This window comes from Dromiciops gliroides, chromosome 5 (assembly GCF_019393635.1).
Source record: "Dromiciops gliroides isolate mDroGli1 chromosome 5, mDroGli1.pri, whole genome shotgun sequence".
Classification (NCBI taxonomy): domain Eukaryota; kingdom Metazoa; phylum Chordata; class Mammalia; order Microbiotheria; family Microbiotheriidae; genus Dromiciops; species Dromiciops gliroides.
The window spans coordinates 184,690,663-184,834,841 of NC_057865.1; the positions used below are offsets into that span (position 1 = coordinate 184,690,663).

General features: G+C 35.2%; 1 pseudogene; it reads right to left on the reverse strand.

Moving 5' to 3' along the window:
• Positions 1–2,843: 2,843 nt before the first annotated feature.
• Positions 2,844–52,055, reverse strand: LOC122728886 (annotated as a pseudogene).
• Between the last annotated feature and the right edge of the window lie 92,124 nt (positions 52,056–144,179).

Below are 144,179 nucleotides of genomic sequence, written 5' to 3' on the forward strand. Positions count from 1 at the left end.
TGAGTCAAGATGTATTCATATTTTTTGCGATCATTTATCATCATCAATTTTTAAATCCATAAGAGACTTGGATTATGGGAACTTATCATTTAAGACATTAATTGCTTTCATTCTGAGTTATCAGATGCCAGTTGGTCAAGATGCCATCCAAACACAAGAGGAATACATGCAAGAGCAGACACTGAACTGTCACATGAGGGGAGACATGCATGAAGTCAAGGTATAACCAGGCTTCTATGCCCCCTCCTACATGCCTGATGCCATGGACATTTTAATCCCATGCATCTGATTAATTCTGACTCAGTTTCCTCCAATATGTTCAGTGGCATGGACATATATTCCATCCACCTATTTTAACCCTGGCATATTGCATGGGCAGTATATATTACTCAAGTGTGGGAATGCTCATATCCCATCATTTCTCTGTTCTTTTATGGTAACCCACATAATTATCTCAGGTGTCATGATAAATATGGTGTTGAATTTGGCCTTGACATCTGTTACCAATTATATTAGATTTTTTTTTACTTTCTCATAATGGCATGAGGATAATTAGGTAGATGATGCAAAAAGTGATGAAAAAAGATAAAAATTATTTTAAAAAATTAATATTGCAGCAATTTTCTTCTCAATTTACCCTCCACAAGGAGGGACTATAGTAATATGAAATTTTTGAGAATGTTTCAATTTTTGTTTTATTATATGTTTCATGTGTAACAACTAAGATTCTGAATTCCTTTAGACATGTTTTTGAGAACTTTCATTGTTTGATTTGATTATTGACAAAGCTATTTTAAAGTTGTGTTAAGCTCAATTTTGTAGGAAATTTTCCTCGCTGATTACCAGCATCCACACATCAACCCCTGAAAAGACATCCATTCCATGACTACACCCAGAAGACATCTGAGAAAAGACTTTCAAAGTCTTTAAAGGACCATGCATCTTTTCTTTGGCATCAGGAAGTAACGTTTGCTTGTGGGAGGAAGAAGGGAAATGCTGGTGTGCTGGCTCGCTCTCTTTCCTTTGGACTCTGGTGGAGAAGGGAGCTAGGAATGTTCTCTCCCTTTAAGAGATAGATGAATCTAGGCCTTTCTCTCTCTCTTTACCAAATTCTTATTCTCCTTAATAAATGCTTAAAAGCCTAACTCTTGCTAAAGCTTATAATTTATTGGCGACCACTTATTATACATTTTAGACAGTACAGCTAGAATTTTAGCTATGTGTGTGCATATATATAATATATGTATATATATATATATATATATATATATATATATATATATATATATAGAGAGAGAGAGAGAGAGAGAGAGAGAGAGAGAGAGAGAGAGAGAGAGAGAGAGAGAGAGCCAAGATATGAGAATTGACTTACAACATCCAACCGGTAGCTATTGATGTGTATCAATGGAGGTGATACAGCACCCTGACACATGACTTTTGTCTTTTTAAGATTAATGGTTAGGCCAAAGTCCATGCAACCTTGGGAGAAGTGATTCATCAAGGTCTGTAATTCACACTCTGAGGGATAGGCAAGTGAGGCATCATTGGAGAAAAGCAGGTCTCTAAGGGTGCTACCTCTCACTCTGGTTTTGGATTTCAGACTTGAAACGTTGAACAGACCTCCGTCCGACCGGGAATGCAGATAGATGCCATCAGTTGACGAACCAAAAGCATGACATTATGGCATGGAGAAGAAAATTCCAAATAGCGTGGGAGTTAGCACGCATCCTTGCTTGGCTCCGCTGTTTATGCTGAATGCTTCAGAGGTGTTACCTTCGAACTGGACAACACCCTGCATGTTGCAATGAAAGGAGCCAACAGGCTACGGAGTTTAGGAGGGCAACCAATTCTCAAGAGAATTTCAAAAAGACCTTCTCTAGGGGGCGGCTAGGTGGCACAGTGGATAAAGCACTGGTCCTGGATTCAGGAGTACCTGAGTTCAAATCCAGTCTCAGACACTTGACACTTACTAGCTGTGTGACCCTGGGCAAGTCACTTAACCCCCATTGCCCAGCAAAAATAAATAAATAAATAAAAAAGACCTTCTCTGTTAACCATATAAAACACTTTGGTCAGGTCTATGAAGGCAATGAAGAGGGGTTTTCTTTGTTCTCTGAACTTTTCTTGCAGTTTGAGAAGTAAGCAAATCATATCAATTGTTGACCTCCCTGCTCAAAAGCCGCATTGGGATTCAGGGTAAACATGGTCGGCAAGTTTACACAGTCTAAGCAAGATGACTTTGGCAAACATCTTCCCAATGACACTGAGAAGTGAAATTCCTATGTAGTTGTTACAGTGACTCCTGTCTCCACTGTTCCTATAAAGAGTAACTATACGGGCATCACATATATCCTGTGTCACTTCACCTTCTTTCCAACACAGGCACAACAATTCATGCAGGGGTTTTAAGAAAACGTTTTTAGAGCATTTGATGAATTCAACTGTGATACCATCTGCATCAGGAGCTTTTCCACATCTTAGGAAGCTAATTACATTCTCAAGATCCTCAACTGTATGTACATTGTCCAACTCCTGTAGTACAGGGAAGGACTCCATGATGTTTAAAGCTGATTCTGTGACAGAATTTCTGATGGTGTACAACTCAGAAAAGTACTCTACTTTTCCATTTGCTTAACTCTGTCCGTAATGTACTCTCCATTGCCAGACTTGAGGGGAGCTGTCTTGCTCTGAGTGGGTCTTCAAGCTTTCTTGATGCCTTTGTATATTCCTCTGATGTTTTCCATGTCAGCAGCAACCTGTATTCCTTCACTGAGCTCAACCCAATATTCATTCGCACACTGCCTCGCGATTCACTGAGCATTTCTTCTCACAGCACATAGTTTCTAAAGAGCACTTTCATTTGGAGAGCGTTTGTATTCAATGAGTGCGCTGCGCTTGGATTCAACGACAGGATTCATTTCACTGCACTTGGCTTCAAACCAGTCATTCATTTTGCTGGTCCTCTTCCCAAAGACATCAAGACAATTTGTCACTTGATTCTGAGATCAATCAGAGGATTGGGAAAGCTTCTTCAAACATGTCTAAGCTTGCCAAGTGTGTCTGGGTAAACAGTAAACTGACAAGACAAACCAAATTTGCCGTCTATAGCGCATGCATCCTGAGTACCTTACTGTATGACAACGAAACATGGACTACATACACTAGACAAGAGAAGAAGCTTAACAGCTTCCACATGCTCTGCCTTCGGCACATCCTTGGCATATCTTGGTCAGATAGGATCAGCAACACAGAAGTGCTCCAACGTACACAATTTCTGAGCATCTACACACTACTGAAGCAAAGACAGCTGCACTGCCTTGATCATGTGTACCACATGCAAGATGGGCACATTCCTAAAGACCTACTCTATGGTGAGTTAGCCTCAGGCCAAAGACCTGCTGGACGCCCCCAGCTTCACTACAGAGATGTATGCAAGAGAGACTTGAGGGCTCTGGGAATAGACACCAGCAGTTGGGAGGAGATGACCAAGGACCGCGCCCAATGGAATTCAGTACTCAGGAGCAGCTTGCACGCAGCTGAGATGAGCCTCCAAGCTCTGGAGGAAGAAAAATGAATGAGACTTAGGAACTGACAGACAACAGAGAGCACAGTTTTCTGATGTGGCTCCTGTATCATACTGCACAGCCACACTGTGGCCTGTGGTTCTTCAAGGCGCTGATGCATGGTCGTCCACAACTGGCAGAAGCATACTACTACTACTACTTCTCTCTCTCTCTCTCTCTCTCTCTCTCTCTCTCTCTCTCTCTCTCTCTCTCTCTCTCTCTATATATATATATATATATATATATATATATATATATACATATAAAACCCCTTAAGTTGGCACTCAAATGAGTCTGTGATAACAATAATGTGGATTTTGCTTCCAACCAAGCAAATAGCAACCCAATAATGGTTGCTTTCTGTGAATTTCTTTAATGTCCTCAAGTCAAGAAGCATTTATTAAGGGGACAGCTAGGTGGCATAGTGGATAAAGCACCATCCCTGTATTCAGGAGGACCAGAGTTCAAATCCAGCCTCAGACACTTGACACTTACTAGCTGTATGACCCTGGGAAAGTCACTTAATCCTCATTGCTCCACCCCCCCAAAAAAGCTTGCTATGTCATCCAATGAATATATTACAGTAACATTACCTAACATGCCTAGATTTTCTTTCTGTTTTTTTGACATTTAATACCAATGTAAAAAGTTTGACTTCCCATCATTCATCCCTCACTCCCTCACATTCATCCCTCTGTGACCAACTCATCTACTTTTTGTATTATGTTTCTTTGATGATATCATTTTAACATATTTTGCTGAACAATTCCTTGTTGTTATTTTGTTGTTGAGAGTGTCAATCATATGCCTCGCCATTATGTTTTAAGTGTTCCTCGACTTCAATTCTTCATAGACTATATGGCTCCATAACTTGAAGCCATATAGTATTGCTGGCAACATACTGATGGTAAAACAATGGACCTTTTTCTTCTAAAAAATATGTTTAGGGACATTGAGATAGAATTATAGTTTCCCCAAAACAATCTAGGAGGTTAGTATTGTTTTCTGTGGTTCAATTCCGGGCTCAATTCATAAGATTTGTTCAAAAGCATCAAGATAAAATAAAAGAATTTTTTTTCAGTGATAGTATATGCTTCTTCAATATTTCTAAATATTCTATCAGAGTCTTCACAGTTTTTATAGGAAACAAGTGTTGTTCATCCTTCATTTTCTAAGACAGCCAGTAACATCACAGGTGATATCTTGACTTGATTGTTTATTGGATTTAAGTGAGGCAGAGTTTTGCAAGTGATCAGGCTCTCACTCATTGAAGTTCAGTGGCAGGGCAAAAGACAAGATAACTGGGAAAAAGTCTTCACATGCTGTAGTGTATGGTGTGTTGAGGGAGTTATAGCAAATCTGGTGTGATGGCTTGCTGAGTCCTTTTCAGGGCTCCTTTTCTATGTTTGGTGTCTACCTGTACCCAACTCTCAGCTGTGTCAAAAATCAAATACATATTAGCAACCAAATATACATTAAAGGGAATCTCACCTTTCCAAACTTGGGACTCTGTTAAGCACAAACACTGAAACATTTGGCCTCAGAGACTTAATAGTTGTATAAGTGGAGGGAATGTTTGTGCATTATTTTATTTATTTTTTTTTTAGTGAGGCAATTGAAATTAAGTGACTTGCCCAGGGTCACACAGCTAATAAGTGTTAAGTGTCTGAACTCAGACACTTTGAACTCAGGTACTCCTGACTTCAGAGCCAGTGCTCTATCCACTGCGCCACCTAGCTGCCCCTGTGCATTATTTTTTGTTTGCAGATGATTGTGCACTCCAAGCAGCTGAGATGCAACAAAGTGTGAACTAATTCTCTGCTATTTGGGATCATTTTGGCCTAACAATTAACACCAAGAAAACATAGATGCTCCATCAGCCAGCACCATGCTATCCATACTTGGAACCATAAGTTACATAAAATGAAGAAATTTTGAATACTGTGGATAAATTCACTTACCTTAGTAGTCTACTTTCCAGGAATGTACACATTGATAATGAGGTTGATGCACACATTGCCAGAGATAGCTCAGCATTTGTGAGGCTATGAAGGAAAGTTTGGGAGAGAAGAGGTATTATTAGACTGATTACCAAAATAAGGGTCTATAAAGCCATTGTGCTGACTTCATTGCTGTATGCCTGTGAAACCTGGACAGTATACCAGCACCATGCTAAGAAACTGAATCGATTCCATTTTAATTGTTTTAACATGATTTTGAAGAACACCTGACAGCATAAGAAGCCAGACACTCAGGTCCTCTTTTTGGCTAAGCTGCCAACATTCAAACTCTACTGCTGGCCACATTGAATGACAAATCTACCTATGCCTAAAAGACTATTTTGTGAAGAACTCACAAAAGGCAAGCACTCACATGATAGTCAGAAAAAGTTATATAAGGACACTTTTGAGGTCTCTCTTAAGAACTTTGGTATTGAATGCATGACATGGGAGACACTAACACAAGACCACCCAGCGTGGCATACCCTCATCAGAGTAAGTGCTGTTCTCTATGAGCAAAGCATATTTGAAATAATTCAAAGAAACATGAGATGTACAAATTTAGAGAATCCAATCGAAATGTTAACATGGTTATCAGTGCCCAACCTGTGGTAGAGCATTCTGAGCTTGGTCTGATCAGCCAGAGTCAACACACTGTAACTTGACTCTAATATAATGATGTCATTTTTGGTCCTCTTTGAGAACAAAGGACAACTAGTGGCACAAACTTAGAAAAGTCATTTAACTTCTGTGTGCTTTAGCTTCATCATCTATGAAATGGGAATTATAATAGCACCTACCCCCTAGGTTTGTTATAAATATTAAATAAGATATTTTCAAAATACTTTGAAAATCTTAATGTACAATATAAATGCTAGTGATAATGATGATGATGATAATGGTGGCGGTGGTGATGATGGTGATGATGTCGTTCTAGGATCCTTCTTCTACCTAGACCAATAGCAGCATTTTATCTGGAATTTCTAGAATTGTTTTCCCACACAGCATCTAAGAATCCCATGAAGTACAAGATCAAATAAGTCTGAAGTTTGTATTCACAATTCTTACATTAGCAAGAATCCATTTTTAAATATTATTCATACCTGATCTGTATGTGGTTTATGGTTTAAATATGCATTTCTCTTGTTAACATCTTGTTTCTTAACAATCTAGCCACAAATTTTGTATAATGTACAAAAGAATGAATTGTAGGTGCCTTAGGAATTCTTAATGTTTACTTCAGAATTGTTATACATTTTAATTTTAAAATTTTAGTTAAAATTATATTTCCTACAAGACAATTCATCATCCTTATGAGCCAAAATAAAGTTACGTGTATGTGCAAAACAGAAAGGAGATAAACATATGCCTTATCGTTATGGAATTGAGCTGAAATCATGATTTTAACTAACACTTTAAAGACAGAGTACAAACTACCATTCATCCTGAAATGATCCATCTTTAGAAACAGGGACTGTAGATTTTCTTTCTTCCTGCCCAGGGTAAATGTATGTGATATGGAGTAATCTTAGAGCACAACGCACATTTGTTTTGTGTCCCATTTTGTACAGCAACTGTTGAATAAAGAGGAATCCAGAAAGAATTACAATAGTGGAGACACTGATGTAGCAGTATTAAGAGGAGATCATATAACTCAGGCTCAGATTGCACCCTTAAGAAATCATGTTGAATTTCACAACAGTTAAGCATCTTGATAAATCCTTCTGAGTGTGATGAAAGCAGTTTACAAAAATAGCATAAGAGTACATACTGGATAACATCTCAGATACATCAATTCCATCCCCAGAACCTTTAGGGTATTGTATTTAACGAGAGGTAGAGCAAGGTTATGTTACAAAAGTATCATCAATCCTGTTGAGCTATAGCAAATGACCTTTCTTTAAAATCACACATGGAACAATTGTCCAAAAAAATATGTGCTTATTTTAATAAACTTAATAAGCTTATTTTAGACATGATGAGGCCATATGTTAATGTTATCTGTATATTGAAAGCTGTATTTCACATTTATTTTATTTGAGTTCAGTAATATGATCTGCTTAGAGAAGAAGATTGATGTTACTTTTGTTTTATGGCTATATGCTTATGCAGTTGGCTCCTGTCAAAATTACAAAGCATATTTTTAAAGAAATAATTAGTTGACTAATAATAGTTAATGTTTTCTTCTCTTTGCATCCCCCATTCTTAGTACAATAGCTGGCAATAGTAAGTAGTTAATAAATCTTTATTGACGGACTCAGTGACATATCTATATACGTTGTTTTCCCCCAGCAAACCACAAGATTTTTAAAGACAGGGATTATTTTCATTTCTTGGTACCCTTAGTCCCTAGCACAGAGCTAGACACATAGTAGCCGCATAAATGCTAGTTAAATGTAAGAATACTTTAAAAGACTTGGTCATTTTATGTACAAAAAATTATGGCAGCTCTTTTCTAGTGCAAAGAATTCAAAATTGAGGTGATGGCCATCAATTGGGGAATGGCTGAACAAATGGTGGGGTGTGTCTCTGATGGAACACTATTGTGCTATAAGAAATGAAGAGCAGGCTGCTCTCAGAAAAACCTGGAAAGACTTACATGAGCTAATGCAAAGTGAAAATTGTACTGTATACAAAGTAACAGCAGCACTGTAAGATGATCAGCTGTGAATGACTTTGCTGTTCTCAGCAATACAATGATTCAAGACAACTCTAAAGGACTTATGATGAAAAATGTGATCCATCTCCAGAGAAAGAACTGATGGTGTCTGAATGCAAATTGAATTATATTTTTTAGTTTATTTTTCTTGAGGATTTTTTCCTGTTTTTTTTCACAACCTAATGTGGAAATGTTTTGCATGACTGCACATGTATAACTTATATTGAATAGCTTGACATCTTGGGGTGGGGAGGGAGGAAGAAAGAATTTGGAGAACAAAGTTTTAAAAATGGATATTAAAATTATTTTCCCATGTAATTGAGAAAAAATAACATTCTAAATAAATGGGGGGAAAAGACTTGGTCTTGTAAAAGACCCAGTATGTATGCTTTCATCAACAATATTCTATGTCAAACTAGCCTCATTTCCGCCTTTAAGATTAATGGATAATGGGAATGCCCAAAATATTATCTGCCTAGATTTTAACAAGTATTTGACAAAATGTCAAGTTATTCTGATAAGGTAGAAAAATCAAGGCTAGGAAATTAATTGTGTTAGGGATATGTAGACATTGATGCTTCATCATGAACATGAAAAAACCCTAATGGGGTGCCCAGATGTTTTTTATACCTCCAATATCTTGGAATAAAATATAGCTAGCATCCTTATCACATTTTCAGATGATATAAGCCATAGAGACACAGCTAACATGTTGGGTGACAGTAAGGATCCAAAAATATATCAACATACTTCAATATGAATACAATAGGAAACTTAATAGTTGTAACTATACTTTAATTTAGATTCAAAAATAAACTTTAAGAGTATAAGATGGGGGATGTATCATTAGCTGATCACACAAGCATCTGACTTTTAGCGGACTTCAAGATCAACGTATATCAACAATATGATGTGGCAGTAAAAAACGTAATACTATATATTTTTATATTTATATATTTTAACCAATTTTGCTGGTCTTAGAATTTATTCAGCAGAAGTACATAATATATATACACATATATACATACATATACATATATACATATATATATATATACAAGAATATAGGGATATTTATGATTGCTTCTTCACTCAACATAAAATATTATGAGAGAAAAGTAATGAGTTCTGTATTCTTGGGGGAAAAAAAAGATTCCAGAAAAAAAAGAAAATGTCATCCATATACATGGATGTTATATATTTTTTCCCCATTATCACAATGGGGGATTACATTCATTATGTATGTGTACTTAGTAAAGCAAAGAGTAAAATGAATGGCAGTGAATTGTTATTAATATGTTGAGCCTATAAGGAGACAAAACGGGGTATTACAAAGGAGATGACAGGAGTACAGATATACATCTAAGGTCAAGCAAGGACTTGGGGGGTTAGGAAAGTGATAGCATTGAGGAAAAGTTCCACAGTCAGCAGACAGGAGTCATTAATATGCTGATGATAAAAGAAACAAGTACACCAATACAAACTAAATTTTTTTTAGGGACAATGAGTAACTAGGACCCAAGTTCTAGGACTATTAACTGACAAGCCATATAAAAGAAGTAAACACAAATTAACAAAATTAAAGAAGAGAATTACAAAATTATAGCAAAAATACATTTAAATAAATAGAAATAGGAGCTATAAAAGGTACATACTTTTAGATAGTTCTAGGGGTTTTTTTTAAGTAAAAGAGGGAAACAAAATTATCAGTGCCAAAAATTAAAAAGGATGATTCATAACAAATAAATTATAAAGGAAATTATTAGAAACTATTTTGTCCAATGAGAGGTCAATGAAAAGGCAATTTAAATGAAATGGGTAAATACTGACAAAGATACAAAATGCCCAGATTAACAGAGTAAGAAATAGGAATCATAAACAGTTCATTCTCAAAAAAAAAAAAGAAAGAAAGAAAGAAAGAAAGGAATTGACAAAGTTACAAATAATATAAAAAAGGAAAAGAAACAAGACTAGATATATTCATAAGTGAATCCTATTAAAGAACACATAATTATAATATTATATAAATTATTTGCAAATAAGGAAAAGAAGGGATTCTACAAAATTATTTGTAAGTATAGATGTGAAATCTAAACTTAGAGAGAAGAGAGAAAAGAGGGAAACAAAAACATATTATGAAGAAAATAGAAAAGCAAGACATGCATCAAAACAGTCAGTCGGAGAAGAGTCCATGATGAAATGATGGAGATAAACATGAGATAAATGAGATAATTTTTACTGCACAAAATTGAAGTTTTATATAAACAAAATTAATGCAATCAAAACTTAGAGGATACCAATTAACTGGAAAAAATACTTGCAGCAAGTTACTCTAAGATCTGATATCTGATAAGATGATTCAAATATATAATACCAAGGACCATTTCACATCAATCATAAAGGGTATATGAACAGGCATTTCTCAAAGAACAATTTCTAAGTTATCAAGAGTCATATGAAAAAGTCCACAAATCACTAATAATTAAGGAAATGCAAATTAAATAACATATTCCACTTCAAGCTCATTAAATTAAAAAAAAAATCACAGGGAGTAGCTAGGTGGTGTAGTGGATAAAGCACTAGCACTGTATTCAGGAAGGCTGGAGTTCAAATCCAGCCTCAGACACTTGACGCTTACTAGCTGTGTGACCCTGGGCAAGTCACTTAACCCGCATTGCCCCCCCCCCAAAAAAAACCATTAAAAAAAACCAATGATCTCAAAAAAAATCACAAAAAGGAGGATGACATTTTTTGGAGGGGCTATGGGAAAATAAGCATATTTATGATATTGTTACAGCTTTGAGTTGGTGTGAACATTGTCAAAAACATTTTGAAACAACCCCTAAATCCTAAACTAGGGATACACATAGCCTTTGAGATATGAAATAATAAGAAAAAAAAATGAGTCCTCAAAACCCAAACAACATCAACTTTTTCATTAGGGTTTGAATCCCCATCTTCTTCTAGTAAATAATAAGGCCAAGCTAGAAAGAATTGGTGGCATAGTGGTAACAGTTCAAAAGAGAAACTGAAAGGAGAAAGTGAAATAATACCTGAGTTGTGGCAGATAATGGGGAGAATAAGGTGAATTATTTGCCTGCAACATGCATCTTGAAACAGATGACTTGGAATGAAGTTGATACCTCTGCAAGGACTGACATGAGTCCCCTCCCCCACCAAAAAAGTGCCTTCCCTTTTCCTAAATTTACCTCCTCACTTTTGTCCCATGGCAGACACGATAATATATGCTGCCTGATATTTTTAATTAAATATTCCCTGCACCCTGTTTTTTGCAACAAAAATGAAGAAACCATGAGCTAAATATGGATAAATATAAATTTATTCCAGACCAGAGAATCAAACCTCCCCTGAATATCTGTATTTTTCCCAACTGGGGGCTCAGAGCTATAATAATTGTCCTAATACATTTTTTGTACTATAAACCCACTAGAACAGCAGAGGAAGGAATAATATCAACTAGAGGAACTTAATCTTTTCTCTAGATCAAAGAAGGTGGCTAATTTTTGCAATAAGAGATAGCTTATTAAAACTCTAGGCAGAGTTTTAAAACAGCAGGGAAAAGAGAACAGTGTCCAATGAACACTCTACCAGGATAGAAATGAGATAATTATAGGAGGGATTCAGATCTGTACCTTTCCAGGAAAGATAATAAAGCAGAACAGATTGAGTGTCTACTGGTCAAATGTATTTAGTTACTTTAAAATATACATCTATACCTAGTAGTATTATCAACTAGAGTCTCTTCTGGTATTTAAATAATGAGCTCTGTGCTATTTTCTTAGGATTTTAAAATTATGTTTTTAAGTGGGAATTCATCCTTTCTTTTCCTAGATGTATTAATTTTGTCTTGTACAGAAACATTTCAATTTCATGCAATCAGAATTATCTATTATATCTTTTGTTATTGTCTCTATTCATTTGATAGTTTGATTTCTATAGCATTAAAATAATAAATTTAAACATTTACATAGGCCAAGATCTAATCAGAAAGTAAAAGAAATTCTAAGTTTGGATTAATGGGTGCATTTCTGTTCATTGTGTTTGCTCAGACATATCTGTGGAAGTTCTGAGTCTCCCTTTAGTCAGACAAGTGATACAGAAATTGATGTCTCTTTGACCAAGATTTGTGTGATCCATATCACATAACCCAAGACCCTCAGTTTAATATAGCCCATCTCCCATTGTGTTAACCAATCAGAGTTAATTGGGACCCCTCAGTTTCACCTATTCTTTGAAGGACATATAAACTGTGAACCCATCACTATAAGGGGTCTTTGGTCTAGGAGAGATGGCCAAATAAACATGCTTTTATTAAGAAATGTGATGGCCTTATTAATAAAATGATTTAATTACCCAGAAAGTATGTATCTTCGAAATTTTTAATCATCACACAGCAGTACCACTACTACATCTTTTTCCCAGAGAGAAAATGAAAAGGTAAATGACTTATATGTACAAAAATATACATAGTACTTCTTTTGTGATGGCAAAGTATTGAAAATCAAGGGGATGCTCGTCAATTGAGAAATGACTGAATAAGTTGAAGCATACGATTATAATGGAGTTTGTGCTTTAAGAAATGATGAAAGAAATGTTTTCAGAAAAACATGGCAAGATCTATACAAATTGATGCAAAATAAAATGAAAAGAACTAAAAGATCATTGTGCACAATTAGCAACAATGTTGCAATGATGATCAACTCTTAAAGACTTGCCTACTCTGATTAATACAATGATCCAAGAAAATTTCAAAGGACTAATTATGAAAAAAATGCTATCTAGCTCCAGAGAGAGAACTGATGAACTCTGAGTGACAATTGACATACTATTTCCTTTCCTTTCCTTTCCTTTCCTTTCCTTTCCTTTCCTTTCCTTTCCTTTCCTTTCCTTTCCTTTCCTTTCCTTTCCTTTCCTTTCCTTTCCTTTCCTTTCCTTTCCTTTCCTTTCCTCTCTTTTCCCTTTTCTTTCTTTCATTTTTTTACTATGTTCTTCAACATGGCTAATATAGAATTATGCTTTATGTGATTCTATCTGCATAACTAAACTAATATCATTTTCCTTCTCATTGTGTGGAGAAGTGAAAGGGAGTTTTAAGGCTAAAATTCTAGCTAGTCTGTCTAAAATATCTAATGAGTGGTCACCAATAAATTATAAGCTTTAGAAAGAGTTAGACTTTTAAGCATTTATTAAGGAGAATAAGAATTTGGTAAAGAGAGAGAGAAAGGCCTACATTCATCTATCTATTAAAGGGAGAGCACATTTCTTGCTCCCTTCTCCACCAGCATCCTCAGGAAAGAGAAAGAGTCAGAGCACCTGGCTCCCCCTTCTTCCTCCCACCAGAAAATGTCACTTCCTGACGCCAAAGAAAAGACGCATGGTCTTGCTCTCAAAGACCTTCACCTCATGGGCGGAGCTCTTCTACAGTAAGTCTCCAGCAGGTGGCATCATTCTACTTGTTACAGTTCCCCACTTTGTTTCTTCAAGAAACTCCCCATTTCCTTGATGAAACAGTCAAAAATGACAGAATAAAATAACCTATGCTAACAATATAATGTTATTAACAATATAGAAAAGGGAGAGAGGAAAGTTTTGTCCAGAGGGGTGGGTTTTTTTGTCCTCCTGAACTGGCACTTTGACATTGGTCTTCCAAAGGGAGGGCCTCTGCAGAGAGTACATGTTACAGATGGTGTATATTATAACAGAAAGAGAAAAACAACAACAACAACAACAACAACAACAACAAAACTGTTCATTTAAAGTCTCTGAAAGTCTTTTCTCAGATGTCCTCTAGGTGTAGTCGTGGAATGGAAGTCTTTTCAAGGGTTGATGTGTGGATGCTGGTAATCAGACCAATTTTAAATCTCACAGGAGGGAGAAAATCTGGAACTAAAAATGTAAAAGGAAAATAATTTTAAAAATAAATAATAAATGAACAATTTTAAAATAATGCATTTAGAAATGATGTAATTACACATTAATTTGCAATATTTATATTCTTCAAAACATTTTTCCTAAATGATCCATGTAGTGATGAGATATGTGCATTTCCTTAGCATTTCCATTCAAAAGAATCCATATATCATTGTCTCCAGTTTTACTAGTAGTTCAATATTATATTTTCCCTTTTATTCATCTTTTTAAAAGATTTATTCTAATGAGAGAGATAGATCATTAAAGTATCTTACCAACATGGTTCTATTATATATATATTTTTAAACTTTAGTTATATTTTTCCATTGAAAATTTAGATATTATGGCAGTGGGGACATCTGAGTTTAAGTCTAATATTAGATTGTGACCTATAGCAACTTTCAGCATAATATGAGTTCCTTGCTGATCTGTATTTATACTTTGGATTTTTGGTGCTATTTTCTCTGATAGCAGGTTTATAACTCCTACTTTTTTGGATTCAACTGATATAATGCTAAATTTTGTTCCAACTCCCCATTTTCATTCTCCTTAAGTCTTTGTTTTTGTTTTGTTTTTTGTGGGGAATGAGGGTTAAGTGACTTGGGCAGGGTCACACAGCTAGTTAGTGTCAAGTGGTGGAGGCTGGATTTGAACTCAGGTACTGCTGAATACAGGGCTGGTGCTTTATCCACTGTGCCACCTAGCTGCTCCCATGTCTTTGGTTTGTAAATGTGCTTCTTATGAACAAAAAAGCAAAAGCTTTTGCTTTCTTATCCAAATTCTCATTTTCATTTCATTGGACTGTATAATCCATTTTCTTCTAATTGTGTTTATGGTATTGGTTTTAAAAATATAGTTTGCTCTCTTCCTCTCAATTTTAAGACAATATTTTATCCCCACAATTGTTTTTGGTTAATGTACTTTAGGTCAACCATATTCTCAAATGTTCTTCTCCTTCAGCCTCAACACTACCTCTTCTCATTTTTAAACACTTTCCTGGTTTAGAAATAATACTCCAGTGATTGATTCCATTTAATTTCTTCCTTTTTATTTGTGTATTTCTTCCTATTCTCCTCCTCTTTTCCATTGACTAATTAATCAATTATAAAAAACCGTTCTCCTCCCCTACTTTATAGTTTTTTCTTAATTTTATGTTCCAATTTAAAATTATTTCTTTACCTTGATTTCTTCATCATGTGTTTTTTTTTCTTTTTCAATATATTGTAAACTTTGACACATGAACTTAATCTTTATTTATTCCTTTTTTAGTTCAGGATCATCATGGGATTAAAGATCCTGAAATATGAGATTTGAATTTTCTCTTCTAAGAAATTATGTTATGAATTATATATTTATACACTTTTATATTTTTTCCTCTCCTCCCTCTTTTTTGTGGTGCTCCACTTTTAGAAGTATCAATTCATATGAGCAATGAAGAAGATAGGTTTATTGTACAACAGTAGAATTTTTCCCTCCATTGGATCATACAACCCAATTCTAACCTCTGCAAGGCCTATGATCATTTTCTTTCTCCTTGGCTATGAGTTTTCTTGTTCAAATTCCCCTTTCCCTCCTTCTGGATTCCAATTTCTGTTATACTAGGGTAAAGTGTTGCCCAATGAGGTATAATACTCTCTCAGAGGAAGCACTTTTCCTGAGCACCAAATCCTCAAAGATCAGGCTAATTGTAAATTGAGCTTCACGTATATAGCTCTACCACAGTGAGAAGTTTCTTCAAATGAACCCCCTATTATAACTGAATAGAGGTTTTTGTCCTTCTCCGCAATAATATCTCTAATGAAATCTTTGTCTTTTCCACCTCACTACTTCAGTTATAGGCATTCTTGCTTAGTATTTTCCCTTTTTTATCATTGATATTATTGGAAAATAATAAAGATTCTCCTACATCTTCTACCTCCCCTCTCTCTTCTTATATGCCTTCCTATTCTTCAGTTTGATATGTAGGAAGCACAATGGATAGAACACCAGACTTGAAGTCAAGAAGACTCATCTTCCTGAGTTCAAATCTGAGCTAAGACACTTGGTAGCTCTGTGATCCTGGGAAAGTCATTTAACCCTGTCTGACACAGTTTCCTCATCTTTAAAATGAGCTGGAGAAAGAAATAGCAAAGTACTCCAATATCTTTGCCAAGAAAACACCAAATGTCATCATAAAGAATGGGACAGCAATATTTTTTTTATTCTTGTTTAGTCCAACCAAATAAGTTGATTCCCACATTGGGCTTTGAGGATTCTGAGGTTTATTCTGTTATTTATACTTCTACAATTATTTTTCCTATCAGTGCCACTAATACCTTAAAAAATTTAGATAGAAATGTCTTAATTGGTCCTCTATTATTACTTTTTTAAAAAATGTCATAAATATTTTTATCTTTCTAGGTTTGTCCCCATATATTATTTTTGGATATGGGATAATCTTTCCACAAATAGTTCTTTTCTTACTAGTTATATTTATTTACCTTTCTTATTTTTCTTTGGTTAAAGGGTATTTTCTTTTTTCTTTTTTTTTCTTTTTTGGTGGGGCAATGAGGGTTAAGTGACTTGCCTAAGGTCACACAGCTAGTAAGTGTCAAGTGTCTGAGGCTGGATTTGAACTCAGTTCTTCCTGAATCCAGGGCTGGTGCTTTTTCCACTGTGCCACCTCACTTCCCCAAAAGGTATTTTCAAGTAAAATAATTAGTACACATCTGTTATTATTATTATTACTGGTAGGAATATTTCTAATATCTTTCTTTTATTGAAAGTCCAGTTTTGTGTGTGATTATGTTCATATTTGCAGGTCATGTCATTTATTTTGGCTGGCTCTTGAGTTCAAAATTAATATTTTTGGCTTTTGTAAAAATCATGTATTCTTTTAACCTTATTGCTTTTTGCTTCTCTTTTTCAGATTATCCCTCACATCCATATATTTTTCCCAATATATTTTTTTATCTTTGGAGAGATTCACCACCATGGGTTCAAGTTTTTTTATGCTGATAATTATTTCTGTTGTATAAGCAATAAACTCTTTCATTTGTTTCTTTTATTTTTTCCTCAAAATTCTGCTTCTTTGGGGTTTTTTTGGAACCATTGGAGAATAGCCTTCTGTGCCTTAAGGGTTTGTTAGGAATCCATATGTTTTGTCTGGTGTTTCCCCATATTCTTTTCACTCATACTATTTATTAGGATATATTTTGCAATTTTTTAAACTTTCTTAGTAACCATCTTCAATTCTGATTTCAGTATCCCAATTATTGATTTATCTGCTTATAGTCTAGGTTGTTAGCTGAATTTTCTTCCACAAGATCTCCAAGGGTTTTAACTTTTTCCCCTTTTATTGCCAGGCCTTTTTTTGATGCTTTAGCTTTTGATGGTTGGTTTATCCCCAGAGGCTGTATTTCAAAGCTGTCTCAGCCTCCTCTTGTGTTGGGGAATTCATTTTTCACTGGCCTCAGTCCATTCCCTAAGTCATTTCTCAGGAGATAGGCCTGGCCTCAGTTGGAAACTAATTCTTTTTTTTTTTCCCTTAGATCCAGTGAAGTCCTACATGTTTCTTTCTGCTTTTAGTTCTCTCACAGAGCATAGGGTCCCAATTGAAGCATAGTCCAATCCTCCTATAACAATCCTTTCCCAAACTTAAGTGGCTGGGCAGAGTTGAGAACCTCCCCACAAAATTGTGGAGTGGAAATGGAAACATTATTTGCTGGCAGACAATGCAGCAGCAGAGAATTTGTGGAATAGGTATCAAAGCACAAGCTGATTATTAGTTAAATGCACCCTTCCTGAGATGTGGAGGCTATGGGGATGTTCATGAATATGCTGAGTGAGCAAATTAGGGATCATGATTTTCCACTGTTAACTCGAAATGGTACTTTATCAAGATTTTTCTTCCCTTGGCCTGTGGAGACAACTGTAGGCAGCTAGGTGGAGCAGTGGATAGAACATTAGGCCTGGAGTCATGAAGACCAGAGTTGAAATTCTGCTTTAGACACTTAATAGTTTTGTGACTAGGAAAATCACTTAACCTGTTATTGCCTCAGCTAACTATAAATGATGATACTGATAGTACCCTCCTCCCTGGGTTGTTGTGAGGATTAATTGAGATATCTTTAAAGTGCTTAGCAAACAATAGGCACTATACAAATGCTAGCTATTATTTGGGGATGTGGGAGCTAATTGCTACAGAGTATGTAGAGCACCAGTCTTAGACACTTACTAAATGAGTGACCCTCAGCAAGTCACTTAACCTCTATTTTCCTCAGCTTCCTTATTAGTAAAATAATAGCACCCACCTCCCAGGGTGGTTGTGAGAATAAAATGAGGTGATATATATAATGTACTTAGTGCAGTGCCTGGTACACAGTAGATGCCATATAAATTTATATTATATTATACATGTTATACTAAGTTATTTTATAGCAATTATACCATATTATATTACACCATACTATGCCATGCTATATTGTATGATATTATGTTGTATTATATTTTGTATAGTCATGTCATGTCCTATTGCATCATATCATGTTGTGCTATGCTCTGTCATGTTATACTGTACTATACTGTCATGTCATGTTATATCATATCAAACTATACTATGTTATGGGCAGCTAGATGGCACAGTGGTTGGAGCACTGGCCCTGAATTCAGGAATATATGAATTCAAATCTCCCCTCAGACACTTACTAGTTGTGTGACCCTGGGCAATTGCTTTAACCCCAATTTGCCTTAAACATCCAGGGCCATATTCAGTTGTCATGATATATATTTTCCCATTGCACCCAGAAGGTTCTGGAGGAGAGAGTGAGGTTGATGATTTTACATAGCCCTCCTTCACTTAAATCCAATTCAGTGCAAACCATGCTATCACCCTGGTGTCATGGTCCTCTTCAAGAATGAAGGACAGTAGGGACAGCTAGGTGGAACAGTGGATAAAGCACTGGCCCTGGATTCAGGAGGACCTAAGTTCAAATGTGGCCTCAAACACTTGACACTTACTAGCTGTGTGACCCTGGGCAAGTCACTTAACCCTTATTGCCCTGCAAAAAATTTTTTAAAATAAAAAATAAAACAAACAAACAAAAATAATGAAGGGCAAACAAAAAGAATACTGTTATGTCATCTCATGTCATGCATATCATGTTGTAACGATTGGAATGACGGCACCTGCTGGATACTTACTGTAGAAGAGTTCTGCCCATGAAGTGAAGGTCTTTGAGGGCAAGACCAGGAGTCTTTTCTTTGGTGGGAGGAAGTGACGCGGACTAGTGGGAGGAGGAAGGAAGAGACTGGCGCTGACTCTGGGGCTCTTTCCTTTGGACTCTGGTGGAGAGCGGAGCTAGAAATGTACTCTCACTTTAATAGATAGGAATCTAGGCCTTTCTCTCTCTTTACCAAAATTCTTATTCTCCTTAATAAATGCTTAAAAGTCTAACTCTTGCTAAAGCTTATAATTTATTGGCGACCACTCATTAGATATTTTAGACAGTTTAACTAGAATTTTAGCCCTTAACAATGTCATATCATATATCATATCATATTGTACTATATTATGATATATTATTCTGTCATACCATATCATATCATATATACCATACTGTATTACATATTAACACTTCTCATGCAAAATTCTTCTTTCAGTTATTATTGGGTTTTTCTTTTTGTTGTTGTTAGTGGGAACTCTATCAAATATCTAGTACTCAATCTTTTGAGGTAATATGACATCAATTTGTTTTTTTTTAATATTTTTTATATCTTCCACTTTTCAGATTTCTTTTCATTTTTGTGATCAATTTTGCTTGAATTATGCTGATGAAAATATTCACACATTCTCTCTCTTGATCCTCTGTTACCATTTGTGTACACCTTCTCTATATCCTTTTGTACCTAATTAGAATTATTGATTGGTATTACTTTGATTATATATTTCTTCTTCTCTTCAAAACATCAAGCATTTATTAAGCATCATGAATTGTTTTAAGTGCTGAGAATACAAATAAAAACACAAAACAGTTCTTGCTCTTAAGGGCTTACAGTCTAATAGGGGAGACTATATACAAGCATCTCTGTACAAAAAAAAGAGCAATCTATTTATCATCCTATATGCTAAGTGGGAGAAAATCTCAGAATAAAAACATTAAAATAAATGAACACTTGGAAAGGCCCTTTATAGAAAGTCCAACTTTACCTAGGACTTGAAGTAAATCAGGGAAGCCAAGAGAGATGAGGAGGGGAAGAATTTCAGGCATGGAAGATAGCCAGTGAAAATGCCTAGAGTTGGGAGATGGATTATCTTTTATGAGGAATAGAAAGGAAATCAGTGTCACTGAATCACATAGTACATAAGTGATGTGAGGCTTAAGATTTCAGAAAACTGGAAAGTGAGGAAAAGCTTTAAAAACCAGAAAGAATTTCATATTTTAACTTAGAGCTACTAGGGAATCACTGGAGTTGATTCAATTGGAAAGGATGATGTTAGGATATGGTAAGACTTGTGCTTTAAGTAGGTGTCATCCTGTGTCACAAATCAGATAATGCATTCCTGCATCAGTCCCTCAGCCTCCTTCCTAATATCCATACCATATTAAAGTCATAAAAGAGGTTGGTATTTTTTCCTTATAAATGAACTTAAAAAATTTGAAATAATATAGATCATTCCTCATTATTTACTTAATATTAATAAGCTTTTCTTTTGCTATTCCTTTGTGCTTATTGTTCTATGTTTTTGTTTAATAATAATTGCAGGAGAAATATTCTATTCATTTCTCTATTTTTTTTTCACAGAAAGGCCTCAATTTTCCCTGCTTGGTTAAACATTCATCTGCTTTATTATTAGATTTAGATTTGTAAGTTGTTATTTTGTGTTATAGTTTGAAACTTATTTTCAAAATATAAGATTCCATTCTCTTCTCTAATTTTTCATCACTCTGGAAAAATTTAGTGGAAATTGAATTTATTTCTATTTATATATGAAGTAATTTTTTCTTCTTTTGAAAGAATATGATATTGAAGAATATTGAAATTGTTAAATTTAATCACCTAATATAGTATAGTTGGAGGTGATATACTTCTTTCCCAAGGTAATATATGGATTCTCTCAATCAATGCTTTACTGATTGTATCCAAAAGGTCAGATTTTTCAATATGGCACATTCTTTTGGGAGCCTATAATTCATAAGTAATATCTGTACATTCTGTGCATTTGTGTATTCTCCAAACAATCATTTTAGCTTATATAAAATTCATGGGTACTTTAAATAGTGTTTTTTCTTTTCTTCAGTCAGATTTTTCTTCATTTTAATATTGTTTCCATATATGTTACTATTTCTTTTATTTCTTCAGAAAGATTATACATATCAGTTTCATTTTCCCATATCTATTGAAATGTCATACTGTATGTTGATAATTCAGTTTTTACCTATATTATTTTTAAATGAATCACATTTCTCTTTTGTAATATTTTAGCATTTGTTGTTATCTTTCCATGCTTTCTGAGAGGTATACAGGATTTTCTATTTTATTCATCATCAGTTCACTTTCCTTTATTTTAAAATATTTACAAAGGGAGCTTTGTATTCTTTTTGAGGATTTATTGCTCATCCTTCCTCTTAGTTTTATTTATTTTATTTATTTTTATTTCTGTTCATTTATCTAATTGTGTTCTGACCTGTCTTTTATGTGTTTTTTTCCATTAGAAATTTTGGTATGTCTGCATTTCTATATTTTTCAATCCTTTATTTTACAGAATTTTCCCTTTTTTTCATCAGTTCCTTTCTAAGCTACTGTACCTGTCAGTACCTTTCTAAGGCTGGACTGCAAAGCTGTCTGCATTTCATAGTACTGAGGGATATAGCTCAAGTTCAGATGAAAATGGTTAAAACAAGTACTGAAAAGAATGATGAGGCAAAAAAAAATATGAAACAGTAAAAGGCATGCTTTATTGCAATGAAGACCAGAATGCTATTAGAGAATATGAAGTTTTAGTAGACAAAGTTAATGTAGCTCAGTTATGTTATTTTCTCCAACTCTGCTTATCAGCCTTTGAGTTGGAAATTAAGAAATAGAAGCTGAAAAAATATATAGGGCTAGTGTTTAGAAAAGTGGTAAAGAAGAAATAAAATGGAGCAAGAGATTTGAAAGTAGGGAAATAGGAAAGGAAGAAAATAAAGACTGAACAGAATTGATCTAACTGAGAAAATATTGAGATCAAGGGTATAGGAAGTTATGGTGAAGGAAAAAAAATAAGCAGAATAAGACAGAGAGAGAATGATTGGGTATCAGATGAAGTCTGTTTTCTTGATAATAGAAAACATTTATAAATGAAGGAATGATGAAGAGTATGGAGCTGAGGTGGAATGGATCATCAGGATTTAATAAATTGAATAACTGGAAATAGTGTTTTTGAGGGAACATAAGCATACATGACAAAGTCCCGTAATATGACAAGATTTAGAGGGCAACAAAAGATTGTCAACCAAAGGCTGAACTCTTTGAGAAATGAAAAAGCATGAGATGGGAGCCAGTAGACAACTGTTAACAGAATGTGGAAGACACATTTAAATAGAATAAATTTCAAAAGAAGGGTAATTCATTGAAGTTTTTCAAAGTTGGTTACCATCAGCTTTCAATGATGTAAGAGAAATAGTCTATGCAGGTGAAATCTCCATTTTATAATTTTGAGGTAAACACCAACATTTTTATGCAAATTTCACTCAATGAGAAACTTATTTTTAGACTGTCCAAAGGGGAACTCATTGAATAATTTATATGGGCTTATAATTAATTAAAGGAAATACTATTTTTTGTATATTGAATGTAATCAATCCATTACTTATTAAGAAGTATTTTGCTGCTAGTAATCATTAATATTTGTTTACTTAAGTAATGGAATAGTTAATTATACTCAACTGATTAATAGGGAGTCATAAAATACAACATTTTTTATATTCAGGAGTGATAATATTTAAAGGAAAAACAATTTTTGTCATTACTTTCATTTATATTCTCAATCTTAACATCATACCAAAATTTCTGGGCTAAAGCTAATGCAGTCATTATGAAGAAAAATTACAATCCTAAAAACATATTAAAAATATAAAAGGAAAGGTTAATTAACTGGATAAGCATTTAAAAATTTAGAAAGTCAATAACATGGGTCTCAGCTTGTTCCACCATCTGTAATATGACTTTGCATGGATTTCCTTTCAACATGTTCAATTATTTTCTATATTCTTCTACATGTCCTCCATCAAGAATTTGCTCACACTTTCTCAACTTAAATTTGAAATAGTAAACATTAAAACTAGAAAAAATAAAACCAACCCAAGTAAATTTTTCAGATGTCTACCACAAAAGAAACACATGTGCAAACATATACACAGATACACTCAAAATAATAGAGGAACTTATAGGGAAAAATGAGATTTTTTGAAAAGCAGTGTTAATATAAGACCTTTCTCTATTTCAAATATCTAACTTTAAATCACTAATTTTTATTTGCTAGGAGAGAGAGAGAGAGAGAGAGAGAGAGAGAGAGAGAGAGAGAGAGAGAGAGAGAGAGAGAGAGAGAGACTTTTTCTTTTATGGGTTCCAGAGATTCACAATATGACTCATAATTTAGTGTTTAACAGAATTCCATTTCTTATGCTATTATTCTATGGTGTTCATTCCAGGGTGTTTTACCTGTTTCTTAATGGCTTAAAAAATAAAATCTCCTTAATAAAGCATAATGGGGAAAGTCTGCTCTGAACATTACATAACATTTTAAATGAAAACAATTTCCTTCATGAACAAACTTAATTCATTGACCCATCTATTATTTGTAAGACAATCAGCTAATTGTTATACTTCATTTTCAATTGATTTTTAGCAATGTAATTTAAATATTCTAATACAAAGTCAAATTTTTTATGTTAAGAGTACCTTATTTGATAAAATAAATAAAACTGGCTAAATGATAGACAAGTATATGCATTTTTGTAGTATATCATAAAAATAGAAGTCCTTTCAAAAATAAAAATAATTTATTGGCACAAGAAGTTTGAATGTTTAAAAGAAACTCTGAAAAAATATTTCTCTTTTTTTGTAGTCATTTTTAAAAGAAAATTAATTAAGAGTAAATTTTATATACTCATTAATTAAGACAATAAACATGTGAGGTTGTTAAATTGTTTTAGAATTTCTACTCGATGAAAAATACTCATGTATACTGTGTATGATGTTTTTCACATTCAAAATTAATGGAAGATCTAACTATATTGCCTTCACTGTGAAATTTAATCATATCCTCTTTCTGAACAGCTACAGCTGACTTATTTGTACTAGAATGGCAGGATCATTAGAAAAGAAATATCATTTTGAAATAACAAATTCCTTGATGACAGAAATTAAACCCTTAGAGAAAACTGGGAAGACCTTTGATTTTTCATGATGGCATCTGGTCAAACACCAGGTCTTTGTGTTTCCTTCATTGTTAGATTTTATTTCCCCATAGAATATTTATCATTTCCGAAGATACAAACATCTCTTTTCTTAAAATGCACCAAGTCTAAACAGTTAGCTAGTGATCCATTTGTGGAAATGGCTTCTTGGAATTGGCAATGCTGTGGACAATTTCCAAACTGACCCCTGTGAACTCTGTTCCTGATTCCATTTTTCTTCATTGCCACGTAACTATTTTAAATAGTTTGGTTGAGAAAAGGGGATAGACATAAACTGATAGCTAGAGAAGATAGAGTGGTATATTGAAGATGTTTTTAGTGATAGAAGTGACTTGAGTGTACTTGTAGAAAACAGAAGATAAGGAGAAATTGAAGATTAAAGAAATCTTATCATAGGGGAAATATGCTGGAGAAGGTAGGAAAATATAGGATCAAGAGCACATGTAGAGGGGTTGGTCTTAATAAGGAAAAGTTTTCTGGATTTGGACTGAAGGTTGTCATAGTGGGAAATAATTTCAAAGTATTTTCAGGTATAGTGAACTAGGAAATGTCTTTAATTATTTTTAGTAAAATATGAACCTAGGGCTTTTGCTGAAATAGCTAGTAGGGAGAAAAGAAGGTATGAAGCTACTACTAGAGTAAGTGAAATAGGGAAACAATTAGGGAGGAGTAAAGGGATTACATTATTTCAGTGAGAGCCCATTGAATTTTTAGTGGACCCATTCAGCATGGTTGTACAACTTTCTCCAAGTCCATTTAGCAGCACTTGAATGAAAACAGAGAAGGTAAATATTAGAAGTGATCCAGATTAGTCATAAATAGTTATAGAATAGAAAGAATTTCAGAATAGAAAGGAGTGTATTGTTTAACTGAGTAATGAAAAAGTCAAAACTCTTAAGAGAATAAAGTTTTGTTGGAGCATGAATGATGAACTTTGAAAATACAGAGGTATAGAAGGATTACAAATCATGGTGAAATTTTCATGGTAAATGAAATGATGAGAAATTATAACCAAATAAAGGAATTATGAATTCTTGAACATGGATGTAGAATATCCATGGATAATGAGAAATTAATGGTGCATCAATCTCTGTGCATGAATGAGGTATAAATAGAAAAGTAAGTCACAAGAATTAAATAGATTGATAAACCAGAAAGTTAGGGTGTTTGAAGGAATATATGTACATAGGCTGGTGTTTAAAGGAAGATTGTGACCCAAGCAATTGAGCAATTAATTGTGAAAGCATGAAGAATGAGTCAGAAGACAGTAGACTACCACCAATCAACATATGGCTAGGGGGATAAAAAGAGATTGCTGGATTATACTGAAAAATCTAAAAGGGGCAGTTAGGGGGATATGCTTTTCCCACACTCTCTCCAGAAACTATCTCCATCAAGCTTAAATTTTCCTCTTTTCCACTTCTGCCAATTCCTTATCCAATTTCTAATCTACTAGACTAAATAGAATAATTGCTTTTTCATTTGATGACCTGTCTCCTTCTATTCTTATCAATTCTCAGTCTCCTTCGATGGATCTTCATCCAGGTTGCTCTCAATAACAGTGAGTCTCACGCAAGGTCCTGTCCTAGATCATCTCTTTACCTTTAATATTATCTTGTCTGATCAACTTAATGACTCATACAAATTCAGTTATCACTTCTATATAGATCATTCTGAGGTCTTTTTATCCATGACCAACCTCACTTCTTACCTAGTCTTGAATTTTCATTTGCTTATTAGACAACTTGGACTAGATGTACCATAGATATCTTAAAGTAAACACATGCAAAATTGAATTTTTTATCCTTTTACTTAAAACCTCTCCACTTCCTACCTGTCATACTAAAATTGAGGGCAACAAAGTTATCTCAGTCTCCTAGGTTCAAAAACAAGTGTCCTTGACTCTTCATTCTTTCACCCTGCATATACAATCAGTTGTTAAATCCTGGTCATTGTATCATTATAACCTCCCATTTGCACCTTTTCTATACTCTCACACTACCATAATGCTTAGTATCCCTCTTTCTAGTGCACACTCCAGTAAACTATCAAGTGATCTCCCTAAGGAATTCATCTATGTCACTTTCCTATTCAATAAACTCCAGTGGCTCCCTATTGCCTCAAGGATTTACCTTTCAGACCCCTTCATTAACAGGTCTCTTCCTACCTTTCTACTTTTCTTACACATAATTTCTCTGCAGCAATTCTGCAATGTAATAGATTGCCTTCTTGCTATTCTTCACACAAGACACTCCATATTGATGCTCTGGGTATTTTTACTGGCTGACCTCCATGCCTGAAATTTTCTACCCATTCATCAGTACTTCACAGCTTCCCATGATTCTTTCAGTCCTCAACTAATATTTCACCTTCTACAAGAAGTATTTTTGAAGCATTTATTAAGTCTTTCATTTGAGATTATTTCCAATTTAGACTGTATCTATCTTGCTTGTGCATAGTTGTTTGTATGTTGTCTCCCCCATTAGATTGTGAGCTTCTTGAAACTAGGAACTGATTTGTTTTTAAATGTCTTTGTATTCCCAGATTATAGGATAGATTTTGGCACATAGTAGGTGTTTAATAGATTCTTGTGGTGACCTGACAACTGTTAAACATCTTGAAGCAGTTATTTTGCATTTTAAAGGCTAAGTATTTCCAGTTCCTTCAACTAATTCTCATTTGGAATGTTCCCCAATTCTCATGTCAACATTGTTCCCCACTTGTCTTCATCTTTCCTAAATTGTAGTAACATAAATTCAGTGCCATTCTCTAGTAGTGGTCTAATCAAGGTGAAGTGTGAATGAATTACAGGCTCCCTCATTCTAGACACTGTATTTCCATTTTTCTTTTTACCAATTTGTATTACTTAAATAAAATTGTAAATAGTATAGGAGACTCTCAAGGATGAAGTACTTTCTGCCACTACTCTTTAAGTTGCAGTTTTGTTTGTTTATGTTTTTGTTTCAGATAATGACCTGGTATATTCAGAGGTTAAGTGACTTGTCCAGGGTCACACATACAGGGTGTGATGGAAACCAATGTCTTCCAGATTATGAAACAAGCTTTACATCCATTATGTAGTAATTATTTCTTCTTTCTCTAAGATTTTCTTAATGTAGCCAAGGATAGCAGTAGCTTTCTGGATAACCATTTTTGTTGTTGACTCATATTAAAATCATAATTCACTGCAAATCCCAGATATTTTCCAAGACGAGACAAGAAACACTTATTAAGCTTTTACTATGTCCCAGGAACTATGCTAAGAGCTAGAGATACAAAAAATAAAGAAAGGTAATAACCATTTATTAAGCACCTGTTATATGCTCAGCATGGTGCTAAATACTTTGCATATATTTTCTCCCTTCATCCCATAATAACCCTAGGAGAGGTAAGTGATGTTATTATTTTTATTTTATAGTTGAGGAAACTGAGGCAGACAGAGATTAAGTGAGTTACCTAGGTTCACAAGTTAGCATCAGAAGCTTAATTTGAACTCAAGTCTTGGACTCCAGGTCCTATCCTCTATCAAGTGAATGTCTACTAGCTCTATCTACTAGCTCCCAAGCAGAGGGATTGATTTTTTCAAAATCTATATTATATTTTATTTCATTTGATCCATGGTTCTAGCCTGTTACAATCTTTCTACATACTAAATTTCATCCAGGATCTTATCTTTCCCTCTTAGGTACCTCATAGGTGATGCAGTGGATAGAGAACTAGGTCTAAAGTCAGAAAGATCTAAGTTCAAATCCAGCCTCATACACTAGCTCTATGACACTGGGCAAGTATGTAAACTCTATCTGCTTTGGTTTCCTTAACTATAAAATCAGGATAGTAGTAAATATCTCCCATGGTTGTTACAAGGGTGAAATAAGATAATATTTTTAAAGTACTTAGCACAGTGCCTGATGCATAGTAGTTACTTAATAAATGCTTGTTCCTGTCTCTTTCCTCTTAGTACTTCAAATCATCTATACGGGGCAGCTAGGTGGTGCAGTGGATAAAGCACTGGCCCTGGATTCAGGAGGATCTGAGTTCAAATCCAGCCTCAGACCTTTGATACTTACTAGCTGTGTGACCCTGGGCAAGTCACTTAACCCCAATTGCCTCACCCAAAAATAAATAAATAAATTTAAAAAAAATCATCTATACATTTACCATCTATAGAATTGTAGTATCACTTCTATGATTTCATATAAATCAATTAAGTAGTTCAAGGTTGTCAACTGAACTGAACTAGCTTCTAACGTGTTGAATGGCCAGGGCTTAACAGAACAAGCTAGAGACAGGAGAGTCAGGAATCAAGCAGAAGTTTAATTTCAAAGTTATGCAAATATTTTGCAAACAATGAGGGATATTAGACACATGTGCCAACCTTCCACACACACCCAATGAGGGAACCTGAAGTGTGTGTGTGTGTGTGGGGGGCAAATGTCAATAATTATAACAGTGGCTACACAGTGAGTTGTAGCCCTGACAATAAGGGATAAAATTAACAATGAGCAAGTCTGATTCATAGAAGAGCTTCATGACTAGAACATGGATACAGCAGGTGTTTGTCCAAGCTAAGAGAACACCTGGTGCTGGACTGGTCAAAGCAATGAAATAATTATATGAAACAATTCTATGGCTGAGATCATCTAGAGAGTGAGCACACAGGATTGTTATTATGCCAGTCTCTGGGCAAAGATTGCTTGCCGTGTCAGCTCTAGAAAACAAGGTAACTCATAATAGTATTTTGACACAGTTAAAAGTAAATCCTTTGGATACACTATAAGAGAGTTGGGTATAATTCTCTTTTGGGCTCTGAGAACTCTTATAAAGAATTGAAACTACCTTTCCTGGGTCTGTCTCAGTCATAAAATTATAGAATTTGGGAGTTGTACAGGACCTTAATGGCCATCTACTCAAATGCATGTAGGAAGAGATTACCTGCTTTAACATAATTGTAAGTGGTCATATTGGAAGCCCATTCTATTTTTGAATAGCTCTATCAGAATGTCTTTTGTCCCACTTAAAACCAATACTAAATTCTACCCTGTGGGGCCAAAGAGAACAAGGCTACTGCCATTTATACATAATAACTCTCGAAATCTCTGAAAAAAGTTCTTTTAATATTTAAACACAATTATCATGCCTTCCTGAGGCTTCTTTTCTCCATACTAGACACGTCCAGTTCCTTCAACATATCCTCATATGTCATGAATCCAAGGCCATTGGCATGATGATTGCCCTCTGCTGAACATTCTATAGCTTATCAATGTTCTTCTTACACCACAGTTCCAAGAAATGAATAACAAATTCTATATGATGTCTGTCTAATAAGGGGAGAGTAAAGTGGAATTATCACCTCTATATTCCTGTAAAATAAACCTCTCCTAATTTGTCCAAAGACTCTAATCTCTTTTTTGGATCCTGAATCACAATTCTTGAGTCATATTAAATTTGTGGTCCAGTAATACCCCAGATCTTTCCTAGAATAACTGCTGCCTATCTATGCCTCCACCATAGTATAATTGTATAGGAGTTTTGGTCCTGAATGAAAGACTTTACATTTATCCCTACTGAATTTCATTTTATTAGATTCAGCTCAATATTCTTGTCTATCAAGATCCTCTTATATCTTGACTTTGCCAAAATCATGTATGTTATACCTCAGCTTTCTGTCATCTATACATTTAATAAGCATATCATCTATTTATAAAAGCCGCTGATGAACAATTAAGTATCTCAGGACAAAGCATATATTTCTGTGGAACTGGATACTTTCTCCCATGATGACACTGGGTGATTACAGTCTCTGTGAGTTTATTTTTAGAATCTATCTCCCAAATGCAGCTACTACTATCAGTCACTTGGTCTTTTGGATACTGCTAGCAATGCTGAGGGGAACCCTAGGTCATCTGACCTATCAAAATGTTTTAGATTAAAATCTTGTCTATTACATGTCTGGATACTCAGTTGCTATTTCTTAGTAGATTGTGTTTTTATTGGAATGTCTATCTCTACTCCTAGCTTGTTTCTTTTTCTACCAGTAGTATAGCCTCAACAGTAATACAGTGAATGAGAAGAAAGGAAAGATGAAGGAAGAGTGCTACACAGCACCACTAAGAATAATTCCCTATTAAGGCTTGGAAGCCTCAGTTCTCAAATTAGGAGTTGTTTACAAATGCATTCACAGAAAATTAGCTTGTTCTTTTTATATGTAGTACATGAGATGTGACTTCATCTTCAGCCAATCAAAAGACATTTCCTTATGGCCTTCTGACCTCTTTTAATTGACTGGGAAATTTTTCACATTTTCTTGCTTTGATTGTATATCTTGTATGATTGTTTTACTTGATTCATTTAAAATGTCTGAAGATACATGGACTTTGACTAGTTAAATTAAGTCAGGATGAATACTTTTCCTTAAACTTGCATTACTTTCTTCAGAGATTTGTTATGAAGAAAACTCTTTGTTAACCTTAAATTTTATAAAAGAGATTATTACTACTGCCCCATCAGTTCTTATGTTCATAATTGCCTGAATTCTCTATTTTACATAATAAGTGAATTAAATTAATCATATTCTTGTTCTCTTTAAATTAGTCCTTTCAACTTATATCTTTAGGAAAATAAATAGGCTTTCTTAATCATACTTGTTATAGAGTTAAATTGCAAAACTTATAATATGTTCATTCTCACTATAAAGTTGATCTTAACAAAAACATTATACTATATATAGTCTTTCTGTCAAGTATCTCATAACATCTATAAAAACATTCCCTCATTAATCCTGCTTCTAACCCTGTGAGGGAGGGAGGTGACAAGTATTGTTAAATGTTTAAATTTTTCAGATACAATTTAAAAGTAGAAAGAAGTTGAGTGATAAGTGCATTTTATCCTCCTAGTTACATGATTTCCCCCAAATTAGTTGGATATATGCCATTGAGTTCTCTCCTGATGAACAGGACCTAGAACAAGAAAATATAATTTTCAGTTTAAGAGCTCTTATTTAGAACCATATCTCCAAAAAGAATGTTTACATTGAATTCTTTATGACTCTTTTCCTTTATGAGATATTCTGTTCTACTAAGCAGCTTCAGTTTCTCCTAGTTAATGACTATTTTAAAAGAGTAAAAAAAAATTATTTTAAGACCTGATGTCAGAATATTGGCTCCATCATATGACAGTTGTGTTACACTTGACAATTTTGAAGACTATCACTTTCCTTAACCGTAAAATGTGTTGAACAAATCTGGAAGTAGTACCATGCAAAAATGGGGAAAAAAGGAGGAGGAGAAGGAGCAGGAAGAACAAGAAAAGGAGGAGGAGCAGGAGGAGAAGGAAGAGGGAAAAAAGGAGAAGCAGCATTAGTAGTGGAAGAAGAAGAAGAGGAGGAGGAAGACAAGGAGGAGGAGGAGGAAAAATAATTGTGAAATGATTTTTTGGAATTATGGAGACATCAAGAGGTAAGAAAAAATTGGGGAGAACTAAAGGAGGAAAAAGATGTGTGTACATATGTGTATATATATATATATATATATATATATATATATATGTGTGTGTGTATATTTTAAAAGGTATGTATATACACATACACACACATATACCCATATATGCATTATTAATAGAGGAACTGAACTAAAGGAAAAATATTCTAGAGGAAGAAGAAGCATGACTAAGAAAAAGGGGTAAGAAATCTGAAGAACATTAAAAATAGAGTAAGAAAAGTAGTAATGGAGGAGAAAGAGGAAGAGGGAATTGAGTGAATGAATGAATTAATGATTGAATGTTTATTAATTGCTTACTATATGCAAAATAACTCTACTAATTGCTGGGATACAGATATAAAAAGCAGTCCTTGAACTCAAGGAGCTCATATCCTTATGGAGGAGATAACACATATTAGAAGTTTCAGCTGCAAGTCAGATGGAAAAGTCCTTAAGTTTCAAAGGTTTAGTGTCAGAGTAATGTCTTTTCTTAAAGTCATTTCCATTGAGGGAAAATGTCATCAATTTTGATATTGCAACATTTGACAAGACAATGGTTTTTTTTACAAAAACTATTTTTTCAAGATCTTCAGTAGCTGTGAGGATGGTACTATCAGAAGCACTTGCTGGGCTACATCTCCAAAAGTATTATATTACATGATGATCACTGCTGGCAGAGAATTAGTACCATTGCTATTCCCAAAGTTCTTGGCTTTTAGGATCCCAGGCTTACTCCACTAGGGTCCAGGTGGAAATCATAGTCAAAGTGGTGGCAGTGATTTGACTTACCTGAAACATGCTACCTTAGATCTTTCCCTCAGGATACCGTACCACTTCAGCTAGACTGCCTTGCCCATCCGGGGCCTGTGTGTACATTAATAATAAGTATAACCAGGAAAATAAAGGACATTGGTAAGTCAAGGAAAAAAGATTAGACAGTAAAGGAATTTGGTTGGGCATTAAAGGAGTTAAGTAGTTCTGAATACTTTCTAAGGAATCCATCAAAGTATTACAAGGTCCTAAAGAGATCAAGAAAATTAAGAATCTTCAGTTGAAATTATCCATAAGTAGTTTGTCATAAAAGTTCAGTGGAGTAGCTACCATCCAGAAATAAAAGGATTAAGAATCTCACTTACAATGACTAAGGAGAACACAGAACAATTTTAACAGCCTTACAATGAATATTTTAAGCTTATATCTCTGTGATGAAAAAATGACTGCTATCTATTTTCAAAGCAAAGGCTGGTCTCTCCTAGAATCTCTCCTAGAAGAGAATAGTTCTTAGCCTGAAAAAATTGAAGATAGATAGATAGATAGATAGATAGATAGATAGATAGATAGATAGATAGATAGATAGATAGAGATCCATATATTTACTTGTAGTTTTTAGTCTGAAAAGTAAATATATAGAAATATTTACTTGCATAGAAGTTGTTTTCCCCTATTCCAGGTGCCTGTTTCCACTGTAATTTTTACTACATTAGGTTTGTGATTGCACACACATATATACATGCATACATATACATATATACACACATGTATGTACACATATACCATTGTATATAAACATACACATAAATAAATAAATGATATTGTTACATATGTGTCATCTACATTGTATATAAAAGAATATTTATCCAATATCACAGGGATCAGAGCCAATGAATAGCTTCATGAGCAATGATAAGGAGGCTTTCAGTGTAAAAACAAAAAGAAAAGAAATCTCAAAGGATATTGACCTCTGTCAGGAGGGTAGAAAACTGTCACACAGAGGAGAAAGGAAAGAAAAATCATTGAACACTTACTCTAAGGTAGTAAAGAAATTTGAGGTTCTTTCTAAAGAGGAAGGAGCTGCTTGTCTTCTAAGGAATTATAATGTAGATCCATAGGTTCTGTCAGAGAAAAACTCATTCATTATAGATCAGAGAATGATATGTGTAGAGGATGGTTGATGACTCCTTTCTAAGGTCTACTGAGGCAATGATGTTGATCCAGCAACAGTGAAGAGTTTTGCTGCCTTCCCAGAGCATGCATACAGAATGTTACAAAGAACCTAGCAAAACATGTTAAAATGGATGACTGCTATGCACTTCATTGTCCCTGAGAGAGTAGAAATGAATTCTACAAGTCCCTATACTTTCTTTTTATATATGTTTTATATTTTGTTTTGATTTTTATTTTCAGTTCTGAATACTCTCCCTCCCTCTTACTACTCTGCGACCCATTGAGAAGGCAAGAAATATGATTGACATTATACTTATGAAGACACAAAAATCATATTTCCACATTAGTCATGTTGTGAAATTAAAAATAAAGTGAAAGAAAACATTTCAATTTGAACTCAGAGTTCATCATTTATCCTTTAGTAAGTGGATAGCTAGTCTGGTTCTGTTCAACATCTCATATAATTCTTTCAAAGTTTTTCTGAAACCATACTTTTATCATTTCTTATAGCAAAATCATATTCCATCACAAGCATATACTACAACTTCTTCAGCCATGCCTCCAATTTATGGGTGTCCCTTCAATTTCTGATTTTTGACTCCAAAAAAAGAACTATAAATATTTTTGTACATATGAAATTTTAACCTATACAAAGCAAGAGAAATACATTCTCCTTACTCACTGTGCAGTCCACTGTTTTTATACATAATGCTGGTGCAGACATCAATGCCTTCCTATTCTGTACAGTTTCTGCCTATTTTCTTTAATCAATCTTCAGATGAGTACCTATCCAATGCATGGGAAGATTTTTTCATGTTTTTTTTCTTTTTTAAAATTTAGTATTTCTCCAATTGCATGTAAAACAAATTTTACCATTAATTTTTAAAATATTGAGTTCCAAATTCTCTCCTTCACTCCCTCCCCACTCCTCTCATTAAGAAGGAAAGTAATTTGATATAGATTATAAATATATAGTCAGGCAAAACATATTTTCAGATCAGTCATGTTGTAAAAGAAAATATAACCCCCCCAAAAAATCCAAGAAAAATAAAGTTTAAAAAGTATACTTCAATTTATATTCAGACAGTATCAGTTCTTTCAGTGGGTATGGATAGAACTTTTTCATCATAAGTCCTGCAGAATTTTCTTGGATCATTGTGTTGCTGAGAACAGCTATGTTATTCACAGTTGATAATATTGCAGTATTGGTGTTACTATGTACAATGTTCTCCTGGTTCTACTCATTTCACTTTGCATCAATTAATGTAAGTCTTTCCAGTTGTTTTTTTTTTCTGAGAGCATCTTTCTCATCATTTCTTATAGCACAATAATATTCCATCATAATCATATACCGAAACTTATTCAGCTATTCCACAATCGATGGGCATCCCCTCAATTTCCAATTCTTCGCTACCAGCAAAGAGATGCTATAAATATTTTTGTACATATTGGTCCTTTTCCCTTTTTTAAAAAATCTCTTTTGGGATATAGACCTAATAGTTGGGTCAAAGGGTATGCATGTTTTACAGCCCTTTTGGCATAGTTCCAAATTGCTCTACATTATGGTTGACTCAGTTCACAACTCAACCAACAGTACATCAATGTCTCAATTAAGTGAAAGATATTGTTGAGGAATTTTTATATTTTACAGGTATATATTCATTCTGGCTACCCATTATCCCTTGTTCATGCTATATGTTTCACACATCTCCTTTTCTGACCACAGACTTTATGGATGTCTTCATTTATGCCATTTCTTACAAATCACTACTGGTATTTTGTTGCTAACTTACACCCAACACATATCTTTTTATTATCCTTTGAGTCACTCAAAACTTCAAAATTTGGGATATTATGATCAAAACCAGAAATGACTGTCTAAAATAACTTAAATATCATTAGTAGTCCTCTCTGTGTTAGCAGAGGAAAGGAAATAATGAATGACAAAAATTGGGAGAGCATTAAAAATCTAGAATGTATAAAAAATGGAAACTTTTAGTGAAGGAAGAAATGGTCACTAAAAGAAATTCATAGAAATGTAGAATTAATTATATGAATTTATACTACTAAATTACCTCAACACCTAAAGTAAGGTTCACACAAATTTTCTAATTGTCTCTCAATCTACCACTCAATAACACTGATCTCCTGCATTCCACTTCAGTTACAAAAAGTAATATTCTTGATCTTGTTACCTTCCATAAATCTTCCACTTCTGTGTTCATTAAATCTTTGATTCCTTTATATAATCACTTTTTAAAATTCTGTATTTCTCTGTGTTTTTCAAAGTCTAGCCCCATTCTTTTTCCTTCATCACCCTGCAAAAGATAACATTTATTTTATGACTTAATTATTACTTATTTTAATCATTCATTTAGCAAAATTTTTGAGATCCAAGTTCCTTCCCTCCAGCCCCTCCTCTAATCATTGATAAAGCAACCAATATATTAATTATACCTGGGAAATCATGGAAAATTAATCATGCCACAAACAAAAGCAAGAAAACTAAAGGAAATAAGAACATCATACTTCAATTTAAACTCAGAATTTATCATCTCTCTCTCTCTGGAAGTGGATGGCATTTTTTATCATGAGTCCTTTGGAATAATTTTGGATTGTTGTATTGATCAAAGGATCTAGCCCTATTCTTCATTCTCACTGTGACGTCCATTCTCAGTATTTCCCAAGGTTATCATCCTTGAATTGGCTATAATCTCCTCTCTTCCCTTCCTCCCTTCTCAACCCCTTGGTGACCAGATAAACCATATGTTAACACCTCTTATCAAATTTCTTGCCTTTTTATCTTATACTTAATCACATTTTGCTAAATCCCAAGCCTAGCTTTCACTCATCATCTATAAACTTCATGTGCTGCTGAGTGGAATAGAATCCACCAAACTCCATGTGTTTATGCTGTCAAATTTGTTTCACTACAAATTTTTATTATACATTCTTAATTTATTCCTCACAGCAGCAAAAAATAAAGACTAGCTTGTAAGACAATATGTCTATTCCTTTCTCATATTTCTTTATCACACTCATCACAGCAGCTCTCCAAACCTTACATTTTTTTCCTGAGGCAATTGGGGTTAAGTGACTTGCCCAGGGTCACACAGCTAGTAAGTGTTAAGTGTCTGAGGCTGGATTTGAACTCAGGTCCTCCTGAATCAAGGGCCAGTGTTCTATCCACTGCACCACCAAGCTGCCCCTAAACCTTATATTTTAAGAAGTTCCAAACTAACCACGTCCTCATTACTCTTAAAGGTGGACTCTTTTCTCTGCAGTACTTTCTTTACAATGATGAAAAAATCTGTTCATACTAGAAGCTCACTCCCTGAACTCACTCCATGGAAACACACCTTTCTCATAGTTTGCAATTATTTGGTAGAAATCCATATAGTTTGATTGATGTTTGTTTTTTGTTTTTTTGTTTTTCCCCCAAAGCACCATTTTAAGAACAAGGTACAACCCAGCCTCATTCATCTCCAGGCTGCATTTTTTACTCTCTTGACCATGCCTTCATGGTTTTCCCAACCCTAACTTTCCTTCCAATTTCATTATTTACAATTCCCTTTTATGTGCTCTCTTAATACATTAGAATATAATCTCCTTGAGAACAGTAATTTTATCTCCACCTTTATTTGTATTCCCAGTTTTTAGCATTATTTTTGGAACATAATAGGTTCTTAATAAGTGATTGTCTTCTTGACTTGAATTCTTTCCTCATGCTTTCCATGGACCCCCTCCAATCACTTTTTCAGCTGAGGATCACACTTTAATTTCAAAAAATTCAAGATATTTGCCAACTGTTTCCTCTTCTTTACTCCTATCACATCCCTATCCCACTATCTCTTCCTTCATTCCAATGTCTGATGAAGGGGTAGCCCTGTCCATTGTTGAGACCAACATGTAGAACTGATCATAACTATTGCAGTCTTCTTCAGCAGATTTCTTCCCCTTATTTTCTCTCTAATTTTGGATTTCTACCTAACAATTGCATCTGTCCATACTAATTAAGAGCATGTCTGTTTCCTCCACCCTCAAAACAAAACAAAACAAAACAAAAAACCTGTCACTTGGTCCTCCCTTTTTTCCTGTTCTTTGTCCTTTATTGTTCTTCATTTCTGAAGAGGACCAATGGCATCAGTATTCTAATGAAACTGATCAGTGCAAAGTTGCTAATTATCTCCTAAATATCAAATTACATGGTATTTTGTTAATACTTGTTTCCCTTGACCTATATTCATGATTTGGTATGTTTTATTATATTCTCTTACTAGATTCCTCTCTAGGTTTTTGTGACACTGTTCCTTTTAGTTTTTCTTCTACCATTTTATCCCCATTTTCTTATTCTCTTTTATTGGTTCTTCATCCTTTTCACACTAAGTATCTATGCATGGTCCTACGGTTCTGTCCTAGACCTTGTTCTCTTTCCTCTCTACAATCTCCTATTTGTTGAACTCATTAACTCATATATATGTGTATTCTCTTACTAGATTCCTCTCTAGTATATATATATATATATATATATATATATATATATATATATATATATATATATATATATATATATATATATATATATATATACCTTTGCTTCTCTTCTCAATTCTAACCCTGCATTTCAAATTGCCTCATCAAACATTTCAAACTGGATGTCCCATAGAATCTGAAACTCAATATGTTCTAAAATAGAAATTATTACTTTTCACCAAAAATTGTCTCCATTCCTAACTTTCCTACTACTGCTAAGGGCAACACCATTCTTCTAGTTTCTCAGATTTTCCTCCTCATTCTCACCAATCCCACAGAGCCAATTTCTTGTTAAATCTCATCATTTCTATCTTCACAGTATTATTCATATTGGTCCCTTTTCCACTAACACAGCCACAATGCTTGTACTGATCCTCATAGCCTAGAATATTGCTTAAACTTCTGTTTTCCCTTCCTTTTATTTATTCCTACTCTACACAGCTGCCAAAATGCCATTTCTAATTTAGAAATCTGATCATGTAACACCACTCTCTTCAATAATCCCCATTTACTACCTATTACTTCTTGACCTCTTCTATTGAATGTTTGAAGATCTTCACAACTGGGTGAGTCCCTACCTACTTTCTAGTCTTTTTTATACTTTATTCCTTTCAATACAGTCTAGGCTAGAGTTCAGCAATAGTTGCCTACTTGTATTTCCTGACATAGTACACTTCATTTACCATTTCTTTGCCTTTGCACTGGCTATCCTCCATATTGAAAGAACTCTTTATTCCATGTCTACTGAAACTCATAGCTACTTTGAAGTTTCAATCCAAATGCCACCTTCTCCTGGAGGTCTTTTGTGTGCCATTTCCTTCTCACTAGACTTTCCAAGTTTACCTTCCTTCTACTTGGTATTTTTTTGCTGTATAAATCTATTTAATTACACATTGTCTTCCCTATTTGTATGTGTTTCTTGAAGACAGGGACTCTTTTGTGTTTTCTTTTGTATCCCCACCATTTAAGCCCAGTGCCTGTTATGGAGTAATAAATATTTTTTCATGAAATTATTGGAAAAAGTAGTAAAAGCCCTGGAAAATAAATAATAAAGTATACCTTACATCCTTTGGCCCTTCATTTTGACAGAGAGGTGAAAAACAACTAGGACAAGATACAACATTTAGTGCCAGATAGATGCTCCAACTATTTTGGATATTTTTTTGCTTATTTACTATTTCCTGGCACCAGGAATAGGGGTGAAAAAGGACCAGTGGCACAGTAGAGAGTATGCTGCACCTAGAGTCAGGATGACTCACATTCAAATCCAGCCAAAAACATTTACATAGCTCTGTGACCAAATAAGTGATGTGAATTATTATTCCAGGTAAAGGCAGGAGATACAAATCTCTATTTGAATATAGGTGCCCCTAAAATCTCTGGGTCCTCTGTCTGCTCTTTGGAACTTTCAGTAGTTATTCAAATGCTCAGAGTTTAGTACCTTTTGGTGTTTCTTTTACTTACATAGTTATAGTTCAGTCTTGATTAAAATATTTTTCTTATTGTTCTAAATTCATCATATTTTTCTTACTATAAAATTTCATTATATTCATATACCATAATGGATTCCGCTTTCCCCAGAAATTCTCCAAGTTAGGCGTAGCCATTTTGTTTCCAATTCTCTGCTACCAAACAAAAGAGGATTGTTTTAAATATTTTGACATTTATTGGATTTTTGTTTTCATATTTTACTTTTGTAGAACAGGTGTTCACCAGTAGGATCTCTAGGCCAATGAGTGGGGAGTTTAGTAATTTTTTTTCCTTGTTTAATTTTACATTGATATCTAGAAGAGATGAAACAATTTAAAATTATTGCAGCAGTGTATTTGTGTACCTTTCTTCTCATAGGCTACCCGACAATGGCTATTCAAATTATTTTTCTCAACTTTGCCAGTTTGCAGACTGTGAGTAGAAACTTTAGGTATGTGTGTGTGTTTTAATTCCTCTCACTGTTAATAATTTGTAGAATATATAGAAATGTTTATTTATATTTTGAAATTTTTCTTTTAAAAATAACCATCCCTACTCCCCGTACAATAGAACTTGCTCACTTATCTATTAGGGAAAGCTTCTAAAAGTTATATATCTTTGTCAATTACCAATAAATTTTGCCAATCTGACTTTTGTCATTCATATATGATGAAAATTGTATTACTTACAATGTATCTTATTCTAATTTTTTAAATTTTTGTTCATATATAAACTACAAATAGTTTTTTCATCTTTTTACATCTTGTCCTATCCCTTGTTTGTGTATCACATTCTCTGTAAGACTTTGTGCAAAATCTTACTCATACTGAAAAGTTATATCCCTGGATATGACATCCCATAAGGATCCTAGGGATAAACTTGAAGGATTAGGGATGATTTTATGTTGTTATTAGTTTCAACTTCTTTCCAGAGTGTACTACCTCTGATTATCAGTTGGTTCTCAATTAGCTAGCTGGGCATAATTAGTTTTTAAGGCAGGATATTTAGTAAAATGTTATAATTGGTCCACTTAACAAAAAGCATTACTTTAAAGGTATTGAGATACACTATACCATAAGTATATACAGACTACAATGGAAAGGAAGCTCAAGCTAACAGAACACATGTGGCAAAAGGATAACTCAGTTGCTAGTTGCTGAAATATCTTTTGTCCTTTTTTGTTAGAATTAAAGAATTTCACATAGTAATGGTATATTTTCTTTTCTTTTCTGGGTTCCTTGAATCATGTTGGGTGGCTAGGTCACATAGTGCATAGAGGAGGGCTTCTTAAAATTTTCCTCTCATGATCCCTTTTCATCCAAGAAATTTAACATGACTCCAATTACATAGGTTTATAAAATAGGTATACATAACTTTTACTGTTGACAAAATTTTCACCACCCCCACATTCAGTTAGGAGACCCCAAAGAGGGTTGAGACCCATACTTTAAGAATCTGTGGGATAGAGTACTACCAGGGCTGGAGCCAGGAAGACCTGAGTTCAAATCTGGCATCAGATACTTCTTAACTATGTGACCCTAGGCAAGTCACTTAATCCTGTTTAGCTCAGTTTTCTCATCTGTAAAATGAGCTGGTAAAGTAAATGGCAAACCACTCTAGCTATGTTTTCTTAGAAAATCACAAATCAGAGGGTCTTAAGGAGTTAGAAAAACTGAAATAGCTGAACAAAAATAATGAATCATGCTACCTCTAATTCTGTTTTCTGCTCTTAATGTAGAAGCTCTTGTTAGCCATTTGTACACTTTATATAAAAAGATATAAATGTCAAAATCCTTCAGATACTTGCATAAATTGAAACACTCACCTACCCAAGCTAAAAGAGCCCTTTTACATTTAATTTATATTCTTGGGTTTAATAAACACTGGTCTATTTTTTAAAATGATTCTGTTCTTTTTTAAAATTGGTCCCTTTCTTGATTATTTTGTTTGTTCCATTTATCCTTTTTCTGCTTTTCAATCAGTACCAAATAGTTGTTTTTTCTTTTCTGAGTACCACTTTGTGATATTGTTAGAGGTGTGGTAATTCAATGTTCCCTTCATTTATACAATTTCTTATTATTTCCCTTGAGATTACATATCTTTATTTCCACAAAATGACTTTTGTTATTATTTTGTCTAGTTCTAAGAACCAATTTATTTGTAATAAGATTGGTATAGTCCTGCTTGTAAATTAGCTAAGAAAATATAATCACTTTTATATTTGCATGACTCAACAATGAGCAGTAAATAATTCAATGTTTTTTCTTTATTTCTATGAAATGTTTTATAGTTGTATTTATGAAAACATTATATATTAGCTTAACTCTGAAAAAAATTATACATTTTATACTTATTTTAATAGATTTTTTTCCTTTTATCATTTTATTGGTTTTTCTTAGTGCAATATAGTGGATTTATTTGTACCAAGCTAGTCTTTTGCATTTATTGTCAATTATATGTTTTATTTTGTTTTTACTGATTCTATGGCCATGACAATGCGCAAAAAGAAACTTTGGCCTTTAATTTGTCAATATTTGTATCTTTAATTTTGTTCTCTTGTCTCATTGTCATAACTAGTATTTCTACAACAGAGTTGGAATGGCAAAACACAGGAAGAAGGACAGGGAACATTTTTGATGTATCTCTCTTTACTAGAAAATCTTATGTTTTTCCACTTTAAACTGTTAGGTAATTATTTTTAATATGGTATGTATTTGGTATTAAAGAAGACTCTTGTGTTTCTACTTCATATTTTGGCATAAATTAATATTATATTTTGTAAAATATTTCTACATCTATTTAAATAATCATAAGATTTTGACCAACCATACACACACAATCAAATGAATGAATATCTACTGACTACATTAGGAAATGAGTTTAAATGGACAACACATGAGTTTGTTCATAAATATTCATGTCTATAATGGGCAGTGCAGTTAGACATTAAGTTAAACCTAGTGTTGACAGTGAGAAGATCATAGAATGAGCTCATGTATGCTCAAGAAACTGCAAAGCACATTTGAAGACCCTAAGATTCTTCCAGAAATGAAGACTTATATTTAATACCAAAAATTAATCAAATGAGTATACATTTTAAATACATAATGCTATGATTCACCACCTTTCTCTATTCCCTGCCTTTCACCTGTTATATTCTTTTGAATAAGATATAGCCATCCAGAGCAGTCTTCCAGTTATGGATTTCATTCCACCAATCTCAATGAAATCTATGAATTCAGTTTTATCTCACTACTTTAAGGCTTCTTGTTTTTCTTTGTTATTAGCTAAACTATGGTCATTTGGCTAGAGACATTTAAAGCTGAAGGTTTTATCACTGGCTACTTTTTTAACTTTGGGTAATGAAAATTAGAGGTTTCTCTACATCTATTCTTCAATTCTTTTCTCATTCTCTAGGTAACTACCTTGGTGGATATATAGCAGGATAGGTAGCCTTCTCTAACTCCTTTATTAGTTTCAATTTTTAAAATTGAATTTACAAGATATGCAGCAAATGGTTCCTCATTAACCTTTGTTAGGTGTACTCCATTTTTGGGCAGATATCTGCTATGTCTATATTGTTGATTCATGATCAGAAATGTTGTTTAGATAATTCTGTCAGATATTCATTACCAAAATATATTTTATTTATCTCTTCTGTTCCCCTTCCCTTCAATGGTCAATAGTGAGGAGAATAACAGTTATACTGCAATGTTCAATTGATAAATCAATCAGCAAATGTCTACTATGTCTCAGACTTTAGGAATACAAATATATGAATGAAATAATACTTGAAAGAAGCTTCCATTCTAACAGAGGAGATAAAAAGTACATATAAGTCTATATAGAATAATTATAAATATAAAAATATAAATAAAAGCCAAGTAGTTGACTACATGTATCCTTTCTATATCCCAACTTTCCTTATTGTAGTTTTGATATATTGGAGGTTGCATAAGAAATTAAATGGGAATTTTGGGGATTTTTTCAGAAGCTGCAGATGACCAGCATGTGAAGACCAGCTGACAACACAGAAAAAGTTTAGAAACTCAGAAATGCATAAAATATATGTATAGTATTTTTACTTAACATTGACCTATATATAGCCTATAACCAAACACTTAACCGACATTTTACAATAAGGTACATTAAAGACCCATAAAATAATAATAATAAAAAAACTTAAGACTACTTTTGTGGTATGAAGGGAAGGCACAACAATTTTACACAGATTTTCCAGATTGTGGGTCCCATAAACCCTAACACTCACAATGTGGAAGGGATAACTCTACAACATAGTTTGGTACAGAAGATACTAGCAATTGAGGGGATCACAGAAAGATTCTTTTCTAAGGTAGTACTTGATTTTCTTTGAAAATAAAGGTAGGGTTTCCAAATGTATTAGAGGAAACAATAATACAAGTATACAGTGGCCAATGGAAAGATGAGGGATGGAGATTAGTGTGTAAGGAACAGGGAGGACAGTTTGATCTGATTGGAAAAATGTAATAAATTAATGTAAAATGAGTCTAGATTTAGGGAAGAGAGAAAAGTAATGTACAATGAAGTGAGTATGATAGGTTGGGGTCATGTGGTTAAGGACTTTAAAAAATTAAATGAGGAGTTTGTATTTTTAGAGAGACAACAGAGAAACAATTGATTTTATTTAAAAAATAGACTTTAATGGTTGGATCTATGTTTAAGGAAAATAATTTTGGTAGCAAAATGCAGCATGGACTAGAGTTGGGAAAGACTTAAGGTAGAGAAAACAATTATGAAGCCATTTCAGTTATCTAGCCAAATGGTTAATTATCTCTTGATAAACACACTAAAGCTGATGACATCATTGTGAATGGTATTATATAGAGAAAGGACTTCAAGAGAGAGATTTCATATATACCCTAAGTAAGGATAGATCACATAGATGACTGGACAAAAAGGTGATCAAGAAAGAAAGCTCAGAAAGGTAGGAAGTAAACCAAGAGAGAGTATTATCATGAAAGCCAGATAGAAGAGAATGCAGAGGTAGAGAGGATGGGCAAAAGTGTAAAATTTGATGACACCAGAGGGGAGAGTGCAAAAGATTAAGATGCGGTCAGAGAAAAGGAAGTAGAAACAGTATAGATTTTGGGGGGAAGTTTGGCTTAGAAAAGGAGTGTTATAGGAAAAGACCTTGAGGAGGTAGTATTGTCTTATGAAAGTTTTTTTTTTAAAGGATGGAAAAGTTGAATATAAGAAAGGATGTTTAAATGTTGCGATCTTCTGGAGAATACAGAATAAAATGGGATTTGGGCCACATGTAGAAGTGTTGACTTTGAGAAGCAGCAGCAGCAGCAGCAGCAACAACAGAAGAAGAAGAAGAACAAGAAGAAGAACAAGAACAAGAACAAGAACAAGAACAAGAACAAGAACAAGAACAAGAACAAGAACAAGAACAAGAACAAGAACAAGAACAAGAACAACAAGAACAAGAACAAGAACAAGAACAAGAACAAGAACAACAAGAACAAGAACAAGAACAAGAACAAGAACAACAAGAACAAGAACAAGAACAAGAAGAGCAAGAAGAACTGCTTCATTCTTAGAGAGTGCAGAAAAGGAAGAAAGAGTTGGGAAATAATATTAAGGGTTTTTGAGATAAAAGTAATGGGAGAGAACTGATGTTACATTGAATGGCCTCAATTTTCTCCTGAAATAAAAAGGCAGGATTCTGAGCTAATAAGGGAGATGGGGTTATGAGAGATTTTTAGGAACTATATGAATGCTTTAAATCACTTCTTTTGGGTGTGAGATAGGGAGTCAGTTTTAGAGGAATAAAGGAATGGTCTTGCTGCAGTGATTGCCCAGTTGAAGTTATATAATATTAATTTCTAACACACTCAGTCAAAACTTTTCAGTGAGTTCTTCCAAGGAGCTGAGTAAGAGATTGTGGGCATAATTCAGGTCTGTGTTTTGGTAAAGATGAGCATCTAAGGGACAAACTGTTCCTATATTATTCTCTAGTGAAAAAGCAACTACTTTCTCATCATAGCTTCAGTATCCCTCACTTCTTCAGGAAGAACTTAAAATATATTTTAAAATTCTAAATGTCTTATTCTCCTTTTCAATCCCTCCTTTATCTGTGTAGCACATCTAAGACTTCTCCCAACATGAATTAGGCAATTCAGTGAAGTCCTGTGAAGCTCTGTATATGTAATGGGATATATATCTTAGCAGGATAAAAGAACCTCTGAGCTGGAAAGACTATGTAAATTTTTTTCATTCTTTTGTGAATTATTGATATGCATTATATCTTGTAATAGAGCAATATTCTATCCTATTCATGTAATACAACTTTTTAAACACTTGTCAATCAACAGGTACAAAAAGTGCTACTATAATTATTGAATATATGGGGACTTTTCTCTTGTCAACACACTCCTTGGAGTATATATCTCTTGGAGGAGTCTCTAGCTCAAAGATTATGGGCATTTTAACCACATTGTTTTTATGATTCAAAATTGTACTCTACATAATGGCTGTACTGATTTCACAGTGCTACTTGCAGTTTGGTAGTATGTCTCCATCATTGACTTTTCCATTTTTTTCATCTTTGTGATTTTCCAGGTATGAGGAGAAGTCTCAGTGTTCCTTATGTTTTTCTTGTTATGGATAATTTGGAGGATTTTTTTTCTTATGATTGTTGGTTTGCAATTCTTTGAGATTTTTTTTAATTTAAAGTCATTGAAATTATATAGGTACTAAGTAGTTCTGGTAGATAAACTCTGAACTATTTTATGCATTTTGGAATTAATTTAATGGCTCTTAATTTTGTATTATTATCCCTTGGATTTCCACTATTATTATATAGAAATGCTATTCATGTTTATGAACTTATTTGGTAGCCTTCAACTTTGCCAAAATTTTTGATATTTGTATTGTTTATTTCACAGTGTTTTCTAAATAGACTATCATATCAACAACAAAAAGATAATTTCATTTGCTTCTTTATTTAGCATTTAATTTATACCTTTCATTTTGTTTCTATTCCTAGAATTACTAAAATTATATCAAACAATAGTGACTCTTCCTGTAAAATATATTTATTGGGAAAACTTCTAATATTTTACTATTGAACATGATACTGGTTTAGGGTTTTAGATAGGTATTTGATCATATTTTGAAATCCATTCCTCAGCTCGTGACTCACTCTGGATATTTTCTAGCTCTTTACTAGCTGTCTTGCCACCCTGGAGAAATGTATGCTCTGTGGTCTTGCTTTCCTGATTGATGCCTCCTTTATATGTGAACTAAAATTTCAAGAGATGCCCAGGTCAAGCTTTACCTCACTACTTTTTTGTCTCACTATCTGGAATTGTTTTCCTCCTAATTCCTTTCCAACTTTTCTTTATTCATCCTTCAATATCATGAAGATTTCTCTTTCTTCTCATCAAGAAAGGTACCTGAGGGGCAACTAGGTGGTACAGTGGATAAAGCAGTGGTTCTGAATTCAGGAGGATCTGAGTTCAAATCTGGATTCAGACACTTGACACTTACTAGCTGTGTGACCCTGGGCAAGTCACCCCTCACTGCCCTGCAAAAGAGAGACAGAGACAGAGAGACAGAGATAGAGAGAGAAGAGAGAGGAAAAAAAACACTAGCTATCTGCACCTGAGCAAGGCACTTTACCTCAGACTGCCCCAATTTCTTCATCTGTACAAAGGGATTGATAATGGCACCTACCTCCAAAAATTGTTGTGAGGAGATAAAATTAGATACTTTTTGGAGGCAGCTAGGTGACACAGTGGATAAAGCACCAGCCCTGGATTCAGGAGGACCTGAGTTCAAATCTGACCTCAGGCACTTGACACTTACTAGCTATGTGAACTTGGGCAAATCATTAAACTCTCATTGCCTGAAGAAGAAGAAAGAAGAAGAAGAAGAAGAAGAAGAAGAAGAAGAAGAAGAAGAAGAAGAAGAAGAAGAAGAAGAAGAAGAAGAAGAAGAAGAAGAAGAAGAAGAAAAAAAGAACCTTGCCTTGCCTGAGTTCTCTTTCACTTATTCTCCCTTTTGAGATCCCACTTCAGTGCTGCATTGTGTTCCTGGTACACAATGAACACTTAAATACTCACTCACTTACTCTATCTATCTATCTATCTATCTATCTATCTATTTATCTATCTGTCTGTCCATCTATCATCTATTTATTCCTCTTATTTCAAGGGATTTTTTTAAAGCAAAGATGGGTATTGAACTTTGTTAAAAATCTTTTCTGCATCTATTGAGATAATAAATTTTTGGGATATTTTTGCTTTTAATGGGTTTCTTTAGTATTAAATCATTCTTGCACCCCTGATTTAAAAGAAATTTGGTCATAATGTTTTTGATGAATTACTGCATTATTTTTGTTAATATTTCATTTAAAGTATTTCAGTCAGTATTTATTAGTGGTATATGTGTCACTTTATTTTCCTTATAATTCTTTGGTTTAGGTATTTATCTGAACAAAGAAGTTTTATAGAACCCTTTCTCTATTTTTAGAATAATTTGTTTAATATGGCTATTAATTGTTTTTAATAATTGAGAATCTCCTGAAAATCCACATGGACAAAATATTTCTGTTTTTCCTTTGGTAGTTATTCTGCAGACAGTAATATTTCCTTTTTAATACTAGATTCTTTACCGTCTTCATTTGAACATCTAACATTAATATTTTTTACTTTTTATATTGATTTTCAATTTCTCTTTCATTTTTTTGGTCATTTAAAAAAAAGTTCCATATAATTCTGAAAAATATGCATGTTCTTTAGTGGTACCAATCAGAAACTGCCATTAATCCTTTAACACTAAATTTATCAACATTTTGTTCAGTTATGTATTTTACTTTTTATCTTTTTGTTTATCTTTCTGTTTAATTTATCCAATTTTGAGAGAGAAACATAAAATTCATTTAATATTATTGAATTGTAACATTTAACTTTTTATAATTCAGTTCATTTTTCCTTCATTAATTTAAATGCTATACCATTTGAAACACATTAACTGAATACTGACATTGGTTTATTATTTGTGATTTTATTAATGATTGTATAATTTCCTTTTTTATCTGTTTTTATCCAGTAGATTTTTATTTTATGATTTTTCTTATAGCATGATTATGACTCCTGCTCTTTTGGATTCACCTGATGCATTCTAAATATTCCAATAATTTTTAAATTAATGTTTTTGATTTTTCAATATATTTCTTGTAAACAATAGAATTCTTTTAAACAAGAGAATTGAGATTGTTTTTCTTATTTAATCAGTTTCCCTTTATTAAATCAATTCTTCTCATTTCCTTCATAAACCATTCACATATGAAGTTATGAAAGATAGGTTTATAGTTTCCTCCACTTAAGTGTCCAGTATATTTTTAGGATTTTTATTTGTTTCTATTCCTCTTTTGAGTGATAATGTTGTCCTTCTGATTAATTCTACTTAATTCATATTAATGCAACCTTACTCAAAGCAACAATTGTGATAGTTTCATTTTGTGACAGCAACAATTATGGACTTCTACCAACATTAGGATAGTCCAGAACATCTGATGCTGAGTAGATAAAACTATATTGCATTGGCTTCCACACCTTTAATTAGTACTCTATCACTTGATTGCTAGATTGTTTGGCATACAACTATTTTTTTAGGACTCTCTTTTGCTGCATTTTTAGTTCTGTGATTTCGACCCCCAGTTTTTGAAATGAAGATTTATTTAAGTTGTTTCACTTAGTGCAAAACACCTAAAAGGAAATCACAATACAATGAAAGATTTAAATCAGGACCCCAGAAATTTAATAAAATTACCAAGACCAAAATCCTAAACTAAGTGTTTTGCATCTCAAAATTTTTCAATTAAGTTAAAAAATTAAATGTACATTATCATCATAATAAATTAAATAGGGGCAGCTAAGTGGTGCAGTGGATAGAGCACCAGCCCTGGAGTCAGGAGGACCTGAGTTCAAATCCAGCCTCAGACACTTAACACTTACTAGCTATGTGACCTTGGGCAAGTCACTTAACTCCAATTGCCTCATCAAAAAAAAAAGATAATAAATCAAATAAACTATAACAAAAAAGCCAAACATTTCATTTTTCAATTGCAAAAACAGTTCCTTTCTTTGTTTTGAAAAAAAAATCTCCCCACATGCATCTCAGTGTACCATGTAATATGGTATGAGAGCAATATTTAACATAATTAAAACTGTCTTAACCTAAATATGCTTACTCCTTAAGTACACTCCTACAACATAACTACCTTAAGAAAAGCTGACATTGTTAAACAGTTATAGTCTTTACTCAACTTCTTATATCTTAGATGAATGTTTTTCTATGTTTAAAAATACTGAAGCTAAAATTGTTAAAAGAATCCTGATTTCACTTACAGTGAGCATAAATCTTACAAGCTTGTATTGCAAAGCTGTTAGACATCATTTATCTTTCTTAAAATCAAAGCAAAAACAAAAAACTCGATCATGAGTAAGTGATTAGAATAACATTCCCCATCCACCACTCATAATGAAAATGCCAAACTGCTCATCCCATTCCATTCGCTCCTTTAGATATCCAGCTTCTACTCCTGTGCTAGCTGCTGTTCACCACTTCTTGACCCCCTATCAAATGTTTGCTTAAAAATAACTGGAATTTTACCGTATAACTTACCTGGTCATAGCCACTCATGCTTCTTTGACTACTATAGCCTCCTCCACAACCCCCACTCAGCTGTTGGTTAGCTGGACCACCATCATTGAACTGATTTGATAAGACCATGCCTCTAAGAGAACATTGTATATAGTAAGAGCAATATTGTTTTAAGAATGACTTTGAACAATTATGTTATTTTGACTATTATAAACACACAAATTAAAAATAAAGTATATATGAAGCAAGACACTATCTACATCCAGAAAATGAACTGAGTACAAATATGTATAGAATAATTTTACATTTATTTTTATTTATGTCTAATGGTAGCTATCCATAAGGCAGAGGAAGGAAAGGAAAAAGGGGAAAAATTTACTTGATAACTATGTTGTATGTTTGGAGGAAGTAGGAAGTTGTACATGGTAGATTTGCAGTTTCATGTGCAATCGTCTTTTTTATTGTACTGTGTTATGGAAATGCTTGTTTTTCTTCCCGGGATTGAAAATGAATGAAAGCATCAATGAGTCAATGAATGAGACCATGCCTCCCATTATTTGACTAACATAAGGACCACCATTTGATCCTGCTGAAAAGGTCTTCATATCGGTGTTTTTAAGCACCATTGCTTGTACCTACTATAGATTTCAAGAAGAGTTCTACATATCTGTGCTCCATATTTGCTTTGTCTTTTGACATATCTACCACAGCATCTTCTTGATTAGCAAATTCAACAGCTGCTTCTCCACTCACTTGCCATCAGGTTTAATTCCAATATGTACTTACACAGGGTTGAGTGATGAGAAGAAAAAAAATGCAAATATAATTTTCAGTAGCTTTGTAAAGTAATCCTCTGATGTGCACACAATGGCCTGTTGTACTCTGGAAAGTATACCCACAATATCCATATATTTCATCAGACATTTATGAAAAACTGTAATTAAGATATCTTCTAAATCTAACCAAAGCCATAACCAACATTATATCCATTGCAGTCATCATAGCCTCCATACACTCCACCAAAGGCACCTAGCTTCATTCTTTCAAACCCAGCTCCTCTAACCAATGCCATTATAACCTCAGCAAGCCCCAGGACTGCCATAAGGACACGGCCAATGCATAGCCATTAGCTTTTTTTTTTTTTTGGTGAGGCAATTGAGGTTAAGTGACTTGCCCAAGGTCACACAGTTAGTAAGTGTCAAGTGTCTGAGGCCGGATTTGAACTCAGGTATTCCTGATTCCAGGGCTGGTGCTCTATCCACTGTGCCACCTAGCTACCCCAACATTAGCTTTTGAGAAGGATCATGAGTACAAATTTATACCTGGTTGCTCTTCAATATTTCATTGTACCTGTGCCCTATTTTTTCTTTGTGTTTCTTTAGAGCCTTTTCAGGTATTCCCTGTGGTCTTGGAGTTTTCGGGGTTTGTTGTTGTTATTTCTTTGTTTCTGGAGGCAAAATACAAATGTTTTCAATTGATATTTCATTTTTTTGTTTCCAGAAGTCATGGATGCTTCTCTTGTATTATTTCTTGAATTTTGGTATTCAGATTTTTCATCTTACCATGTTCTTCTGGAAAAATGTGATCTGGGAGAACAAGAATCTTTTCATTATATGTAGACATACTCTCTTCTAGATTGGTTTTGCTTGCATAGAGGCCATATCTTCTTTTAATATTTTTTGCTTCTTTTTTTTCTAGATTCTCCTTTACTTCTATAAATTTGCATTTCCCAAATATTATATCTTTTGTTTCTTTGGTGAGATTTGCCATCATAGATTCAAGTTTTTTCTATTGTCCCATTAATTTTTGCAAACTATAAGTTGAGCAAACTATAAGTTCTGCTCTCATAATTCTCATTTTTCTTTATAACAGCTCAGGAACAGCATGGATTGGTTCCATGTACTCCTCACATTCCAGGGTCATCTATCTTATCAAGTACAAGATAATTCTACTTTGTTTTGAAGTATATGCATAGATGCCTGAGTTCATTTACTAGACCTGGAGGTCATATATTCTTACGTGATTAATGATTTCCCTTGTTGATTTATCTACTTATGTTTAATTTTGAGTTTTCTTCTTCCTGAGATTTGTAGTAATTTCATTCTTTCCCAGACCCTGATTTTCCCCTATTCAGGTTTTGACTATTCCTTCTGATGGCAGTTTCCTTGGTGGGGTATGGGGAGCAGATCTCAAAATGTCTCAGTCTTCTCCCACAAGAGGCAATTGACATTTTATTAGTCTAGGTCTCAGGACCAAGTGATTTTGGGGTGGGCAAAACTAGCTTCAGCTGCATACTGAGCTCTTTTCCTCAGACTTACTGGAATGCTATCCAGCTCCCCAGCATAAAAACAGACACACACAGACACACACAGAGACACACACACACACACACACAGAGTGTCCTGTACCAGTGTTTTGTCCCTCTGTCCCTCTATTCCTTAATTCTTAGTCCTGGCACTGAAAGTTTAGAACCTTGAAGGACGAATGCTACAGGGCTGTCCTCCATGGTGCTAGCCATCAACTATGCCCCATAGCAACTTTCTTTTCCTAAATGGGTAACAAAGTGTTGGTGTTCTGTCATGGATGAGAAAATCTTTCGTGACCTAGGACTGGGTACTGGAAAGACAAAGGCTTGGGTTGTGGGCAGAGGGGGGCTAAGGTTGGGAAGAGTGTGAAGTTGTATTTTGTTTCAAGCCAGAGGGACTAGAGTATGAGACTGGGTTCTTTGTGAAGTCAATTTGTCCAGTCTTTGGGTCAGTTAGGGCAGTCTTGATGCTGGTAGTGTGGAAGGTGGAGAAAGAGTGCTGAATGAGTTCAGGATAGGTATCATGATATTCATGGTTTTAGTTTGTTTTCTCCTTTTGGATTCTGCGTGCCCTACACCATGGAGACAACTAAATTTGCTTTTTCTTTGGCACATAACTTCCATTTTAGAGAGGTGTGAAAAGTCTAAGGGATCAGTGACAATATCTAGTCCTCCATCTTGTTGTTCACATGACCTTGACTCCCCATGCTACATTTCATAGAAGTTTAAGAGATTAATACAAGAATTAGAGCTAAATATTCCTAAATGATCTGGTAACTCACCTGATTTAAACTCAACTGGTAACATATAGGCTATAATAAAAAATTTTTAAAAATAATGACTACTCATCTAAAGTATGATTAATATTCAGTGTAATAAAATATGGTTTTGTTATGAAGAATTAAATGATATTTTAAAACTGTGAACTCATTGGAAATCATGTAAAACCAGTGATTTTACTGGGAAAAGGGAACACCTATTACATACAAATATTAAGATGTAAAATTGTGTAAGGAATATTTTGTGTAAATAAATTTAATTATTTTATATTAATCTTGCTAATTAGCACATCAGTACTTTTGCGTGTTTACACCTCAACTCTAAGTTCTTTTACAGTCATTTATTATTGCTTAACAGCTCTATAAACCTACACACTTCCTTTCCTCAGTCTCAACAACCCCACAATGATAGCTGGACTTCTCCCTCCTTCTTACATCCTTCTCCCACCTATTGGCAACTGAATAGTCCATTCTTTGAGGGTACTTAAACCCCAGTTGTTGTACTTTTCTTTTCTTACTTTGCTTACCTTTTTTTTTTTTAGTGGCCATGAGGGTTAAGTGACTTGCCCAGGGTCACAGAGCTAGTAAGTGTCAAGTGTCTGAGGTCAGATTTGAACTCAGGTCCTCCTGAATCCAGACTTGATGCTTTATCCACTGCACCCCCTAGATGCCCCCCTTTGCTTATCTTTTTAACTACTTTTTTTTTCCCTTTTTGGGTCTTCTCTTCAGGTTCCATATGCCTTAATCTTCCTTAATACTCATTATTACTCCTTGACCTTGCTCTTTTATTTCAACCTTCTATAATGAAACCCATAAGGAGAATGTAAAAGAATATCCTAATCTGGAGATTACTATCCTTCAAATTTTCCAAAATTCTCCTCCCAAAATTTAATATCTGACCAATGTCATTAAATTGAGGTCAAGCTTCACTAGGATAATACCTATGTATCTTCACTATAGGATTTGCAATCTTTATTATGATTGTCTGTATGTTTATATACTCTGCACTCCTTCCCATGATTTTCTGTATGTATATATCCTACTTAACATCTCTCTTGTATTCAAATACATTCAATGAAAATGAACCTGCAACTCATCAATATAGCCTATTTTGTGATTGAACAGTGGAGGCAGCCAGTGAATTATTTTCCATGTTGCACTAATAATATATATCTCCATGTATTTCCACCCAGTATTTGTAGTTTTCCATTGTTTGCAATATATAACATATCTACACCCTCTTCTATATAATAATACTTCAGATAATGAAGACAGTTCTCCTAAATTCCATATATCTGGAGGCTAAATGAGGCTAAATGAAACTAGTCCCTTCAACTCTTTCTTGCACAACACAATTTCCAGGCTCATCAATATTTGGTTATCCTCTTGTTTATAAAGATATGTCTTAAGATGTGTTTGATTCTTAGAACTGAACATAATACTTTACATATGACCAGCCTAATTCACAGTATACTGATAACATTATTTGCAATGATCTGGACTCTTATGTTTTGATGAATGTACCATAACAGTTTCCAGTTATTTGGGATTCATATTAAACGTGTCTTTTTTTTTTTTTTTGGTGGGGCTATGAGGGTTAAGTGACTTACCCAGGATCACACAGCTAGTAAGTATCAAGTGTCTGAGGGCAGATTTGAACTCAGGTCCTCCTGAATCTAGGGCCTGTGCTTTATCCACTGCACCACGTAGCTTCTCCCAAGCTAGGTCACACCAACAAGTACCTGTACAATTGATTTTTCTAACCTTTTTTACATTGTATGGGCAATCTTTTGTTATTGGAAGCCACAAGTATTTACATCAATGATGTAACATGATTTGTTTCCATTTCAAATTCTCTTTTCATATGTGCAATTGTGAAGAAAATGTTATCCAATGAAATAGGAAGGGCATATCCTTTACTTTTATTAAGTAGTTTTAGAGATTTTGTACTTTTCACTTTTCACAAAGCTTTGATATATTGATGAATTCATCATCTCAGATTGAAAGTTATCCAATCTTTTCATCCTGACTAAGAAAATCCCAGAAATATTTACTATATAGTTTATTAAAAAAAAAAACTTTCTAGTTTTAAAACTCCAAATGTTCAGTAGTTTAGGCCAGTATTTGATATATTTAAGCTTATCTAAAATAATAGAATGAATGAGCATAATCTCCACATTTTCTTCTTTTTTATCTTCTACCCCAAAATATGATACTATATGTATAATTTATAATGAGAAAAGCCACAATTTTTTTTTTGGTGTAAGCAGTATATCTAACATTAAACAAGAAAGAGAATAAAAAGTAATTTACATTAGAAGAGTGTCAACATATTTGGAATAGCTACAAAGATTTCCTCAATAGTATGTAACTGAATAATTATTTTATATGCCCTTATAAATTTTTCTTTAAAAAAATAAAAACTAATGAGGTTTTAGTTTTGCTAAAATATTGAAAAATAAAAAGGAGGTAAATTTGCTAGAGAAATTAGCTCTGAAGTGCTAGATACTTGTAGAAGTCCCTGGGTAAAAAAAGGAAACATAGATGTGCAATAGTCATAGCACATCTTGTCTTAACTTGTCTCTGTAAGTGCAAGTGAAAAGGTTAATGTCGTTCAATTCCATCAACACAGAGGGAGGAACCATGGCACTTTGGAATTCTAATCTTACCCACAGTGCAACTGATTTAATTCCTATGAGAATGCTACTGTTTGCAAGTTCTTTCTATTATATAAATGTCAACTATGTGCTCATATATGTGTGTATGTATATTTATATTTAATAAGGAAGTTCTGTTTTTTTTTTACTTACAGAAACTTTGCCATTCTCTGAAGCTGCCTTTTGGAAGAAAGTTCCCAATTATTTTCTGGGTGAAAAAAAATTAAACCTTTTTTCTATGTTCTCCAGATTATCAAATTTGAAGTGCCTACATGTGGCACATGACTCAGAAGACTACAACCATGAGATAAGGATAATCATTGATAATTATCTTTTGTGTTCCCTTAATATGCAGTCCATAATTCAAATCAAGAATTTTGTTCTCTATGGCATCATTTGTAGTCAGCATTTTATCTATGATCACTACCAAAGTTTTTCTCTCTTTCAGACAAGTCTGGAGATCTATAGCATTTATTACTACCATTCTATTATTGCTCAAATGTTTAAAACTCAAGTTGTTCATTACAAACTTCTTTAAATGTTTCTTTTTGTTTGTTTTTGACCACTGTAAAAATGTCTTTCTCTAATGTCCTCCAATACTTTAAACTTTCATATAACTCTATTAGTTTATCTAAGGCATCTTTTTTCCCCACACAAAAATAAAATAATGACTTGTATACAGTTATTCCTTACACATAAAGACTTTTTCCATCATGGTTCTGATATATCATTCTTTGCACATTCCACTTTTGGATAATTCCTTTAGGAAGTTTGTTTATTTGTTTTCCAAAATTCAAGGCTAAGTTTACCACCTTACAATTTTCACTCATTGCTATTTCTTCATGCTGGAGACAAACTGGATTACTCTATCTCTTTCTCATGTTGTTATTGTTGTTTAGTCATTTTCCAGTAGTGTCCAACTATTTGTGACCCCATTTGGAGTTTCTTTGGCAAAGATACTGGAGATGTTTTCCATGTCCTTCTCTAGCTCATTTTATAGATTACATTTTACAGAAAACTGAGGTTAAGTGTATTGCCCAGAATCACATAGCTAGTAAGTGTCTGAGGTTAGGTTTGAAGTCAGAAAGATGATTTCCTGACTCCAGCCCCAGGACTCTATTTACTACATCACCTACCACCCCTCTTTTTCATGATAACTTGATAGGTACTTGAATACAGTTATCTTGGCCTTTAAAATTTTCTCTTTTCAAACCCAAATATCCCTAATAAGTTAAAATCATTTTGTTATGACATGAAATTGAAGTCATTCACCTTCATAGTTTTGCTCCTTTGAATATACTCCAGCTTATCAATTTCATTCTTAAAATATGATGCCCTAAACTGAATACTACCTCTGAGACCACTTGCACAATTGCAGGTTCAGTATCCAGAGGACAATAACTTCTTCTTCCCTTAGTATTCTATAAGTAATACTTAAGTGCTGGGGTTTCTAGTATTATTTCTCATGAGTCCACATTTGGTGAGCTCCCCATTGTCAATCAATTGGAAGAACTCAGTCTTTGTTTTTGTTTGCTTGTTTTGTTTTGTTTTATATTTTTGTGTGGCAATAAGGGTTAAGTGACTTGTCCAAGGTCACACAGCTAGTAAGTGTCAAGTGTCTGGGGCTGGATTTGAACTCAGGTCCTCCTGAATCCAGGGCTGGTGTTTTATCCACTGTGCTACCTAGCTTCCCCCTCATTCTTTGGAAAATAAAGTTAGTGAAAATGTCTTGGGAAAAAAAATTTAAAAAAACCCAACAGTTACAAAAACATTCCCATCAATCCATTAGGATATTCTCTTCTTACACATACAATGTCCCTGGAAAAAATTAGTTCAGATTTAAAGTAAAATGGTAATGAAATATATGTGGAGAATATGTGGCCAGAGACTATCTCCTAACTCTTGGCCTTGTAATACTTTTTTTATTTATGCAGCCCTTATATGAATCTTAGCAGTTCTCTCTATCACAAGAAGTCCTGATCTCTAAAATTATTACTGTGTTTGGAAGACTGCCATTCCACCTCTTAGGCTCTTCTAGGCTCTTCTTTTGTCTTTAGCCATGAAGGGACTTTTAATGTATTTGATGCTTTTCATGGTCATTTAGGCACTCCTCTTTTCTTATACCTATTCACCTAAGATCAGGAAGGAATAAACATAAGAGAACTGAGGTATCATTGATTCACAGGGGAATATATAACAATTGGCTATGTAACAGGAAGCCACCCTAACCTCTTGCTGGGTTCTACCAGTTAAACCTCACTTGTCAAAAGAAGAGAAAGAAGCAAAAAGTGCTGATAGGTAACTCCTTTTATGTGCACCTCATTTCTGGCTCAGCAATTGATGTCCCATCAATCCTTGTTCCTCAGTTACTGAGAAGACATTGACGTATAATACTATCCATTAATCATACGAAGTCTCAAGTGGGAAGACTAAGCCTCCAAAAGTATGCTTAGAATGAGTCAGGGAACATTTACATGTGCTCTACCTAACTCAATAGAAGGTCAAATCAGATAATTCTGTAAAGATTGTACCCTTGTTGGCGACAAGATGGAATATTTTAATCATTATCTTGCAACAATTCTGAATTATTGTCCACCTGGTTTGGATCAATACACAGGTCTACCAAAAATGTTTTGTGGTTTCTGTCTTTCTGCAGCCCATCAAATTGCTTACTCCTACTTTTGTCATCTTCATGATTTGTGAAGTGAAACAGAAAACCTCAAAGTTGTTTATATGCATGTGTGTCACACACACATACATATATATGTTGTATATAACTACATATAGTTATTTATATATACATATGTATATATAAATAATATATGTGCATATGTAATATACTATATAAAGCAGGTCTATATCTTCGTGTATACACATATATGTGCGTGTATGCATGTGCATATGCATGTGTATGGAAAGTAAAACATACAAACATGTGTGTATGTATATATATGCATGAATGTAATAACATACTTAGTGTGCATATATGCAAAGACCATATGCATGTATATTCATGTTTGTATTTAATTATAAGATATGTATTGTATAAATGTGCATACCTCTATATGTATATATGTGTTGCATGTTTGTATATACATGCACACATGTGTTTAGATATATATATAGCTGTATATATTTGTGTTTATGTATTTATGTATAAATATAGCTATGTAGATATCTAAACACACACATTAATATACAATGATATATACATATATCTACAAACAAAGTCTTCAAGGAACTTGGAGAAAGAATGTAAAGCTACATATAAACCAAAATATTTACAGCAACATTTGGAGGGAGGGCATAGAAAAACACTGGAAAGTGAAACAAATTAGAGGCTGATCAATGAAGGAATGTCTAACAGGTACATTTCAATAATGGAATAGCTTCAGAGTATAAATGTATGTGTATATACACATGTATTTAGAATATATTTACATGTACAATACATACATAAATACATATACAGTATTTATGTATAGTTCTAATATTTAGGACTAACTAAATTGCTCATATATTTTAGATCTCGGGCTCTCAGAAATACTTGACTATAGAAATAGTTGTTCCTACAAAAACATTTTTTATTTTTTATAATCAAAATGAGCTACACTAAACCTTTGTGATTATCTCTATCACTTCTTTAAAGTTCTCTCCCTAAATATAGCTATAAAAATAATTTGATATTGTTGGCACATAGAAAGCATTATACAATTGTCATTATTGTACATTCTCTTCTAATTTTTCATGATATGACAGCATTAAAGTAATAGATTATATTAAGTTAATTGTGGTATACAGTATAAGCTCTTCCAATAAAATATAAGCTCTGCAAGAGCAGATACTGTTTCACTTTTGTCTCTCTAAATCAAGAACTTTGTATTGATTGGCTGGTTGAATGATAAAGATACAGGTCTGACAACATGTTGAAAACATCTAAAATGCTTCCCTTTCTCAAAATCTTCTTTATTCATGGAGAAAAATCTCTAGGTTATTTTTCACTTAAGCTTCACAGGTCAGGAACTCAAAGTCCTCTCTAGTTGAAAGAGTATTGAATTATTATTTCTTTATTTTTTCCACTATTATTCCAACTTTCATCAAGTGAAAGAGGTTCTTCCTTTGTTTTCTTCTTTCCATTATTTCTTTGCTCCCTAAATAAATAACCACTCACTTTAGTATTCCCTTTTAAAAAGGCATTCATTTATTGGATTTCTGAAAATTGATCCATAAACACACTTTTTAAATGATTTTATTGATGTCATGTTTCATAGCACCATAAATAAGTATCTCTTCTGCTCTAAGGGTGATCCCGTAATATAAAATGTTTTAGACATAGGAAACAGAAAAAGCAGAAAATACCACCATAATTATCAATGTATCAAAGTCCAAAAATATGTGTAATGTACCACATTCATGGACCTGTCACCTCTTTATGAAAATGGAGTAGGGGGAGTGGTGTTTCACATATCTCCTTTTGAGTAATGCTTGTCTTTTTAAAATTTTGTAGCATTTTTTTTAATATATTTTTCTTACTTTTACATTTGTTTTATGTTTTTGAAATTATTGTAGATATTATTTTCCTGCTTATACTTACTGAAGTAATGATTCATTTCATGCATATTTTTATGCTTCTCTTTATTAATTTCTATATTTTCTGTTTGGGTAGATACCTAAATATTTTATAGATTTTTTTAGTCATTTGCAATAGAAATTTACTTTACATTATTGTCCCAGATTTTATTGTTGTTAGACAGAAATACTGTTGAAATTTTTGACTGAGGAAGTGTTTTCAATACCTCACTGGTGCACAGGATTGTTAGCAAATAGCAGTTCATAAGTCCTGATCATTTTTAATTGTTTTCTTCTTTTATTATATCATCTTAAAGGATAAAATGATACGGTTGGGTTAGAAAATCCTTCAATTGAATTCCAGATTTGTTCCTGTAATTAAATGATTTAAGATAGCATTAAAGATGTTGACAATGAACTTGATCATCACATTGTTTTTTGTTTCTACCAGTTGTCCTGAGCTTTGACCACAGTTCTGCAATAGACCTCTTTCATCTAAATTAATAGAAAAGAGATTTTCATCTCTGAAGACTACAATGTACCCTTATACAGGGTAGGCCAAAAGTCACAATGTTTTAATAACTCTTTGAAAATTATTTTCTTTATTTTTTTTGCCAGTTGTGAGAATTGATTTTTCACATGAAATGTAAACTAATTTCCTATATATGATGTTATGTTATTGTAAATTAAAAACAAAAAATAAAGGCATTATTAAATATACAAACCCCATCATGACTTTTGGCCCACCCTATATGTACAAATTCAAAAAGCCACATCATTTAGGAAAGGAGAATGGAGCAGTAAAATTGGTAAAATACATAGATTTTGCAAACTTCTAAACTACATACACATGCATACATGTACTTATATGCATGTGCATATGTATACATTCTGTGTATATATACATGCCTATATGTATTAAAATATGCACGCATATACATATAGCTGCCTCTGCAAAATGAAAAGACAGATCCCCTCTATGTAAGGTTAAAAGTTCATGAGTTAAATTCAGAGGACTCTAATATTTAGAATTTTTTTCAGCATCACTATTTGTAACCAACTATTTGCACTCTGCAATGAATAAAACCCAGCTCATAGGCTTGTGATTTGGAGTCTGACCATAGGGATCCTCTCATGACAGCAACTACGCCAAAAGATGCCTTTATATGCTCCCACCAAACATATAAGAAACAGCAGAAACAAATGTTTCCCATTCGCCAAAAGGGAAAGAAAGGAGACAGAAGAATTAGGCAGAAATGAAAACATGGCATGCATAATATTCAGGGACACAGTCTAGAGGGGAACACATCATTAGGCCTGAGAGAAAAGGGACTGCAAACCCAGCTGGGGAGAGTAGTCTACCCCAGGAAGTAAGATAGAACAGGAAAGGACCCAGGCTCATTTACCACTAAATTACTCGAAAGCATGAAAAGGATTAATTCATCTAGCAGCCCAGTTTGGGAGGATCTGTGAACCAGTGAAAAGGTGAGTGGAGTAAGAGTAGGTATTAGTAAACTGAAGAGATAATATGAAACACCAAAAACAAACAGACAAATAAAACAAAACAAAATCAGGAGAGAATACTTTGTGGAGAAGCAGAGAAATTGGAGCGAGGATCATAAACATAGAAAGCTGAATGAACGAAACTTAAAAAAAAAAAGAAATCAAAGCACATTAAATAAAAATTAAAATGTGAGGTGAAACAGACCAACATTACCCAATGAAAAATAGAGTTCCATGAAATACCAGAGATAATCTAGTTACAGAAATCACTTATCAAATTAGTAAAAAGAGAAATGAAAGTCATTAAAGGAAAAATTAGGAATGAGTTTAGGACAGAAATCAGTGTTCTCAAAGCACCACTAGAAGAGTGGGGGTGGGGACAGAAAGGGGTGGGTATGAATATCTACTATAAAATATCTCAAAAGAAGTATATGTGAGATATAGGGGGTTTTTTGTTTGTTTAATTTTTTGTTTTTTGAGGGGCAATGAGGGTTAAGTGACTTGCCCAAGTGTCCAAGGCTGGATTTGAAATCAGGTCCTCCTAAATTCAGGGCCAGTGCTTTATCCACTGCACCACCTAGCTGCCCCCCCATATGTGAGATATAGTAACAGATTTATAATTATTAAAGGAAGAGAATGCATATTTACATATTTTGAAATTAAGGTGGGGAATTCTTAGCTAGCCAAAAGATTGAAAAAATTATGATATATACATACATGTGTGTATGTACATATGTATGTTTTTAAAATAAAAAAGGACAAAAAACAGCAGCCAGGATAAAACAACAACACAAAGATATAGCCTAGAGGAAAACCATAAAATATCTCTGATAAAACTCTAATTTCCAAAATCCTAAAGGGAATTGACACAAATTTTTAAGATAAAAAGTCATATTATAATAAGTCAAAGCATATGAAAAGCTTTGAAAATATTAAGTACAAGTAACCACCTAAAAAGTGTTCAACATCAATAATAAGAGGCATGCAAGGTAAAATCAGACCGTCCTGCCAAGATAGAGGCATGAAGAGGATACAAGCAGCCCAATTCCCACATTCTTTCTCCAACAAATTACTGAATTTTGCTTCAGACAAAATAATTAAGAAATTTTTTTTAAAAGAAATTTTTTAAAAGTGCTAGAAAAGGGGACTTCTTCCATTCCCAGAACTTCACAAAACAAGACCCAGGGCAGAAAAATGGGATGCTAATCCACTGTTTATGGAGGGAGTTTCAAAAAGATCCAATCATTCTAGAGAGCAATTTGGAACTATTCCCAAAGGGATACAAAACTGTGTATACCCTTTGATACTACAATACCACTGATAGCTTTATATCACAAAGACATCTCCAAAAAAGACCTATTTGTACAAAAATAGTTATAGCAGCCCTTTTTCTGGGGGCTAAGAATTAGAAATCAAAGGAATGCCCATTAATTGGGAAATGGCTAAATAAACTGTGGTGTATGATGGTGATGGAATATTATTGTGCTATAAGAAATGACAGGCAAGATGATTTCTGAAAGGCCTGGAAAGACTTATATGAACGGATGAATAGTGAAGTGAACAGAACCGAGAGAACATTGTGCACAGTGACAGCAATATTGTTTGATGAAGAATTGTAAATGACTTAACTATTCTCAGCAATGCAGTGATCCAAGACAATCCCAAAGGACTAATGATGAAGCATATTATCCACCTCCAAAGAAAGAACTGATATTGATTGAACACAGATTAAAGCATCCAATTTTTCACTTTATTTTTTTTTGTTAAAGTTTTCTTACACAAAACAACTAATATAATAATGTTTTGCATAAGTGCACATGTATAACCTATATCTGATTGCTTACTGCCTCAGGAAAGGGGAAGGGAAGAGAAGGAAGGATAAAATTTGGAACTCAAAACTTTAAATAAAAATGTTTATTATTTAAAACATCATCCAGGGGATCCAGCACTAAAGCCAGCACTAGCACACATTAGCATCCCAACCAAAACTAGAGTCCACCAGGGGCACTTCTTGGCTTTGTATCCAACTACAGAAAGGTCAAATGGTTACTCTGATCAGACTTATGTTTTATCAGAAAACCCAAGTGTGGAAACCTTAGGAACAGCAAAGAGAGGCAGCAACCTACATGGGCAGCAATTAGTGTAGGTCCAATCATATCAGCATTACATATTTATGTCAAGTCCTGAGGTTCTGAGATCCCTACCACTGTGTTGAACCTGAAGATCCAGTGCTGTCAACATCAAAGATAAGAAGGAATACACTAGGAGGTGAAAGTCACCCTGGGAAAGACCAGAAATGTATATGTGTGGTCATGTGTGTGAATACATATAGACACACATACATATATACATTATATGTGTATATATGCACATGTATAGATACATTCACATATAAACATCTATATATACCATACACACCTTTTCCCTCTCCATATATAAGCAAACACACATATAGACACATGCATCTATGTGAATTTATATATATACATACACATCTATGTATGTATATATACATGTATGCATGTGTTCATACATTCATATTTATGTGTGTATAAAGATCAATGGAAAGAGAGATTTAAAATATAATATTGCAAAAGACAAAAGATATCTTACTGTGCAAAGCTATATCTAATCCTACAGGGGAAAAATTACCTTAGTGGAAGACCTGCTAGCATTTCTGATGAAAAAAACAAACTTGCTGAATAGAACTTTATGTAATAAAATCACACTTCAGAAGAGTCTAGAAAGATAAATTATTTGAATAACTAGAAAGAACTATGTAATGATTTAGTTCTAACATTCTAGTACAAGAAACCATTGTAGCTTCAGAAACTTAATGTCTTTGAAGATATTGAGGAAATTAAGTCCTGGGGTGGAGGGTGTCATTGGGTTGAAGTTTGGATCCCTTCTGAAAGGATAGAGGAAGAATATACAGTGCCTAGAAGAGGGAAAAAGAGGGTGGAACTTATTGATTTTCATAATTGGTATAGCTGATAAAAATTATACAAAAATCTAAGAAAGGGTAGAAGAGTGGGTCTCATCTCTAATAAACAAAGGAGGCTTGAAAATATTCACATATGCAAACAATTTGGTGTAGAAATACCTTAAGTTCCATGGGGCAACAAATAAGGATTTTGTTGTTGTTCAATCATTTTTCAGTCATGTCCAACTCTGTGAGACCATTTGTGGTTTTCTTCACAAAGATACTGGAGTGGTTTGCCATTTCCTTCTCCAGATCATTCTACATATGCGTAACTGAGGCAAACATGGTCAAGTGACTTGTCCAGGGTCACACACTAGTAAGTGTCGGAGACCATATTTTAACTTAAGAAGATGAGTTCCTGACTTCAGACCCCTATCAGACAATCAAACTCTATCCACTATTCCAAATAGCTACCCCAGGTAAGGATAGGGTGATGATTAAAGTGGAAGGTTATTCTAAGAGAAGAGTCATAAATAAAACACAATTCCTAACCCTGAATGGAGGATTATAGGAAATAATGGAACACAACAGAAAAATTAGAATCAAAGGAGTGGCATTGGATTTCTTGAGAAAAAATTCAGGAATGGATGAATGAATTAATTTAATGGAGTCTTATTGTACTATAAGAATTATGAAAGAGATGATTTCAGACAAGCCTAGGCAGTATGAAATTATATATAGTGAAGTGTGCAGATCCAGAACAACATTTAAAGACTTCAGAACATAGATCAAAACAGTCAATCCAAGTTTTAAGAGGACATGAGATAAAGCATGTGATTCCATAGAAATCACTTAACTACTCTTGGACATAAGAATAACAGCATGTTGTTGTTTTGAGAAGCAATTGAAATATCACATGTAAAGCACTTAGAAAATCTTAAAGTACTACTTAAAGGATAGCTATTATTATATGTTTAATGCTATCCTCTTTTTTTTTTTTTTTAGTGAGGCAGCTGGGGTTAAGTGACTTGCCCAGGGTCACATAGCTAGTAAGTGTTAAGTGTCTGAGGCCCGAATTGAACTCCTGACTCCAGGTCCGGTGCTCTATTCACTGCACCATCTAACTGCCCCTTATGCTATCCTCTTTTAAAGAAGTGATAAACAGATTCATAGACATGCATTTTTTGAGCAATTATATTTCATGGTCAGGTAATGATCCATAAACTTAAATATTTATTAAGTACCTATTATGTTCCAGACACAATACTAAGTGCTGGCAATAGAAATGAAAAACAACAACAACAACAACAACAACAACAACAAAGGAAAACAAAACACTGCCCTCAAGGAGTTTACAACATTTTAGGGAAAGAGAAACTGGAAAGGAAGCTAAAAGGAGGGGCAGGGTAGTGATCTGGGAAAGACATCCACACAGGCATAGCTGAGAAGTCAGTCAGAGCAGAGAAGTATCAAAGTGGTACAGTCTCAAAAAAGTCTCAAGATAAAAGACAAAAAAAGGGGCAGAGGAATTAGAGACTAAATTTCTGGTATTCATTGGATTATGGAAAAATCAAGGGAGTTCCAGAAAAAAAAAATCTACTTCAGTTTTAATGACTACAATAAAGCCTTTGACTGTGTGGATCACAACAAAATATAGCAAGTCCTCAAAGAGATGCGAATACCAAATCATCTTATTTGTCTCCTGAGGAATTTGTATTCAGCTCAAGAAGCAATAGTTAAAACCTCACATGGAACAACTGATTGGTTTAAGATTGGAAAAGGAGTATGACAAGGCCATATATTGTCACCCTATTTATTTAACTTATATGCAGAGTACATCATGCGAAATGCCAGACTGGATGAATCCAAAGTTGAACTTAAAGTTGCTGGGAGAAATATAAACAATCTCAGATATGCAGACAATACCTATCTAATAGCAGAAAGTAAAGAAGAAGAAGCCTTTCTAGAGTGAAAGACGAGTGTATAAAAACTGACTTGAAGCTTAACACAAAAAACAAAACTAAAATCATCCAACTGGTTGCATCATTTCCTGGCAAATAGAGGGAAATGGAAGTTGTGTCAGATTTTATATTCTTGGGCTCAAAAATCAGTACAGATGGTAACTGTAGCCATGAAACTAAAAGATGCTTGCTTCTTGGAAGAAAAGTTATGGAAAATCTGGACAGCATACTAAAACACAGAAACATCACCTTTCTGACAAAGATCCATATGATCAAAGCTGTGGTTTTCCCAGTGGTAATACATGGCTATAAGAGTTGAGTTATAAGGAAAGCTAAGCACCACAAAATCAACACTTTTGAATTGTGGTGCTGGAGAAGACTTCTGTGAATCCCTTGGATAGCAAGGAGATCAGATAAGTGAATACTTAAAGAAATTAATTCAGACCACTCATTAGAATGACACTGAAGCTAAAGCTTAAATACAAGACTCATTCAAAAATGATCCTGATGTTGGGGAAGATTGAAGGCAAAAGGAGAAGGAAAAAACAGAGGATGATATGGATAGATAGTGTCATACAAGCAATGAATATGAGTTTACATAGACTTCAGGAGATAGTGACAGTCACATGACTGAATGAATGAACAACATGTGGCAGCTGCATAGATGCAGTGTGAATGCTCACTAAGTCCATATCCCAGGATACTATAATGAGAGAGGGGATAAGTTGATCCAGCCTCATCTTCTCATAAATTATGTAGACCAATACAGAGGTGAGGTGACATTAACTGCTTCTCCTCATTTGAAATGTGGACCAATCAAGATTGTCTTTCTGTTATAAGAAAATGTTTTACTCCTGTCTATAATAAAGGCAGAATACAGATTGAATCTTGTCTGGCCCACCCAATGCTTTTTTCACTTGGTGTGTTGAATAAAATCCTTTTAAATTACTGAGTTTGCCTTAGGGCAAAGGCTTTAAGGAGGATTAAATGATGAAAACAAAAAATAAGTTCCCAAGAAAAAAGCATGTTCTCAACCAGCAGAGTTATTATTTGTCCTGGTAGTTTTGGAAAATTATTTAGGAATTATATGATAAATGTTACAAAATCAATTCGTAACTATGCCCAAAGGGCTATAGAAGTGTGCATACCCTTTGATCCAGCAATACCTTTAGTAGCTTTATATCCCAAAGATATCCCCAAAAAGAGAAAAAGACCTATTTGTACAAAAATATTTATAATAGCTCTTTTTGTGGTGGCCAAGAATTAGAAATCAAAGGAATGTCCATCAATTGGGGAATGGCTAAACAAGCTATGGTATATGATGGTAATGGAATATTATTGATGTATAAGAAATGACAAGCAGGATGGTTTCAGAAAAACCTAGAAGGACTTGTATGAACTGATGTATGGTGAAAAGAGCAGAACCAAGAGAATATTGTGTACAGAGACAGCATTATTGTTTGATGAAGAACTGTGAAAGACTTAACTATCATCCAAGACAATCCCAAAGGACTATTGAAGAAAGACACTATCTACCTCCAAAGAAAGAACTGATATTAATGGAACACAGATTGAAGAATGCTATTTTTAATTTTCTTTCATTTTTTTCCTTTTATTCAAGCTTTCTTATACAGAATGACTAATATGGTAATGCTTTACATAATCATACATGTATATCCTATATCTGATTGCTCACTGCCTCAGGGAGGGGGGAAGGGAGAAGGGAAGGAGGGATAAAAATTGGAACACAAAACTAGAAATAAAAATGTTTATTACTTTAAATATATATATAATGTTTATGTGTGTATATATATACATATACATATATACATACATATCTATATATACAGATATATATAAAAATTGTATTCCAATCTTTTGAATGAATAACATAGTTCCATGTGGATAAGCACTGTTAAGCACTCAGTCTAAATATAACCCTAAATATACTTGTTTTGGGAACCAGAGAGCAGGTGATAACCCAACTATCAAAAGGGACTTAGGGTAGGTCAATTTTCCTTTCTAGTAATTATAATATTGCCAGATTTGTGCTCCTTCAGTCAAGACTCCTAACTGGGTCTAAAGCCAGTGCTTCCATTTCAGTGTTAGTATTTTTCAAATCATAATGTTTTACATAATCATACATGTATAAACTATATCTGATTGCTTACCACCTCAGGGAGGGTGGAGAGGAGGGAAGGAAGAATAACCATTGGAGCCCCAAACTATAAATAAAAATGTTTATTACTTTAAATAAATGTGTTTATCCCAGTTAAGGAAATAATTTGGATCCATACAGCATATTTGGTTGTACAATTACTTTGGTTTGAGACACCTCCACTTATGTATCAGCCTGGAGACTGAAGCCCTGCAAAAATTTTTGGAAAATAATCAAATGAAGCACCTCATCTGGCTCTTCATATCACCAGTCAGAGGTCCTACGCCACTTGTTAAAATAAAAATCAGAAAATTATGACTGCCACAATTATACTACACCATCAACATTCTTACCCTTTCACAGCCCTGTTGGCATAGGTTCCAATATACAATATTCAAAAGACATCCTGAACCAAAGGACCTCATCCAGATATAAAGGTCAAAATATAAGTAATAGCCTTACAGGTCTGATAAAGATTGCCATATAAATATAAGTGTCCAAATATTTACCGTATGATTGCATTGCCTTATCAATACATGGCAGTATGAATAAAAGTCAGTGAATATTTGACTTGTGTAATGTCCTCACTATCTTGTGGAGGTACTTAATTCATTGCTTCAAGACATAGACCATGGTGGTTTATCTTCAAAAATATCCTTACCAACTCCTGGGATCACTCCCAGCATGCCAAATTGTGCTGAGCCATCCTTCAGGTCCTAGTCTAGTGCAAGCTATTTGCTGAATTAGAAAAATGTCAATTTGAGAAGGAGAAAATGTACATAACAGGAAGGCAATATACTGCTGTGTGATACTTGCATTTCCACAAAGTATCTATGTGACTCTCCTCAGCTTTACAGTAAACTTCCTCTAATTCATCCTCAGGCAATCTACTATATCAGTGGTGATCACTGATATGCTGAAATACCTCAGTGCTTTCCAAGAGATACCAGATGCTGAGGTTTATTTAATGATATAAAGAATCAATTTATCTTGCCCACTATCTGAAGAGACCTGGACTTGTAGAAATAATTCATGATAAAGAATGACATATCCAGCCTCAACCTGGCAACCATACTCTCTCATATGACACTTCTTTTCTACACCCTGGTTCCATGCACATTTCTTAAACCTGACCAATGAAGGAAAGAGGTAGACAACTTGGAAGAATTTGTTGAAATGAAAAACACATTTAGGACATGGAGATAATATTGAAAAAAAAATGCAGTAGTACCTCATCTCTGTCTATACTGAACATACAAACTTATACTTTAGATTGTGTAGTAGCTCAATCAGTGCCAGATCTACTGGCCATTGTTCTTAGTAGATTTAGTTCCATTATCACCTATATTTCTGTGTAGGCAGGTGCACTGTCAAAAACCTGACATACGCATCATCCCAACAAGCCGGTTATAGATTTTGTAGACACTAAACCTCAATCTGCCAGACACAGTTTATACTTGCGTCCTATTGTCTACAGGTGTAATACCTGTGTCTGAGAGAGAGAGAGAGAGAGAGAGAGAGAGAGAGAGAGAGAGAGAGAGAGAGAGAGAGAGAGAGTCTGTTTCAAATAGCCTACCACTTTCCCATGCACATCTATACACAATTCCCTATGAGGCTGGAGGCACTTGTTACTTAGGCTTTTTACAAAAAGCATGTAGTGAGACAGCAAATTTGAGAAGCCAAAATGACAATGTGTAGTTGCTAAAACAGCCATGTAAATCTTACTTATGCTTTAATATGACAAGAGAACAGGGTCCACAAACAAGTAGATGAAGTACTCATTTCAGTCATGTTGGTAATCAGAAAGATTCATCAATACACAGAAAAAAATGTGTGACATCCATAGAGGATAAATACATAAAAATACAGATGACTAAAAGGGATGATAGTAAAACAGAGCAGGCATACATGTAGCCAAGGCACAGGTATTGAAGGCATAATTATAAGAATACAGATACTATGGATCCATCATTATTTTTAGATGATGTCATTCTGCTCTCTCTTACTTTCCACTAGGCTTTCTGTTGTTGCTTATAGTAAATATGTCTCTACTTTCTCTCACATAGCTTTGCTCAGTGACTCCACCATCTGTTTAGATGCCCCTGTAGCTTTCATGTTTGCAAAAGTTTTCTCTGCTACAATTTTCTTATTTTCAGCCTCTTCAGTGCCATCTTCTATTTTTTGTGGGGCTGCTATTTGATAGGATGTAGTGCATAGTAAGATTCTCCCAGACAAGGGAAGACAAAAGGTTTTAGGGCATGGCTAAGGATTATAAGTCAATACATTGAGCAAAGAAACCAACAAAAACCTGTGGTCACCCAGGCTAGATAATGCATGTGGATGTATTTATGTGTGCATATGTACAAACATACAAACACACGCATATTAGACTATATCTATTCTCTTGTGTAACTTTCTCCTGGTGCTGACTTGAGACTCTTGGCTCAAATCATCTATTTGTCATAGAATTAGAAAAATTATTTTGACTCCTGTTAACTTCTGATTGTCAAGTTTCAGTCCCTGAAAAAAAAAAAAATCAGGGATTCCACCCAATAAATCTCACAAGATTTAGTGAAGGCTGAGTCAATAAGGCCTCCTGTAGCTAACATAATTCTCCCTAATTGGGATGCAAATAAATCTAGGGGCAAGAACTAAAGGAGTAGATAAATTCATCAAGGCTATTATCTTTTACTCTTGTTCCACATTCCTCCTTTAGCACTAACATCACTAGTCTCCTTACATATTTAATTAGCTTCAGTCCTTAAAAGAAAAGAATTTTTATTTTTTTTTAGTGAGGCAATTGGGGTTAAGTGACTTGCCCAGGGTCACAGAGCTAGTAAGTGTTAAGTGTCTGAGGCCGGATTTGAACTCAAGTACTCCTGACTCCAGGGCCAGTGCTCTATCCACTGCACCACCTAGCTGCCCCAAAAGAAAATGATTTTGATAGCAACTATTTGTTTTCATCATTCTAGGTATTCTAAATGTCTGACCAATATTATAGCACTCAAACTGTTTTGTAAAACTCTACATCAGTGGTGTTAAACTCAAATGGAAACAGGGCCCATTATACTTTATATAAGAAATCCTAATGTAACTTAGGGATTTACAAAACAACATGATGGAATTATCTATCCTAATATGTTTTTATTTATTTTGCTAAATATTTCCCAATCACACTTTAATGTGGTCTTGTGTTCATTTTCTTTGCTCCATATGAATACCATTGCAACTAGGATTAGAAGAGAAACTATTGGGAATGAAAATCATTGCAACAAATGTTTCTAATGAGTTTATGACATGCAAGATGTGGAACTAGATTGCAATTGGTGCAAATAAAGAATCCCACAAAGTGGTCACATTATTCAAATCCACAATATATATTTCCAGTGCTCTGGAATTAACTATCATATTTGACATATTTTTAACTTTGAATACTGCAAATTCTAATGTATGTGAATTCAAATGAAATACTTCACTGGATTAATTATTCATACTAAATATGTCCTAGTTAATATAGATTATTAATACAAATATATTATAGTCATTCCTTAATATAGAGAGACACAGTGGAAGGCCATGAACAAAAAGATGAATGGCAAACTAAAAATATTGTTTGAAAGATATATTGAAATTATCAAAATTTGCAAAATGAAAATCAAAGCAACTCTGAAGTTTTTCCTTATTCTTAGAAAATTAACAAATATAAGAAAAGATGGGAAAAGTCAATGTTGGAGTGGCAGCAGAAGAACATGCAATTTAAAGTACTATTGGAGACATGAATTAGTTCATTCTAGAAAGTGATTTGGAATTTTATTGAAAATAAAAGTGAAAAGAATACTAGACTCTTTTGGTTGTTTTTCTATCTGTTTGTTTTTTTAAATGATAAACATGTTTATTTAAAATTTTGAGTTTCAAATTTTATCCCTCCTTCCCTGCCTTCCTAGCCCCCTCCCCAAGGTAGTAAGCAATCAGATGTGGGTTATACATGTGCAATTATGTAAAACATTACCATATTATTCATTTTGTATATGAAAAAATAAATAAAAGAAAAAATGAAAGAAACTAAAAAGAGAATGGTTCAGTCTGTTTTCAATCAACATCAGCTTTTTTTTTGGAGGTGGATAGCATGATTCATCATTAGTCCCTTGGGACTGTATTGGGTCATTGTATTACTGAAAATAGTTGTCATACACAGTTCTTCATCAAAAAATATTGCTGTGCACAATGTTCTTTTGGTTCTGCACACTTTATTATACATCAGTTCATACAAGTATTTCCAGGCCTTTGTGAAATCATCTTGCTTGATATTTCTTATAGCACAATAATTTTCCATCACTATCATATACCACAGTTTGTTTAGCAATTCCCCAATTGATAGGCATTCCTTTGATTTCCAATTCTTAGCCCCAATAAAAACAGCTGCTATAAATATTTTTGTACAAATAGGTCTTTTTCTCTTTTGGGGGATGTCTTTGGGATAAAAACCTAGCAGTAGTATTGCTGGACCAAAGGGTATGTGTAGTTCTATAACCTTTTGGACACAGTTCCAAATTATTCCCTAGAATGGTTGAATCTTTTCACAATTCCTACAGTGGATTGACATCCCACTCCTACTTCCAATATTCCTACATCCCCTCACATCCAATATTTTCCTTTTTTTGTTATATTTGCAACTCTGATATATGTGCGGTGATACCTCAAATTTGTTTTAATTTGCATTTATCTAATCAATAGTGACCTGGAGAATTTCTTATATGATTGTACATAGGTGTGATTTCTTTGTCTGAAAACTGCCTGTTTATATCCTTTGATGATTTATCAATTGAGGAATGACTTGTATTTTTTATAAATTTGACTCAGTCTTCTATATATTTGAGAAATGGGGCTTTTATCAAAGACACTTTTTTCAAAAAATCTTTCCCAGTTTTCTTCTTCCCTTGTAATCTTTGTTACATTGGTTTTGTTTGTGCATAAATTTTTAAATTTTATATTATCAAAATTATCTATTGTATATTTTATATTTCTCTATATATCTTTAGTCCTAAATTCTTCCTCTGTTCATGAATCTGACACACTATTCTATGTTCTCTTAATTTTCTTATGCTATCACTCTTTATGTCTAAATCATGTACCTATTTTGACCTTATTTTAGTATACTGTTTGAGATAGTCTCTATCTAGCTTCTGCCATACTGTTTTCCAGTTTTCCTAGCAGTTCTTGTCAAATAATGAATTTTTTGTTCCAAAGGCTTGGATATTTGTGTTTATAAGATACTAGACTACTATAGTGATTTACTATAGTACAGTGTAGCTATTCTATTCCACTGATTCACCTCTCTATTTCTTAGCCAGTACCAGATAGTTTTGATTATTACCACTTTATAATATAATTTGAGATCTGGTACTGCTAGATCACCTTCTTTTGCATTTGTTTTTTATTGATTCCCTTGATGTGCTTGAGTTTTTATTCTACCAGATGAATTTTGTCATTATTTTTTCTAGATCTATAAAATATTTTGTTAATTTGATTAGTATAGTACTAAGTTAATAAATTACCTTAGGTAATATTGTCCTTTTTGTTATATTGGCTTGACCTACCCATGAGCAATTAATATTTTGCCCATTCTTTAGATCTGACTTTATTTGTATGAAAAGTCTTTTATAATTCTGGTCATATAGTTCCTGGGTTTATCTTAATAGGTAGACTCACAAATATTTTTATTGTCCACAGTTATTTTAAATGGAATTTCTTTTTCTATTTCTTGTTGCTAGACTTTGTTGTAATATATAGAAATGCTGATGATTTATGTGGGTTTATTTTGTATCCTGCAACTTTGCTAAAGTTTTAATAATTTCAAGTATCTTTTTAGTTCTCTAGGATTTCCTAAGTTAACATATCATCTGTAAAGAGTAGTAGTTTTGCTTCTTCAATGCCAATTCTAATTAATTTCTTTTTCTTCTTTTATTAATAGAGTTAACAATTCTAATAGAATATTAAAGAATAAACATGTTAATGGACATCCTTATTCATCCCTGATTGTATTGGGAAGACTTCTAGCTTCTCCCCATTGCAGATAATTCTCACTGATGGTTTAGATAAATATTACTTATCATTTTTAGGTAAGCTCCATTTTTTACCGTGCTCTCTAGTGTTTTTAGTAGGAATGGGTGGTATATTCTATCAGAGACTGTTTCTGTATCTCTTGAGATAATCATATGTTTTCTTTTGGTTTTGTTATTGATATTATCAATTATACTGATAGTTTTCCTTTTATTGAACCAGCCTGCATTCCTGGTATAAATCCTACCTCATTATAGTGTATGATTCTTGTGATATATTACTGTAATCCTTTTGCTAGTATTATATTTATAATTTTTACATAAATATTCTTTAGCAAAATTGGTCTTTAACTTTCTTTCTCTGTTTTAACTCTTCCTGGTTTGGGTATCAGCACCATATTTGTCCCATAAAAGGAATTTGGTAGGACTTATTCTTCACTTATTTTTTTAAAATAATTTATATAGTATTGGGATTAATTGTTCTTTAAATGTTTGGTAGAATTCACAAGTGAATCCACATGGTCCTGGGGATTTTTTCTTAGGAAGTTCATTGATGACTTGTTCAATTTCTTTTTTCTAAAATTGGGTTATTTAAGTATTTTATTTCATCTGTTAATCTGGTTAATTTATATTTTGGTAGATATTCATCCAATTATTTAGATTGTCAAATTTGTTGGCATATAATTGGGCAAAATAGTTCCTAATAATTGTATTACACTTCTCTTCATTGGTGGTGTGTTCGCCCCTTTAATTTTTGATACTGGCAATTCGGGTTTTCCTCTTTCCTTTTTTTGATCAAATTAACCAATGGTTTATCTATTTTACTGTTTTGTGTGTTGTTTTTTTTTTCTTCAGAAAACCATCTTTTAGTTTTATTTACTAATTCAATGTTTTTATTACTCTCAATTTCACTAATCTCTCTTTTGATTTTTAGGACTGCCAATTTAGTCTTTATTTGGGGACTTTCGATTTGCTCATTTTCCAGTTTTTGTTTTTTTTTAGTTCCATGCCCAATTCATTGATCTGCTTTTTTTTCTATTTTCTAATGTAAGGAGTTAGAAATATACATTTCCTTCTAAGTACCACTTTGGCTGCATCCCATAAATTTTGATATGTTGTTTCATCATTGTTATTTTCTTTAATGAAATCATTGATGTTTTCTATGATTTGTTCTTTGACCCACTTCTTGTATAAGATCAGATTATTTAATTTCCAATTGATTTTTAATTTCTCTTTCAATTGTCCATTATTGAATGTAACTTTTATTGTGTTATGATCTGAAAAGGATATGTTTGCTATTTCTTCTTTTCTGCATCTGGTTGTGAGCTTTTTATGCCCTAATATGTGGTCAATTTTCATGTAGGTCCCATGTACTGCTGAGAGGAAGGTATATTCCTTTCTATTCCTATTTAGTTTTCTCCAGAGATGTATCATATCTAACTTTTCAAGAATTTTATTAATTTCACTAGCTTCTTCTTGTTTACTTTTTGGTTAGATTTATCTGGTTCTGAGTGGGGAAGGCCCCCACTTGGATACTTTTATTATGTATTTCCCTCTGTAACTCATTCAACTTCTTCAAAAATGTAGATGCTATGCCATTTGGTGCATATATGTTAAGTGTTGATATGACTTCATTGTCTATGGTTCCTTTCAACAAGATATAGTTTCCTTCATTATTTCTTTTAACTAGATCTATTTTTGCTTTTTGCTTTGTGTGAAATCATTATTACTACCCCTGCATTCTCTGCTTCAGCCGAAGTATTGTAGATTCTGTTCCAGCCCTTTACATTTGCCCTGTGCGTATCTCTCTGCTTCAAATTTGCTTCTTGTAAGCAACATATTGTAGGATTTTGTTTTTAATCCATTCTGCTATCAGCTTCTGTTTAATGGATGAGTTAATCTCATTCGTATTTATAATTATGATAACTATTTATTTACCTCCTTGCTTTTTTTGCCTGTTTATAACCCCCACTCTTAGCACCCCATGCTTTCCCTCCTCACAAGTATTTTACTTCTGGTCATACTGCCTTCTCAAATATCAGTCCCCCTCCCCCTTCTATTATCTCTGAGAATCAGGGTGCCACCCCCTTGCTGAGAAAGACATTGTAATAACCAGGGCAATGCCTCCCTAAGGAGAAAGCATGTGACTAGCATCAGGAAGTTACATCTATTCATAGCAACATTACATCAATTCATAAAATAGTCTGTAAGTCATGTGAATCAACGCTACCAGCCAATTAGCTAAGAGCTGTGTGTGGGGACCACCCCCTCTTGCAATCCAGCAGAGAGCATCCTTTGGAGAGAACGGGGATCTTCCTTTCCATTGGAGGTAGCAGTTGGTGGTGCAGGGAGCTATGGTCTTTCCTTCTGAACTCCACATGTTCTCTTTATTAAACCCTATTATACTTTAATAAATGCTTAATGCCCCAAAGACTAGTGCTATGAGTTTCTAATTTAAGGTGACCACACATTAGAATTTTAGACATAGCAATTAGATTTTATACATCACATATCTTTGTACCTTTTTACTCCCTTTTATGGTAAGATGGATTTCTATACCCAACTATGTGTGTATGTTATTCCCCCTTTGATCCAGCTTTGATGAGAGTAAGGTTTAACCTTTGCCTGCCACCCCCACTACTGTCTTTCCCTCCATTAGAATAGCTTTTTCATGCCTCTTTTTTGTGGGACAATTTTTCCCACTCAAATTTCCCCTCCTTCTTCCATGCAAGTTCTTTCTTACCCCTTTATTTCATTTTTGTAGTGTTGTCACATTAATAGCATCTTATCACTACACCCTCTGTCTACAAATATTCCACATATTCTTATCATAAAGTTGTTGACTTACAAAAATTTGTCTCATCAATATCACCTTATAACCACATTGTCTGTTTACATATACTCCTCCTAATTGTTCTTCTAATAGAGTTATGAATATTATCTTATTATATGGAAATATAAATTTAACCTTATTGAATTTCTTAATTTTTATTTCCCTTGCTTGTTCCTTTTTAAACTTTTTATGTTTCCCTTGGCACTTGTATTTGGAGGTCATTTTTTTTTAATTCAACTCTGACCTTTTAATCAGAAATACTGGAAAGTCCTATATTTCATTAAATATCAATTTTTCCCCTGAAAGATTATATTCAAGTTTTCTGGGTAGTTGATTCTTGGCTGTAAAGCTATCTCCTTTGCCTTCTGGTATATTATATTCTAAACCCTGCGAATCTTTAATGTGGAAGATGCCAAATACTGTGTAATTTTAACTGTAGCTCCACAATATTTGAATTGTTTCCTTTTTGGCTGTTTACAATACTTTCTCCTTGATCTGTGAGCTTTGAAATTTGGCTACAATGTTTCATTTTGGGATCTCTTTCAGGTAGTGATTGGTGGATTCTTTCAATTTATATTTTGCCCTTTGGTTCTGTAATGATTGGAATGATGCCACCTACTGGAGACTTGCTGTGGAAAGCTCCACCATGAGGAAAATGCCTCAGAGGCATTGTGGCTTTTCCTTGGCGTCAGGAACTGACGTTTGCTCATGGGTGCTGTCTATCAAGGCTACCAGCCAATCAACTTGAGGAGCCTCCTATGGTCTGGGAGGAGACAGGAAGGAGGAAAGGGAGCCTGCGCAGAGAGCGCTGGCCTTTTTTGGCTTCCTGACTTGATGGTGGTGGCGGCAGAGGACTTCACAGGAAATTTGAGGAAAGATAGGAATGCCAGGCTGTTAGAATTCTGTTCTCAATCTTTTTCTTTCTATTTTCCAATAAACCCTTAAAAACCTAAACTCGTTTTATCAGTGATTTTTAGTCAGTTTCCCCCAAACTGGGGGAACAGATTAGAATCCACATTTAGAATCTTAAATTACACAGTTCTAACATATAAGGGCAGTTTTCTTTGATAATTTCTTGAAAGATATTGTAAAGGCTTTTTTTTTTTTTTTGGTCATGGCTTTCATGTAGTCCAATAATTATTTTATTATCTCTCCTGGATCTATATTCTAGGTCAGTTGCTTTTCCAATGACAAATTTCACATTTTCTTCTACTTTTAAATTTTTTTTAAATTTTGTTTTATCATATCTTGATGTCTCATATAGTCATTAGTTTCTATTTGTTCAATTCTAAGTTTTAAAGAATTATTTTTTTCAGTAATCTTTTGTACCTCCTTTTCCTTTTGTCTAATTCTATTTTTTAGGGAGTTATTTTCCTCAATACATTTTTGAGTATCTTTTCCCATGCTATTGACTCTTTTTTCATAATTCTCTTGCATTACTCTCATTTTTTCCCCTAATATTTCTTCTCCTTCTCTAATTTGCATTTTAAAGTCTTTTTAAAGCTCTTCCAGGAATTCTTTTTCGGCCTGAGACCAATTTACATTATTCTTTGAAGCTTCACCTATAACCATTTTATTGCTATTTTCCTCTAAATTTATGCCTTGATCTACCCTTTCACCATAGTAACTTTCAATTCTCAAACTTCTTTATGGCTTTTTGGTAAGTTTTATGGTTTGTTTTGTGTGTGTGTGTGTGTGTGTGTGTGTGTGTGTGTGTGTGACTTGGTGTTTTTATGAGAGAGTTGAGCTCTATTCCTGCACTATCCCAAGTTTTTGTGCTGTGGCTCTGGGTTTACTGGTGATTTTCACTTGGCTTCAGAGCTTAGCCACCTGCTTCCCTTCTGACTGGTATTGGGGGGGGGGAGTGGTGTTGGTCCTCCCTTTTGGCCTCCCCTGGGGGTGGGTTGGCCTTCTCCAGGGGTGGTGTCCTACTGCTAGGTTGTTAAACTTAACAGAGTTTTTCTGGTGGGTGGCCCTGGAAGAGAGATCTTGTTGTTGTTTTGCTCCAGGGTGGTGTCCTGCTGCTGGGTTCCCCTGTTAACAGGGTCTCTCTGTTAGTAGGCCCTGGAGGAGTAATTTTGTTGCAAATCTGACCTAGTGTGTGTGTGTGGGGGGGGGGGCTTGGGGGGGTGGCTGCTTCTGGGTTTCTATGGTAACAGAATCACTCAGCTAGCAGGCCCTCAAGGAGTAATTTTTTTGCAGATCTGCTGGAGGGTTGGGGCCTTCTGCTGCTGGTTTGCTATGGAAAAAAGTCTCTTTGCTGGTAGGCCCCAGGGGCAGGAACTTGCTATATTGCTCAGCCTTGGGCAGGGCTTCACTACTGGTCATCAGTGAGGTCAGTCTCCCTGGTTGTCTGGGCTGGGGGTGGGGTGGCTGGTAAGGTCTGTGATATGCTGTCCAGACTGCTCATTTGTCTAAGGGGCTGCTGGTTTCCAGGAGGGGGAGCCTCACTGATGATTTTCCACCAGGTTCAGAGCCCTGCTTCATGCTCCCTACTGTAAGCCCAGAAGCTGCTGCTGCTGTTGCTCTTGACCCTCACTTCCCTCCCACCCAGGTAATACAAACCTTTTCTACAGGGCTGGTAGGCTTCTTCCCACCTCCTGAAACAATTCAGAGGCAGTTTTTTTTATTGGTTTGGAGGGGAAATTTGGGAGAGCTCCAGAAGGTTCCATCCTCACTAAGCCATCTTGGCACCAGAAGTCCAATGTTAGACTCTTTGTCCCAGAGACTCAACTCCTAGAGACTCAACCCCAGAGGTCAATGACAGAAAGGTCCTTTTTCAGTTATTCTGAGCCATGTCCAACTCTTTATGACACTATTTAGGGGTTGTTTTTCTTTTGTTTTTGTTTTGTTTTTGACAGACATATTGGAGTGGTTTGACATTTTCTTCTCCCAATCATTTTACAGGTGAGGAAACTGAGGCAAGCAGAGTTAAGTGACTTGTCCAGGGTCAGTTAGAAGCCAGATTTGAACTCAGGAAGACATGTTTTCCTGACTGCAGCCCCCCCACCCCACCCCACTCTAATTACTGCACCACCTAGATGTCAAAGAAAGGTTCTTATATATTATAACCCAATACTCATTATAACACTTTTTTTATTTGTTTGTTTTTGCATCAAAGAACTAAAAACAATTGTCCTTCTACTAGTAAATAATTAAACAGATTGTTGGATATGAATTCAAGGACTGAAACAACATGAAGAATTCAGAGAAAATGGGTTAACTTTTATGAGCTGACACAGAGTAATATAAGAAGCAGGAAAATACTACACAAAATGACTCAAACCAGGCAAGCCTAAAGAATATCAAGTAAAACTCATTGCTTTTTCATTGTAATTATCAAGCAAGATGCTGTAGAAAATTGAAAATATGCATCTCTTTCCTTTTGTTGAAGAAGTAAGAAACTACTTTTTATGGGCACATCAAAGAACCTTTTCCTTGAGAAACTAAACCAGAGGACAGACACACCTAGAGAGATAAGTGGAACCAGATCTGACTGAGCTAGCTCCCAGACCCCCACCCTTCATTCTAGTCTCCTTCAACCCTGGGGGGATAAGATTAGGTGTGGCTGCTTCCTCTGTGTCCTGAGGAGATGGCTTGAGAGATCTGCAGCCACCCCTCACCCAACTCCTCCAGCCACCACCAGTGGGGGATGGTCCTCCCTCACTAAAGGAACTTTCCACAGTCAGATGATCACCCCCATCAGTCCTCTATAAAAGTACCTGCCAGTCTCCTGCTCAAGGAGATTGGTATCTCAGAGCCACTTTCTCTGTGCCATGCCTTCTCCCCATAAGAAGTCCAAGGACTTCTTTCATGGTTTCCCCTCCCTTCCTCAGCCCTGAAATAAACTATTCTAACTGCTTTTGTGTGCAAGAGGGTGTAATTCTTTAAAGAAGAATTCCTAAGGACCCCTACCCCTATCCCTTACCCCCAACCCCATTTTCCCCATGACATGCTGATGTGGAACATTGGATATTGTCATGTGTAGTGGGTGTGTTCTCTGACTTTGCTGATTTTCTTTTTTGCCTACTATAGTAGAAGGGAGGTAAGGTTACATTTGGAAATGAACATGACATAAAAAAAAAAAAAAAACAGGCATCAATAACGAAATAAAACTGGATATGTTTTATTTATTTATTTAGTTTGACCTTTTGCTAGGGTCTTCATTGAAATTAACCTTAAACTGTTTGCTTTACTGCATTGGATCATCTAAAATATAATATTATTATAAAATCATTCTTGACTGATTTGTATTTTCTTTTTTTAAAATTTCTTTTAAATTAAAAAATTTTGGGTTTTTTTGGTGAGGCAATTGGGGTTAAGTGACTTACCCAGGGTCACACAGCTAGTAAGTGTCATGGGTGTAAATCTGGATTTGAACTCAGGTCCTCCTGAATCCAGGGGCGGTGTTCTATCCACTGCACCACTTAGCTGTCCCAACTGATTTCTCTTTTCAAAAAGCATATCAATCATCTAGTTAAAGACACCTGTTGAAGTGAGAAGCAAACTGTGATTTGGAACAAGGCCCAAAATCTCTTTAAAATGTACTATTCCTGCTGTTAATTAGATTCTATGTCTTCTGGTAGAAGTGTTCTGATATTTTTGAAAATTGCATCAAAATGCATCAAAATCCTTGAGTTATCTCCTCCATAAATTAAAAAAAAAAAAAAGGATGTATATGTTGTCAACCTGAAAATTAATGAAACAATATAGGAGAAATAAGGTCTTTAATCAGGGCAGAGGAGTATTGCAAAGCAAGATTCCTAGCAATATCCAAAGATGGGACTGAGGACAGGGTTTATATGGGGCAACAGAATAAAGGGAGCTATAAGACTGCCCTTGGGTTAAGTGAGTTTCTCACAAATAGAAAATATTTAACTCTAAATAGAAACTACTTAATGTAAATGAACCTTTTTACATAATAATCTAAAGTCCAGGAAGTAAGTCTGGTAATCTTTGGCAGGGGGATAGTTTGGGAGATACATAAAACAATCAAGAGTCTGGAATTGACAAAGATTGGTTAGCCCCAGGAGATTCTTTGGCCTGGGAATGGGGAATAGGTGAAGATCAGTCAGTTCTCAGTAAATTGTGGTTATCAATGTAATATTTTGAAATGGCCTTATGGTACTTTATTGATATAGTATTTAAGTCTCCTTCATCCAGAATCCAAAGTAATACTATTTCAATAGAATAGAGAACATTATCACAGTATACTGCAGTGAAAACTAATAGACCATTGATGTGATAGAAGTTCCCTTCTAGCCAAACTAGACTGCTCAGCATTCTCTGTTACTTACACCATCTTCTTCATTCCATATAATTCCACATAATCTCTTCTTATCTCTTCTTATTTCTCATGGGGATTACATTCCTTATGTATGTCTGCTGAAAGTCATGCCTTTCAAAGACCAGCTCAGGTGTCAGCTTTACATGAAACTTGGCTATAGTCTTCTCAGTTTCTGTTGTTGGATTCTCTTCCAGATCATGCTCTCTATCTATAGGTGTCCCTAATGGTTCTTTCCTGGGCTCTCTTCTCTCCTACCTCAATATTACTTCTCTTGGTGATTCATCATCTCCCAAGGATTTAATTACTCTCTATGCTATGTAGTTATTCAGCCTTTTTCAATAATTCCTGACTCTTTGTGACCCCATTTAGTGTTTTCTTGGCAGATATACTGGAGTGGTTTGGATTTCCTTCTCTATGGATTTCATTTTCTATGCTAATGACTTTCAAATCTTCCTTTCATGACCCAATCTCCAATTGCTTTTCAAATTTCTTGAATTGGATATCCAGTAGACATCTTTTGTTTTTTCTTCATTCAATTTTCAAAGTATCTTATTTATTTTCTAGGTTCATGTAAAGATTCTTTTCAACATTTGTCTTTATAAGATTTTGAGTTCCAAAGATTTTGAGTTCTCCCTCCCTCCTTTCCCTCCCTTTTCCTCAAGACAGAAAGAAATCTTATATAGGTTATATATGTACAATCACATTAAACATATTTCTGCATTAGTCATGTTATGAAAGAAGAATCAGCAAAAACAGGAAAAATCTCAAAACACAAAAACAACAAACAAAAAAAGTAGAAACAGTATGGTTCAATCTGCATTCAGATTCCATAGTTCTTTTTTTCTGGATATGGAGAGCTTTTCCATCATGAGTCCTTTCTTGATCATTATATTGTAGAGAAGCCTATCAGAGTTGATAATCATACAACATTGCTGTTACTGTGTACAATATTCATGGTTCTGCTCACTTCACTCAGCATCAGTCCACATAAGTCTTTCCAGGTTTTTCTGAAATCTGTCTGCTCATCATTTCTTTTTTTCCTTTTGTTTTGTTTTGTTTCTTTTTGCAGGGCAATGAGGGTTAAGTAATTTGCCCAGAGTCACACAGCTAGTATGAAGTGTATGAGGCCGGATTTGAATTCAAGTACTCCTGAATCCAGGGCCGGTGTTTTATCCACTGTGCCACCTAGCATTTCTTATAGCACAATAGTATTCCATTACATTCATATACCACAACTTCTACAACCATTCCCAAATTGATGGGCATCCCCTTAATTTCCAATTCTTTGCCACCACAAAGAGAGCTGCTATAAATATTTTTTGTACATGTGGGTCCTTTTTTCCTTTTTTATGATCTCTTTGGGATACAGACTTAGTAGTGATATTACTGGGTCAAAGGGTATGCACAGCCTCATAACCCTTTGGGCATAGTTCCAAATTGCTCTCCAGAATGGTTGGATCAGTTCACAACTCCACCAACATTCATTAGTGTTCCAAATTTTCCACAGTTTCTCCAGCATTTATAGTTTTCCTTTTTTGTCATATTAACCGATCTAATAGGTGTGAGGTGGTACCTCAGAGTTGTTTTAAGTTGCATTTCTCTAATCAATAGTGATTTAGGCCATTTTTTCATATGGCAATAGATAGCTTTGATTTCTTCATCTGAAAACTACCTATTCATATACTTTGACCATTTCTCAATTGAGGAATGACTTGCAGTCTTATAAATTTGATTTAGTTCCCTATATATTTTAGAAACGAGGACTTTGTCAGAAACACTTGTCCAGTAGAAATCTTAAGCTCAATATATCCAAAACAATTCATTTTCTTTCCCTCTCAATGTTTGTTCATTTCTCTTACCTTGTCTATTACTCTAGGAGACAACAAGATCTTCCCAGTCCCTCAAACTTGCAACCCAGGGGTAATACAGGAGTCCTCATTATCTCTTACCTACCTCCTCTCTCCCCATAGTTAAGCTGTTTTCAAGTTTTGCCAGTTTTACTTTTGCAATATCTCTTGATTACAACCCCTTTTTTCCTTTGACACTACCACCACTCATGACCTCATGCATTGATTTTTTGTAATAACCTGCTGTTGGGTTTTTCTGTCTCAAGAATCTCCTCACTCCAGTTCATCCTAAAACACAGATCTGGTCATGTTACTCCTTCAATAAACTGAATTGACTTCCTATTGTCTCCAGAATCAAATATACTTGATTTGTATTTGGCATTCAAATACAAATACAAATCATGTAGGAGGCAAAAAGGGGTTAATAGAAAAACCTAAGACCCAAGCTTTAATTCAGATAGTAGCTCCAAAAGGGAGTTAGATCCCAGTTCATGGATAACTTACAAGTCAAAATGTAAGGTTTTCATACCCACAGTGATCAGCATCCATAATGGACCAAATGGGTCAGGTCAAAATAACAATAAAGGAAAAGACAAGGCTATAGAAATTCTAATGGAAAATGGAGATATTTTAAAACTGGTCTTAGGAACCAGAAAGAGACATGCACAGAAAAGACCAAATTTCTCCCCAGATTCACCTTATGATGAGTAAACCCCCAAAACACACCTCCACTGAAAAAGGTACCCCCGCCTCAGGGGTTGGCTTAGGACCCCAGGAACTCCAAATTAGGATAAGCCCTCCCTTGTAACACCCCAGATGGAGAATATTATAATGATTAGGATAGGCCCTCCCTTGTACCTCCCCAAGATGCAGATTATTATAATGAGACTGATAATTAATTTATCTATACTATAAATATAACTGTCTTTTTTTCACTATTCGAGAGATACCTTTCCAATATTCTGGTTCTTTCTCTGTGGTCATCACAGTATTGTAATAAAACTTGGGAAACTGAGTCACTGAGTCTTGTAATTCTTTTGGGACAACTCATGATCAATTTGACCCCAAATTTCCTGCCTGCATCACAAATACTCAGCATTCTCTGTTATTGCCCCATCCTCTTCATTATAGATGATTATTCTTATGTTTTCTTATTTCCCTTGGTCATTACATTCCTTACCTATATCTGTCGAAAGTCTTCCTGTCTTTCCAAGACCAGCTCAGGTGTCAGTTCTAAATGAAACCTGACTATAAACCTCTCAGTCTAGCATTCAGACTGTTTGCCATTCAAAGACCTTCATAATCTAGTCTTCTCCTACATTTCCAATCTTACACTCTTTGCCATACTCTTTGATCTCGTTGCATTGGCCTCATCCTGTTCCACGACCAAGATACTCTATCTCTTCCTTTGGACATTCTCTCTGGTTGTCTCCTATGCCCAGAGAGCTCTCCCTCCTATGTTCCAATTACTCACCTCCCAGGCTTGGGGGGCTATATTTTTTTCTTCTTCTCTACTTACTTATGCTATCATAAAAAAACAAAAACAAAAACAAAACCCAAACTGGGACAATTAAGTCTTTAGCTCCAAGCAGTTTCAGTTATAATTTCTTGAAATAGAGCTATGGAAAACCAGGCTTTGAAAACCAAACACACTGAGATTCAAATGGAGCTACTTGGGCATGCCTTAAACCCAAATCACCCTGGGTCTTCTTGATTAGCCAATAATAGGTCCCAGCCCAAGCCTTTCTTGGTCATTGTTTGGATTTTGATGGCCTAAAATGAAGGTAAATAGCAATTGTTTTTGTCCTAGCCAGAAAGCCTGAGGGTCTTGCCTTCCGAGTTCATTTATCATCTACCTATCTATTCATTCATTCATTCATTCATTCATTCAGCAAACTAGGCCATCTTTTGCCTCTTATCTTACCTAGCCTTAAATCACTGAATGGATATTGTGACTGACCTGGGAAAGACCTTAGCTTAAAAAGGTCGCTGCATCTGGGGTCATCTACAGTTGTCCTGACCTATGTCTTGCCACTGGACTCTGATGATCCTGGAGGAGAGATTGAGGCTGAGGCTGATGACTTTGTACCACCCTGTATCACTTTAAATTCAATTCATTTTCAAGTGAAGACATCATCCTCATGCTGTCACTGGTCCTCTTTGAGAATGAAGGACAAATAACAACAACAAAAACAACAAAGTCCCACCTTCTATAGAAAGCCTTCCCCAATCCCACTTAATTCTAGTGCTTTCCCTCTATAAATTATTTCCTATTTGTTTTGTATATAGGTTGTTTGGATAGTGGGTATCTTTTTCCTCTTTTTTTTTGTCCCCAGACTTAGCACTGTGCCTAGCACAGGGTAGACACTTCATAAATATTCATAAATTGAGTGTTATGTTACCTGTATATCTCATACATAATTATCTTTTTTTTTTCTAATTTGTATTCTAGTTATTTGTGTCCCTGTGTATTGATTTTAATAGATTATATTATAGATTAACAACTACTTAAACTGAAGAACTATGTCATCCAGAGACAGGTACACAGAAAAAAAATGTTTTGGAGTCAGGAAGATCTGAGTTCAAAACCTCCCTCAGGGCACATCTACAAAATAGCTATAATAAGAGCACTTACTTTATAGGGTTTTCAAAAGGACCAAACAAAATATGTGTCATGTGTTTAATAATCCATAAAACATCATATAAATGTTAGTTATTATTATCCATCTTTGCAGCCTAGGCACCTTTCACATACTTATTCAGATGCTTAGATGATCTCATCCATATGGCATTCTCTCCATTGGTACATATCACAGCCCTTCTCATAGTAAGCACTTAGTAAATGTTATTTCACAATGATGGAAAATCTAAGTCACAAACCAAATTAAGCAATTTGTCTAAGACTATGCCTTCAATACCTGACAGGACAAAGCAAACCATATTTGAGTCATTGTTCTAACCATCACATGCAGAGACAGTTTCTTTTTTCTTTCTATTTCAGCTCTCTTCTAAAGGTACCAGGTGGGCTTTATTGGGATTTTTTTTCCATTGCTCCTTTGAGTTTTCTGTACTTACTATGCCAGAAGTGAATATTATTATAAGAGAAAAATATGATTAGAGATACTTGATCTGGTCTCACTGGAAATCAGGGTGTAGTCCAATTTCATTATTATGTACCTGTTTTCTGAGTTTTTGACTAATTTTTCTTGTCTGTATTAGAGACATTATAGTCAGACTTTTGGTGATATAATTTTGCTGACTTTTTGGAGTGTCATAATAACATATGACATATTTTCAAGGGGATGCTTTAGAAGGTTGGATCTTAAGAACTCTGGTGGAAGGCCTATGTATTTTCCTTCTATACTTGCCATTTATTGAGATGTGGAGCCTGGAAAGGATAAATAATCTGGTTTTCTGTGTAGTTATCTCCATGTATACACACTATCCCAAAAGTCTTAGTATAGTTTTAAGATGTTAAATATAACTTAGACACTCCGTATATAAAAGGAAGAGAGAGCAAGAAGGTACTACTATCCGTTGCTCAGTTGTTAATTGTTAGGAGGTGGGTGGGGTAGTGGTTCAGGAGAGTTTAGTGACTAGTGTAAGCAGAAATCATTTTGGGTTAACTTGAGTTAGAAAAAACCCAAATTTACAATGCAGTAATATTTGAAAACAATCACTTGATTTACAGATGGATTAATTTTTTCACTTTGCAAATTAATTGATAAAGGGGGTATTAAATTATAAAAATTCCTCTGAAGCATTTATATACAATTGTTTTAGACATTTTAGCAAATTCAGTGAGGTAGGCCATGAATTTTTTTCTGAAACTAAACTGTAATTCAATGAGAAAATATAATTAGAATTACAAAATTAACTTTACACATTTAAAGGAAGCCTCTTATGTAAAGCGAAGTATACTTATATGGTAAATTTAGAAGGCATTTATTCTTTGTTCAGGGAAGCTGAGTAGTGCAGTGGACAGGGAAACTCACTTTCTTGAGGTCAAAACTAGCTGTACTTAACTCTGTCCCAGGTTCCTCATCTGTGAAATGACCTGGAGAAAGAAATGGTAAACCCCTGCAATATCTCTGCCAAGAAAACTCCAAATTGGGCCATGAAGAGTTTGACAGCCCTGAAAAATGACTGAACAACAACAATTATTTGTTTAACTTATCTTTAAATAAAAATCTATACCCTTTTTGGTTTCAATCTTACTATCCATTCATTACCACTAGGAAAGTCTAGGAAACAATACACATCTGGTATTGTGTTATCCTTAGTCAATCAATCAGCCAATCAACAAGAATTAATTAAGTGCCTATTATAAGACAGGCAAAGCACTGGTCCTCCTTGAGGATCATTTAAAATGTTGCTTGCTATTCTGAAAAACAAAAATCGCAGAATTTTCATGAAACAAAGCTCTACAAAGGAAACATACTTTGGTGGGGATAAAACTGATGTAAAATTATTGACATATGTTGTTTTAAAGATTAGAAACCACTTTAAAGGTGGATGGAGCAGGAAGCATTTAAGAGCCAACTATGCAACAAGCACTGAGCTAAGCTCTTTACAGATATATCATTTGATATTCAAACAACCTTGAAAAGTACATGCTATTATGATCTCTATTTTAAAGTTGAGTAAAATGAGAGAGCCAAAGGTAAGGTGACCTTTCCAGGGGATCACAGATGTATGTCTTCCTGACTCTTGGGGGCAGCTAGATAGATGGTAGAGTGGATAAAGTGCTAGGAAGACTCATCTTCCTGATTTCAAAGCTGATCTTAGACATTCACTAGCTGTATGAATCTGGGCAAGTCACTTAACCTCATTTGCCTCAGTTTCCTCATCTGTAAAATGAGATAGAAAAGAAAATGACAAACCACTCCATTATCTCTGCCAAGAAAACCCCAAATGGGGTCATAAAGAGTGGGATATGATTGAAAATGATGGAAAAACAACCTTCTTGATTCTAAGTCTAGGCTTCTCTCTCCTTGCCTCAGAATGCATTAGGCTATCTTCATGATAAACATGTAAGGTAGGTACTAGAAATATTATTTCCATTTTATAGATGAGGAAACTGAGACTTAGAGAAGATTAATGGCTAGTTTATGGCCACATGAATATCAAAACAGATTCTGAACCAAAAATTCATGCTGCCAATGAGGTTCAACAATTTGTCCATTTACATACTGTATCATAGCCATACATAATATGTAGGGGTTTATGATAAAAGTGATTAAGTCAAAATTAATCCAACCCAAAAGTTTCTAGGCCAGTGATTGTGATGATGAAGAAAGTCTTTCTGATTTTATGGAGCTAGCTTTTCGTAGGACAGGCTGTTTTTCTTTGGGCATGACCCCTCCCTCTGTCTAGCACTCCTTTCCTTTTCTGGATTCTTTTAAATCTGCCAGAGACTTCATGAGATGCCCCTAATGGTCATTCCATTGCTTGGAACATCATAGGTAAGAAAGTGGTCAGGAATGTATATGCTTGAGCAATGTTGTGGCAATTCAGTGGGAACCCAAGAAACCTAAAGAGTTCAACCCCCAAGGAATCCTTAAAACTTTCCCAGGTCAGGAAAAAGGTGTGGGCAAGCATGACCCTGGTACCCTGATAAGCAATACTCAGGTCTGCAAGATGATATGCAAGATGTGGATGGGCCCTGCATAGCTTAATGGTGACCCATTATTCCAAAATCCCCTCCCTCTGGTTTGCATTCCCCCCCCCCCCCCAGTGCTTTGGAACACCCTTCCCTTTCTTTGTTTTGTAAACATACAAAAGACCAGGTCTTCTCTTACTCTGGCAGGACAGTCACCTTCCTGGCCATATTCCTATATCTCCTAATAAAACTCTTTATTTTACAAGATTCATGATAAGGCTCCAATTCTTTGGGTGAGCTAGCCGCCCAACAGCCCATCTAGGTCACAAGTCTCCCAAATAAGCAAGACGCTGCTCTTCCTTATAAAACCCTTGATTCTGAAATATGTCATCATTACCACAGTACTAAAACTTCTCTAAGTTTCCCTAGCGTCTGACCTGTTCTAGGATGGATACAGCATTTCCTCACTACCCAGTTTGGGAAATATTGGTCTTAACTGCAATGTTGGGAGTGGGGATTGGCATGCTGGTGTTCCAAGAAAAAAATCAAGAAGACTTTTAGTCACACTAACACAGAAAACTCAGCCCCAGTCATCTTCCACCCATGTAAGGACAGCTTATGCCAAAGACAGCATGAGATTTAGGAGTACCTTTTCAGCAGAACCTTTTTTGAACCCCCTTCCTACTTCTGCCATGGTCTAGAGACCACTGTTAGTTAGGGTGAGGAACCACTTCTGGTACATCCTTTCCTTGTTCCATTCAACTGCCTTCTCTGATCCTATACCTAACTACCCCCTTAAGTCTCAAGTCTTGCCTTGTGTGATTCAAAACACATCCCCCCAAAACCCATCTTGCATTGAACATCACTGAGTAGGCTAACTAACTACCTTCCACACAGGCCTTCTAAGTCCTCAAAACTATTGCAGTGAACTAGGACAATGGTAATTGTTGAATTTTTCTTTTTATCTTTCTTTTTGCCTCCATGGAGAGACACAAATGTTTGGAATTGATGTCTTTGCAAGGTGACTTTTTAAAAAATACATAGCAAATCTCTTGACAACACTCAAACTCTTGTATTAATCACAGATTGGATGGTTGCTTCAGTCTGTGTTTTGGCATAATCCTTAAGAAAGGGCTCCCTCCACTGCTCTCTTCTATCTCTCTTAGGTCGCCTTCTCTCCTCCCCCAAAAGAAATGGTACTAGTTCAGCTGACAACAGAGTAAACAGATTATTGTGTTATTGCTGGCTGATTGCCGGAGTTATTTTGGAGCTTCATAATTCATTTAAAGAGATTTTTGACATTTATGAAATGACTTCTATAATCAACTGACAGTGCAATATCCTATAATTGTTCAATTAAAAATGACTACTAGTGCAGTCATTTATTAGTAGAATCAGATAATTGTCTCGCCACTAAAGAGTACTTCACACTTTGCACATCAAATGAAAATGTTTGAGTATAAATCTGTGACACAGCAACCAAAGTCCTGGGGATTTTCAAGTGCAGATGTAATTATTACAGAACTCTGAAGTAAATATGGTTTAATATGATCATCTTAAATGGACTGTGTGTGTGCCTTACAGATGACTTTTTCACATAAACTATTGCATCTGTCAGAATGGCTAGAAGTTCATTTCCTATGACTATGAAGTTCATGATTTTTTCTTTCCAGCACACAGTTTAAGATGTGTACTTAGAACACAGTATTGCATACATTTCCCTCGATTCTCATTTATCTTTCTTCCTACAGATGAAACTGATTACCAAGGTAAGGGTTGCATTGATAAATCAGTTTCATATGGGAGGCTACTCTCATGGGATCAGCATTCAGAAGCTCTCAGTTCAAGATACAGATAGATATGGATACAAATACAGAGAGACAGATATGCACGTGCATTCACACACACACACACACACATAATTTCAAAGTGTTGAATTTCATTTTAAAGTAAAACATTTTCACTTGCATTATCACCAACCATCTGCTGAGCAAAATCATAAATCAATCTTTGATTAAATAATAATAAGCCCCAGAACACTGAATATTGAGAAGGTACAGATCATTTGGAAAATGACATAAGTAAATAACTAAAGAAAGCAACAGCGTCTTCATATATATTGTGGGTTTTTTTTTTTTTTAATTCACATTCTATCTCTGAGGATAAGCTTCCAGTTTCTGGCTAAAACTCAAAATTTACATTCAAATAACGATAATTAAAGAAATTCAGAGTACATTCGCCAGATGGAAGATGTTACTTAATTTGTGGTCGTTATGCAGTAGTATTTTCCAATGTCATTTCAGCTCAGTTTTAATCTTCAAAATAATAAATAAGTAAAGCATAGACTTTGCTTTTAACATTTTTTTTTGTCATCAGATGTTTTAAGATCTTTGTCAGATGCAATTGGCTGGCTCCAGCTTTTCATCTGACCTAGCAAGGAAATAGAATTTGAACCAAACCTGCTTAGGTCTTTTTTTTTCTTTTAATTTAATTTCAAAATTGTTTCAAGCCTGTTTTGGGTTTGTTTGTTTGTTTTATTTTTTCCTTTGTTTTTCTCTCCTCCCCCTTTCATGGATTTTGGGAAGAGTTTTGATAAAGACAGTCCTGGCAGCTGGATGATAAATATTATTTTCTTAACCTGCCTAGCTTTGTCAGCCACCTGCGACTGCAGCCTGCCACACGTTGGAAGCAGCTCATTAACTTTCCCACAGCTTCCCAGGAGTTTTCCCTGTTTTCTTTCACCTTGGGTGTGTGCTGCCTTCTCGCTGTACAGTTCTAACTCCACGAGTAGGCCGAGTGGGCTTTGGCACCATGAGCAGAGCACGCTTCAGGCAGCCTCCCTGCTAAGGCTCAAAATCTCTTTAAACACATTAAGCAGCCCATTTTGGATTGATAGTGCAGTAATTATTCTGCTTCACCCTTAAAACCATCCTGGGGTAATTGGCGCAGAGGAAAATTACCCAGAGTCCTCCGCCACCTGGTAGTTAAGGAACGAATCCAGGGGAAAGATAAGTGAAGCAGGGAAAAAAAAAATCGGCACTTATTTGATTTTAATCTCACCACTTTGCAAGCATTTAAATTGCCTTAATCAGGTGGTTGGCTTCCAGCCTAGCTGGTAATCTGTTATCAAATTTGAAACTAGATTTTTTAAAATGTCAGCGTAGGCTGAGAATTGAAGTCTATTAACAGTTATGAGCCTCCTTCCTAAACTTTCATAATCTATGTATTAATGATCCCTTTTACAAAGCTGTCAAATATTATTTTATTACAACTATATATTAATAATGTCAATGCAAAAGCAGGATTTAATTTTTTATTTAAAAAAAAGGAACCACACACAATGACAACATTCTTAACACTGAAACCTGATTTTTCTCAGGCAATAACTTGTGTCTATAGAATAACCTTGATAAATGTAATTGAATTTTTCTCTGATAAGATTAGCTGGTGTTAATTGTGAATAGAGAAGGTCTGACGCACTACAAATGAGATGTATGACAAGCTGAAAATCATAATTTTTTTTTCCTTTTTTTTTTTCAAAGCCCAGATAAAATAAATGGACATAGTAATTTGGGCCCTTGTAAGATGACACACTTGTATCTGAAATGGTGTGTGTGTGTGTGTGTTGCTTATCTTCCATCTCCTTAGTGTGTCTAATTGTGCTGAGCTTGGTTTAAAATGAGATCAACACACTGAAACCCCAGAAGGCTTAATTAAGGGAGGGACTTAATGCCCACAAAAAAGGGAGGAATTTATGCTTAAAAAATAAAAACAAAAAACAAACAAAAAAATATAGAACAAATTTTTTCCTTCAATAACCTTGACTAAAAGCACTCCCAAATTGTTAGGCCTGTTAAATTCTCTCTTTTTTAGGAAAGAATAAAACAGAAATGAAAAACAATTTTGCTTTTAAAAAAATCTTAATTGCTTTGATAATAAGATTGAGCCAAGCCTTTTAAGGATTCCTGTCTGATTTGCATTTTGAGTTGAAGTTTTGTTCTTCACAGTACACAAGCCAGTAATCCAGACCAGAGAGGATGCTTGATGGATTTCCCTTTTCAACTTGCTTATAAAAACATTTTTTGCCTGTGTAGGTTTTTGCTTTACACATTCCATGGGGTATCTCACCTACATATCAATAAAGCATATCCCTTTTAATTCCTTTTCCTAGAAGTTTAAAAGCCATGGTATGAATATTAATACTGCACAAATAAAATAGATTACCAGAACTGTAGCATTACCAAGAAGGTATAGAATTTCATTTTTCAATAAAATTGCTGTAATGTTTTTTATTTCTTTGTCACTGTCCTATGGCCAATGAACTTTCATGTATAACAGTCTACAACAAAGAATGCTTCCAACAACTTAGATTCCTATTTTTTTTTCCTAGCTCCTAAGTAGGTTCTATCAAAGTCTCTTCAGAAACATAAAATCTACAATGTAATTAATCACAAATTACAAATGAAAATCAGTTGGAATCTGAGGACTGAATTAAGCCAAATGTGAGTTTCAACTGTCAACCTCAATGTATACAGCGTGCCTATTATTTCAACGAATAAATATATAGCTCATACATATACATAATACTGCCGGTCATAATTGGTACCCAAGTTTCCTAATTTGTATGTATATTAGTGTTCCATAATACCTCAAAATTAATTTCACTCTGGCTACTGTGATTATGATGAATAGCAAAAGAAACTAGATAATACAGCATGATTCTTTTCCATTTTAGGGAGATCAGGTTCATGTAAACACCTGTACAACATGGATTTCCATGGGGGTGAGAGGGATTGTTCCTTTCAACTTGCTTCCCCTGTCCCCCCACAAACAAATGGAAAGAATCTTCACTTATACTCCTATGCTCTGGTGGTGAAGGAGGCTAATCTGAGGTATTATTGAGAACAGAATCTTTTGCAAGTACATACAAAAATCCTTCTGGATATCAGAGGTACCTCTCAATCATCTATAAACTTTTTGGTATATTATACTTTTGAAAGAGCCCACAAAGAAGTAATATTGCCCAGGCATCTGAAGAGAGGACATCTGAGAGAGAGAATCTAAGAAGAGAAGAGAGGACAGCTCTAGCAAGCACAGGTTTCTTTGTCCCAAGTTACCAACATGCAGGATTGTACTTGGGAGAGCTGGGGGAGGGGGAAGTGAGAAGGGATTTGAGGTTGATTATGCACCTGTTCACTGGGGTAAATAAATTGATGAGTAAATAAATGAAAAAGCATTTATGAAGTACTTATATTGTGCCAGAATATTTGGTAAGTAGTAAGAATCTCAAAAAGAAAATCTCTGTCCTCAAGGAACTTTTAAAAATACTTATAGATAGCATAGTAAATAAATCATTTGACTCCAGGCCTGGAGTCAAGAAGACCTGAGTTCAAATCCAGTCTCAAACATTTACTAGTTGTATAACCCTGGGCAAGTCACTTCACCTCCTCCTCAGTTTCCTCATCTGTAGGACACACACACACACACACACACACACACACACACACATAACTTCTAAGGCTGGTGTGAGGATCAAATGAGATAATATTTATAATGCACCTAGGATAGACAGTGCCTGGTACATAATTGCTATGTAAGTGTTAACAGCAACAGCAGCAACAACAAAAACTACTACTACTATTACCACCACCACCAACACTACAACTACTGGTACTACTACTACTACTACTTTTACATAATTTATCATCAGAAATAATTGATGCGGGACAGCTAGGTGGCGTGGTGGATAAAGCACTGGCCCTAGATTCAGGAGGACCTGAGTTCAAATCCAGCCTCAGACACTGGACACTTACTAGCTGTGTGACCCTGGGCAAGTCACTTAACCCCCATTGCCCCGCAAAAAAAAAAAAAAAGAATTGATGCATATATATATATATATATATATATATATATATATATTATCCCTGATCAACTTCTCCCTTTTATTCTACTTATGGAAATTTTGTTCATGAAAAAGGCATCCAGTGGGTTCTACTACAAATCATTCATTCATTCATTTCTTTCGTTCATTCATTCATTTATATATTTATTTATTATTTTATATTTATATATTATTTATTAGTTTTTGGTGATTACTTCTATCTCTTATTTGTTTAAGATTTCTCCTGACTATAGTTGTGAAATGTACTTGATCTGGTTCTCTTTTAATTTGTTTATGATATGGCCTTTATTATTTTGATCATGTATTTATTTTGAAATTATTATATATAGTTTATGATGTTGGTCTAAAACTAATTTCTGCCAAAAGGATTTCCATTTTTTCCAATAGTTCTTATCAAGGAATTCATCCCAAAGTAATTTATGGTTTAGCGTCAAATCAAACACTAGGTTATTTGGAATAATGTTTTCTAATTTTTCATTTTCTTGTCAGTTCTACTGATCTACTTTTTCTATTTGTACTGTATACAAAACATTTTTTATTACTACTGTGTGGCATAATGTGAAGTCTTGGGTATACTCCTTTGTTTCTACTATTTAAAATATTTTTCTCTTCATTTTCCAGATATATTATTTTCCAAAAAAATTATTTTTTCTCACTCTATGAAGTATTCCTATGATAGTTAAATTGGTTTAACAGGAAATCCATAACCTAATTTAGATACTACCATCATTTTTATTATATTAGCATATAAAACCATGAGGATTGAACATTAATGACATTAAAGTCATTCTTTATTACTTTGAGGAATATTTCATATTTATATCTCTACAAAACAGATTTTGAGTTTTGCTTGTAAGATGGACTCCTAGGTATTTTATGCATTATGTAGGTATTCTGAATTCATCTTCCCTTTACATTATTTTTTTTATGAATTTTATTTTTGCCATATAGAAATGTTATTGATTTAGGGGAGGCAATGGTATGAGTTTGTGTTCTGATACTTTATTGAAGCAATTAATTATATCAATTGGTTTCTTTACTGATTCTCTAGGATTACGTAAACCATTTTATCATGAGCAGAGAGGGATATGTTTGGGGTTTTTTGGCCTAACTTTATTTTAAAATTTTTTTCTCTTTTAATATTGCTATTGCTGGTTTTTCTACAACTATGTCAAATGATAACAGGGAAAATAGAATCCCTTTGTTTTACTTTTGGGTTCATTAGGAAATTTTCCATTATTTTCACATTGCTTATTATGATAGTTATTTAAATCTCACCAATTGGCAGACATTTACATTGACTTAGCTAAGGTTTGACTTGGTAGCATCAGTGGTTTCCTGACACAGCTTTCCTGATTTTCCTGAGACAACTTACTTCTCTCACACAATCCTATTGACCCCATATTCCCTTATTCAGTTTCCTAGTTTAGGAATATGAAAGTCCTATCTGCATGTAGTTGAGGCCTTTTGGACTTAGTGTATGCCTAAGACTACTAAAGTTGCCATATCTTGATGATTGAAAGACTAGATATTTTTTGTTTTTTGTTTTTTTTATATAGTTTTGGGGTTTTTTGCAGGGCAGTGAGGGTTAAGTGACTTGCCCAGGGTCACACAGCTAGTGTCAAGTGTCTAAGACCACATTTGAACTCAGGTCCTCCTGAATCCAGGGCCAGTGCTTTATCCACTGTACCACCTAGCTGCCCCTAGATCAGATATCTTTTGATGAGGAAGTACACATAGAGAGAAGCTAAGTTCCATTGTATTCTTCTTTTTTTTTTCTTTTTTTTCTTTTTTTTTTTTTAGTGAGGCAATTGGGGTTAAGTGACTTGCCCAGGGTCACGCAGCTAGTAAGTCTTAAGTGTCTGAGGCCCGATTTGAACTCAGGTACTCCTGACTCCAGGGCTGGTGCTCTATCCACTGTGCCACCTAGCCGCCCCTATTCTTCTTACATATACTTACTGTCATGGGACAAAATCAATGTCCTTCATTAAATGTTCAGTAACTTGTGATTAGTGCCACATTTCATCCCCAAATTGAACAGTAACTCTGTAAAGTTGGGTACTGACTTTAGAGCCACATCTACTACAGTTAACTTTTAGCCTAACTGGTCATATGCTATCAAATATGAAATTAGTTATTACATATACATACATATACAATATTTTAAAAGTCCCCATGCCAATGTGTGTAGAGTTTTAGAGTAAATGAATAACATGTTTTATCAAAACTTTTTATTATGCAGCTATTCATATAATGGGGCTAATGGGGCAGATAGGTTGCTTAGTGGATAGAATGTGGGGCCTAGCATCAAGAAGATGCATTTTACTGAGTTCAAATCTGACCTTAGACACTAATTATCTGTGTGACCCTTGGCATGTCACTTAACCCTGTGTGCCTTAGTTTCAACATCTGTAAAATGAGTTGGAAAAGGAAATAGCAAACAACTTCAGTATCTTTGACAAGAAAACCCCAAAAGGGATAGATAATGAAGAGTCAGAAATTACTAAAAAAAAACTAAACAATAAGACTCACATAAAATGTAGTTTGGGATGTTTCATCTTCAAGATTAGGTGGATTTTTACTTTTTTATTTATTTTTTACCTTTTTTATATTTTGTTTTACTTTTGATTTTTACTTTTTTTCTTATGTTTCCATTTCAAAATTTTTATGGTCATCTGAACTTTTTATCAGGAATACTTGAAAGTCCTCTATTTCATCACAGATCCATCTTTTCCTCATATAATTATACTTAGTTTTTCTGGGTAAATTATTCTTGGTTGTGTGTGTCTAAATCATTTGCCTTTTGCCTTCTGTAATATTATATTACAAGTTTTTTTCTCTAGAGTGGTGGCTGCTAAGTCTTAGATGATTCTGACTGAGGTTTCTTTTTTTTTCCCTTTTTTTTCCCATAAGGCAATTGGGGTTAAGTGACTTTCCCAGGGTCACACAGCTAGTAAGTGTTAAGTGTCTGAGGCCGGATTTGAACTCAGGTCCTCTTGAATCCAGGGCCAATGCTCTATCCATTGTGCCACTGTGAGATTTAAAATTGGATATTAGATCATAAATCTCCCCTACTTAACCCTTCCCTTAATTCATCTCCCAGACTAGTAAATGGAAGAAGCTTCTGGTTTTCTAGATAGAGCCTTTATTGTATATAAGGTGTTGTTGATTAGAAGGATAGGAAAACAGAAATACAGTACAAATCGTCTTAAATCTAGGCTGTCTATATTCCTTATAAAAACTCACCAAACCGATTTAGGCCACCTTTGGAGTGAGTCAGACCGTCTGTGCCGCGCCGCCCGGAGTCCCGCCAAGCCGGCAAAAAAAAGGCTACTCCCGTTCTCTCCACCCCGGAAGTCAAAAAAAACCCGGCAGGCAGTCTGACATGCGCAGCAGGCGCACTGCACCCGGCAGGCAGTCTGACATGCGCAGCAGGCGGACTGCACCCGGCAGGCAGTCCGACATGCGCAGCAGGCAGACCGCTCATCTCCTCCCCAAAAGGGTGGTCCCTGAAAAACTGGCGTCTTTCACTTATCCTAACCGACTGTTAAAAACTTTCATATTTTACCACATTTCCCCCCTTTGCTTCCCCAAGAAACGGAATGTTTCCTTGATGGAACAGTAAAAAGAATATAATAACTTTTGCTGACTAATAATATGCGAACAACAATACAGAAAAGGAAGAGAGGAAAGTTTTGTCCAGAGGGGCGATTTTTTTTTTTTCCTCATGAACCGACGCTTTGACATTAGTCTTGCAAAGGGAGAGCCTCTGCAGAGAGTACATGCCACAGATAGTATATAACAGAAAGGAGATAGTAAAAGCTAATAAAGCAAAACAGTTCATATAAAGTCTCTGAGTTCTCTTGTCTTCTTGAAGTGGTAAGATGTCATCAGGAGGAAACTGGATTCTGGTCTGGAAAACTGGATTCTGGACTCTGGTCTGGAAAGCTGGATTATCTTCTTTAACTGTTTGAATTGCTGTATTTTTAAAACCTTAGCATAGCATTGTCAATGATCAAATTAATAAATTCCATTACATTCCCTCCTTTATATGGTTAGACTTGTAATAGAGGGTTGAGGTAGTTATGCAATGTGTAACACTTTTTACCACCATGTGTCTGGATCAAAGCCAAATTTAGTATGTGTTCATGACACCTGAAAATGTTATGGAAAGGTTATCATACCATATCTCATGGTTCTGAGACAGCCAGTGATTGTGCTAGGCCACAGGTGAATTCAACTGAGTGAGATAAAAAGATAAATAAGTTCAGTTAAATTAGGTTAAATTAGGAGGGAGAGAGGATGAATACTGGACTGTGCCTAGTAATTGTGCTCTACATAGTCACCATCATAAGCAAACCATGGACTTACGTATACCTGTCTCTCCTTTTGTTGCACATATATTCTCTCCAGGGCCTGCGTCAGAGTTCACAGCAAGTTAGTCTCTGAAATGATAAGTTTCCATATTTCTGAAATCTCATTAATTTCACCAAAGACAATATGATGGTAAAAATGTGTGCTATGCTGCATAACTGAGAATATATTAGTGATATATACAATAATTCCAAACCATACCCAGAGTATAATGACATATAAATAATAAACGAATGTAAATAGCTGATTATATTAGACATTGTTACATAATCTTCTTTTAGACATTATTACATAATCTTCTTTTAGCAAGTAGACCACATCATCTTATACATGAATTCTCTGGTATAACAGTAGCAGATACTTAAAGTGGTGATTAATTCATCAAAAAGAAATAAGACTTCAATTAGCAAGATTCAATATTCAATGTTTTCAGTGAGGTATCAAGCAATTTCTGGTACTTTTTAGTTAAACAGAACAACATACAAGAGAAAGGAGAAAAATAAATAAATAAAACAAAACTCATTAGAACTCATGGTTCTCTCAAAAAGAAAGAGTAAATAAAAAAAAAGAAGAATTCTGGTAGCTTCTGAGGCCCGATAGCCTCACCCACAGCATATACTTAAAATGTCTTTGAATAATCACTTAGTTTACAAAATTTAGTTTTAAAGAAAAGCAAAAGAAACAAAAGTAAAAAAAAAACCAAAGCAAAACCAAAAATAAAAAATAAAAAGCAAAAGATTCGCTAAGCACCCTTTTGTGCTCTTAAAGAACTTAAAGGTGCAGTCAATTCCAGGTCTTTTCAGTGCCTTTCAAAAGTCAAAACAAAAACAAAAAAACCCAAAAATTAATAAAAAAAAAAAATAGTTGAGGTAGGCCAGAAAACTAGGCCATGTACTTCAGTGCTTTTGCCTGTAGAAGGAAATGCTTGTTAAATTATAAGGTATTTAAGCTGCTAGAGTTTGGGGTATGCCACATTGTTTTAACTGGTTCCCCAATTCTCTGCATGCCAAAGTGGCAGGGGTTTCTGAATTGTCATTGATCTTTCTAATGCTGTCATAATGTTCTTTATGGTAGAAAATGTGGAGTTCTGTAGCATCAGTTTTGTCTGTGCCACTGATTTTCAATAAAGGCTGATTTAATTGATGAACCACAACATTCAGCTGATGCTGCTTAGCAAATGCTACAATTGTATCATTTCCTCCCCACTTTCCAAATTTCTTTAATTCATCAACATATTCTTCAAAAGGGGAGTCATTTACTATAAAAGACTCAAACTCTTGTCTATGGTTAATCATATAAGAAGCAGCTTCTTGTCTGTGTCTGAGATGATTTCTACAGTGACCTTCTAGCTGGTCTGCTAAAGCCCTAAAAAGGCAATTTCCGTCTCCTGATACTTTACGAAGACTGAGTCCCAAAGCATTTAACTGATCAGTGGGATTCTTAAATGGGAACTTCCTGTTTCCTCTGAACTTTCTTTGCTCTTTAACAGTTGCTATCGTTAGGGTTTTTACCTCTTTAGCGTCTACCTCAGGTCTATCTGAAATCTCTTCACCTATGAATGGTGCAGGCTTTATATGAGAGCAATGAATCCACGAGTCTTTTTCACCAATTTTAATGGCGGTAGGAGTTGTCAATAATACCTGAAAAGGTCCTTCCCAGGCAGGTTGAGTTCCACTGGTTCTCTGAAAATTCTTCACATATATTTTATCTCCTGGGTTGAAGTTATGCAATGAAAAGTCTAATGGTCCTGCCTGGACCACAGCTCCTGCCTCATGGAGTTCACGTAGCCTGGTCTGTAATTCCTGTATATAGGAAGCAACAGAAGTATCACCTCCCACCAGTGATGTATAAACTGGGGAAAAAGTTTTAGCTTGGATAGGAGGGTGACCAAAAAGCATTTCATAAGGAGATATATGAAGTTCTCCTCTTGGTCTACTTCGTAGATAGAATAATGCCAATGGTAGAACATCAGGCCATTTCAAATGGGTTTCAGTACATAATTTGCCAATCATACTCTTAAGCTCTTTATTCATACGTTCGACTTGGCCTGAACTTTGTGGATGGTAGGGCGTGTGGAATTTTGGAGTCACTCCCAAGAAAGAGTAGATTTGGGATAAAATCGAATCAGTGAAATGTGTGCCTTTGTCAGAATCGATGCGGGCTGGTGGGCCAAAACGAGGTACTATCTCTTTAAGAAGAATTTTGGCAACAAAGGCAGCTGTGGCTCGGGGGCTGGGAAAGGCCTCCACCCACCGAGTGAGCTGATCAACTATAACAAGGCAAAATTTATAATGTCCTGCTTTTGGCATAGTAATATAATCAATTTGTAAGTGCTCAAAAGGTGTATATGCTAGAGGACGCCCTCCATAAGCTTTGACCTTAAAAGCATACTGATTATAAGACTGACATGTGGAGCAGCCCGAGCAGATTCGAGATGCTGTATTAGTCACACCTGGTGCTATCCAGGTTCTCTTAATAGAGTCTACAATGCCTTGTGTACCAAAATGGCCTTTTCTGTGAACAGAGAGGCATACCTGGTGGTAGAATTTCTGGGGAAGAAATGGCTTACCTTCCGGAGACACCCAGATGCCATTGATCTGTTTCGCCTTAAATTTCTTTTTCCACTTTTCTACTTCAGAATCGTCATAGGTTAGGTTGGAAGGAATATCCTCAGAAGGTGAAAGGTTAAATACATGTTCAGGAGCTTCTAATGCAGCAAGCTTGGCTGCAGAATCGGCTCGTGCATTTCCCTTTGAAACAGGATCACTATTCCCTGTGTGGGCAGGGCAATGTACAACGGCTAGGGAAGAAGGCAGTTTTAGGGCATCTAAGAGGTCCTTGATAAGGTCCCCATTGGCAATAGCCTTGCCCGAGGATGTTAGAAAGCCTCGTTGACGCCAAATCATACCAATAAAGTGGCATATGCCAAAGCCATATTTCGAGTCAGTAAAAATGGTGGCACTCTTATCTTTAGCTATATTACAGGCCTGTGTAAGAGCCACAAGTTCAGCAGCCTGTGCACTAAAATGGGAAGGCAGAGAAGCTGCCCAGAGGGTGTCATAATCAGAAACTACAGCAGCTCCAGTAAAACGGGTTCCCTCTCTCATAAATGAGGAACCATCTGTATAGAGGACAAGATCAGGATTTTCTAAAGGTGTATCAAAAAGATCATCACGGGGTTTTTCAGCCATATCAACTAAAGAAGCACAGTCATGCAACGGTTCCCCCGAGAATGGTAAGTTAGGGAGTAGTGTTGCTGGATTAAGAACTGTGCAGCGTTTTAAAGTGATATTCTCATTACCTAACAGGGTTATTTCATACTTAGCCAGCCTTTGATCTGAAAAGGCTTGTGTCCTGTGACGTAGTAAGAGAGCCTCCACTTCGTGAGGGCATTGCACAGTTAGAGGGTTACCTAGGACCAAATCAGAGGCTTTTTCTACCAAAAGCGCTGTGGCCGCCACTGCTCTAAGGCAAGGTGGCGCTCCAGCCGCTACAGGGTCCAGCTGAATTGAATAGTAGGCTATAGGACGTTGGTTAGGCCCCAGTGACTGAGTCAGGACTCCAGAAGCCACCCCCCTTTGTTCATGCACAAAGAGAGTGAAAGGCTTACTATAATCTGGCAGTCCTAGGGCAGGTGCTGATAACAAGGCCCGTTTTAATTCTTTTATGGCTGAGAGATGCTGGGGATCCAACTGTAAACTGTCTGGAACAGAACTTTTTGTAAGAGCTATGAGGGGTTTAGTAATTTCACCAAAAGAGGGTATCCATTGTCTACAGTACCCAGCTGCTCCCAGAATGGCTCTCAACTGCCTCTTAGTAGTGGGGGCAGAGAGTTGTTGAATGGCCTGGACTCTCTTAGAAGAGACAGAGCGAGTTCCAGCAGCCAAAATAAATCCTAAATATTCTACCTGGGGCAAACACCATTGTACCTTTGTCTTGGAAACCTTGTGTCCTCTCTTGTGCAGCTCCAGCAGTAAGTGACGGCTATCTTCCTGACAAATTTCAGCATTAGGAGAGGCCAAAAGTAAGTCATCTACATATTGTACTAGTGTGGAGCCCTTAAAGGTAATAGAGGCCAGATCCTGCTGTAAAATTTGGGAAAATAATGTGGGACTGTCTACAAATCCCTGTGGGAGTCTAGTCCAGGTCCACTGTCTATTTTTCCAGGTAAAAGCAAATAAATATTGGAAGTCCTCATGTACTGGTATGGAGAAAAAGGCAGAGCAAAGGTCTACCACTGTGAAACATGTAGATTCATAGGGAATTGAGGAAATTATCATAGCCGGATTTGCGACTATAGAATGTCTAGGAATAACATAATTATTAATCGCTCTAAGATCTTGCACAAAGCGATAAACAGGTTTACCATCTGGCCCAGGCTTGGGTTTTTTAACTGGCAAAATGGGAGTATTGCATGGAGAGTGATGACATGGAATAATAATACCCTGGCTTTTCAAAGCCTCAATTATAGGGGTGATCCCTTCTATTGCTTCCCTAGACAATGGATACTGTGGAATGGAGGGGGGTGGTCCCCCCTTAACTTTAAAGGTAACAGGCATGGCAGACTTAAGGAGCCCCACCTCATTAGGGGATGAGGCCCATAAAGACTCAGGAATGTCAGAGGGGATTTTGGATACCTCCCCTGCTGTTCCTTGAGCTTCTGTAAGTAAAATTGGTAATAAATGAACAGTATCCTCTGGCAATTGTAAGGAGACAGCCCCATCTGGAGCACAAGATATGGTTGCTCTAAGCTTGCAAAGGAGATCACGACCTAATAAATTTACAGGGGCATCAGGCATGAGTAAAAATGAATGTTCCACTGTTAAGGGCCCCATAGATACCATGCGAGGATTCAATTTTGCCACTCTCTGGCTCTTTCCTGAGACTCCCACTACATTCAAAAATCCTACAGGTCTACACCCAGCATCTGGTTTGCTTACTAATACTGATTTAGAGGCTCCTGTGTCTAGCAGACAATCATAATAAGTCTCCCCCACTTTTAAGGTGACATGTGGTTCATTACTCTGGGGAGGTGAATGGACTGGCACAAGTGCATTCAAAAAATCTGGATCTGGGAATATATGGCTTTCATTATCTATGTTCCATTCCTCCCCAAGACACCATCATTCCTGTGTCCTCTTCTGAGGGGGGTCTTGGTTACCATTATTCTGGTACTGCCTTTCTGTATTCCTCCAAAAAGATCTATTTCTATTTTGATTTCGCCTGTAATTAGAATTAGAATTTCTTCTCCAAGTCCTACATTCTCTCAATTCATGCCCCTCCTTACGACAGTAACAACACACCTTAGTGTCCTTGTTCCGGTGTCCACATGGCTGACTAGGAATCGCTGGTGCCAGAATGCTCTGTTTAGGGTGATCTGGATCTTCCTCACGTGAGTCAAAGACATAATTTGCAAGTTCCTTAATTCTATCTACTGAGAGATTTCTCCAGTCTGGACATTGTTTCAGAAAGTATCTGCGTATTTCTGGCAGTGAATTATAAACAAATGTGTTGAGAATGATACAGGAATCTCTTAAATCTACTGGATCCAATCTGGTGTACTGTCTAGCGGCCTCACAAAGTCTATCATAAAATCTGTTTGGTCTTTCATTAGCCTCCTGAGGTAGGCTTAAAAATTTCTGCCAGTTTTCCGGTTTTCTAGAGCAAGATTCCATTCCCTTCAGAAGTGTTTCTCTAGCATCTTTTAATCTTTGGAAATCCCTATCATCATTATAATTCCACTCTGGATCCTTTAGAGGCCATTCCACATCGGCCTTACCTTTCGCAACAAGGGCATTTCCTGCTGAGATAATATCTGTAATCTCAGTTGGGGACAGTAAAGTTTCCAAAAGGCAAGTAACATCAGCCCAACTGGGTTGATATGCATTAAATATAGTCCTTAACTGTGAAATTACAGTGTTTGGATTTTTCTCAAAACTAGGGATGATTGATTTCCATGCGCTCAAGTCACTTGGTCTAAAGGGGCTATATTTTCTGACTTGAATTGGCACTCCCTTCTTACTATGTTCTATAGCTTCCTGCAGAGGGAGTAGTTTCTGCTGATCTGATTCTGAACTTGGATCATCTCTAGTAGAAACAGCCATTTTGAGGTCTCTCTCCATATGTGAGAGTTTCCCCCACATCATAACAATGATAATAACAAAAACAATGATAATAACAAAAACAAAAAAAAAACAACAAAAAAAAATAAAATCCTTAGTCGTATGAACTATGGATGTGGTATTAAAAGGTATTTCAATTGCAGGCATAAAATTTCTACTTATATTAAACGTATTTTCCCAAAGATTCTCACGTATACTATTATACAAAAAACTTTTTGCTGCCTGAATGAGGAAAAAACCAATAATGTTATGAAGGACCATTGAATAAACTATTCCTCTAAGTCGGGATGTTATGCTGTCCCAATACATTCCGATGAGAAAAATCAAAGGGATGGTAGAATATTCGAGCATCTTGCCCTTTAAACTGGGCTGGCTTTTCTGTTTAAAGCAAGACTTTTAGAGGCTTAAAGTCTTTAAGGGAGATTAGACAAAGGGAAAGTCCGCGGGGGGGGGGGGGGGGTTTTTGGAAAATCCACCGAATTAGCCGGCTTATGGCCAAACTAGGGAGGGTGGGAGGGTCCTTAAGGTCCCTTCGGGGTCGCCAAACTGTGAGATTTAAAATTGGATATTAGATCATAAATCTCCCCTACTTAACCCTTCCCTTAATTCATCTCCCAGACTAGTAAATGGAAGAAGCTTCTGGTTTTCTAGATAGAGCCTTTATTGTATATAAGGTGTTGTTGATTAGAAGGATAGGAAAACAGAAATACAGTACAAATCGTCTTAAATCTAGGCTGTCTATATTCCTTATAAAAACTCACCAAACCGATTTAGGCCACCTTTGGAGTGAGTCAGACCGTCTGTGCCGCGCCGCCCGGAGTCCCGCCAAGCCGGCAAAAAAAAGGCTACTCCCGTTCTCTCCACCCCGGAAGTCAAAAAAAACCCGGCAGGCAGTCTGACATGCGCAGCAGGCGCACTGCACCCGGCAGGCAGTCTGACATGCGCAGCAGGCGGACTGCACCCGGCAGGCAGTCCGACATGCGCAGCAGGCAGACCGCTCATCTCCTCCCCAAAAGGGTGGTCCCTGAAAAACTGGCGTCTTTCACTTATCCTAACCGACTGTTAAAAACTTTCATATTTTACCACACCACCTAGCTGTCCCGATTGAGATTTCTTGTGATATTTTTGCTCTAAATTGTAAACTCTGGATTTGTACTATAATATTCCAGGGAATTTTCATTTTACGATTTCTTTAAAAATTCAACTGGTGAATTCTCTCTTTCCCTTTTGCCCTCTGCTTCTAATAAATCTGAGCAGTTTTCTTTTCTTTCTTTCTTGTTTTTTTTTTTTGTGAGGCAATTGGGGTTAAGTGACTTGCCCAGGGACACAGGGTAAGTGTTAAGTGTCTGATGCCAGATTTGAACTCAGGTCCTCCTGAATCCAGGGCCAATACTTTATCCACTGCACCACCTAGGTGCTCCCTGAGCAGTTTTCTTTTATAATTTTTTGAACTATGTCTAGACTCTTTTTTTGTGATCAAATAGTCAAAAGATTCTTATATTCTCTCTCCTTAATCTATTTTCCAGGTCACTTGTTTTTGTCAAGAGATACCTTATATTTTTTTTTTCATTTAATTTCTCTTTCTTTTTTTTTTTTTAAATGTATAAGGTATTTTATTTTTTCCATTACATGTAAAGATAGTTCTCAACTTTTGTTTATACAAGCTTTACAATTTCAGATTTTTCTCCCTCCCTCCCCTCCCTCCCCCCTCCCCTAGACATCAGGTAATCTGATATAGGTTATGTCTATATATCTCTATACATATAGATATAGATATAGATATATACACACACATATATATATATATATATATATACACATAATAACATTAATCCTATTTCTGCATTAATCCTGTTAAAAGAGAAAAAATCAGAGCAGTGATGCAAAACCTCAAAATAGAAAAAAAAAAACAACAGCCCCCAAAACAAAAGAAATAATATGTTTCAATCAGGATCTATACTCCACAGTTCTTTTTTTCTTTTTTTTTCTTGGATTTGGAGATCCTCTTCTATCATTAGTTCCCTGGAACTCTTCTGTACCATTGCATTGGTGAGAAGAATAAAGTCCATCACAGTAGGTCAACACTCAATGTTGATGATACTGTGTACAATGTTCTTCTGGTTCTGCTCATCTCACTCATCATCAGCTCACGTAAGACTCTCCAGGTTTCTCTGAACTCTTCCTGCTCATCATTTCTTACAGCACAATAGTATTCCATTGTATTCATATACCACAACTTGTCCAGCCATTCCCCAATTGATGGGCACCCCTTCAACTTCCAATTCCTTGCTACCACGTAAAGAGCAGCTATAAATATTTTTGTACATGTGGGTGCCTTTCCCCCTTCCATGATTTCTTTGGGCAAAAGACCTAAAAGTGGAATTGCTGGGTCAAAGGGTATGCACAGCTTTATCACCCTTTGTGAATAATTCCAAATTGCTCTCCAGAATGGTTGGATCAGCTCACAGCTCCACCAACAATGCATTAGTGTTCCAATTTTCCCACAGCCTCTCCAACATTTATTATCTTCCTTTTTTGTCATTTTAGCCAATCTGATAGGTGTCAGGTGGTATCTCAGAGTTGTTTTAATTTGCATCTCTCTAATCATTAGAGATTTAGAGCATTTTTTCATATGGGAATAGATAGCTTTGGTTTCTTCATCAGAAAACTGCCTGTTCATATCCTTTGACCATTTCTCAATTGGGGAGTGACTTGGATTCTTATAAATTTGATTTAATTCCATATATATTTTAGAGATGAGGCCTTTATCAGAAGCAGTGGCCTCAAAAATTGTTTCCCAGTTTTCTGCCTCCCTTCCAATTTTGGATGCATTGCTTCTGTTTGTACAAAATTTTTTTAATTTAATATAATCAAAATCATCCATTTTGCATTTTATAATATACTCTATCTCTTGTTTGGTCAAAAACTGTTCTCCTTTCCAAAGATCTGATAGGTACACTATTCCTTTCTCTCCTAATTTACCTATGGTATCACCTCTTATGTCTAAATCATGTATCCATTTTGACCTTATTTTAGTATAAGGTGTAAGATGTTGGTCTATGCCTAATTTCTGCCATACTATCTTCCAGTTTTCCCAGCAGTTTTTGTCAAATACTGAGTTCCTATCCCAGAAGCTGGGGTCTTTGGGTTTATCAAACACTATGTTACTAGTGTCATTTACTACTGCATTTCCTGAGCCTAGCCTATTCCATTGATCTACCACTCTATTTTTAGCCAGTACCAGATAGTTTTGATGACTGCCGCTTTATAGTAAAGCTCCAGGTTTGGTACCACTAACCCACCTTCCTGTGAATTTTTTTTCATTATTTCCCTGGATATTCTTGATTTTTTGTTTTTCCAGATGAATTTTGTTATTATTTTTTCTAGCTGTATAAAATAATTTTTAGGTAGCCTGATTGGTCTGGCACTGAATAAGTAAATTAATTTAGGCAGTATTGTCATTTTTACTATATTAGCTCTGCCTATCCATGAGCAATTGATATCTTTCCAATTATTTAGATCTGATTTGATTTGTGTGAAGAGGGTTTGGTAGTTGTGTTCATAGAGTTGCTGGGTTTGACTTGGCAAGTAGACTCCCAAGTATTTTATATTATCTACCGTTACTTTAAATGGAATTTCTCTTTCTATCTCTTGCTGCTGGACTTTGTTGGTCATGTATAGAAATGCTGATGATTTATGTGGATTTATTTTATATCCTGCTACTTTGCTAAAGTTGTTAATTGTTTCAAGTAATTTTTGACTTGATTCTCGAGGATTCCTTAAGTATACCATCATATCATCTGCAAAGAGTGATAGTTTTGTTTCCTCCTTGCCTATTCTAATTCCTTTAATTCCTTTCTCTTCTCTGATTGCTAAAGCTAACATTTCTAGGACAATATTAAATGATAGGGGTGATAATGGACATCCCTGTTTCACCCCTGATCTTATTGGGAAGGCCTCTAATTTATCTCCGTTGCATATAATACTTGCTGATGGCTTTAGGTAGATACTGTTTATTATTCTAAGGAAAGCTCCCCCTATTCCTAAACTCTCTAGTGTTTTTATTAGGAATGGGTGCTGTATTTTGTCAAAAGCTTTCTCTGCCTCTATTGAGATAATCATATGATTTTGGTTGGTTTTCTTATTGATGTGGTTGATTATGTTCATAGTTTTCCTATGTTGAACCAGCCCTGCATTCCTGGTATAAATCCCACCTGGTCATAGTGTATTATCCTGGTGATCACTTGCTGTAATCTCCTTGCTAATATCTTATTTAAGATTTTAGCATCAATATTCATTAGGGAAATGGGTCTATAATTTTCTTTCTCTGTTTTTGCTTTGCCTGGTTTTGGTATCACCACCATATTTGTGTCATAAAACAAATTTGGTAGAACTCCTTCTTCACCTATTTTTCCAAATAATTTGTATAATATTGGAATTAATTGTTCTTTAAATGTTTGGTAAAATTCACCCGTAAACTCATCTGGCCCTGGGGATTTTTTCTTAGGGAGTTCATTAATAGCTTGTTCAATTTCTTTTTCTAATATGGGTTTATTTAAGGATTTTATTTCCTCTTCAGTTAACCTGGGCAGTTTGTATTTTTGTAAATATTCATCCATTTCATTTAGATTGTCAAATTTATTGGCATACAGTTGGGCAAAATAGTTCCTAATTATTGCTTTAATTTCCACTTCATTGGTGGTAACATCACCCTTTTCATTTTTGATACTGGTAATTTGGTTTTCTTCTTTCTTTTTTTTAATCAAATTAACCAATATTTTATCTATTTTATTGGTTTTTTCATAAAACCAGCTCCTAGTTTTATTGATTAATTCTATAGTTGTTTTGCTTTCAATCTTATTAATTTCTCCTTTAATTTTCAGGATCTCTAATTTAGTGTCTAATTGGGGATTTCTAATTTGTTCTTTTTCTAGCTTTTTAAGTTGCATGCCCAATTCATTAATCTCCTCTTTCTCTTTCTTATTCATGTAAGCATTTAGAGCTATGCATTTTCCCCTAAGCACTGCTTTGGCTGCATCCCATAGATTTTGGTATGTTGTCTCATTATTGTCATTCTCTTAGATAAAGTTATTGATTGTTTCTATGATTTCTTGTTTGGCCCATTCATTCTTTAGAATGAAATTATTTAGTTTCCAATTGATTTTCATTCTACTTTTCCCTGGCTCTTTCTTACATGTAATTTTTATTGCATCATGATCTGAGAAGGATGCATTTACTATTTCTGCCTTTCTACATTTGACTATGATGTTTTTGTGCCCTAATACGTGGTCAATTTTTGAAAATGTGCCATGTACTGCTGAGAAAAAGGTATATTCCTTTCTATCCCCATTCAATTTTCTCCAGACATCTATCATGTCTAACTTTTCTAGTAATCTATTCAGGTCTTTCACGTCTTTCTTATTTATTTTTTGGCTAGATTTATCTAATTCTGAGAGGGGGAGATTCAGATCCCCCACTAGTATAGTATTACTGTCTAATTCCTCTTCTAACTCATTTAACTTCTCCTCTAAGAACATGGATGCTATACCACTTGGCGCATACATATTTAATATTGATATTACTTCATTATCTATAGTACCTTTAAGTAAGATGTAATTTCCTTCCTTATCTCTTTTAATGAGATCTATTTTTGCCTGCACTTTGTCTGAGATAAGGATTGCTACCCCTGCCTTTTTCACTTTAGCTGAGGCATAATATATTCTGCTCCAGCCTTTTACCTTTACTCTGTGTGTATCTCTCTGCTTCAAATGTGTTTCTTGTAAACAGCATATTGTAGGGTTCTGGTTTTTAATCCACTCTGCAATTCGCTTCCGTTTTATAGCAGAGTTCATCCCATTCACATTCACAGTTATTATTACTGACTGTCTATTCCCCTCCATTCTATTTACCCCCTTTGTACTTTTCCCCCCTTCTTTCACCCTATTCCTCCTCACCGATGTTTTACTTCTTACCCCTGCCTCCCCCGATCTGCCCTCCCTTTTGATCACCCCCCTCTCTTTTCTTTACCCTTTTCTCCCTTGCTTTTGTCCTCCCTTCTATCAGTCCCCCCCTTTCCCTTCCCCTTTTGTTTCCCTAAAGAATGAGTTAAGTTTCTTTATCCCAATGAACGTATATGTTATTCCCTCTTTGAGTCAAATCTAATGAGAATAGGGTTGAAACAATGTTCCCCCCTCCTTTCTTTCCCTCTATTGTAATAGGTTTTTTCCACCTCTTCATATGATATAATTCATCCCATTCCACCTCCCCTTTCCTCTCCTCCCCATAGACTCCCTTTTTATCCCCTTAATTCTTTTGTATCGTCACATCAAAGACAATTTATATTTATACCCTCTATATAAAGTCCTTCTCTCTGCCCAAATACATTTACAGTTCTTAAGAGTTATGAGTATTATCTTCCTGTGTAGGGATATAAACAGTTTAACCTAATAGGGTAACTTTTTTTTTCCCCCTCTGTTTACCTTTTTAAGCTTCTCTTGAGTCTTGTATATTGAGATCAAATTTTCTATTCAGTTCTGGTCTTTTCACCAGGAAAGATTGAAAGTCCCCAATGTCATTAAATGTCCATCTCTTCTCCTGAAAGAAAATTCACATTTTTGCTGGGTAATAGATTCTCGGCTGCAATCCAAGCTCCTTTGCCTTCCAGAATATCATATTCCAAGCCTTGCGGTCCTTTAATGTTGAAGCTGCCAGGTCCTGAGCAATCCTGACTGTGGCTCCATGATATTTAAATTGCTTCTTTCTGGCTGCTTGGAGTATTTTCTCCTTCACCTGATAATTCTGGAATTTGGCTACAATATTCCTTGGAGTTTTCCTTTTGGGGTCTCTTTCAGGAGGTGATCGGTGGATTCTTTCAATGATGATTTTATCCTCTGATTCTATGATATCAGGGCAGTTCTCCTTAATAATTTCCTGGAATATGGTATCTAGATTCTTTTTCTGGTCATGGCTTTCAGGCAGTCCAATGATTCTCAAATTGTCTCTCCTCGATCTGTTTTCCAGATCAGTTGTCTTTCCGATGAGGTATTTCACATTTTCTTCTATTTTTTCATTTTTTTTATTCTGCTTGACTGATTCCTGGTGACTCATGGATTCCTTATCTTCCAACTGTCCCACTTTAATTTTTAAGGCATTGTTTTCTTCAGTGAGATTATGCACCTTTTTTTCCATTTGGCTAAGTGAATTTTTTAAGGTATTGTTTTCTTCAGTGAGATTATGCAGCTTTTTTTCCATTTGGCCAAATGAATTTTTTAAGGCTTTGTTTTCTTCAGCTTCCTTTTCCAAGCTGCTGATTCTTTTTTCATAGTATTCTTGTTTTGCTTTCATTTCTCTCCCCATTTTTTCTTCTACCTCTTGCAATTGATTTTTAAAATCCTTTTTGAGCTCTTCCAGGAAGGCTTTTTGTTCTTGCGACCAATTCACCTTCCCTTGTGAGGCTTCAGATGTAGACAATTTGAGGCTATTGTCCTCATCTGAGTTTGTGTTGGCTTCTTCCCTATTGATACAGAAGCTCTCAATGGAGAGGGCTCTTTTTTGCTTCTTACTCATTATTGCAGCTTATTTATTTATTCTTTAAGTTGAGGTCTGCTCTGGGGGCACCAGGGTCCCTGTTTTGGGCTTCTTGTGCCAGGGTATAGGTGCTGTATGGCCGGGTTTTTACTCTGAGGCCTTTATGGTGTGTGGAGATCCCCCGCCCTGCACTTCCTTTCTGATTGCACTCGGCCAGCCAGGCGCCAGACCCCGGTGTCTGATGCTGCCTGACCCGTTCGTCTCCCTCCCGGCCGGTGCAGGTAGGTTTTTCCACTGTCCTTCTTGGCCACCAGATTTTTGAACCAGGTTCTGGGAGCCTCAGTTGTCCGGCTGTGGCCCGCAGCTCCTGCTGACTTGCCCCGACCCCCTCAGCGCTGGGTTGCTGTCCTGCGCTGGGCCTCCCTTTTGTCTGAGTCAGACTGACCTTTTCCTGAAGTCTTCTAAATTATCTCTGGTTGGAGGACTGTGTCTCTCTGTCTCTTTGCAGGTTCTGTAGTTTCAGAATCTGTCCAGAGGCTTGATTTAATGTTCGTTTTGAGGGAACAGAAGGAGAGCTCAGGCAGCTTGCTGCTTCCTCTCCGCCATCTTGGCTCCGCCCCTAATTTCTCTTGATACCTTATATTTTTGTAATTTTTTGTAGTTTTTTTTTAACTTTTTAAATATTTCTTATTCTTTTATGAACTATGTTTTTATTTGGTTAATTCTAATTTTCAGGGAATTTGCTGCTTGAATAAGGATTTATACTTCTTGTTCTAAATTAAGTCTCTTTCCAAATTTTTTCTTCCATCCTTCTGACTAATTTCCCCATTTTTCCTTTAGCACTTTAACTTGGTTTTTAAAACAATTTTTAGCTCTTAAGGGGAAAAAAAAACCTTCCGGCTTATCTTCAAAGAATTATATTTGAATTTATGTCCTAGCTATATTTTTCTTTGAGGTTTATAGATGTTTTACAGTCATTTCTCTTCTTCTGTGTTTCTGTCTTAAGCATCCCTGTCAACACTTAAAAATGACAATATTTGTAAATCACTTTGTAAATGTTAAAGCACTATATAAGTACTAGTTATTGTTTTTTTTTTTTACTGTTATTAATGGTAGGAATCTTTTTTTTTCTTTTTCTTCTAAGCTACTTTCTGACTTTGTATTTTATATTAGGGCCAGGGTTTATGCACTTCTAGGGAAAAAGTCCTTGAACATTCAGTTCCTTTTCCTGTTTTCTAAGAGTATTTAGAGTGTTGTGTTATTTTAGGATCTTAGGAAAATTAAAACTGGCCTCCCACAAACTTTCACTTTCCCAAAATTATGTGATCCCTGAAGCAAAATTTGGTCACTACCTTCCTGGTCTGAGCTTTGAACATTTCTGACCTGGGTTTAGGTCTTGTGCAACCCTGCTGTTGGCTTGTCTCTGATTGGAAGTTCTAGTAAAGTGCTTCTAGAGCCATCCACTAGTAATTAGTTTATAAGTCTGCCAATTTTGAGTGGCAAAACTGCTGAACGTTTCAGAATGTGTTGGAGGCTGCTCAGTTTTTGAGCCCAGAGCCACACAGTTGCTGTCTGCTTTAGTACTTGCTAATCTCTCAGTACACAGCCAGGAGCCTGTACCCCTCCACAGCTCAGAAAACCATTCCCTGGATGGCACAATACACTCTTTATCTGTGACCTGGACTTAGGTAGCCCTTGACAGAGGAGCCTCTTGGTTCCTGTTCAGGAGTGTATCCTGTATTCAGTCTGAGTCTCATTATATTGATCTGGGACTTCTTGCTCAACTGGACAGCTTCAGTTTTCTTTTAATTCATGAGTGCTAGAATTCTTTGTGGTATAATCCTGATCAGATCCTTTTTCCAGTGGCAACAGACCTCTCTGTCTATCTCCCCCTATCGACCTGGGATGAAAGGTGAATCATTGCATTTGTTTTGTCTTGTTTTGTTTTGTTTTCCCTTGGATTTCTCAATCAAGACACAGTCTGGTGCATTTTGGCAGAGTTGTTCTATCAAGTATCCAACTGCAAGAAAAAAATAATTCACAGGGTATGTAGTCATCTTGTATTGTGTTGCTTAGATAAGCTTTTGCAAGATCACAATCAAAATAATTTGCAGCTTATTCATCAATATCTGTTGCAAAGGGTAAAGAGGTAGAGAAAATGTAAAAACCATTAAGACAATCCAAAATAATTCAACATATACTTTAATATCCCATAATGCATACGTGAAGTTTCACATAGGATAGGACAGAAAACAGAAAGGTTAGAAAATATTGATCAAGTGTAAGGAGTAAGAAAAGCCAAAGGTTTGTAGACTACACATACATCTCAAATATTTTTATCATAAATATTTTCTTCAAGAAATGATTTAGCAATGATTTAGATGATACTCCTTATGGTAAGTAACAAATAGTATTACAGGATGGAACACCAGCCCTGGAGTCAGAAGTACCTGAGTTCAAATCTGGCCTCAGGAATTTTACTAGCTGTGTGACCCTGGGCAAGTCACTTAACCCCAATTGCCTCACTAAAAAATTAAAAAAAAATTTTTTTAAATTAAAAACAAAAACAAAACCAAATAGTATTACAAAAATTGAAATTAGTTACATTTTATCTTGAAGGAAGGAATTAAATTTTTACTGATGTAGGTGTTGTTTCAAAACCTGCACATACTGCCACACCACTGCCGTATTAGAATAAATATTCAAATAATTTTCAAACAAGAAAAATATTTAAAAATGAAAATATGTGGTATTTAATTGAGGAAGTTCTAATTTCTTCCTATTTGAAGGGATGTTGAAACTTTAAAAATTGAAAAGTCATAAAGAAGCAAACAATGTCACAGGCTATTATGAGCTAAGCAAGTTTAACTAATTGCCACAACAAGGAGACAAAAAGAGATGAGAAACTTCCATTGGCTTCAAACACTTAATCTCTGTGCTAACTAGAGAAATATCAAAGCAAAAGGCAACATGGATATATCAAATAGAGTCCTTTGTAAAATCTTACAGAAAAGGATGGTGGATAAATATCCCCCAAATCTTGAAAGAACACAAAAGAAAAAAATCTAAAAATTTCTAAGCCAAACACTTTTCTTAAATTATGATAAAATCTTTAAATTAGGAATAAAAAATTCTAGATCCTGATGGCTGTGCAAAAAGTTGCCCAATTTTGATGACTAGCTTGCAGTGTGATACAGGGAAAAGAATACTGATTCTCAAGTTAAATAATGTAGATTCAAATCTTTCCTCTGATATTTATTCTGTGAATAGTCTTAGAAAATTAATTTATGTTCTCTGGGCCTCAGATACTTCACTATAAAAGGGAGTACTTAGAATAACTTACCTCTGGTATCCTTTTTCATTTCTAGATCTATGAGCCTATGAATTTTCAAGTATCTGAAAGAAGGGAGATTAGGGGGAAAGTTTTTGGAACTTATTACCCCCAAAGATGTGAGGAAGAAAGTGTTAGGAATTAGATGAGATTTTCCCTTATCTTTCTGCTATTTAGGTCCTCCACAGGGTTTTCTGGCAATCTCCACACCATGAGATCTGTTCTCTGTACATGATCTTCTCCCAACCACCATGCAACCCTGGGTTATACCCTGGTCCCACAGCTCTTGTAAGTTTTTGGATTTTTTGTTTTTGTTTTTGTTTTTGTTTTTGCTTATCTTGCTGGTAACTGCTGGAGCCTAAAACCCCTCCATGAACTGAAATTCAGAAGAAGCTTCAGATGCTGAAGATTCTGAAGCTCTGAAGGTGCAGCCTGCCTGGGGTTGGATCTGTGCCTTGTTCTTACCCTGGTATAACAGGCCCCTCCTGACAAATTTCTAAACAATCTTTGACTGGAAAATTATCTCACTCTGTTCTTTTGTAGGTTCTGCTGTTCCAGGAGTGGTTTTATGGAATTTTTCTGAGGTATATAGACAGATCTGTTGGGAGCCCCTGAGAGTCACAGTCTTTCCTCTGCTATCTTGGCTGTACCACTGATATGTTTCTAATAAAAAAATAACAAGGCAAATTCATCAAGGCATCCCACATTTTACTCCCAACTCTCATACCCCGCCTTCCTCTTCCCATCCCTCACCCTGCAGAGAGTTCAAAACCACACAGGCCAAAGTACCACAAATTATAGGCATTTGATCCCAGTTAATCACTAGTGGTAAGCCAGAATAAGATCATTATGACACATTAGGTTGAAGCCCACTAAGCAGATATATAGGAGCATGGACTAGGGGAGGTGGAGGTGGGGAAGATTATGAAAGAGAGGAAAAAAAAAGCAGAAGTGTGGTACTGCTAATACTATTTAATACTATACAGGAGGAAATGAGCATAAGAAGAGACTGAATATCAAAATCTTCTTTTAATTTTGCCACAGCAGACTACCAGGGGAGACAGCCCCCATCTCATTGGATGAGGAACTAAGGAAGTAATCCTAGCTAAAGACAGAGTATATATTGCACTTAAATATTTGACTAGAGGTACAGAGCCATATATACGCTCTCAGATATGACCATTATCTTGATTTGTTTGTTTTGACCATGTATACGTAAGGTACTAACCATTTTGTAAATGAGGAATTTGGTTATTGATAGGGGAAGGAAAAGTTGGGGGGCATAAAATAAACTTTTGCATAAAAATTAAAAGATTAAATAATTTTGTAAATTATATAAATGTGAATTATATGTAAACAGTTCAGTTGCTTAAAGGGAACATAAAAAGAACTTGTGCATTGTCAATGCATTGCTCAAATTCTCTTCTCTCTTTTCATTCCCCTTTACATTGTTAGTTTTCATAAAACCCTTTATAAGTATCTGTAATATTATTGCTCCATTTAAGGAAACCATGTTCCTTAATGAAGCACGGTGGGGGGTTGTGAGAAAATAATGGGTTTTAGGATGCCCAGAGGCCCCTTCTGGAGAGGATAATATCGAGATTGTTTGGATTGACTTTGCTGATTAACTCATTTGAAGTTGACTTGGTTGAAACCACACCTACCTGAGGGCTTGGCCCTCAGATGGTGTGTTCTCTGAGCTCTGACCTTGGCACTTTCTGCTCACGGACCACCCTTAAGTCCAGTGAACCAATGGATTTGGGTGATGCTGGCCAATTAGCTTGGAGTGGTATGTAGAGACTGCCTCTCATCCAGACCTGCAGGAAGCTTCCACTCATAGAGGCATAGGGATTTCCTTTTTTGGCCTTCAACATGGAGGAGGTAGCCACGCCTGGTGTTAAAACTCAAAGTGAAAATCACTGTGGTTGTGAGACTGAAATTTTTGAGAACTTTTTGTCTCACCTAACAGAAGGGTGAGGTTCTAATAAGTCATTCATAATGTTGAAGAAACAAGGGGCTTAAGATGAAGTCTGTTGGAGATATTTGCTTTGTACCTCTATCTCTGGTTTGATAGGGAAAGCCAGGAAGAAAAAAGGTAAACTATGGGCTTGTGTTGCTTTAGAAATTGATTAGACAATGCAGCATCCTTTTGAGGGAAGAGCTGGCTATTCTTGTTTTTAATTAACTACACAGCAAACTTAAAGAGATTTGCAGTTCTTTGGTTTAAGAGAACTGCTTACCAGTATAATAGCATAAAACTTCTTTAGTACCATCTCAGGTGACTGTGAGTTAAATGAGTTTGTCACTGCTTCATTCATTTGAGAGAAGAAGAGGAGCATATATAGCCAGAAAGAAAGTGGTGAGGACAAGAGGGGAGTACAGTACATATTTTCCTAAAGAAACCAAGGATATCAAGGTTTTCAGTCCAGAATTGTGAGTTTCTCCAAGAATATATTTTATATATATGTTTAAGGAGATATTCCTCCCAGGATAAATGCTCTTTACTTCTCAACTCACCACCATACTCACTCAGCTTGCTCTCCCACTCTGAATGGAGGACTAGAGGGCAGAATACCAATACCTTCCTCTAGAGGGCAAAAACTGGTCTCAGCACATTTATCTTGTACCTGCTTCTCTGCCTGGTTTCAGCTTCATGAAACAAGATGCCCCTATACTGTGTACCTCCTGTTCTCCCCCCTACCCCACACCCTGCCCTCCTGTCTCCTTTTGTATATTTTATCTTCTTTTAGATTATAAGCTCCTTTGAGATCTGGGAATGTTTTTCATATTATTAATTGCAGCCCCTTTGTTTAACATAGCACCTGGAACATAGGCACTTAATAATAAAAAAAGTTTATTGCATTAGACTATTTAGTTTTTTGTTCTTGTTTTCTCCCAATTATGTCTTCCTTCTAGGTTTCTGTAAGTAACTCTTCTCCCTGCACATGATCAATGGACAGTGATAGGGGTGTGTGTCTCAGGTTTACAAATATATTATAATCATTGTTTTTATATTTAGTATTTTAGTGACTCATGTGTTGATTGTTCTTGGTTTTTAATTATTGTTAAGTAAGTTTTTATGTTTGAGTCATTGGTGTCATCATTGTGAGTGGTTTTTGTTTGTTTGTTTTGCTTTGTTTTGATTGTTTTTTGGTATCCAGAAAACATACCATTAGGATGCTTAGGAGTTACAGTGGTACTAAAGACAGCAAATATAGATAATAATGCAATTCGTTCTAGGCATTTGGAAATGAAAATATCTAAAGAAATATTATACACACATACATACATACACATATATGCAAAACTGTGATAGTATTGTCAGGGTCTTAAAGGATGGTTTAAATGGAAAAAAGTCAATACAAAGGGAAAGTCTGAAGATGAGAAAGGGAGAGGAAAAGATCAATGGAAAGAGCTATGATGAGAAATAGGAAAGAATGGAATCAGGGGCATGAGTAAAGGCCTTGCCAGATAGAAGGGCCTCCTTTTCCTCGGAGATTGTAATGAAAGAGAAAAGGATCAATATGGACTAGGAAATTTATGGCAGATGGTCTTTCAATAAAGGAAGAGGCAAGGTCATCTTCTGAAAGAGAGGAGAGTAGAGGAAGCTATGATTATTTGAAGAGAAAACAATGTTTGGAATACTCAGTTAGGAGCTCTCAATAGTCTATTAAGAAAGAAAGAAAGCTTGCTTGTTTCCAAATAGTGAAGACCCATTTGAGGTGAGATAATATCTAATGTTCAAGGTTAATTCTACCATTGGGGAAAAGAGAGGCATTGGCAATACCACAGGTATAATGTCCTAAATGTTACTTTTAAATTAGCCTAAATAGTTTGGACATGTTTACCTGAAAAGGTTCCAATGATTTCACTGGTGCAGGGAACCAAATACTAGGCTGTTGATATTACTCCTTGGTCTCATGAGCTCAAAAGAGTGGTGAAGAGAAAGTGCTATAGGTGTGCTCTGATGATTAGCTGGCAGACTGTAGTAGGCAACTCAGTCACAGGCACTTTGCTTAGCTGAATCAAGTCAGGGCATCATTAAGGAATATCCATTTTGAATATCTTTCTCCTGATGGCTAAGTAAATGTCCCTTTGTTAACTGTTAAATGACTGATGGATGTCCAATTTCATTCCAACACTAAATATATAAAACAATATTGAGCTAAGGAAATGACCTGAGTCAGACAAAAGAGCAACCAAAGTTTGAAGATTGATAGAGTATGGCAATGACAAAGGATAAAAGAGTCAAGGGTGAAGGAAAGTATAATAGTAAAACTAGTCAACTAAAAGGTCAAGACTTAAAAGAGAACTGTGATGTCAGAACCATAGTCAAGGACTAGGATAAAATAAGGATATGGAGTTACTGAGGATTAAAGTGAGAACTAACAATAGGTTAAAGTGAAACAGAAGGGAGGATTTAACAGTGTTCAAAATCAAAGTAACAGAGTTATGAGTAAGGTGAGAATTTAAGAGATTTATGAACTAAAAGTCCAAGATTATGAAAAGGACATCAATGTTCATATTAATGTCTCCAAATATGGGAATAGATCATGAGTCAGGTACCAAACTCCTCAAGAAAGGAGGGAGTACCCTGTGGGCCAGTAGATAGATCATAATGATCTCCTTTAGATGATAGAGATGGATGGTTTGGGCCTCAAAGAAAGAGATGTTGATTAGTGATGGAGGACAGAGAACGAGGAGCAAAGTATGTTAACCCTTTTTTCCTGGGCCCAGGATATGAGTGAAGAAGGAATCAATATGGAAAAGAATGGCCAAGTGCACTGTGACTTCTCGTGAGTCAGGTTTCTGTGGAATTAATATGAAAAGATAGTGAAGAGAAGAAAATTAGGTAAATTGAAGTTTGTCAAGAATCCAAAGGCCACAAAGGAAAGGGAAGGAGAAATACAAAAAGGACAGAAGAATGGTGGGATTGAGCTGGATGAACATTGCATGGAAGTGTGAGAGGCATACTCAATGCTATAGTGACTAAAATACTGGGGTTGGGGAATCAGGAGGTTTCAATTGTCTAACAATAATTACCAGTTCTTTGAAGTCTCTCTCTTTAACAGTTCTGTGGAGGATAGTGTTGCTACAGTTCTCACCTTCCAAACCCTGGGAAGCTGGTGGGTGGAAAATGAGAGTAAGTAACACAGATTTCAGGGGGGAAAGAAAAGTCGATGTTGCCAGATACTAAGCTAAACTCACATATGACACCAGCTCAGTAAGTGCATTCTAAGATAGTTCAGGAAGAAGAGTGACTTGAATGTATCTCTCATGTGAAAAATGTCCTTTGCTCTGTGTCAGTCCTAGTTTCTGAGGTCCTGGTGCTTTTTCTATTCAGTTTGAGTGACCATTCCTCAAACTCTAATTTCTTGGTCATATGTGCTCTTGATGATGTGCTCTGTGTCGCTTATCATGCTTGTTTCATTAGCAACCTATATGTAGAGTGGTATTTATTGATATATTGATTTTTTTTTACTTTAAAAAACCACTCATAATAGCTAAAACAACTATCTACTACTCATAACCACTCCACATTCCTTGTATTATGAAGTTTTCTGCTCCTAAGCTGCGTAGAAATATATCCTTGAGAGCAAACAGGCACCTGGCTTACTTCATTTCTTAGCTTTTGACAACTTTTATTATTTCATTTAACTGCTATTCACAGCTAGATGTAAACATCTTCCTTCTCAGTGTGATCTTCTTATCAACAGTAGGTCAGCTTAAAATATTGGGAATCAATATAGAATAAAGCATCAGCCAGTACTAAAAAGGCAAACCTAGAACAAATTCATTGAATGTCAAATAAAAATAAACACCGACAGTTAAAAATGTAATAAGATAATAAATAAGGCCATGGATTTTAAAATATTTTTAAACCAAAAAAACAATTTGACAAGTAAGATATACCTTTACTAGACACAAAGCCACTTACAGTACAGGTAATAATGAATTGTTCATGGAGGTAGACAGAACAATTCTTTTTCTAAATTTAATATACAAACTCCACGCCATTAGTTCCATTGATGATGGATTTGGGATTTGGGAAGTGGTGATCACTAGAGAGTGGGCATATAAATATTAGTTAAACCAAGCAGTTCATTTTTAATTGATTCATATAAATGTTTAAAACTAAACATTTCTCTTTAGGGACTTCTTATTTACCTTTGTGTTTTTTAATTCCAGATATATAAACATATTCTGTTAATGTGTAGGCACTGGACTCTCTGTCTGCTTTCCCTTTCTCTGTCAGAAAGTCAGCCAGCCATAGGCTTGAGGAAGCTTTGTGGCACAGTGACTGGAGTCAAGAAGATCTGAGTTTAAATGAAGCCATTGACCTTTATTAGCTGTGTGACCCTGGGAAAGTCACTTAACTTCTCTCTGTCTCAGCTCCATTTTCTATAAAATTGTGATAATAATAGAGAAGAAGAAAATGATAGAAGGGTCAATTTCATTGAGGAAGAATTTGGGACTTTGATTAAGGAGAGAGGTAAATTCTGTTCAGAAAGGCAGGGCAGGGGAGGGGAGGGAAGTCAAGAGAAAATGATATGGATTCAGAGACAGGATAGCAAGCTTCTATTCAATTCCCTGAGGATTTATTATGCAACTTTTATATTCTTGGAATTATATTAGGTACTATGGATGCAGAGAAGTAAAAAAAAAGGAAAACATCTCCTCCCTTAAAAGAAGTAACAGTCAATTTGGAGAAACCATTTACAGAGATATGTTATCATAAAACATGCATAAAATAAATACAACTTCATATTGCTGGCTGTGGTAGATTGGAAGGATGGCACTAACAAATAAGAGTATTGAGATATATGTTATGTAGGAGCTGGTATTTGGCCTGCTCATTGAAGGAAACTATGGATTTTATGTTGCAAATGTTAGTAGAGAAGGCATTCCTAACATCTTACTTACTCAATGGAATTAACTACCAAAATGAGTAATACTTACCAATTCCATAATGTGTTAGATTATAAAAACTTGACTGAATGGAAGAGAAGAGGAAGGGGATCATTTCCATCCCTCTCCCTCTAGGATAACTTGCAAATGTCTCCAGATCTTATTTATTCCCCAAATAAACACATTCTGTCTTCAAGAAGGGATTATTTTCTATTACTTCTTCAAAGAATACCCAAGAAAGACCTCAAGAAAGTAAATCTCTGTTGTTTGTAAACAATAGTGGGAATAGAAGAATCAGACCATAGTTCTTTAAATTGTTTACTATTTTAAAAATCATGATTAACACCCATTTCTAATTTTACTAACAGACATAATTCAGATTCAATTAAGATTCTTTTTTCATAGCAATGAGGGTTAAGTGACTTGCCCAGGGTCACACAGCTAGTAAGAAGTGTCTGAGGCTGGATTTGAACTGAGATCCTCCTGAACCCAGGGCTGGTGCTTTATCTACTGCACCACCAACTACCCCCTCAATACAGATTTTTAAAAATATAATTTAGTATATAAAATTGGAATACAAATATACATAGATATTGATATAGATATAAATGGAAATGTAGATAAAGATAAGATGATATAGATGACACATTATATATATATTTATAAACATCTATATTTATATTGCTAAATAATATAAAGTCTGTAGCATGCTGTTGCATATTTAAATTATCAGAAAAATGTGTAGTATTGAATGTCATCCTTAGACATTGTTAGGGCACATTTCTCCTTGTGATTGGTACCAAAGGCTGAAAGTCATTGAATTTGGTGGTACTATTCATTCATTCATTCACTTATTTATTTATTCATGTATTCATGTATTCATTTGTTTATTTGCTAAAGTGCAAGAGCCGAGGAGTAAGTACATGGCAAAGAAGTTGAAAGAACAAATATAGACTCCTAATGGGATGAATTTAGCAATGAAAGGGAAGAAAGATATAGGATGAAAGCTTGCAGGAATGACTGCGTCACTGTATTTCATTATGAATTAGGCCCAAAGTGCTGCTAATTTCAGATTCTTTGGTAACCAGTAATGAGGTAAGTTACACAAACTTATTCTACCATTTTTGAGTGTCAGGTGTGTCTACATGCAAAGGAATCTGAGCCTTACCTGGTTGAATTATAAAACTGATACTTCCTAATCATTAGAGAAGAAAAGCTACATCAAAATTCCCTGGATGAAATAAATGCAATGAGTTAAACTTTTTACTCTCAAATTATTTGCTTTCTAGATATATGTGAAAATATTCTGACAAAATCCAATGCTAGATCTTTATAAATCTCAGAAATCAATGCTTGCTTAAATAACACAAGGAGCAGAGCAATCCTTATTCTTAAGTATTAGTCCAAGTAAGAGTCACATTTGCACTGTTTAATGTAATCTATCTAGTATCATATCTGGACAAAGTTCAATCATCAACAATGTGGCTATATACTATTCAGTACTATGTACTGAATTCAAATTTGACCCCAGACACATGTCATATGTTTTGAATTCTATTCTACTCCAGTAATGACTAAAGGAATTATAACAATAAATGTGACACAAAAGAATTTGAGTTTACTAGTTTAAAGGGAACTTAAAGAGAGGAAGGGAACAAGAATTGAATCAACATTCAGTGAAATAAAACCCACATTCACCTCTAAGTAAATCAATATTTTTTTTTTTAGTGAGGCGATTGGGGTTAAGTGACTTGCCCAGGGTCACACAGCTAGTAAGTGTTAAGTGTCTGAGGCCAGATTTGAACTCAGGTACTCCTGACTCCAGGGCCAGTGCTCTATCCACTGCGCCATCTAGCTGCCCCATAAATCATTATTTTTTATAGGAAAAAAAGCATAGAAATCAAAAGGATATTGCTCACATTTGGAGAGAAGTAAGAAATAGAGATGTAATACCAGTCAGCTTGCTTGTGAACACACATCTAATAATAATTCCTTTAATTTCTCAGTGAGTACAGAGAAGTTTGAAAGTATAAAATAAAAGCAACTGAGTGGAGAGGTTGGAGTACAAGAAAGTAGAAGACTGGTGTTACCTTAAAATAGTGGCATTGTTGAAGTTCTATGGAAGCCTGTTCTAAAGAAGAATAGTGACAGTGTCCTCATAATGGAATTTGTTGGGGGGAAATAGATACATTACATAGACACTATCTATAAGCAAGTGGCATACTCCCTCATATTATGTCACATTCCAGGAGAAGAAGTATATGGTATTTTGGTGGTATCTAGGATTCATTGTGGAGGATACAACAGAGATCCAGAGAAAGTATATTTCAGGAATTAAAAGCTAAGGAGTAAGACTGGGTCTGATTACTGAGGCTATAAACTCCAACCATATCATGTTTCCTCTTACGTGGAGGTATATTTCTAGGAGATATCAGAAAAACCCTCAAAAATTATGACAGTTTAAGTTATATATATACATGATAACTTAACTCAGTGACACTCAAAACATTTTACTAGGGTAATCAACCCACATCAGTTTTTATCTGGTTTTTGGTACACTTTTTAAAAGACCAGATTTCATTTTCCCATTAAACAACATTTATTTGCCCACCAGGTGGCACTACATTCTAGTCAACATCCAAATGGTGTTTTTGATGTATGTATAAAAGATAACTTCTCTTCCCATGTTTCAGCAGCTCATCCTTAATAAAACCTTAACTTTTAAAATGTAGAACTGTAAAGAAATTTTTACTGACAAATTGTGAATGAATCTATGGTATAATATTAAATTATTGTTGTTTTTAATGATGCATTATTTCCTCACCAAAGCCACCATCTCTACTACCTATGAGATTTCTTAGCTAAGTACTGGTGTTTTGTTTTGTTATTACACAGGCAATGGATTTTCTTTGACCACCTACTTTATTAGACATGGGAAAATTGTAAAATATTCCTCACATGCTACTATTTTGGAACCCTTAACTAAATAGATTTGAAACTTCTTTCACACTTAGCACTTCTTACCATTTTCACGTCTTTCATATGGCTGGGAATGCCAGCTCTTACCACCTGCTTCCAGAATGGAGGGCAAGGCAAAAAGGAAAGTATAATACTCAAGAATTGTATTTCAAAAAAACTCAGCTTAATCATAAAAGGAAGAATCTTAGCTTAAAAAAAAAATCTAAGAGTTCCAAGCATTCTGCTTAAGAAAACAAGAGCTGAGTAAAATGTTTGAAATGTAAACACAGAAGACAAAAGAAAAAAAACACAAACTGGTGACCATGTTGAAATAACACAAAAGACCACTGTAATCTATTTGTATTATAAGCCAGCAATCTTTAGGGTTCAGTGAAGGAATAAAGACAGAACTAAGGAAAGTATGGGAGTGAAGGAAGGGAGCAAGGAAAAATTTTAGCTATGGAATCGGGAGGAGTAGGGAAGAAGTTAATGCTTTTCATAATCAGGTCATACTAGATCTTTTTTTTTGTTTTTTGATGAGGCAATTGGGGTTAAGTGACTTGTCCAGGGTCACACAGCTAGTAAGTGTCAAGTGTCTGAGGCCAGATTTGAACTCAGGTCCTCTTGAATCCAAAGCCAGTGCTTTATCCACTACACCACCTAAGCTGCCCCCCCAAGCTCATAATAGATTATAGAAATATGGATATATGGTTTAGAGAAAGTGAGAATCTCACAATGTTTATCTGAGGTTGGCAAAGAAACCAAACAGAGTGGAGGAAAAAATACTTTAAAAGAAACTGATATGAGAAAAAGATATAGGGTTTTTTGTTTGTTTTTTGTTTTTTTGAGGGGCAATGAGGGTTAAGTGACTTGCCCAGGGTCACACAGCTAGTAAGTATCAAGTCTCTGAGGTCAAATTTGAACTCAGGTCCTACTAAATTCAGGGATGGTGCTTTATCCACTGTGCCACCTAGCTGTCCAAAGATATAGTTTTAAGGGAAATGATATTAGTCCTACCATGGGGAAGGCAACAGTCACAGACAAAAGTTTCATTTAGTGAGGACCAGTAATAACAGGAAAAACGAGATAGACAACAACAACAACAAAACATATTAATCTCAATCCGTGCTGGATGGGGGGGTGGAAGCAAATAGAGTTTTAGGATCAGATTCTTAAAACTGTAGATAATTCTATTTTCACTCCCTTTTATTCCCTTAAGGAAGATAGTTGAGAAGAAAGAAGAAGACATGATGAAAGAAAAACCAAATTGACTAATCATAAGTTGGTATAGATGGGATGGAATATCCCAACTTAGTAAAATCACTATGTAAAATTTTATTATATGATGACCATTATATATTTAGTTCTGACTTCTGATTTCAGGTCTGGAGAGAGCTCTCAGTAAAAAATTCTCTCTTCCAATGAAGATCAGCAATGATTAGGCAAGCTACAGTCTTAAAGACTTTACTAAATAATTGATATTTTAAATCATTTTTCCAGCAACACACAGCTGATATGTCAGAGGTAGGATCTGAACCCAGTTCTTTTAAAATGAAGAGTTGGAGTATAAGACTCAATAATGACAAGAAGAAACTTTGTATTCTAGCTAAAACAAAAAACAAACAAAAAAAAGCAGATATGGTGATCATGATGTCAGAGAAGACAAAAGTAGAATTAAATAGGGGTAAGAAAAATAAGCATAAGGGAAGTATCAGAAGAGATTCAAACTTAGGTCATCTTGACTCCAGGCTGAGTACTCAACCCATTTCAGGCTTACACACATCTGACCAAAACAATAAATAGAAATTAAGGATCTGACATGAATATTAGGGGGGAAAAATGAATGAAACTTTGTCCCTTACTGAATGGAAATGAAACTTTGAATGGTACTTTTACAAAAATGTAAAATTATAGAAATATTAAATGTATTATAATATACATATAATATACTGCAATATAAAAATAAGTTTAATTCATAAGGAAAATATGAAAAGAGGAGTCATATTTGAATGAGTACTGAACAATGTAATCCTAATGAATAAATTTTCAAAGACATCACAGAAATCATGAATATTGTTATCAAAGAAAATTATAACAAAATACCCAGACTTTAGAATGAAGCCAAAGCATACATTAGATTGGAAGAAAAAAGAAAGAAATCTCCTTCTCTGTATATCAATTAAAAAAGAAAGAAAAGTTAAAAGAAATGAGTAGTCTACAAAAATGAATTAGGACAACACTTTCTTAACCATTAAATACATTTTTTAAAAATTCTCAAAATCCTTGAGGAGATATAGTGCCCACTTAATTATTATTATTTGTTATAAGATAAAGAATGTGTATATATATATTTTTTTTTCACATATGTATTTCCCTTCTTTAGTTGTCTTGCATTGCCTTTGATCTTTTGGGGTTCATACGCTTATTAGCAATTTCATAGAATCAAAGAGCATTCACAATTGAGTGACTTTTTAGGTATAGTTTGAATTGCTTTCCAGAATGGCTGGAGCAATATACAACTCTGAGAAGAGTTCATTAATGTGCCTGGCCTCTTGCATTCTTTCCAACAGCTGTCATTTTCCTTTTTTGTCATCTTTGTCAATCTAATGGGTAAGAGGTGGAACCTCAGAATTGTTTTCATTTGCATTTTTTAATTATTAGTGATTTGGAGCATTTTTCACATAGTTGTTGACAGCTTGGATTTCTTCCCTTGAGAACTTCAGAGGTGTTTTAATTTGCATTTCTCTTATTAGTAGTGATTTGGAGCATTTTTTTCCTGTGGTTATAGATAGCTTAGATTTCTTCCCTTTGTATCCTTTTATTTTATACATTTTAAGTTGTAGTGTCCTATGAGATATCCATTTGGAGATGTCCAGCAGGCAGTTAGTATTTAGGCCTGGATGTCAAGAGAGAGATGAGTGATGGATATGTAGATTTGAGATTCATTTGAATAAAGAAGATAAATGATACAAGAGAGCTGAGATATCACTGAGAGAGATCTTGAACAAAGAAAAGAAAAGTGACCTCTAGTACAATTCTTATATAAAGCAATGGAGATTTTTAAGAAAATCCAGTGCCCTCCAATCCCACCCTGCTCCCCCACCCAAAGATTTAAAAGGAGCAGACTGAGAAAAAAAGCCATTTTAATGAGAAATTAAGAAATCATAGGTGAAGTTTAAATTAAGTAATGGGGTTAAGTACTTAAGTAATGTTTTAAATAATTAAGTAAAGTATTAAGTAATGTTTCTAGGAATTTGGCTGTGAAAGGAAAGAGTTATATAGGTTGATAGCTTGAAGCGATAGTAGGGTCAAATGAAAAGTTTTGAAAGTATGGAGAAACCTTAGTATGTATATAGGAATCAGGGAAGGTTCAAATGCATAAAAAGACACAGAAAATTAGAGGGAAAAGGAAGAAATGATTAAAGAGATGGATCTTATAGACCATGGGAAAGATTAGAATCAAGGGCATAAGTAAAGGGGCTAGTATTGCAAAAGATGAACACTTTTTCACCCAAGACTAAATAAAAAAGAAGAAAACAGACCATGAGAGCATGAGATCTAGAAAATGAGGAATGATGAGTAATAACTGAAATTGGGAGATTTTATGATAAAGAGTATCAATTTCACTAGCAAAGTATAAGGAAACACATTCTGATAAGAAGGGGAAGGAGATGATGTAAGTGACCTGAGTATAAAAGGGTTGGAGGGTGTGTATACTGTAAATAGTAGAGTAGGGAATGAATTAACAAAAACTAACTTAAGTTCTATTGAAATTCAAGAGAACTTTTTTTTTTTTTTGATTATGGCTTTCAGATAGTCTAATAATTTTCCTGGATCTATTTCCAGGTCAATTGTTTTTCCAGTGAGATATTACACATTGCCTTCTGGTTTTTTTTATTCTTTTATTTTTGCTTTATTGTTTCTTCATTTCTCATAAAGTCAATAGTTACAGTTTGCTCAATCCTAATTTTTAAGGAGTTATTTTCTTCAGAGAGCTTTTGTACCTCCTTTTCCTTTTGGTCAATTTGGCTTTTGAAGGCATTCTTTTATTCACTGATTTTTTTTGTTTCCTACCTCTTTAACCATTTGGCCTAGTGTCATTTTTAAAGTGCTATTTTCTTGTGTCTCCTTTACCAAGTTGTTGACTTTTTTCATGATTTTTTTGTATCACTCTCGTTTCCCTATTTTTTCCTCTATCTCTCTTACTTTATTTTCAAAATCCCTTTTGAGCTCTTCTATGGCCTGAAACCAATTCATATTGTTCCTGGAAGCTTTGGATGTAGGAGCTTTGACTTTGTTATCTTCTGCTGAGGGTGTATTTTGTTCTTCCTTGTAACCATAGAAATTTTCTATGGTCATTTTTTTCCTGTTTGCTCATTTTCCTAGCCTATTTCTTGACTTTTAATTCTTTGTTGAAGTGGAGCACTATTTCCAGGGTGGAGGGCATACTGTCCCAAGCTTCAGGGGTTTTGTGCAGCTGTTTTTAGAAATACTTCCCAGAATTTGTAAGTTTTTGGTTCTTCCAACGTGATGTCATCTAAGGAGAGGTATGTTTACTACTCTCCTGGCCTGTGCTCTGGTCTGCAAGCAGCCATAGACAGGCCTGCTTTTCAGCCCTGGAACTATAAACTGAGTCCTGCTCCACTGAGGCTGCAAGCTCTGGTGTGCTTGTGCTCCTCCCCAGTCTGGGAGTTGTACCCAAGACTATGACCTTAATCTGAGTATGGGAAAAATAACAATGTCCTGTCTCAGTGCTAGCAAAAAGACCCCTGTAATATCCTTCTGGCCAACTGTTCAACCCACTCACCATCTGTGGATTAAGTGTCCGAGAAGCAGGTGCTTTTGATTCAGAAGCTCCAGAGGCCTGTTCCTGGTTTGCTGGGTCTGGGTCTGAGCTAGTGTGGCCTGCCCTGGACTGTGCTCTGCTCTCATTCAGATACAACAGACCTTTTCTGCCCACCTCTTAAGTTGTCTGACTGTAAAATGATTTCACCTTCTCCTTTTCTGGGTTCTGCTACTCCAGGAATTGTCTTATGTCAATATTTGAAGGTATTTGGAGAGTTGTTGGGGAGAACTCAGGCAAGTCACTGCCTTTCCTCCACCATCTTGGCTCCACACCTCCAAGAAAACTCTTAAACTCTTGAAATTCAGGAGAAAATCCTCTAGTTGTTCAGAAATATGGATGCAAGAGGAGCAAAATCAGAGGGCACAGACAAGAGACTGAGCCAGCTCTGGTTTGGAAAAGGATGAGTGGCAATAGGAAGAGTACAGGGACCCCATTGAAGAGGAAAGCATGTCATTGAGCTTCTTACCAAAGTATCAAGATTTTGAAGAGAAGACTGTTAAATGAGGGAAAAGAATGATTTACTAGAAAAAAAAAGAAATTAGAGTGACTGGTAGTAGTGAGGACAAAAATAGATTTTAAAAGTGTCAACCACAGGACAGAACATATGAGGAAAGTGTGATGCAAAGACAGAAGTAATAGTCACATAGTTGAATTTCAGAGTTCTGTTTAATGAATTAGTAAAACTTGTGGGTGATGATAAGATCAAGTGTTTGATCATCTCTATGTGTAGCTTAGGTGGAGTGCAGGCCAAAAAATAGAAGTTGAAGAGGGTAGGAAGCTAGGATGTTTGAGGCAAAATCAGTGTGTATATTGAAGTCTCTAAGTATAAAGGTAGAGGTTAAGATTAACAGGAAGTATGTAAGTCAGATGCACATTCCCTGAGAGAGTAGGGAAAACGAATTGGGGAGGAGGCCATCAAGAAGGACCTAGATAGAGTGATGTATATAGAGAAAGTTATTCTCTAAGGAAGAGAGGTTGCTGATTGATGAAAGAATAATAAGGATCAGTAAATAGCATTGAGAAACACAGAGTAGTACTACTCTTTGTTCTGGCTCCATGTGTTGGGCAAAATGGATGAAAATGTTTTCAGTACTGGACAGGATATCCAGGAATTCAAAGTCTTCTGGGGAGAGTCTCATTTATATGCCTGAGAAAAGGTGGAAGGAATGTAAGAAGACAGCTAATATGAAGAATTGCTTGTTAAAAATGGAAAAGGGGGGTCCAGAGGGCACAACTGAATGGGAAGGCAGAGCGGAATATGAACGCTATAGATGTAGCCTAAAAAAGGTGGTAATTATGATGTTTAAAATCTAAATATGTAGGGGTCAGCTAGGTGGCACAGTGGATACAGCACCAGCCCTGGAGTCAGGAGTACCTGAGTTCAAATCTGGCCTCAAACACTTAACACTTACTAGCTGTGTGACCCTGGGCAAGTCATTTAATCCCAATTGCCTCACTAAAAAAAAAAAATCTAAATGTGTGACTAAAAATCTAGTATGTGGTTGCCTTAAATTAGAAGCTTGTAGCAACAGTCTTTGGGCATTAAGCACTTATTAAAGTACATCAGAAGTTAGCAAAAGAGAGAGGAAGAACTCATGTAGTTCAGGAAGAAAAAACCTAGCTCCTCCTTGCTCTGCAGCTGCCACCTTGACCTCCAACCAAAAAAAAAAAAATCCCAGTTCACCTCGAGTGGAAGCTCCCTATAGGCCCACCCAGGCATGGTCCCCACACATAGCTCCAAGCTAATTGGCTGATAGCATTGATTGACATGACTTACAGGCAGTTCTTTGAATAGATATAATGGTTCTATGAATAGATGTAACTTTCAGATGCCAGTCACATACTTTCTCCTCAGAATGGCACTGCCTTGTTTCTCACAATGTCTTTCTCAGGTTGGGGTGGGAACTCAGATTCTCACAGGATGAAGGAAGGAAATTTATAGTAATTTATGGTGTTTTGGAATGGAAAACTTTCAACTATAAATAATATGGATTCCAAGAGAAAGAAAAAATTTTCTGGACATAGGACCCTAAATCTTCTTCTCTTTTTCACTATCCAGGGGAGATGTATTTCCAGGCATACCTAGAATGTTGATTTTATTTTTTCTCCACTGCCTTCTGCTTGAGGTAATGGGTCCTGAGCTTGTGAGTCTGGATTTATTTAGATGGTCATAAAGCCAGCTGTCAAGGGTCCAAGCAATGGACACTTGTGAACTCAAGGGTAGTTATTTCATACATCCTCCTACTTCAGAGACACATTAGATCATTTATTTAGAATTTCAAGGAAATGTAAAAGTCATCTAGTCAATGTCCCTCATTTTACAGATGAAGAAACTGAGGCCTCCAAAAAATTATGAAGGCAGTAAGTGGCAGATTATTTTTTTAAAGTTATACCATGTACAGTCATGCAAAATACCTCCAAATTAGTCAGCCTATGAAAGAAAACAGACAAAATACCTTTCGAAAGAGGAACTAACAAAAAATATATGCTTCACTCTGTATTTAGATACCATCAGTTCTTTCTCTGTAGATGAACTGCATTTTCTATATGTCCTTCTCATAGCATCCTACTCATCATTTCTTTCACAGTTACTATTGCTAACTGTATTGCTCTCCAACCTATTCCCTCTCCTTGATATTTGCTCTATTTTCTATCTTCTTTCACCCTATCCCTCCTCAAAAGTGTTTTGCCTTTTACAGCCCCCTTCTCCAATCTGCTTTCCCTTCCTTCATCTCTCCCTCCTTATCCCCTTCCCCTCCCACTTTCCTGCAGGGCAAGATATATCACTATACTCACTTGCGTGTGTATGTTATTCCATCTTTGAGCCATTTCTGATGAGACTAAGGCTCACTTACTCCCCTGCTCCTTTCCCATCTTCCCCTCTAATCCATATGCTTTTACTTGTTTCTTTTATTTGAACTACTTTACCCCATTCTACCTCTCCTTTTCACTTTCTTCCAGTGCATTCCTCTTATCCCTTAACTTTATTTTAAAGATGTCATCATGGTGCAGCTAGGTGACACAATGGACACAGCACCATCCCTGGACCCAGGAGAGCCTCAGTCCAAATCCATCCCCCAGACAGAAGCTACCCCACCCTGCCTGCCTCACAAAAAAATAAATGCTTTAAAATAAATATATGCTTCATATGCAATTTGTACCTATGCCTTCTGGCTAAGTATGTCCCTTTCAGCAGCCCTAATACTGAGAAATTTCTTATGAGTTAGAAATATCATCTTCCCATGTAGGAATATAAACAGCTTAACCCTTTAATATCCCTCATGATTTCTTTTTCCAGTTTACTTTTTTATGCTTCTCTAGGGTCTTGTATTTGAAAGTCAAATTTTCTATTCAGTTCAGGTCTTTTCATCACAAATACCTGAGAGTCCTCTTTTTCATTGAAATCCCATTTTTCCCCCTGAAAGATTAAATCATTTTTGTTGAGTAGGTGATTCTTGGTTGTAATCCCAATTCCTTTGCTCTCTGGAATATCATATTCCATACTCTTCAATCCTTTAATGTAGAAGTTGCTGGATCTTGGGTTATCCTGACTTTACCATCACAGCACTTGGATTGTTTATTTTTAGGTGCTTGCAATATTTCCTCCTTGGCCTGGGATCACTGGGATTTGGCTATAATATTTCTAGAAGTTTTCATTTTGGGATTTCTTTCAGGAGGTGATCGATTGATTCTTTCAATTTCTATTTTACCTTCTGCTTCTAGAATATCTGGGCAATTTCCCCATACAATTTCTTGTAAGAAAATATCTAAGCTCTCTTTCTGGTCATGGTTTTCAGGTAGTCCAATGACTTTCAAATTATTTCTCCTATATCTGTTTTCCAGGTAACCTGTTTTTCCAAGGAGCTATTTGATATTTCCCTCTATTTTTTTATTCATTTGGATTTGCTTTATTGTGTCTTGATTTCTCAAAAAGTCATTAGCTTCTATTTGCTTTATCCTAATACTTAAGCAATGATTTTCTTCAGATGATTTTCTTCTTTTGTACCTCCTTTTCCATTTGGCCAATTTGGCTTTTCAAACTCTTGACTTTTTTTTCCATGACCCTCCTTCATCACTCTCATTTCTCTTTCCATGCTTTCCTCTACCTCTCTTATTTGCTTTGTTTTTTGCTTTCAGGAAGGGCAATGACTGGCCCAGGTTCACACAGCTAGTAAGTGTCAGGTGTCTGAAGCTGGATTTGAACTCAGGTCCTCCTGAGTCCAGAATTGGTGCTTTATCCACTGTGCCACCTAGCTTCCCCCATACCTTTCTTACTTTGTTTTCAAAGTTCTTTTTGAGTGCTTCCATGGCCTGAGACCAATTCATCCTTTTCTTGGAAGCTTTGGATGTAGGAGTTTTGACTTTGTTATTATCTTCTTCTGAGGGTGTATTTTGATCTACCTCATCAGCAAAGAAAATTTCAATGCTCCACTGCTTTCTCTGCCTGCTCATCTTGCCCACCTATTTCTTGGCTTTTAACTCCTCTTAAAGTGGGGCACTGCTTCCATTAGCACTGTCCCAAGTTTCAGGGAATCCCAGGTGGTATGATTTAAGGAGAGGTTTAATCTCAGGCTGCCTGGCCTGTAAGTAACCACAAGCCTGCTTCATCTTTAACCTGGAAGCAGACATATGATTGAAATCTGATTCCCTGCAGCCCACAAGCTTGGTGTGCCTGTACTCTCCCCCACAAGGCCTCTACCACTCAACTCTGTTTAATGGGCAATGTGCACCATCTCTGCTCCTGCAGAGAAACCCATTATTTCCCCCTGGGTAACCACTGGACCCCCTCACCCATCTGTGAGCTGATATTTAGAAGAAGCCACTGAAGCTGAAGATTCTGAGGCTCTGGAGGCATGGCCTATCTGGGGCTGGATCTGTGCTGCATGCTGAGTTCCTCTCTCACCCTGGTATAACGGGGCCCCTCCTGCCGAACTTTTAAGCTGTCTTTGCCTGGAAAACAATCTCACTTTGTTCTTTTCTGGCTTCTGCTGCTCCAGGAGTTGTCTTATGGCATTTTTGGAGGTATGTGGACAGATCTGGTGGGAGCTCTGAGAGTCAGAGCCTTTCCTCTGCCATTTTGGCTCCACCTCTGTAAGCGGCAGATTTTTAATACAAACTTCTTCAGATAATATTTCTTTAATCCCTAGACCAAATCCTATACTTGTACAGTTGAATTTTGTAAATTAAATATAGATCTTTGTATTTATCTATATTAATATTATATTTTTAGTTTAGCTATATGTTCTGTTGGTTTCAATTCAATAAGTATTTCTCAAACCTGTAGGGTTTCATTTCTTCAAGATTAAGCAATTTGATGAACAGCCTTCATCCACCTTATCATCAAGAAATTTCTGTGTCTCAAGTTATGGTTTATTAGATTATTAAGAACTGAGTGGGGGGCAGCTAGGTGGTGAAGTGGATAAAGCACCAGCCCTGGATTCAGGAGGACCTGAGTTTAAATCCGGCCTCAGACACTTGACACTAGCTGTGTGACACTGGGCAAGTCACTTAACCTTTATTGCCCTGCAAAAAAAAAAAAAAAAAAAGAAGAAGAAGAAGAAGAAAAGAAATGAGCAGAAGGGTGAAGAGGCTGAATCTTTATTCGTGATTGTGAGAAACAGATTCTATAGGTTGGATGTTGAAGGACCAGGAACCTCAATGCTTGGTACTTTCTCAAGTTGTTTTTACTTTCAATAGATGCCAATGGAGTTTGAAGGTTGTCCATCAATTAGTCCTCACTCTATATAAATGCCTGGTCCATGTTTTGTTTTTCCAGTCATATATTGATTCTATAAAGTTCTTTACACAAGTTTTGTACTATTCATAATTGGTAATGTGTTGGAAATTGTTTATACAAAGCATTTAACTTTTTAATTTTTCCTCCTTCCATGCTTAATAGACATATAACTTAATTGGAAGAATATTATTGTTAGGAGTCTGGTGCTTTGTTTCACTAAGAAAATTATTGTCAACAGAAGTACTAAAAAATTCCCCTAAAACAATTAAGCCCACTGACTTCCTTACTATTTAATTCTTTCTCTTTCTTTTCTTTTCTTTTCTTTTCTTTTCTTTTCTTTTCTTTTCTTTTCTTTTCTTTTCTTTTTGAGAGGCAATAAGCTAAGTGACTTGCCCAGGGTCACACAGCTAGTAAGTGTCAAGCGTCTAAGGCTGGATTTGAGCTCAAGTCCTCCTGAATCCAGGGCCAGTTCTCTTATCCACTGCTCCACCTAGCTGCCCCACTATTTAATTCTTGAACCGAGTCATTGTTCATGTGCAGCAACATGGCCCTTCTGGTTGTTCCATTCTACTGCATTGCCTCTGTCAATTAGTTTCTATTTATCCTGTGTATAGCTTGCTTTGTATATATTTGTTGGCCTGTTCTCTCCTCCATTAATTGTAAGCTCTTTGAGGGTAAAGTGGTGGGTTTTTTGTCTCTTTTCATATACCCCATGCAAACAGCAGGCATGTAATAGATATTGATTGACCATTCAATATCAAGGTGAAATTACACTCTGGGTTGTTTATCCAATTGTATATCATAGCCTGGGCAGTAAGCATTTTTTATATTTTTCCTGTTTTTTTTTTCTTTTTAAATAGATGGACTAAATTATTTTAAGTAATTAAAGATTGCATTTAGGAGCTCTACAGTATCCCAGGGCTTGAACCAAAAATGACAATATCACATACAACTAAAACTTAGCATTCATAGAAATGTTTCTATTCATATTCTCTGCTAGCCAGTTAGGTGACATAGTAGTTAGAAAGCTGGGCCTGGAATTAGGGAGATCTGATTTTAAATCTGGCCTCTGATACTATCTGTGTGACCTTGGGCAAGTCATTTAAGCTGTGTCTCTGTTTCCACATTTATAAAATACAGATAATAATAGCACCTACATTTCAGAGTTATTGGGAGAATAAAGTGAGATAATATTTATATTAAAAAAAACACTTAGCTGAGTTGCCTGGCATATGTAATATATGGTATATAAATATGGTTATTATGATTATTGGTATCTGTTGCTGTTATGCTATGCATGGCAGTGGCAACAACTTTTGGTTAGCATATATTTCTTAATTAATGTTAATAATCAGATGATCATTGAATAATTGACTCATCTTTAAATTATTTTAGTATGTATAAGAAACACCTTGTAGAAGAAAAGTTTTGAAAGCTACGTTTTACTCCACTAAATTAAATGAAAAAAAATTTAAATCTACAAATAAATACAGGGAGATCTTGTATTCACTCTGTATTCAATTGGGCAGTTATTTTGTCTGTGTAGAATATTGTTTGAATAAGCCTGTTCTACTTTGTTGTGTTAATCTCATCTATTTAGTGCGCGTGCGTGTATGTATGTGTGTGTGTGTATGTGTGTGTGTGTGTGTGTGTGTGTGTGTGTGTGCGTGTGTGAGTATTTTAATCAGCATGGTGTAATTCAGTATTCAATAGTATTTGAGAAACTAGTTTTCTATCTCATCTCAGATATTTATCAGCAGTGTGGTCCTGAGGAAGACATTTAACCTTTTATCACTTATCTTCCTCATCCAATAACAATACTCAAATTGTCTACCCCATAGGGTGGTTGCGAGAAAAATGTTTAACAAATTTTAAAGCTATGTATAAAATTCAGGTTTTAATATATCAAATAAAATTTTAATGTTTTTCTTCTTCTTCTTCTTCTTCTTCTTCTTCTTCTTCTTCTTCTTCTTCTTCTTCTTCTTCTTCTTCTTTTTCTGCAGGGCAGTGAGAGTTAAGTGACTTGCCCAGGGTTACACAGCTAGTGTCAAGTATCTGAGGCTGTATTTGAACTCAGGTCCTCCTGAATCCAAGGCCAGTGCTTTATCCACTGCACCACCTAGCTGCCCCCAAGAAGCTCATGAGGTTGGAAGCTGCCCTACCTTTCTTTATAATACTGCAAAACTATGTACTCCAAAATGATTATATTGAAGTTGATGAAACAGAAGTATTTCCAGACAAACAAGAGACATTGGAAGATCATGACTTGAATCACAAATTCCACTAGCAAAAGAAAAAACACATTCTAAGATTAAATATAGTGGAAACTTTGTTTATTAAAAGATTCAATTCTGAATTAATAAAAAACTTTTATAGCAAATTTAAGGGATTTTATTTTTGAACAATTTTCAGGAACATGATTGTCAACATTATTTTCCTATGCCAAAGATGCTGCATCTTTCAGCTTTTTATAATTTTTGGAATTTGTTGAGATAGTTTCAATTGTTTTGTTATTTGTTTTTCCAACATACCTCTTTTTTCCTTATCTTTGCTGACCGATGTAAACTCGTGTATGCTAATGTTTCTAAACTAACATTATTTTTAGATATTAGATATAAATGCAAGCACTGCAGGTTCTAACAGATGGAATCTGTCTCTAGATTCTTGCTGTCTAGATTATCTCAGAATTGATTCTAGTAAGGACTAATAAGATGGAAAAATAAGAGGAGTGGAGAGCACACATGTGATTGTCCTGATAAGCCCATGTGAGAAAATAAAATGTGAAGTTCTAACAGCACAAGGCCATGCTTCACCTAGAGATAACCCAATGCCGAGGGTGCATGTCAAGAGAGCTCCTAGTGAGGAGTGTTGCTTTCTTCTCTACATATGTAACAAGATGTCTTTCTCCCCTTCTGAGATCACTGGTATGTGTGTGTGTCTGTGCGTGTCTGTGTGAGTATATATGTACTTCAGAGGCTGCTGGACCAGACTACTAAATTTCTTCCACCCCTATAACTCTCCTTGCATGGCCATTAAAGATTCGGGATGTTGTGGAGAACAAGTGTAACTCCTTCCTTGCAGAATCTGAACTCATTGGCTAGTTGAGCTAGTCGAACATGTATGCAATATGCATGTTCACATGCATTGGCAGGGTGTAATATAGGCAAAGGAAAGAAGGGATCAGTGACTTTTTCGACTTTCTGAAACTAAGATGGAATTTTCAATTATTCAAACTTCTCGGGCAGTTTTTAAAAAAAAGCTTCCAGAGGCCTCCATGATATCAAAAATTTATAAAAATCTTTAGGTAAGTTCTTTACTAAAATGCTCCACTGACATCCTAGAATTAGCAGGATACAACAAAAGATTCATTCTTCTACTTAATAGGAAATGCTAATGACCAATTCAAGTAATATGTGGATTAGAGAAGGGGAAGGGAATACATATTAATAATGCCTACCATGTGCCAGATACTGTGTTAAACACTTTTTTGTAAATATTATCTCAGTGGATCCTTTTATATCTATCCCTCATTTCAATTAATAAGGTGGGGGAAGCAGGAGTTTATCTTTTATAAAGCTACTAAATAAATATAGAAGCTAAGGAATAATGACTTTTGGTCCTCGAGCTTGGTCAGTCCCTTGATCAGAGCTTTCTTCTGCTCTTCTAGTCTAAATTCTCTTCCTAGTGGTAGTAATTATCTTCAATTAAACTATGTGTCTTATCCCCTAGGAAATGCTTTGTATTTTTGTAAATGTTGTCAAAGAGGCAAATTTCGGTATAATGTCAAGAAAAAAATTCTTAACACTGAAAACTGTCCCAAAGTGGAAGGGGGCTGCTTGGAGAAATGTTAGATTCTTTCTTCTCAATAATCTTTATGCAGAGATTGGATGATGACTTAATGGAAATATTACATTGGAGATTTCTTTAGTGAATAGGCTATACTAGATGTCTGCTGAGTTCCCTATTAATTATCAAGTTTTGTGATTCTGGGACTAGATAGAACAGTCCTGCCTCTTTCTATTGAGTGTAACTCCATTCTTCAAATAACCTAGATTATAAACTTTGCAATCATTCTTTACTCTTTGTACTTCATCATCTCAAATAAATAATTAATCACCAACCCTAGTCAATTCTACTTCCACATCTCTTTAGCCTATCTCCTTTTCTCCACTTTCCATTTCACTACATTAGATCAAAACCTCATCATTCTTTCTTGGACAATTTTGATTGTCTCTTACTTCATCACCAGTTTCTGTTCTTTCCTTTCTCCAATCTACTCTCCAATTACTGAGGTAGAATTCTGAAAAAAAATAATATTTTCTCACTTTTGCACTTAAAAGTGAACACTAGCTGTTTTTTTTAAACTAGAATATAATAGAAACTCTTTACCATGGCATTTAAAATTTATCACAATCCTATCCTTACTCATCTTTGCAGAGGTATTCCATATTACACATTTTCATATATTTTAAGTTCTACCATTACTAATCTAGAAGCTTATCTCCCCACCCAATGTATGTGTAATAGATGCATGAGGGGGTCACATAATATATAATGTCTTATGCCTCTTATATGATGTATTCTGACATTTTCAGGTCTGAGTTCCCAGAAAAGGACAATCACTTCTTGATCAAATTCAAATACTATTAAGATTAAATGAATAATTATTGAATGAGGAACATTCATCTCCAACCACCCCCAATTCACCACTTCTGTTTTAGCTATCAAACCCCCATCAATTTATTTCTTTTTTGCAAATCTCAACCATTGACAGTAATGACACTTTCAGATCTTAAAAATAATAATTAACTTAATTTCAAGATAAAAGAAAAATTATATCATAGGTATTCATATTAAAACACATGTAGAAACAATTAATATTTCACAATCCATACATGAACCTGGGTTACACTCTCTCATGATTCTACTCATCTGCATATACTTTAGAAACCTTCTAAGGAAGCATAAGAGTGAAGAAAAACATTGTTTAGGGAAAATCACATCCTGGAAACTGTACAATTCACTGACCTCTTTTTGCCTCAGAAATTGTCCATAAAATTTCCATGATGAACATAGCTTCTGTATTGAATACAGAAGCTTTCAATGCTACGATAAGTTGATTATACAGTACTTCACTAACATTATCAATGGGCATGACATTAATTCATTGAGTGATTTCCCTGATGATCTTTCCAACTATTCTGTTCATTTGAATTTGTTCTTCAACAACTATAATATTTGTCATTTCTATGTTTGAACCTAGCTGACTCAGATCAGAAATTTGTCATTTCACCACTTCTTTTTCCGTTATCTGTCTACA